General features: G+C 53.1%; 5 protein-coding genes and 1 long non-coding RNA gene across 7 annotated transcripts; 4 read left to right on the top strand and 2 right to left on the bottom strand.

Moving 5' to 3' along the window:
• Positions 1-55889: 55889 nt before the first annotated feature.
• PRELID3B (PRELI domain containing 3B) lies at positions 55890-64633 on the top strand. Its single transcript, XM_036245859.1, has 6 exons — positions 55890-56011; positions 59433-59601; positions 60767-60856; positions 61288-61358; positions 61448-61550; positions 62881-64633. The coding sequence occupies exons 1-6, from the start codon at positions 55980-55982 to the stop codon at positions 62998-63000; spliced, it is 585 nt and encodes a 194-aa protein (XP_036101752.1). The 5' UTR covers positions 55890-55979; the 3' UTR covers positions 63001-64633.
• A 956-nt stretch (positions 64634-65589) lies between these two features.
• Positions 65590-69218, top strand: ATP5F1E (ATP synthase F1 subunit epsilon). Its single transcript, XM_036245161.1, has 3 exons — positions 65590-65725; positions 67575-67701; positions 69073-69218. The coding sequence occupies exons 1-2, from the start codon at positions 65694-65696 to the stop codon at positions 67696-67698; spliced, it is 156 nt and encodes a 51-aa protein (XP_036101054.1). The 5' UTR covers positions 65590-65693; the 3' UTR covers positions 67699-67701; positions 69073-69218.
• A 5832-nt stretch (positions 69219-75050) lies between these two features.
• On the bottom strand, positions 75051-79789 carry TUBB1 (tubulin beta 1 class VI). Its single transcript, XM_036244460.1, has 4 exons — positions 79597-79789; positions 77051-77159; positions 76261-76371; positions 75051-76147 (listed from the first exon to the last, which is right to left on the bottom strand). The coding sequence occupies exons 1-4, from the start codon at positions 79651-79653 to the stop codon at positions 75069-75071; spliced, it is 1356 nt and encodes a 451-aa protein (XP_036100353.1). The 5' UTR covers positions 79654-79789; the 3' UTR covers positions 75051-75068.
• Positions 79790-88339: 8550 nt separating this feature from the next.
• On the top strand, positions 88340-96221 carry CTSZ (cathepsin Z). Its single transcript, XM_036244575.1, has 6 exons — positions 88340-88485; positions 88829-88992; positions 92616-92795; positions 94498-94648; positions 94792-94954; positions 95643-96221. The coding sequence occupies exons 1-6, from the start codon at positions 88340-88342 to the stop codon at positions 95751-95753; spliced, it is 915 nt and encodes a 304-aa protein (XP_036100468.1). The 3' UTR covers positions 95754-96221.
• A 60-nt stretch (positions 96222-96281) lies between these two features.
• NELFCD (negative elongation factor complex member C/D) lies at positions 96282-106950 on the bottom strand. 2 transcript variants are annotated; one of them, XR_004957052.1, is made up of 15 exons: positions 106849-106950; positions 103953-104068; positions 103616-103725; positions 102480-102589; positions 101421-101528; positions 100805-100957; positions 100488-100618; positions 99771-99936; positions 99391-99525; positions 98873-99012; positions 98104-98218; positions 97592-97687; positions 97266-97317; positions 96745-96874; positions 96282-96652 (listed from the first exon to the last, which is right to left on the bottom strand). XR_004957052.1 is itself a non-coding variant. In XM_036244574.1 (15 exons), exons 1-15 carry the CDS (start codon positions 106933-106935, stop codon positions 96618-96620), a joined length of 1773 nt encoding a protein of 590 aa, XP_036100467.1. In that variant the 5' UTR covers positions 106936-106950; the 3' UTR covers positions 96282-96617. The 2 variants fall into 2 exon arrangements, 1 of the variants encoding a protein (XP_036100467.1); XM_036244574.1 differs by having other exon boundaries at positions 97177-97317.
• A 184-nt stretch (positions 106951-107134) lies between these two features.
• LOC118618331 lies at positions 107135-120361 on the top strand. The gene is made up of 3 exons (XR_004957053.1): positions 107135-107841; positions 108256-108444; positions 120335-120361. It is a non-coding gene; the product is annotated as an uncharacterized LOC118618331 (long non-coding RNA).
• Positions 120362-121896: the final 1535 nt, after the last annotated feature.

A 121896-nucleotide genomic window follows, 5' to 3' on the forward strand; every position in this document is an offset into this window, starting at 1 on the left:
CTCTGACATGTGAGGGCCTCAGACGAGCAGGTGGACAATGACAGGGGCCGTCATCCTGGGGAGGACAGTGTGCTTTCAGGGCCCAGAGGAGGGACAGCGGACTCGGTTTGGGGGCCAGAGCCCGTGTCCTGGAGGAAGGGGCAGCTTGGCTAAAGCCCACAGAGAGACGCTGCTTCTCTAACCAGGAGCCTGGTCCCTGTGCTTGTTGGATGGTGTCCCTCCAGACTCCATGTCCTTCCCTGACCCTTGGAATGTGACCTTATTTGGAAATAGGGTCATTGCAGGCATCACGAGTTCAGATGAGGTCACCCTGGAGGGGGTGGGCCCTAAATCCAATATGACTGGTGTCCCCGTAAGGGGAGGAGAAGAGACACGGAGGCCGAGGCAGACAGGGCCGAGGCCTTGAGACAGTGGAGGCGGACACTGGAGGGAGGTGGCCACAAGCCAGGGACATCAAGGGTGGCCGGCCACCTCCAGAAGCTGGGGAGAGGCCTGGGACAGAGGGGTCAGGTATACCGCAGCCTCCTGACGTCCTTGGGCAACCACCTGACCCTGCCATGTCTGTCAGCCCCACCAAGCTGTCCTGTGGCTTTCTGTTCCCCGCCGGCAGCTCCATCCTTAACGGACACCCACAAACACATAGGTAGGTGAGTGGGGAGGACTTCCTGGCAGGACAGTGGACGAAGCCCCCACTCAGAGAAGAGCCCGGCATCCTGGGGAACAAGGTCTTCAGACTGACGTGATGCAGATCGGACTGGAGGGGGGATGGCCCGTGAGACGGAGAGACTCGGCGGTGGAGGACCACAGCCCTCGCTGACCGTCCCCTCCCCGCACCTGGCTGGCTCCGCGCACCCCAGCCCACCCTCAGCTTCAGCCCCTGTATGTCTCTTTCTGTGGGCCACAGATGCCAGGCACCAGCACTGAAGGGAGGGGCACGACTTTGAGGTGCACGGGCCCCCGACTCCCCGAGCCCCCCTGCGGGCCTGAGCTGCACCTGCCGGCAGCGGTGGCCGAGAGCACGCTCCGTGTGGCACCTGCCGGCAGCGGTGGCCGAGAGCACGCTCCGTGTGGCACCTGCCCTTCCCGGCCTCGCACCTTGAGTGTGCTGGGCCACCACCGTGGACGGCCCAGACCGGCTGCCTCCAAGCAAGGCTCCCGGTTCTGGGGGCAGCAGCCAAGTCAGGGTGTCCACAGGGCTGCTCCCCGGAGGCTGCAGGCCGGTCCCTGCTGGCCTGGCGAGGGCCCTGGCACTCGGCGTGCGCCCCTCAGGGCCGCCTCCGCCCCCAGCGCCCTATGCTGGTGGCATTGCCCGTCTCTCGTTAGAACATCAGTCTTCAGATTTAGGACGCACCCCAAACCCCAGACAATCTCATCTCAAGCTCCTCAGCTTAACTATATCCGTAATGAAACGGACTCATTTGGAAATAAGGTCACATTCACAGGATCATGGGGTTAGGATGTGGACGTAATTGGGGGACACAGTTCAACCCACTGCACACACTCACACTCCCCGCCACCAGATCAGCTACTGACGCTCGAATCCTTATCTCAAGCTCAGCTGCTGGGGGACTAATGTCCAGGCCAGAGGCTGGCCCATGGTGGAGGTGACAGGGAAGTCGATGTCTGTTCAGAGAGGACAGATGTGTCCAGGCAGGGAACAGCTCCTGAGAAATCTTGCCCAGCCAGTGTGGCTCAGTGGTTGAGCACCGACCCAGGCACCAAGAGGTCGCCAGTTCGATTCCCAGTCAGGGCACATGCCCAGGTTGTGGGCCTGATCCCTAGTGGGGGGCGTGCAGGAGGCGGCCAATCGGTGTTCTTTCTCATCAATGTTTCTCTCTCTCTCTCCCTCTCCCTTCCTCTCTTTCTAAACTCAATAAAAAAAATTGTTTTTAAATGATGAAAATCGAGTCCATCCCATGTGTGAAATTTGCAAAGCTTCCCACAACTTTGGTTCAAGCCCCTTTGACCTGTTCCGTGGTATTGAATATAGGAGCATATGTGTGCGTGTGCATGTGTGCGTGTGCGTGTGCGTGCGCGTGCATGTGTGCGCGTGTGTGTTCATACCCACTCCCTGTTTACGGAACATTCTCACATACACAACTCATGAGTCCCTACAGCAAGTCTGAGAAGCCTGGCGACTATTTATAGCCGTAGACGTCCCAACAGGACTCCAGCTGACTTGCACAGACACCATCACCTGTGAGACTGCAGAGAAGCCCGAGAGACGACGAAGGGGGAGCGAGGGCAGAGGGCAGGAGGTCAAGCACAGCCTCAGCCGTGGAAAACTAGACCGATTAATTAAACACCAGAGAACTTTCTCTAAGCTTCCTGGAAACCAAAGCAAAGAGAGAAACACAATTCTCAGCGTCACCGGCTTATTGTCTAAAGAAGAAAAAAACAGATGCGCATTGGCCAAGAAAAGCAAACTTTTTCCGAGCCTAAGCTTGGAGACGGTTATCCCAGGGGCACCGAGCGAGGGCAGAGGCCCAGGGACCTCGGGGAAGATGTTTTTGAGAACAGTGCCCCCGAAAAGGGCCGCTTCTCCCCTGGCCCGTGGGTAAGAGCTCAGAGCGCCAGGCAAGGCCGGGCGGTGCCAACACGGAGCCCAGAGATCAGGCCCCACAGAGTCACTCTCAGAACCGGGAGAAGAGGGGCCCGTCCGCCCCTGGGGGCTGGCTCCCTCCGGACAACAAGGCCTCAGCCGGACCCTGGGCAGAAGGCAGATTCCAGCCAGTGGAGACAGGTGCTCCGCCTAAGACCCTGTCCTCTGCTCGGATCCCCAGGCCGACGCTCTAACCGCTGAGCAAACCGGCCAGGGCTCTGCTCTGCTCCGTATCCAGAGAAAAAGAAAGCCTGGTGCTCCGGCCAGGGGTTCTCGACTCGACAAATTTACAGGCTGCTGTCAAATAAGGTTTTATTTAGGGGGAATAATATAGAGCTTCCCACTTTTAATTTGGCAAATATAGACCCCCCCAAAAAATGTCCTGGACGCTCCATCGTCCCCATTATTTCCTGAAAAGGGGAGATGCTCTCCTACAGACACATCAGGTATCTCTCTACGTTGAACAGGTGAGGCTGATGGAAACACCCATACTGCCTTCCTGCCCCGCGCCCGGCTGGGGACGGCAGGTGGCAGTCGGCTTGGATCATGCCACAGCCTGACCTGGTCCTGGGCCCCTGGCGAGCTGTGGCCAGCCCAGGGACCCTCTGGCAGCCCCATCCGTGCACCGCTCTCCCCTTGAGCCCTGTGACTTGCTTCTAACCCATAAATACAGTCAAGATGGTGGGAGGCCGCCCCCTGAGTGGGTGCCAGGTCAGAGCGGAGAGAAAGTGCTCCTGCCTCTTCGGTAGAGCGGCAGCCACGGGCAGGACGCCCACAGGGCGGGTGCGTTTGTCTGCGAGGCTGCATGACAAGGCCCCCACAAACAGAAACGCACTGGTCTGTCTCTAGGACCCTGCTTCCCCTTTTCATACGCCAAGTCACTGGAGGAGGGGCCACCCCAGTGAGCTGATCTCCACTTGATCATCTGCCGTGACTGCTTCCACAGGAGGCCACAATCCCAGGTCCTGGGGCTGGCACTTCAACATCTTTTAGGGACACAGTTGAACCCGTAACAGCTGGGAACCACAGCCTTGCTCTGCGACCTCCAGCCAACAGCCCCCAGAAGCCGGGGGCCCCGGTCCACCACTGTGAAGGAATGGGTTCCCGCGTCTGCCGACCACCACGTGAGCCTGCGAGGGGACCCCAAACTCCGGCAGAAAACCCAGCCCAGCCGGCTTCTCCATCACGGGCACGTGAGCCCTGGGCGGAGGACCAGCAGAGCCACTCCCCACTCCCGGCCTGGGAGCCGCGGGGGCGTGCCGAGGACCCCGCCACACATGTGTCACTGGCTACACGGCCCAGAAACCCAACACAGGAGGGGCTTCCGGCCTCCGTGGGAGAAGGCGCCCCCGCACCCAGCGCCCACAGGCAACCTCAGGCCTTCCTCCCAAGGACGTGCGGTGAGGGTCAGCAAGGGGTGAGCCGCCCCGTCTCCCTGCTCCAGGGCGGGAGGACCCGGACTCCACACGGACACACGTGGTTTCGACCGTAAGGACGGACACGAATCTTTCAGAGCTCAGGTCTGCCCGGTACTCCGGGGGCTGAGCTGAGTCACGGGGGGACGCAAGAACCTTCGGAGGTGTGCGCGGACCCCAGGAAAGCACTCCCCTCTAGAACAGGGGTGAGAAACGCGTCTGACCCGAGACATGAAACGCATCGCTGGAACATCTCGACCTGTAGACTGTTTTAAAGCCGACTCTAGTGAGGGAGACTGAGAACCGAGCCAGCAGACGAGGGTAGCCGCCATTTCGGGGTCACAGCAAATGCACCAGACACAATATCTGGTCACACTGTCTCTTAGGTTCCTGGGCTGTGGCTGAGCACCCTGATCCCCCCATCCCGAGCCTCAAACCCGCAGGGAAATAACAGTCACCAAGGAGAAAACCTAACGCTAAGCCAACAACAAGCCGAATGAAACGACAGCAAGAGGTTTTCCGTAAGACCCAGGGCGACGCTGGGCCAGCAGGAGGGCAAAGCCCCTTGACCGATCACAGTGCCACCTGTCCTTGCTCAGCCGCTGTCCAGGGGCCCGCGTCCGTCCGCCGGCTCGGCACGCTCAGCCCTCTCGTCGGGCACGCGGCCGGCAGCCCGGGGTTTGGGCCAACAGACCCCCACCTTCCGGGCTGGGATGGAAGCCGAGGTCACAGCCACGGCGGGCAAGAGCCGGGGTACTCTCAGGAAAACACTGCACAATACCACGGCTTCCCACACGAGAAAGTGCCCTGTGGGACCCTCTACAAGTAGCTGGCGGCACAGGGGAACGCCCGCCTCTGGGCCCTTTCCAGGCCCCGGCAGGGGATCTACTCGGGGTTCCCTGCCTACTCGGGGTTCCCTGCCTCTCTACCCAATTAAAATAGGCTCCTGGAGCCCTGGCCGGTTTGGCTCAGCGGTTGGAGCGTCGGCCTGCGGTCCAGAGAGACCCGGGTTCGGTTCCCGCTAAGGGCACGTACCTCGGTTGCAGTTTGTCCCCGGCCCTGGTTGGTCGTGCAGGTGGCAGCCACTTGATGCGTCCCTTTCACATCGATGTTTCTCTTTCTCTCTCTCTCTCGCTCTCTCTCTCTCTCCCTTCCTCCCTCCAGCTCTATCTGAACAAAAAATGGAAAAATGTCCTTGGGTGAGGATAAAAAAAATAGGCTCCTGGAGAAAGCCCAGGCAACGCCCTCGCTCAGGGCTGACGGTGTAATAAAAGTGGGGCTTCTTTATATGCTGCATAAACGTCAGCTAGGCTAGGCACAGCCGGGGCACATTCTGCAGGGCGTGGCCGCCAGGCTGGTGCCCCTTGAATCAAGAGGGAATGGAGGCCACAGGGGGGAGGGGCCTGGCCGGAGTGGAGGGTCCAGACTGGGTTCTCCAGCCTGGCCACGTGGACATCTCGGAGGGGGCCGTCCACGAGAGGGAGGACGTTGAGCAGCGTCTCTGGTCTTTACCCACGCGGTGCCCAGAGCTGTGACGGCCGAAAGTGTCCTTAGACGCGTCCCCTGGAGGGCAGACCTGACCCTGGTTTGGAAGCAGCCAGCTCTGTTCTTTGGGAGCCATGTGCCCTCCAGCGAAGCCCTTCCATGCAGAGCCTCGCGTCCCTCCTCTGTGAACCTCGGAGAGCTGCAAACCAGGTCGCGAGGTCGCGGTGGGAATCGCTCGAAGCGCGGAAGTCCTGGATCCATAGCGGTGCTGGGGTTCACCTGCTCCCTGGAAGGTCTCAAGTTCTAGTTTTCCCTTTCTGTTTTTTTTGTTGTTGTTCTTCAGATAGAGCGGGAGGGAGAGAGAGGAAGGGAGAGAGATAGAGAAACATCGACGCGAAAGGAACACATCGAGTGGCCGCCACCCGCACAACCGACCAGGGCCGGGGACAAACTGCAACCGAGGTACGCGCCCTTAGCGGGAACCGAACCCGGGTCTCTCCGGACCGCAGGCCGACGCTCCAACCGCTGAACCAAACCGGCCAGGGCTAGTCTTCCCTTTCTGTATGGGAAGTCAGCACACGTATGTTTCTGAAGGAGTGGCCAGAGTTATGACAGCAGGTAACTGCCCAGATTCCCGTGCCCAGGGCCCGCGGGGGGCCCAGTGAGATCCCGGCGTCCCTCTGTGTGTAGGGGGGTCTGTCCTGCAGGAGAGGAGCCCCGGAATCATGACTGGGAGTCACGCACAAGGGCTACTCTGCAACCCTCCCCTCAGAGAGAACCTGGGCTTCCTAGTGTCTGTGACCCTTTGGAATACAAAGAAGTCCCTTAAGCCCGGCCGGTGTGGCTCCGTGGTTGAGCGTCGACCCTGCACCAAGAGGTCACCGGTTCTATTCCCAGTCAGGGCACAGGCCCAGGTTGTGGGCCCGATCCCCAGTGGGGGGCCTGCAGGAGGCGGCCAGTCAATGTTCCCTCTCATCCATGTTTCTATCTCTCTCCCTCTCCCTTCCTCTCTCTCCAAACAAAAAATTGATAAAGAAAAAAGAAAAAGCCACGGAAGAGGAACAGGGCATGTAACAGCTCTGGGACGGAGACGGGCTGCCCAGCTTCGCTGAGATGCAGCTGGTGGAGTGCTGGCGGTGTGAGGCATACAGCGCGGTGACTTCACACACGGATACCTGGTGACATGATGGCCACAAGAGCCAGTTACCACAGCGCCACGAGATTGCCGCTGTCAGCGACTTTCAAGCAGACGGTACCGTGTCGGTAACCAGAGTCACCCCGCTGTCATTCACTCCCCAGAACTTACTCACCTTAGACCAGGATACCCTTTGGCCAGCATCTCGTCATCTGCTCCAGCCCCTGGCGACCACAAATCGACTCTTTGTTGCTATGAGTTTGACTTTTTTTAGATTCCACGTGTCAGTGAAATCACACAGCATCTGTCAAGCCTCATCCACGTTGCCCCAAATGGCAGGATTTCCTTCTTTTCTCCCCGTTTTCTTGGTCCATTCACCCATCAGCAGACACCTAGGTTTGTTTCCACGTCTTGGCTGTGGGGAAAAACGCCGCAGAATTCGTGGGAATACACAGATGCGTTCACCCGTCCCGGGACCACATCCCACCCGATCGCGGTGGATGGTGCCTTTCACGTGCTATTGAACTGGGGGCCGGAATTTCGCTGGGAGTTTTGCATCTTTATTCATCAGGGGTGTTTTTTCTGACCTTATGTGGCCTTGTTATCAGGGTTAACGCTGGGCCCATAAAATAAGTTCAGAACAGTTTCCTCTGCCTTAGTTTTTGGAAGAGTCTGAGAAGGACTGATTCTCCTGCAAATGTTTGCTAGAACCACCTGGGCTTCCCTTGGTGGGGAGGTTTTGATTATTGATTCAGTCTCCTTCATTATTGGTCTGTTCAGATTTTCTGTGTCTTCCTGACTCAGTCTTGGTAGGTTGCGAGTTTCTAGGAATTTGTCCATTTCTTCTAGATTATCCCATTTGTTGGCCTATGATTATTCATAGTAACCTGACATGGTCCTTTGTCTTTCTATAGTATCAACTGTAATGTCTCCTCTTTCAGTTATAATTGTATTTGTTGGAGTCCTCTCTTTTCTTGTTAGTCTAGACAACCATTTGTCAATTTTACTTCTATTTTTTTTAAAAAACTCACTATTTTATTGATTAGTTTCTATTGTTTTTATGATCTCGTCTTAATTCATTTCTGCTCTGATCTTTACTATTTCCTTCCTTCTGCTATCTTGGGGCTCAGTGTGTTCTTTTTGTAGTTCCTTGAGGTATTGTTAGGTTGTTTATTTGAGATCCTCCTTTTCTCGTGTAGGCATTTATCACGATAGATTTCCCTCTCGGAACTGCTTTTCTGCACCGCGCACATTCTGGCAACTTTGCTTCATTCTCATGTATCTCAAGATACTTCTGGTTCCCCTTTCGATTTCTTCTTTGACCCAGGGATGGTTCAGGAATGCGTTGATCTGGCGTAGTTCTGAATTTGCCACTTTTCTCCTATTATTTATAGCTGGTTTCATACCACTGTGATCAGAAAAGATACATGATGCCCTGGCTGGTTTGGCTCAGCGGTTAGAGCATCGGCCCGTGGTCCAGAGAGACCTGGGTTCGGTTCCTGCTAAGGGCATGTACCTCGGTTGCAGTTTGTCCCCGGCCTTGGTTGGGTCATGTGCGAGGCAGCCACTCGATGTGTCCCTTTCACGTCGATGTTTCTCTCTCTCCCTCCCGCTCTATCTGAAGAAAAAAATGGAAAAATGTCCTTGGGTGAGGATAAAAGAGGGAGGAAGGAAGGAAGGGAGGGAGGGAGGGAGGGAGGGAGGGAGGGAGGGAGGGAGGGGAGAAAGAGAGAGAGAGAGAAAGAGAGAGAGAGAGAAAGAGAGAGAGAGAAAAGATACATGATGTGACTTCAGTCATCTTCAATTTGTTAGGACTTGTTCTGCGGCCCAATGTGGGATCCCCCGGGAGAGTGTCCCACGTGTACCCGAGGAGAAGGTGAGTTCTGCTCCAGCTGGGCAGACTGCTCTGTATGTCTGTTAGGTCCCTGTGGTCTATAGTGTTCATTTTAACATCCCTGAACGAAAGCCAGTGGCTTCCAGTCTCACCCTTTCGCTCCTAGAGTTTGCTCACGTCAGGACTGTTCGCTCGCACAGCCCCAGCGGTTCACAAACGTAACACACTCACCTCCCGGCAATACCTGAGCCCCAAACCTGGACTCTGCTTTGGCTCCTCCCTCTCTTCCAGCTCCAGCCAGCTGGTCCCGTGTCTGTCCATCCAGCTGGTCCCGTGTCTGTCCATCCAGCTGGTCCCGTGTCTGTCCATCCAGCTGGTCCCGTGTCTGTCCGTCCAGCTGGTCCCGTGTCTGTCCGTCCAGTTGGTCCCGTGTCTGTCCATCCAGCTGGTCCCGTGTCTGTCCATCCAGCTGGTCCCGTGTCTGTCCATTCAGCCTCAAAGCAGCTCTTGGGCCTGCGTGTCCCACTTCATCCCTGGACACTTCCTTACTCAGGGGGCTACCACCTTCTCCCCTGCACCAAACGCAGCAGCGTCCTCGGTGTGTCACTGACCCGTCTCTCCCCCCTCAACCCGTCGGCCACCACGGGTCACGTCAACGCCAGGTCTGTCTTCACCCCACGATCCCCAGTGCCTGGAAGTGAGCCTGGCACAGAGGGGCGCTCAGTAAGTGGTGAACGCTCTTGAACTTGTAGTTACAGACATTCCCCCACGGGCTGCCCTTGCGTCACCCCCTCTGTGGCCTCCCCCCAGCACAGGGCCTGGTGCACACGGGGCATCGACTGATGTTTGCGAAGGAATTGACTTTCACGTTGCTGACATCTCCTGGGGACTCCTTTTTCATCTCCAAGCCTGGCCTCGGCTTCTAACTACACCCAAACTAAACCCGTCTCACAATCAAACATTGATAACCCTGCGAGCACAAAGTTTTCCAAGTTGTTTGGCTCTTTCTGATGTCATCCAAGGACGTCAAACACTGGGAATGTAAATGAAGTCCGGATGGAAGTTCGAGACGAGAAGGCACTGGACTGAGAAGGACAAGCAAAAACAACGCCAAGAGTATAATCTGTCCCCAAACACAGCCTCCAAAGCCAGACAGAGCGGGTCAAGTTTTACAGTTGACTTACCTGCGCAGAGCCTCAGCCCAGAGCCGAATGGGAAGAGGAGACAAGACTATTTACTCCTAAACGTTTTTTCAAAGACCAGACTTTCAGCCCACAAAGTATGGCAAGAAAAGATAACAAGTTGATTTTCCGCTCTGGTAACTGAATTTGGAAGGAAAGCCACATTTATTTCCATCAGTTTCTCATTTGCTCAGGATGGTACTTTTGAAGCCGATGGTAGGAGCTTGCAGATACCCAGTCATGAGGCTTGACACGTCCCCCGCGGCCACCCAGCACCACACGAACATGACGACTGTTCCTGTTCTGCAGAACTGATACCACCTTGCCTCTGGAGAGCCCTAGGCAGTGTGCAAATTACATTTAGGCACCAAATTAAAATTTTAACTATAAAAAGATAAGGGGCTAAAGAGGAGAGAATCATATTATCATATTACATTAGTAAAAACACGGCTGGAAGAAGGAATGGACTTCACGTGAAACACAACGATATTTCCACCAGAGGCCAGGATCACGCGGCCACTTGCACCCACCTCCATCAGTGCCCATGGATACCGGCTACTCTCCACGTCAAGTCACGAGAACGTGACTTCCTGTGCCATTTTCCTAATGGTGACGAATGCAAACCTCCAATTTCCTAGTTTCCAAAAAGGCATTTTCATTGAGAAGGACATCTGGCCAAGTGGAGAACGGGCCTGCGATTGGCTGGATGCTTGCTTTGCATCCAGATGTTCTGGCTCTGGGGACAAAGCCTCGCTGGACAGCCGCGCTGGGGAGGGGTCCCCTCCTCCCTCTCCTCTCCTCCAATCCGGTCCCTCTCTCCCTCCCCAAACGCGGAGGCCACGGATCGTTTCCAGCTATCGCGGCTCTGGTCGCAGATTGGAGAAGACTGAAGGACACATTTCGAGGAGAATTTGGTCTCGGGACTGATTTATGTAAAATAACAAATGGTGCCACTTGGCTGTTTATAGAGTTAGAGATAAAATTAGATTCTGGACAGCCCTTCCACGTGCACACGGGGTAACTGATGGATGACCGCCTTCATCGGGCTTGGGGTAAAAGCAGCGCGTGGAAGGTACAGGGGCTCCTTGAGGACACGCTTCACAGCCACACCCAATACTTCCGGGGGTATTTGGGGTCCCCAAATGACTCAGATTTAATATGGGAGCGATACTTGAAAAGTTGAAAAGCATAAGCTGATTAAAAGTAGCAAGCCGTTAACAATTTCCAAAAAGTGACTTCGCTCCCGCCGCTCAGCAGAAGTCGTCGCTACCCACCGCTCCTTGGGCCCACCTCCACGGACACGCTCGGCCTGGCCACTCGAAACACTGACCAGAAGGGGAGCACGGGTCACCCTGCGGACTGGAGAGGAGCGTGTCATCAGCTGGCCACAAAGGAAGACCCTGGATTCGAGGGAGCTAATGCCCTTGACCTTGGGAGCTTTACTTTTTTGTAAGAGTGTCAGTAGCTACGGGTCGCACTGGCCTGGCTGTTAGCTGGAAGCCATTCGTTCGTGTGCTGAAACCCTACTGGGCAGCTACTAACCCAGGGGCACCTTCCAGTGGTGGAGACATAAACCGAGATCCAGGCCCCTCTGGACGTGGGCTTGGAAAGCCGGGTGCGGGGTGCTCCTGAGGGGACAATAGGGGGTCAGTAAGAGACCACTAAACTGAGACCCTCGGACCCTCGGCTGGCCAGGTAAAAGTCTTGGGGTGGAGGCAGGGGGTGGGCCATAGAGGTGAAATTGGGGGAGAGTGACTTCCAGGCAGAGAAGCAGGAAGAGGTGGAGCTGGCTGGGGACCCAGTGACAGGGACAAGGAGGAGCGTGAAGAGGCCACTGCAGGTCAGGGAGGGGCCGCTTGATCCAGGCCCACCCTGGTGGCAGCTGGGGCTTCACAGAAACGTTGTCACGCGGATGTGGCCTTTGAGAAAAACACCCCGAGCTTGAGGGCTGGCGTGCAGTCAGGGTGGAGGGACCGGGTGGGAGACGGCACCTGGCGAGGCTGCGGGGCGTCCGGGCAGGTCCGCGGCGCCTGGAGGTGCGGGCCCAGGAGGCCGGCCTCCAGACCTCAGGTTCCCAGCCGGGCCTGCAGGGGTTCGTAGGGCACAGCTGGTGGCATGTGATGGGGTCCCCACCCCCTCTGCCCTTGGACAAGTGGGCAAGCTCTGAAGCAATCCTTTTCCCCAAAACTGCAAGAATCTGAAACAGGGCTTCCAGGAAAAAAAAAAAAAATCATCAGAAAGCAGAAACTGCGCATGCTCGCGGGAGAGGGCGGGGCCTCACGTTGAGGGCGGTGGGCACCAGGCAGAGGGCACCCGGCGGCCGCTCTCCTCCGACGGCCCGGAGCCCCCCAAACCTGGGGGTGCCGGTGGACACCGGGAGGTGCTCACGGCCTCCTTCCTCAGTGGCCCCACTGGCGGGCCCAGAGCGGTGAAGTAGGGACATGGGGGCACCTGTGCAAAACCAGGGCCTGTCACCCCAAAGCTGCCTCCAGCTTCCCCGCCCCCCAAGCTGATCAGACGTGTTTCCTCTGGTTGCTACGCCAAGCTGAGCGGTAGACTTTCAGCAGGGCCGCACGTGTAATTTTAGGTTTTCCGGTGAATACATTTTTAAAGTGACCATTTAGATGTGGCATTAGCCTGGCTGGGGTGGCTCCGTGGTGGAGCGTCGACCCTGCACCAAGAGGTCACCGGTTTGATTCCGGTCAGGGCACAGGCCCAGGTTGTGGGCCTGATCCCCAGTGGGGGGCGTGCAGGAGGCGGCCAGTCCATGTTCTCTCTCATCCATGTTTCTCTCTCTCCCTCTCCCTTCCTCTCTCTCTAAAATCAATAAAGAAAACAATTTTTAAATAAAAATAAATGTGAAATTAATTTTAATATTTTAGTGATGCCATTTGACCCAGATTTTTTTAATCGAAATAGTTTATATTCTGTGTGTGTGTTAAATCTTCACACTCCGATGTGCACATTGCACTGAAAACACTCATCGATGTGCATTAACCGTGTCCCCAGGGTCCCACAGCCACAGGCGTTGGGCAGCTCAGCCCTACCATCAGGGACCTTCAGGTGCAGTGACGATGATGACAGCCAGCATGGACTAGCACAGCCCCGAGAGCAGGGACACATGGGCACTCCCGTGCGGCGAGCGGGACACGTGGGCACCCCGTGCATTGAGCGGGGACACGTGGGCACCCCCGTGCATTGAGAGGGACACATGGGCACCCCCGTACGGCGAGCGGGACATGTGGGCACCCCCGTGCAGGGGGGCTGGTACCCTAGTGCACAGAGTTCCAGGTTTCAGGCCTGGCACCAGCACTTAGCAAATGAGGCCAGTCACTTAATGTCTCTCTGCCCCAATTTCTTTCCGTGCAATGGGACTGAGGATGCTGTGGTCTGAATGTTCGTGTCCCCCCAAATTCACATGGCACCCTAGCCCCTGAGGTAATGGTATTTGGAGGCGGGGCCTTTGGGCGTGATTTGGTCATGAGAGTGGCCCTCGGGGGTAGGATTATGGCCTGATAATGAGGCCCGAGAGCTCTCTCGTCCCCTCCCAGCAGGTGCAGACAGCAGTCTCGGCCCAGGAGAGGGCTGCCCTGACCTAAACCTCCCAGCCTCCGCCCGGGCGGGACATCCGTTGCTGTTCATAAGCGTCCGGTTGCTGGTGTGCTGTTATAGCGGCCCAGGTGGGCCACCACGATCACCATTTCCACCTCTAGGACTTGAGGGATTTAAATGAGCAGGGATTTAGTGAGCCTCCCAGAAGGTTTTCCTGTTGCTCTTTTCCCAAACCACAGTTTCCGAAGAGTCCGTGCGACAGTCTGGGAACAGCTTACTGGATTCCAGTTAGACGTTCTCGGTGCCCCTTCCAAGAGCAGTCGATTTGAATGGTCACGAAACCAAGACCAGTCTGCTCTGGAGGCGACGAGTCGGCAGCGAGGAAGCAAAGATCCCCAGCTCCATTGCACGCCCGTGGCTCCTTTATTTATTTTTTATTTTTTTATCCTCACCCGAGGATATTTTTCCTTTTTTTTTTTTTGTACAGATAGAGTGGGAGGGAGAGAGCGGAAGGGAGAGAGAGTGAGAAACATCGACGTGAAAGGACACATCGAGTGGCTGCCACCCGCACGACCAACCAGGGCCGGGGACAAACTGCAACCAAGGTACGTGCCCTTAGCGGGAACCAAACCCGGGTCTCTCTGGACCGCAGGCCGATGCTCTAACCGCTGAGCCAAACTGGCCAGGGCCCATGGCTCCTTTAAAACGCCGATGAGCAGCCCCTCGGGCCCCTGCCTTGTCTATACTTCTGCTGAGGAACTCGCCCTGGTACCTGTCACGATGGTGCTCAGTGGCAGTCGGGATGGCACCAGAGATGCCCTACCCGAGCTGAGAACCCCAAGAGTGCAGAGGAGAGGAGAGCGAGCAAAGGGGCCTGGGCCGCACCCCCACTTAGGCAACAAGGGGAGGAGTTGGAATGGGGGGGGTGAAAGAGGAGGAGGAGAGGTAGGTGAGCGATGAGGTATTGTCACAACTGGTCCGCTGTGGCTATCAGCAGTGCTTCTAAGAAAAGGTTTAATGATCTTAGAAAAGACTACCTTTCTGTTCGTTTTTATCGGGAAATCATTTGAAACCTACGTAAACGTTCAAGAGCAGTAGAGAGTCCCAGTGCGTTCACCCCAGCCCAGCCATGGCTGCGTTCTCCTGCCTCCGCGTTGTCACCCTCGCTGTGTCTGGCCCATCTGAGATCAGATCACACACATGGTGCCCCTTGGCCCCTCAGTACCTCAGGTCCGTTCTCTAAGGAAGAGGACGCTGTCTGATAATGCCACACAGCCACCGCGTTCAGGACCCTCCGCGTTGACAGAATACTCCTCTCTAACCCACAGCGAGACTCGGAGGAGAAGTCATGAAGGAAAAGGCAGGACCAGAGGGCAGACACACTCTGGGATCTCGACTCCCTTTCCAGCCTCACCGACTGTCATGACAACGTCTTTGCGGCGACTTTTTCCTGGCCCAGAGTCCAACCCAATGATACCATGCCTTGCGTCTGGTCGTCCAGGAATGACTTTATCTTTAGGAACCCAAACGCTTTTCAGCACTAAACAACCCCTGGACATCAGGGTGTCTTAAGAGGCAGCAGGGAGGTTAAGGAAGGGTTGAGACCATGGTAAGAGCCCACACAAGGTCTAACTGAGCACCTCCGGCTCACGCACCAGAAGGTGGCGCACCTGAGTCCTCAGGAACCCCCAGCTCTGAGCAGCCTCCATCGGGGTACATGGCATTACCTGATGTCATCTGCATGACCTCGGTTCAGGTGCCACAGAGACTTTCAGGACACAAGGCCAGATAAAACCGGCCCTGCCCGTGAAGGGATGACCGTCTAATGGGGATGACAGACATGGAAACAGATCTCAACAGCAGGTGGTAAATGACATAAGCACCAGGACCCAGGTGACGCGGCAGGATCGGAGTGTCCTGCTGGTTAATTGGATCCTGGCCACGCGGAGACTCACCGGCTGGATCTCCAGGCCTCCCTTCTACCAGCTGGGTGACCTGCGCAGAACGCCACCTTCTCCTCGTAGAATCTCGAGGGGGCTCTCCCCGTCACCTGCCCAGCCGCCTGTCCTGATACCTTCTGAGCATCCGCTTTTCTCCTCAGGCCTGTTCTCTGCGCCCTCCCTTTGTATCGGTTCGATCTGGATTGGGCTTTCTGAGTGTCAAAACACTAGACCTGGTCAACATACTTCAAATGCTCAGTGAAGAAGCCAGACACAAGAAGTCACAAAGTATATGATTCCATTTACATGGGAGATCCAGAATAAGAAACCCACAGAGACAGACTGCAGATGGGAGGTGGCCACGCCTGGAGGGAGGGACAAATGAAGGGTGACTGCTTAATGGGAATGGGGTTTTCTTGTGGGGGGGGCTTTATCATTAACTCCTGGGCCATGGAGATAATGTCTTTTCGAGAGAGGGGATCAAACGCCCCATTTCCTTCCCATATCTGTGAAACTCACGAGGCGTGCTGCCCAAGTGGGGACACCCCGAGTCCCTCGGCACTGAGCAGGCATCCCAGTTGTGGCTTACACTGAAATGGCTGTGTCCCAAGCAGCGCCCTTCAAACGCCCTCTGGGCTGAGCCCTGGGGAGTTTTTGCAAGTTAGGTGATAGAAATAACTAAAGAACTTTAAAAATGGAAAGTGTGTCTATCGCTGGGCAGTCAGCAAAGCTCAAGAGGCCTGTCCAAGGTGGGAGGAGAGACGCAAAGACAGTCCCAAGGCAGGCACCACACCCAAGAGCAGGTGGGGGCAGAAGCAGAGTCAGGCAGCTCTGGTCCCAGCTCCCCACCCTCCAAAGCAGGAGAGCAGAGCGAGGACGTCTCAGAACCACGCTACCCAGGTGCAGAAGGGTTTTCGCAGGTGCAAGGTGCACCAGAATGAAGAAGAAACATGACAGGAGTGGATATAAAGACTGAATTTTTTCTGATACACTTTAAGAGTAGCAGCGGCTTGGTAAGTGGTACGAAGTGTCCACCATGGGCTGGGGAGCAGACAGGCATGATCTCACCTCGTCATCACACGGAGTAGCAAACAGAACCTGCAGAGTAGCAAACAGAACCACGGAGGCCCAAGGAGACCGAGGGATCCACTCACGGTCACCTGCTGCACGAATTCGACACAGCTACCCCAGGTCCCAGGACGCCGGGATGCATTCTCGCGCCTTCCACAAACAGCTCCTCGTGGAACAAATCTTAAGAGCAATTCACATGAAAAAGACCTGGGCTCCACTTGACTAGAGGTTTTTAAAAGCTGTGTAGGTTGAAGGCTACGTTGATTAAAAGGCGGGGTCACAAATCTCGGAGACATAACTTAGCCCACTGCCTTCACGGACCCATTGGGGCATGTGCAGCCCAGGCTCGAGAAGGAACCGAGAGCCCCAGAGTTGACCGATCAGTTCCAGGATCCCTCTAATGATGTTGAGTTGGATCCTGAATCCAGCAATCTTAAGGAACTAGAACAACCCCTGGGGAAATCTTAGAAACCAGGCGCCCCCTGGTGGTCGTCTTGACCAGGACAATGACCCTTTCCAGAGCATTCTACCCACCGACTGAGAGGCGCCAAGCAGTCCATTGGATCTTTTTGAAAAAGTACGTTCTGATCATTGAAATGATTTTCATCTTAACCTTTGCAACCAATATCTTATGTTTTAGAGAACGTTTAATATATTTACAATTGCCTCCCAAGTTCAGAAACCACTACTATGCACATACAGAATTAAAGTTTTAGCTCTTTTTTTTTTTTTACTTTATTTTTGTTGTTGACACTATTACAGATGTTCCCATTCCCACCACCCCCTTTGCTCACCCCCACCAGGCCCCGCCTCTCTTCCCTCTGGCCGTCACCACACTGTTGTGTGTCTATAGGTCATATATATATATGTTCTTTGGCTAATCCCTTCACTTCCTTTCATCCTGTCCCCCTCCCCTCTGACAGCTGTCAGCCTGTTTTCTGTACCTATGCGTCTGTTTGTATTTTGTTTATTTTGTTCATTAGATTCCACATGTAAGTGAGATCGTGTGGTACTTGTTTTTCTCTGACTGGCGTATCTCACTTAGCAAAATAATCTCCAGGTTCATCCATGCTGTCAAAAAAAAAAAAAAAAGGTAAAATGTCCTTCTTTTTATGGCTGTGCCATATCTCATTGCATAAATGTAGCACAGCTACTCATTCACTGATGACCACTTGGGCTGTTTCCAGATCTTGGCTATTGTAAATAACGCTGCTATGAACATGGGGGTACATATATTCTTTCTGGTTGGTGTTTCGGGATTCTTAAGATATATTCCCAGAAGTGGCATCGTTAAGTCAAAAGGCAGTTTTATTTTTAATTTTTTGAGGAAACACCATATTGTTTTCCATAGTGGCTGCACCAGTCTGCATGCCCACCAGCAGTGCACTAGAGTCCCCTTTTCTCCACACCCTCGCCAGCACCTGTTTGTTGACTTATTGATGGCGGCCATTCTGATAGGTGTGAGGTGATACCTCACTGTGGTTTTAATTTGCATCTTTCTGATAATTAGTGATGTTGAGCATTTTTTCATATGTCTATTGGCTATCTGTATTGTCCTCTTTGGAGAAGTGTCTGTCCAGGTCCTTTGCCCTTTTTTAATTGGCTTGTTTGTCTTCCTGGTGTTGAGTTGTATGAGTTCTTTATATATTTTAGAAATTAGCCCCTTATCAGATGTCTCATTGGCAGATCTGTTCTCCCACACCGTGGGCTCCTTTTCATTTTAGCTTTTTATCATGAGTTTCTCATCAGGAAAAAAAAAAAAAAGAGCAAGCAAATACAAGCTCGTCTCCCACTCGGTATAGAACTCTTCAAGCTTTATCTGAATTAACATTGTCATAATGCCTTTGATGAGAAGTGACTGTTTCACGGGGAAGAGGGTGAAAAATTCCAAGGGAGGTTAATCACTTCCTGTAAGTAACTCGTGCTGTCTTAGCAGCCACGTGGCAGGCTTAGGCTCTGAATTAGTGTCTTATTACTGCTATTATACATTGTAAATCCTATTTGTTCTCTGCCTCGTTTATGTTTATGAAAATAACTCGCAGAGTACTGAGTTCTGGTGAATGCTTTTGCTTATTGGCTTTTGAGCATCGATCAGCCACAAGTTCTGAAATAAATGTGTGATTTATTTTGAGTGTAGAAAAGCAAAGAGAAGCAACATTAATTAATTTCCAATTTACTATCGTGAGTGAATCTTAATGTACAGATGGATTGTCACTATTCTGAGTGATTTTATAAGCCAGGGGTCAGCAAACTTCTCTATAAAGGGCCAGAGAGAAAATGTTTTAGACTTTGCAGGCCAGAAGGTGTCTGCCACAACCCATTAGACACCACTGCTGTGGCACAAAAACTTCCAGAAGCAACATGTCACCAACCAGATGTGGCTGTGTGCCAATAAAACTTTACTTACAAAAACAAGCAGTGGGCCAGGTTTGCTCCCTGGCCATAATTTGCTAACCCCTGATATAGGGAACAGTTTTTCTCCATTGGTGCCTTCAATTTGGAAAACATTCTACAATATACACACTAAATCTAGTAATAATATAGAGTTCACAATTCTAATCCCGTTATACTAGGATGTCCTTGGTTGGTTATTTTTAAATACATGTAAAGAAATTGATTCAATCTTAAAATTGCCTTTGCATGTTAGTAAGTCACATCAGTTATGTCCCTTGTCATATGATAGAGAAGTCACTTTTCTAAATTAGTAGCAAAAATTTGCCAACCTATTTTTTTTTTTTTCATTATTACTCTCTGGCTAGCTTCATAACAGATGTTACAGTGATGGAAACATCCGTCTCTTCTCCTAGAAATTTTTGCTCTCCCGGGCATATAGTCTGGTTATTATTTCAAAGTTTCAGACAAGTACCTATTTTTCATATTTTCATTCTACTGTCTGTCTTATTCTATAGAAAACCTCCTCAATATTTTTATAAGTGTAATTAGACAGCTTATAAGCTTTCTGATTGATCTATGCTTACATTATTTGAATTTGATTTCATTAGGTTCTGGAGAAAGTGCCGTAAATCAGGTTTCGTGTTTACACGCCATTTGAAATTTGCTTCCCATCCCTTTCTCGGCACCAGCAATCAGGGGTCTTATTTTTGAAAGCAGTCTCTGTGGCTGTATTTGGAGGTTTTGAAAATTAGGATAAGACCCCACCCCCCAAAATTCAAGATTTGTGTCTTTCGATTTTCCTTTTTAATGTTTCGTTGCATGGATTTTCAGCTCACTCCTCTTTCAGATAGAAGATCTTCCTTTGAAACCGTACTGATGCCTCATGATGAGTAGGAATGTCTTTATTTTGAACTGGTGAGCCACGGAGCGGCCGGCGGCTCTCTGAGGAAAGGGGGGTCATCCTGTGTACCGAGCAGATTCATTCTGAAACACAGCGATGCGTTCATTCCGCCCCAGAAACGCTCCCTCCTCGCTGTTCTTTGTCAAGACAGCCAGTTTGGTGACATGGGGACAGCCCCTGGACACAGGTACAGAGTGTCTTTTTCCAAAAAAAAAAAAAAAAAGTGTATTAACTTTATTGGGGTGACACTGGTCAATAAAATTATATAGGTTTCAAGTGTGCCACTAGGGTTCCTATTGCAACAGCCAGTCAGTGGGAGAATCTGGAAATAAAGTGAGCCGGAGAAAAGGGTACTATGCCCCTTTCCTGAATAGACTGTGATGCTATAAGGCAGCTCCCCGATTCCCTTCACCTTAGAATTTTATCGGCAGCGTATGTCTGCAACTGACAAAGCGGACATGCACCCCGAGGAAATCCTAGTAGAAGAAAGGGGTCCCGGGACGTGCCGTCTTTGCATGTCGCCCTTGCAGGTATTGCTCTCATCTCTGGAGTTCAGTAGAAATCACTGGCCAGTCAGCGCGGTACCCAAGGCGAGTTCGGCGGAAGCTGGCGTCGGTCTCAGGGCCTGTCTGCATCCCGGCGTCGAGAACCGGTGTCGCAAGTAGCTGGCAGATGCAATCACTCCCACAGGTGACACCCGGGTCCCTTCTGCCAGCAGCTTTCCTCTGCTTCTCGGCCGCGACAGCCAGCCTTCTCCAGCCTTCTGACACCCCCGCAGACAGGGAGTGCGGTGCGGGGACAGCTGGCCTGGAGCACTGGGAAAGTTTCCGTGCAGTGCTGAGACGGTCCGTTCCCTCGGGCCTCATCACCTCTCCCTTGGCCGGCAGACGCGCGTCCGGGTTTCACCACGTAGGACCTCAGGCAAGTTACATAAACCCTCGGGCCTCAGTGTTCTCATCTGTAGGTGGGGACAATAACAGTTGGTGGATCGATGGGCTGTTCCAAGGCGTGAATCACTGGGTGCGTGTAACGTGTTCGGAGCAGTGCCCAGGACGTGTGGAGGCGCGAAGGGTGTTAGCCCGTGTCCTGCTGGACCGAGTGGCCAGCACCTGGCCTCGGGCGAGGCTCCAACGTGCCTTTCCAGGGCCACCAGACTCCTCCTCCTCAGACCAACATTCAGCACAGTGACCAGGGGTGTGCCCGCCACCCGCCCTCCCAGACGGGCCCCCTTCCAACCCGGGGTGAGGCCGATGGCTGTCTGCCCGCCAGGTGCTGAGCGCTCGGCTCGGATCGCGGCCGATAGCCCGCAAATTCCCGGAACGGGAGGCTTCAGCATCACTAACAAGAAGGAAGGTCAGACAGGATTGGCAGGGAACCTTCACGAAAACCATTAGCAGCATCTAGACAGTAAGTGTGGATACAGAGTTGCAGTATCTGCACAGGAGCACAGGCACCGACAGATCTCACTCTCAGTAATTCTCTCTCAGATGTGCGGTTGGGAGTCATGCGATTTCCCCGTTTTGTGCGTTTGCATTTTTATCAAGTTTCCTTAACGCACGAAAGTGCAGATCCCTTCGCTTGTAGCTGCTTCTCACAGCAACCCGACAGAGCAGTCGAAAGACGGTAAATAAAACCGACTTTATTTCATCCTGCTTAAATGGATCACACTTGTGTATATACTTCATGAATAAAAGAATGAGCTCTTAGTAACGATTTTAAGTAAATTATATTTTATTAAAGGAGTATTTAAACGTAGCATGCGGTTTTTATTTTCTTAACATGCTATTTCTTGTAAGTATATTTCCTCTGAGTGCATTCAAAAGTCACGGAACTTAATTGTGTTCCCATAATTGCCTCAATATTATCTCAACTAAGAGGTTTCAGTCTCCGGAGCCGAAGCAGAGCGAGCCCCGTGGAAATCGGAGCGGTCTGTCCCACGTGGCGCGCCGGCTCTGCGCTGTGGGTGTCCACGCCCCGGGCGAGCACCTGCCCGGGCATCCACGCGGGCTCCTGGACGCGGTCCAGGTGATCGCTGGGTTCTGGGTTCAGGGCTCCCGATCCTGGCTTTTCATTCCTGTTCTCGCTGTATTCCCTGGTCACCTTTCCCCTCATACAAAGTATCCCTGCTGATTGTGAGCTATTGGGAAACACCGACAGGACAAGGATTGTCACCCTGAATCCCACCACGTAACCCCCTCGGTCCCCTTCCCCGGGAATCCTCACTGTTGACGTTTTTGTGTATAATCCTATTATATAGATAGAACTTTTAGCAAGTACAATGCATTCCTGTACCCACCATTTGTTTTCGCCTGCTTTTACATTTTCCCCACTAAATAAATGGTGAACGTTTCCCTTTCTCATGCGATGTCTTTCTCCATCCACACTTCTCTATATTGAGGGAAAATTCACGTGAGAAAGTTAACTATTAACCATTTGAACATGAGCAACCTGGTGGCAGGCAGTATATCGGTGACGCGTGTGACCCGCAGCTCTGCCTACATCCAGGATGTGCTCATCACCCCAAAGGACCCCTCGGCCGTCTCCCCCCGTTCCCTCCTCCCCCAGCCCTGCAAACATGAGTCTGCTTTCTGTCTTATGGGTTTGCTTATTCTAGACGTGTCATATGAGTTGAATCATACGATGTGTGGCCTTTTGTGTCCGGCTTCTTTCACTCAGCATGTTTTGTGGTTCGAGACCCCCCCCCCTTTTCTTTCTCCTCACCTGAGGACATGTTTGCATTTATCTTCAGATAGAGCGGGCAGGAGGGAGGGAGGAAGAGGGAGAGAGAAACATCGATGTGAGAGGGACACATCGAGTGGCTGCCACCCACACAACCCCAACCGGGGCCAGGGACAAACTGCAACCGAGGTACGTGCCCTTAGCGGGAACCGAACCCGGGTCTCTCTGGTCCGCAGGCTGATGCTCTAACCGCTGAGCTGCACTCCCTTCCTTTCTGTGCTGAAGAACAGTCCAGTGTACGGATGGACCACCACTGCTCATCCATCAGCCGCTGATGGACAGTTGCTTCGTTTCCACCTGTTGGGGACTGTGAGTAGTGCTGCTGCGAGCATTCGGGGTGCAGCATGTGAGCCCTGTTTTCTGCTCTCTGGGTGTACACCTAGCAGTGAAATGGTTGGGTGGCACCGTAACTCTGCGACATTTCCAAGAACCGCCGGCCTGCCCCGCAGCGGGAGGCCCATCCCTCTCTCCCGCTAACGCTGTCTGAGGGCTGCAGTTGCTCCAGTCCTCACCGAAGCTTGTTATTGTCCAGCCTTTCCCGAGTGGCCCACTGAGCCGGTGGGAAGGGGCGTCACGCCGCGGTGACACTTGGCCGTGGCTCTCAGACGCTGTGCAGCTCGCCGTTGGTGTGATGGACCGTCCTAGTGCACGGACAGCGGCCAGTGAACCTTCCTGTTCCATCCACAGCACTGTTGCGAAATCTTCCCGGCCCAGTCCTGACACAAATTCATCATTGCATCTTGAATATACATCCCTAGAAGCGCTGGGGCAAAAACAAAGCCCAGGCTTTGGACAGGTATTGACAAACCGTCTTCAGGAACCAGTGATCCCGTGGACACGCCTGGTCCTACCTGACGTCTTTTCCTAAGTTCTTCATTCCCGCCAAGACACAGAATGGGCTTTCACTTATCACTGTTTTAAATGTATCTATTTTTTATTAATTTATTTTTGTTACAGATGTTTCTCCTTTTTTCCCCCTAGACAACCTCCTTTCTACAAAATGGGATTGTAAACCTGCTGGGGGCTGAGCCAGGGCAAATCGTTGTCACATGTCTGAACATGTGCACTTTTGTCCCTTTTTTGCTAAAAAAAAAAAAAAGACAATCCATGTCGTGCTTTTTAAGTATCTGAGAGATACAACACGTTCACAAATGCGCATGAAAGCACTTTATAGAGACAGCTCAATGCACAAAGTCAAATGTAGCTACTGGAGTGCTCAGCGTCAACCACGTGGTTGGAGCAGGGACTCGGAGCTTTGATGACATCCTGAAGCCGGGGATTTCATTTGTAGGATCAGAGGCCTCTCCTCGCGTGTGATGGCTCGTATTCCTCACAGACAACGTCTGCACTTCCTGTGCGGGACCACCGTCCTGCTGGACCTCTGGAACCTTCTGCTCCGGGGCCATGGATGCTGCACCTGTCACCCAGGGGCACGGAAGCACTTCAGCGATGATCTAATTTTCCTTTGTGGAGTATAAAGTACAATTGTCGGTGGAGCTGATGGTCTGCCTCACTATTTACCAAATAAACACCATCTCATACACCTTGCAAGTCCCACACACGACTAGGAACTCAAGAAAAAGTGCTCTGTGGGCTAGATCGACAGCAAGTTGAATTCTTTAAGGATCTGTTTCTGTTAGTTCTAGGATGTGATGAATAAATGACACCGCAGGAATTTGAACGGACCCACTTCCAGGAAAACTCCATAAGCACGAACCGGCGGCATTTCTTTCTTTACAGCACGTTGTTTGAGCATCATAGTTTTCAGGGCCTGACTTAACCAAGTGGATACGGCATAAGAAATGCAAGAGCCGACTTCGTTTGGAAGGGAAGGGTCGCTGTCGCTTGAGCTGTGTGCAGAGGGCCCGAGTCAGCTGGACCGTTTGGGGACATTAAGGTCACTCATTCATGGGACAGGGAGAAAGTGGAAGCTACGCAAGGCGGGGGCTCTGAGGCTCGATGCGGGGCGCGGACGGTCATCATGGTCACAATGACCAAACCCCACCCGTTCTGGGGGGAGCGTGTCTGGCTTTTAGCGAGGAAAGCAGAGGGACTCATTAGTCACACTCCCCGCGGCCGAACGTGCCCTGGGAGCAGTCACAGCCGATCTCCATCTCGGAACACCAGCCAGGTGGGGACACCGCACATGGCCCGGATCCGAGGAAACGCATCACACACCCGGGCACTTGCAGCCACGGGGCGCTAATTAATAACTCTCTGGTTAATAACTAATGTTCTGGTTCCGAGTCTGAAACACTTCCCTCTTTACCAGCCCTGAGGTAAAGAACTTCACATTCTTGGCTCTTTTCCTCTGCTAAACACTGACAGTTTCTAGCCCTTTGTGTGGCCAATGGGGAATTTTTCACTTTGATTATACAGTAACTTAAGCTGTCTCTGCTCACACGGCCCATTTAGATGTTTCTAGATAAATGTATTTGGAAAGGCCCTTATGGTTTTGAAGAGTTTGTTCAACCTGTTTTAAAGACTAATGGTTAACAAAATCAAAATTTCTTCCTCTCTCTCTCTCCCTCTCTCTCTCTCTCTCTCTCCTCTCCTTTCTCTCCCTCCCCCTCCTTTTCTCCCTCCCCCCACTCTTCCATTCCGATAAGACCCTTCATATCTTAGTGAAAGTCTTCATCATAAGGTCCCTGCCTCCCAGAAGAGACCAAGGCAGGCGGGCAGAAGTACACGTTCCCCCTGCCCAGCAGCCAGGATGCGGGCACACACCCAGACTCTGCCCGTGGCACATTTGTCTTGAAATTGAGGGAGTGACCCTAAGAAATAGGTGCACCTGCAGGTCAGCACACATGATAGCAGCCAAGTTGGGAGCGGAGGGGTGGCGATGGCCGGTGCACAGGGCACAGGTGTACGGGGAGGCCACCCAGCCAGAGCCTCCGGCCATGTGGGCCCCGTGTTCCTTGGCTCCCTGCCCCCTGAACATGCGGCTCACGTTCCAAGGCTGTTGTGCCAGGCTGCTCGTGGGTTCTGTGAGCTTTTGATATCCTTCCAATACATTCCTGCCCTCTTCAGCCGTCAGAATCAACTCCTGGTGTTGGGACTCCGAGCTCTCGACGGGTCAAGTGTGTATCTTGGCTCAGACTTGAAACACAAATCTTGGGCTTGTCGCCGATCGACTCTCTTCACAGAGAATGAATTTGACATCAAACCCAGCGACTGCTTGCTGGAAACCCATTCTGTGTTAGGCATTCGTCTGAGGAATGCAGAGAGGCTAACAACAGTGTTGATTTTTCTTCTTTGGGCCCAAATCTTGTGAAGACAGGTGCACCTGAGTGCAACACGTGGCCGGCCACCACCGTCCTGCAGCTGAGGTGGAGGCCAAGAGCTCTGGGCCTGTCCCGCAGGGGACATGTCCTCCCCGAGGGAGCCAGAAGGACTCCACAGAGGAGGGGGCCTCAGCTGGGCCGCATCCCCCTGCGTTGATCAGAGAGCGTCCCCCCATTTTCTAGTCGAGGGCGGCGGTGTGCTGAGAGCTGGTGGGGAAGGTGGGAAGAGACCCGACGTCACCTCGTGAAGAGCGAAACCTTCTTTTCGCTGAAAGATCATGTGAAACTATGAAAATGTCAGTGGTTCCGTTAAACATGCTGTTTAGCTGGTTTTAAGGGTAGAAGCCCTTTCTCGGGGTGGGCTGAAGGCTGGGCGGACCGTTCTTGTGCCTTGGACTCCTTTCTCCGGGTACTACTGACTCATTTCCAGTGTTCTCAGACTCCCCCAAAATCCGAGCATTCTTCTGTCATGGTTTCCTGAGTCAGGAAAAATAAATAAATAAAAGCTCAGAGAAGTAGAATGCGAGGAGTTTGAGTTTATCTAGGACTGCCCTGGGTGCCTGGACCAGGTACAGCTTGGTGCAATGAAACATTATATATCTAACAGAGTAACAATGAGTAAAAGAATGAGGGAAAAATGAAGCATTCCCTGTAGCCAAAAATAGAAATATTGGGGGATATTTGCAAATTGTTACCATATGCTGCATGGACCATGAGGAGGTATTCCATCGTCTGTATCTTAAAATTGGATACTCTGTATTTAAAATTCATTTGCTTGGGAAACCTTGGGTTTCTTTTGCATGGATTTCAATATAAGTAAAATGTAAATGTTTGCTTTAAAGAAATGCCCTCCCAACTGAGCATGGGACCCCCGGCGCAGAGGAGAGGGGGTGAAGTGAGAGGGTAGAAGGCTGGAGGTCAGGCACTTGAAGTCACAAACACCTGGATCCAACCAGGTGTCTCTCCACCTATGTGTGTGCACTGCCCACTCACGATGGCAAAGCTGAGGCTCTGAAGGCTAAGGGCCGTGCCAGCTGGCGGAGGGGGAGCCCCAGCAGAAACCCTGGAGCCACACCTGCTGGAGCATCCATCCATGTCCTCCTGTTGGGCTCAAAAAGATAAGGGACAAATCGAGACTGCGTATAGCCCCTGTGACATTTTACACAGTGTACCCGGAGACAATTAGCCACGTAACTGGGGGGAGATGGGGAGACTGTTCTTCCTCTTTGCCCTCCAGGGCTCTCCAGCTCGGTGACGCACAGGCCAGAACCCTGCACAGGTGCAGATGGCCTCCTCGCCCCCGGGCAGCTGCGCACAGTTGTTCAGCTGCCCTGCACCACGCCGTTGGCTGGCTCACAGGTGGCACGGAGATCCTGGCCTCCCACGCACGTCCTGGGACCTGCACACTCTAGGGAACAAATGTGTGCGTGACCTTCTGCAGACGCGCCTCCGGGGCTGCCCTCACCCCTGCGCCCGCCCCTGGCTTGGCTCCCGCCTGAGCGGGGGGCAAGGGCGGGCAGGGGAGAAGCCAGATGCTTTCTCTTCCTTCCGAGGGCTCACACCCCACAGGAGCAGACATCCCGAAAATTCGTCCTGCGGGGAGGGGGGCGTCTTCTTCACCCTCCAGAGCTCAGATGAGTGTCCCCTCAGTTACCAACCTGCTCTGTCTCAGTCTCTCCTCCACTCCCACGTGTCTACCTCAGTTTCCCCACCATCACGCCCCATCAGCATGTGTAATTAATAAAGGGTCTCTTGGTGAGAACCTTTCTCTCCTCCTCGGGGTAAACGCCGTGAGGTCAGGTGCCACTCGTGTGTCCTGCTCTCTGGTGGGCACAGCAGACCCCAGGCAAGTACTGGCTGAATGAGCAGATTATTATATTCGGACACGAGAAAGCTCCAAAGGACCCAGCTCTTTGGATTCCTGCCCCTGCCTCGGGGCTCGGTAATTCCCTCGTAGACGTGACATTCGGGGGGACAGTGATGGGCTCCCTCTTCCCATGCACAGGGGTCCGAGGACAGAGGAGCTGCGTGGTTTACGATGGCCCTGGAAGACCAGCTGCGCCCTGACCGTCCTCGCACAGAGCCACCAGTCCCTCTGCTCTCTGATAGATGGGGACGAAGTGCGAAGCCCTCCGCCCGTCTCTGAAGCTTCCCCTCGGAGTGCTGTGGCTGAATAACAGCTCCATCTTCCACGTGGGAGCAGGAGCCCAAACAGCGGGGGGCCAGCTCACCGAGGTGATGCAAACCAGGCGTCGGGCAGTCCACGCTGTGCGCGTGAGTCCCTCGTCATCATCCAGGGCTCTGCCTTCCTCTCCCCAAACCCTCGCACGGGAAAGACACCAAGTGAAGCCTCCATTGCGTGGTCCTCGGGGCCGCAGGGCAGGGGACAGACAGCGGGTCTTCGTTCCCAGGCCCTGCCTCTGCTCACAGCGCGGGTTGAAGAAATGCGCTGTTCTTCAGTGACCCCAAATGTCTCGAATGCACTTGGGGAGTAAAGGAGGCCATTTTCAAAGCTACAGGAGAATAAAGAGCCCCCACTTTTTCATTAGAGCTTGACAATGGGGCTGCATTTAAAAAGATGTGTAGCCCTGGCCAGTTTGGCTCCACGGTTAGAGCGGCGGCCTGCGGTCCTGAGAGACCCGGGTTCGGTTCCCACTAAGGGCACGTACCTCGGTTGCAGTTTGTCCCCGACCCTGGTTGGTCTTGGTCATGCGGGTGGCAGCCGCTCGATGTGTCCCTCTCACATCAATGTTTCTCTCCCTCTCTCTTTCTTCTTCTTCTTCTTCTTCTTCTTCTTCTTCTTCTTCTTCTTCTTCTTCTTCTTCTTCTGTCTCCCTCCCACTCCATCTGAACAAAAAATGGAAAAATGTCCTCGGGTGAGGATAAAAAAATAAATAAGTAAATAAAAAGATGTGTAAAGCTACCCTGCAGCATCTGTCCAAGGTGGTGCACCTCCCAGGTGGGGTCGGGGAGCTGAGTGCGTGTCTGGGGCTGCATTTCAGCGATGGTGAACCCAATCACCCCGATCTGGGTGGTCAAGCTAACCCCCTGCAGCGCGCACATCGGGCAATTTTTGTCATTATGGAAACTCTATTTGAAACTTCAGTGTCACTGTTATTATGAGTCAGCCAAGTTGGATACTTTGTTTCAACAAGTGCTGTGAGTCATTTGAAATTATGTATCATTCATAAGCAGAAAACTTTTTAAAATTGTTGTATCCCACCTACCTGTGACATTTTGATTCTCTATAGAGTGGGGAAAAAAAACAGTATACATTGTAATTTGGTGTCTATTTTTCAGGTAATTGACTTAATAAGTTGAAATGAAATCGTGGGCCACCCGGTTTGCATAAGAGATGTAGAATTAAGCTGTAACTTTCTGAGAGTCGCATCAAAGTTCAGCGTGGTAATTCTGAAAGTTGTTTTTCTTCTCCTCGGTGTTTAAAAGTTGGGCGCATCACTGGCAAGTTTTCCTGCCTCAGAAGAGCTGCTGAGCTGATCGGAATCAAGCACATTTCACATTTCTACTGGGTTTTAAGCACAAAAGTGTGTATTTGGAGGGCTCACCATAGATCAGGTGCATGCTATGTGGTGCCACTGTGTGTCACGCAACGAAATGGGCATTTATTTCATAGGACCCTTCGCTTTAATGCATTTCAAGTTTCTCGACCCAATAGACTGACTTCTGAAACCGACTTGAATTGGATTCTTATCTTTCAAGAATTCCCAGGCTCGAAGGACCACGCCTTCTAGGCAGATGCAGGAGAGAAGGAAGAGCTTTTCAGCAGCTATTTCTGAGCTGCTTGACCTGCCTCTCGTTTCGGGGAGGAGGGAGGTGCACACGGCCCCTTTCGTGCACTCGGTGTCACCAAGAGACATGTTTACAGTTAGTGTCTGTACATGTCATCGTCGCTGTCACCAACTCGTGAGCTCTGTGCCATGCTTCTTACTGTCCATAACTGAAGGTATGAGCGGCTGGACGCTCACCTTTGCCCCTTTGCAAACTGACGCCTGCTCCCTGACCTGGGAATTGCATTCCCTAAGCTCACCTTTCCCTGTGCTGACCCCTCCCACCAACCTCCCCAAGAAAGAGACTTAAATAGCAGCCCCATGTACCCAACAGCCTGCTGTGAGGTCCCTTGTGTGCCCTGTCTCCTCCCAAGTTAGCTCTGTAAAGCCACAAAGAAGCTTAGCTCCTCTGTGACCAAAAAATAAGAAAGTCCTCAAAGTCTGAAAACATCCTGTTTGGAAGAAGGTACTTAGTGAAATCAGAGAAAAAGACATTATTCTTCAGCTCAGTCAGGAAACACTTGGGAAGCATTGTTCTGCGCCGGGCCGTGTGCCAGGCTCGGCCAGACCTGGACCCAGGGGGCACCTCGCACTGCCGGGAGGAAGAATGGGGTCTGGAGCCAGGAGACCTCGCAGTGATTAGCTGTGTGACCTTGGCTACACTTTTATTGAAGTCTCTGAACTTGAACAGTGGTGATAACTGAACTCCAAAACCACAGTAAGCCAGGTTAATAATACCTTGATGCAACATATTCTCAAATAAAAATTCATGCAGAAAGCCCGGCCAGTGTGGCTCAGTGGATTGAGCTCAGCCCTGTGGACTGAGAGGTCCCGGTTCAGGTTGGGGACTTGATCCCCAGTAGGGGGTGTGCAGGAGGCAGCCCATCGATGGATGTTTCCCTCTTTCCCTTCCTCTCTCTCTAAATAATCAATAAAAACATTTTTTTAAAAATTCATGCAGAAAGAATTCATGATGAACAAAATGTTGCCATTTGAAAGACGGGGTCAGCATTACTGGTTTTTCTTGTAGCCACGGGTCCAGCATGGCTCTGCCCCATCACTGGTCTGCGGAGGCGGCCGAGCTGGTAAACTGAGGCCCAGCATTGCCAGTGGTCATTGGGCCACACTGGAAGCTCAGAGTGGGGACAACATTAACAGGGATCAACACAGAACCAAGAGGTAAAAGGAGACTAAATTCTGATGTCACGTAGGAGGCCCTGAATCTAGCCACTTCAGTCCCCTTCATTTTTCCTTTCTTTTTTTTTTTTATTCCTCACCCAAGGATATTTTTCTGTTTGTCATCAGATAGAATGGGAAAAAGGGAGGGAGGGAGGGAGAGAGAGAGAAACATCGATGTGATAGAGTCACATCCCCTGATTGCCTCCCGCACGGCCCGACCAGGGCCGGGAGGAACCACAACCGAGGTACGTGCCCTTGACCAGAATCAAACCCACAGCTCACTGGTCTGCAGGCCGACGCGCTAACCGCTGAGCCAAACCGGCCAAGGCTCAGTCCCCTTTCAGCAAGCTGGGGTGGCATTTGGTCCCTTCCAGTCAAGAACCAGGGAGAGCTCAGTGGGGAAGCAGCCACTGTGACCCGCTGCTCCTACCCCAGCCCCCTGGACACCCTTTCTAACCGCCTTGGACCCCCCAAGCTTTCCTGAGCTGTATCCGCTTTCTCCTTTCTCCCCTCTTCCCGAATCCGTGGAACATTCTCCCCAGTGGAAAAGCCCTTGAGGTCCCGACAACGGCCCCCAACCGTTCTTGGGGACCATGACCTCATTAAATGTGGCTCCGCTGTAACATTGTTCCCACCACTTCCTTTGCGATGATTAACCCGTGTCCCCTGTACATTGGGCGGTAATTAAGTTCTATGGATCACGTATGGCAGGAAACAGACCGCTGTTTATCATACATTCTGAGTCCCAGGACCTCATAAATAACCTCTGAGGATATACAGTTATGTGTTGGGGACTTCCCATACATTCCAGCTCCGTCGCTCTTTATTTTGTCAGGCATCTCGCTGTCGTTAATGTAATTAGTCAGCAGTATTGGGCCCGGCGCACAAGCTCAGGAAGCGGGGGTGCAGCCCGGAACGCGACCCTCCCGGCCAGCTCCCAGGGCGCTGCGCTGGTCTGGGCGGAGGCTCCCCTGTGCGCCCACGGGGAAGCCTGTCTCCCCGCCTCTGTCTAGCCAGACCCCACTCCTCCTTTGAGGTGCAGCTGAACTAATGTCCATCTCCTCCCCTGTGGTTTCAGGACAGCTTCAAGGACTTCTGTCTGCTTGGAACATTGGCTGCGCCTATCAATCCTTCCAGCCATTCAGCCCTGACTGGATACTTTTCTAATCTCTGCAAGCAGGCTAAAAATGAATTCCATACACTCGCTGAGGTCAAAGTTTATGTCTCCATATACCACCCCCCTCCCCATGGCACCAGAATGAAACTGGGCATCAGGAAGCTTCCGGTAAATCTTCCCTGTGATTAGAAATTGCAGCATTTTAGTTGTCATTCTTTGTTTGGGTGTGCTTTTTTTTCTTTCTGCAGTAGCTTGTGTGCTAAAACAAAGTACAACCAAATGTTTCTAAATCACGTCGTTTACTGAAGTCTCTCCAAGTCCCATTGCCGGACTGAAAAATCACCCCTCAGCTTATCTCTGAGGTCCCTCGAGACGTTCTCGTGTGTCCCGTTAAGAGCTCGCTTTCACAAACGAGGCAGGCGTTTTAAAAACTATAAGTAACTAGCTGTACCACATCGGTCAGGAGAATGTACGGTTTGTTCACAATGGCAATTCGCTTTCATCAAATATTTTAACTGAAATCTCTTTGCAAAGCAGGTTCGGTTCCTTACAATGTTCTGAAAGAGAGTCCAAAATACGTATTTGGTCCGTCTCTGATCTGGGGCACAAACACGCAAAGCTGGGAGTTCCCCGTGTCCCGGGACTCTGCTCACGCGTCCACTGGGGAAAGTTGGTAGAAAGAAAACCACGCAGTCGTTCTTGCTCGATCTTTACAAAGAAAGCCTCTTTGTAAAAATTATCCTTTTTGAATAGGAGGCTATGAGAAGTTGGTTCAGGTGGGAGTTTAACTGACAGGTCTTGATTCATTTGTTATTGGGGAGAAAATAAGAAGCGTGTCACGTGTGGGGACCTGGCGAACGCACGGAGGGAAGGGAGCCGGGGCCGAGAGAGCCCATCGCCACGCCGGGGCCCGGGGCACCCCCAGGACCTCTCCTCAGGGGCACTGGAGGAGAGGGAGGGAACATCTGGGCAGATGTGGAGATGAAGAAGCGATGTGGTGAAGAGGAGGTGAGCTCCTTCCGTGGAGATGTTCACATGCCCCCTGTGGGTCGGGAGGGGCACAGCGGTCTGCGAGGGCTGCGAGAGAAAGCGCCAATCACTCGGAGCTCGCACAGCAGAAACCACTGTGGCCCAGCTCTGGAGGCGAGAAGTCCGAGTCCCTCCTCCCTGGGCAGGCATTAGGGAAGGACCTGGCCTCCCCCGCCTGCCCCTGCGTGGCCGGCAGTCTTTGGTGTCTCCATCTCTGTCTTCGACAGGCCGTCTCTGTGTGTGTGTCCCCAGGTTTCCTGTGATAGGGACATACTGGTCTAGGGCTTGCCCTGATGACCCCCTCCTAACCGATCACCTACAAAACCCCGTTCTACGCAGTTTGTCCACGCAGGATTTGGAGCATCCGTCACATTCTTCCCGCGGGATGTCTGCACACTGAGGGAGGTGGACTCCAAAACACACGTGCCCGCGGCCAGTCGGGAGGTGAGACTGTCGCCCAGGGCCCTGTGTCCAGGCGGACGATTCAGAGGCCTCATCCAGGCCCCCCACAGCCCCGACAACTTTCACGGAGGGAGACACGTCAGGAAGCCTCTGACCACTCGGGACGTGGAAACGCTGTTGAAAACCGAGAAGATAAACACCCGGCTCCGGTTAGAATGGGCCCCCGTCGGGTAGCTGAATGAGCTGGGGGGAAAGGCCTCGGCGGGCCGTTGAAATTCACTCCCAGACAGCGGCGTCTGGAACGAACAGGGAAACCGACACACGCCAGGAAACAGCCATGAGAAATCATTCACGGGAACATTGTTCTTTGCAAGTTTGATTTCCTGTTGGAGTCACTAATGAAAGAGCAGTTTCACAGCTTCCTGGGTTACAGGGGTGAGAGATGGAGGCACCCCTGTCCGGGGTCCCGCCCAGGCTGAGAATGGAGATGGAGTCAGATTGTGGCGGACCTACACCCTCAGCTCAGCCCCTTCCCCCTTTCTTCAAGACCATTAGTAGACTGGTGGCTGACTTGGGTAACAACCCGGATGCTAGTAAGAGTTCTAACGCCTGTGTGAACTGACCCACCGCCAGGGCTCACTGCGTATTCAAATCCTGGACATCAGTCATTGGCATCGTGGTGAGGCAGGAAACTAGCCCCGTTCTGAAACAACAACATTTCAATAAATATATCTTGGTCATCTATGTGATATCATCTCTGAGGTTTCCAATCAATTGTTTCCTGTTCCATTTATGGCTGCTTTCAGTAATAATTTAGGGAGACCATCGGGTCCTGAACAACACTTCTCAGCAACTAAAATGAGATAAGACTGACCAATACATAATTTTTTTTAAAGAAAAATATAGAGGTTAGATGCTTTGGGAACAGTTTAACACGCAAATAAAAATACCTCCTGTTTGTGTTCTTGGTTGTTGTTTTAATTGAGCTATAACTTACAGAGAGTGCAGCTACAAAACCCTCATGAAATTATTCCTCGGGTGAGGAGCAGTACCTAGAGGGACACATGACCACTGCTCCCAAAAGTGTGCTGGAGATCTTTTTTTTAAAATTGATTTGAAGAAGAGGGAGAGATCAATTTATTGTTCCACTTATTTATGCATTCATTGGTTATTTCTTGTATGTGACCTCACCGGAGACTGAACCCATAACCTTCGTGTATTGGAACAACACTCTAACCAACTGAGCTACCTGGCCAAGGCTATACAGTATAAGCTTTTTGATATCTTCTAATTCATTTTTAAATACTTCATTTTTCCACCCATTTAGCCCACCTATTTGTCTCTATTTATTTTTGTTGTTGTGTTGGTGCTGTTTTGAAGAAATTTGGGGCTCACTCCAATATCTGGATAGCCTCTGTCTTCTATTGACTCTTTGATCTGTTTGCTTATCAGTTGCATTTCTTGTTCCTTCTTACATAAGGTAATTTTTAATTATATGGTAGACATTATGGAGACTACATTGCAGAATTTCTGGATTAGGTTATCTTCTTCTAAAGCATGTCTTTGGGGGAAAAAAAAAAAGCGTGTCTGAATAGTTCATCATCATGAAGGCAACAGCATGAATCTGTCCAACAGGTGGGATAGTGAACTTACTTATCCTGAGCCCATATCCTTGTTACTTACCCGTTAGCAATGTTAAGAGTTGACTTTTTCATCTATCATATAATTGTTCAGAATAGCTTGGAACAAATGCAAGGCCGTTCTTAAAATTGTTCATTTTTAAACTATTTTAAGTCATTGCAGACTGCAAATTGTTTCCATGGAACAACTGCTTATTTGTTATGAACCTGTGCTGCTGCTTCTGAATCCCTTTCGTAGGAAAGGACCACGACCGTCTTGTCCACGGAGCGACACGGAACGTGGCTTCCCTCTGAGAAGTCACGAGCTTTCACGTGGAAATGCTGTTATCCTCCGCATCCCCAGACCATTCCAAATGAGCCAGGTGGTAACTAGAGAACTGAGCCGGGATGTCCGTTACGTAGTTGGATTCTTTACCCTTCTTGATATCCACATACATTTTCTCTAGAAACAGTACTGCAACTGAATGTCCTGTATGTTTCACACTCTTGCAGTGTTGTAACCCTTCCTGTGCCACTCTCCCAGCTGGGTTTGCTCTGAGAGAGCTTGTTAGGCGCTATCGATATAAATGATCAGAACTGTATTCAGCAGCGCGAAATGATACTTGTAGCCGTCCCTCCTGGCAAATCTAAGTGCAACCAGAGAAAATAACGCATGTTCATTGGCCGGGTCGCTTTGCTACTGTAACATTTAAGTCTACACTGATGTTTTGTCTTATGGATGAAACGTACATGAAACAAACCGGGGAAGATTATATGTGCCTTGTTAAAACTATCGTCTTTCCACCTTCGTTTCACAATTGATGGCAGCAGCTTGATAATACATAAAGACTAACAGCAGAAACTGAAATTAGCTTGTTTGTTCTTGTTACCAAGTTGCTTCGAATTATTCTTTTAAAAAAATAGGCTCTCCAGCTTCCTGTACTATTTATCATTTAAAAAAATTAGAGCTAATGTTATAAAAAGACTAAGATTAAAAACTATACTTTGAAGAAGTACGGTGTTTAATTATTGGCCTTGTTGGGTTCTTATAAATAGAACATTTTTATTCAGGAGGCAAATCCTATTTTTGCACTTATTACCGCAAGCTTGTGAATCATCAAAAGAAAACAAAAAAACTAATTTCCGCAGGTGATTACTTTTATTATTAATATCACGGAATTGATTTGAATTTAGAACTACTGATGTGATCCGAATCATTATTTGGTATTTATTAAATGTCAGCTGGGTGTCCAGCTTTGGAAATGTTTAAATATGATCTTTGTGACGACATGTTTGCATGGAGTCACTCACTAAAGGGTTTAATCACTTCATCATAGAGATGTCGCTGACTTTCCGGAAAGGTGGTATTTGGAGTACTTAATTAATATAGTTCTCTTTTCCATCAAAAGGAGAGAAACAATTAAATTCATTAAAGCTGGTACTGATTAAGCCAGGTTGGATCCAGCTCGCATGAATTAGATACATGGGCTGGTCACATCTGGGCACGGTGTGTAATCAGAAAGCACCTCTGGTCCACTTCTCTCGGGGTTAGCTGTGACAGGGTCGGCAGTGCTGAAGGACCCCTTGTCCGGATCCCGAATGATCTTCAGTAGGATCCACCAGGGACATGTGTTATTTGTCCTGAAACAGAAACCGATGACCTACCTGCCCAGGTCGCCGCACTGGGACAGGGATCCAGTCACCGTTCCCTAATAGGTTCTTCAGCTGTTACTGTAGGGGACTCGGGCATGTCACTGCAGCAGTTTGGATGAGTTTCTGAGTACTCAAAGTGCTCCCAAGTCTCTTTTGATGTTCACTTTTGCTTCTCATGAAGTCGAGCTTGAATTCCTTTCAACGAAGCAACATAAGCTTCCATCCTCCACTTAGGTGCCCCCCCCCCCGAATCATTTGGATTCACAGGGGAGACTCACTATTTTTAAAGCCTGGCTTCGGGCCTGACGTCAGGATGCCCGACCTGCGTACATCTCCAGCAGAGCCAGGGCCCCTCCAGCCTCACCCTCCTCCTCACTCCCCTCCCTCGGGGTGACTCACTCCCCATCACTGGAGCAGTCATTCAACGCCCACACCGACGGGGCCTTGCTCCGGCCGGCCTCCCGCTTCTGCCTGTCTCGGGAGAGGTGAGAGCCGGAGCCGAGGGAGGGAGACCAGACAGCCCCGCACACTGCAGGCCAGGTCCCCCGGAAAGGGAGCACCGTGAGATTGCCCGACAGCAGGGCCTGCGGTGTGGCAGCTGGAGCCCCGAGGAAGGCAGAAAGGGCTGTCCGCATTTGGGGGGGAAGCCCAGGGAGGGAGGGAGGCAGAGGGGAGACGAGCGAGGCTCCCTGTCTGCAGATTGCTCCTCCGTCCTCCCCCTGCCCGGCCCACCCTGGCGAGGGGCAGTCTCCAGAGCCCTGTCCCCGTGAGGTTGGTCTTTGTTGCCTTGTTTATAAAACTGAGCTTGTGCACGTGAGGTTGATGGTGTCAGGTCTGTAGTTACAAATATCACATGTAATCGTTCTAAAGTCATTTGCTCCCATTTAGGGCTTTTAGTGTAAAAGCGGGGGAGAGTCTGCTCACACTGTTTGCCCAGGAAAATGGGGCAACCTCTGAACTCCCGCTACAACCGGGCTGGAGTTTCTCTCCTGCTTCCCCACGTCCTGACATCGTATCCTCGCTGCTTCAGGAACTCAGGGATACCTTCCTGCAAAATCCTCTCGTCTGCTGGTTTTCCGTCCACCCTCGCCCTATCCACCAAAACTGCTTCCCGTTTAAAAGCACCTATTTTGCATTATTCCACGAATCCATCGGTGGAGTTTAAGCACGTGTGTGGGGGGGTAAAAATTCCGTGTCCGACCGGAGCTGTGTCCAGGGATGGGCTAGTCCTAGGGCCACAGGTCTCCACAGACACAAGACGCCTGTAGGGGTTCGGCCGGTGCAACCCACACTCGCTGCCTCTCAAGGGTGACTTCACATTCGTACCCCTTTTCCGCGCCTTCTGCGTGGAACGGGGGTTCCAACGAATACCCCACCCGCTGGCTGGCTGGCTGGATGCGTGCAGAAATGTTTCCCGAAGGCTCATTGCTTTAAGTGGATAATCCGAAGTCACCTAAATGTCCCACGCCACAGGAGTGACCAAGCACTTGGTGCTGTAATCACTCCCCAAGAGACTCTGCAGCCATTCAAATGGTAAATGATGAGGGTCATGAAAGACAGAAACATATTAGATACAATGTTACATGGGGAACAAAAGCAGAGAACAAACTGCAGACACTTGACAAGACAACTAAGTATATGTCCACAGTGGAAGCTGATCCTGACAAACAAACATTTTATTATGGTAGAGGGATTCCGGGTGAATTTTGTTTAAATCCCTTTAATGTTTGGAAAATATTTATTAGCAATAAAATGACAATAACAAGAAAGAAAATGGCTGTTGTGCAGACAGAAAAAAAATAGGTGATTTCCTTCTCTTTATTTAAAAAAAATATGTTTTTATTGATTTGAGAGCAAGAGGAAGGAAGAGGGAGAGAGTAACATCCATGAGAGAGAAACATCGATCAGTTGCCTCCGACATGGCCCCTAATTGGGATCGAGCCCAAAACCCAGGCATGTGCCCTGACCAGGAACTGAACCAGTGACCTCTCGGTGCACGGGACGACCGAGATAACCCCACCGACTTTGCAAATGGGGAAACTGAGGAGCAGAGAGAAATTAAACAGCTCTCCTGGGATCACTCAGCTTGAAAGTATTAAAATCAGGAATCATACCTAGAATTCCCAGCTCAACATTCCCTACCCTCTTATGAAGTATGCTTTTCCATTTTTAATATTGCCAACAGATACCTTTTGTTTCTGTTCAAAAGGAAATTACTACCTGTAACATACATAGTTACCGGTGTAAGTACAGCCATACCAGCAACAGGTGTTATCTTATTAAACATCTCTGCATCTGTGAACTGCTTTACCAGCAACGACTGCTCTTACTTAGCGTTTTTAAATTCATATAAAAGCCCAGCACTTCTTCATATGTTTGTTTGGTCTCAGTTCTTCTGTACATTGTCTGCTTTGAGCCATGTCTCTTTGTTGATTGGACTTTCCATTTTACTGGCATATGTCAAAGGGTGTTTTTAAAATACTAACCCTTTGTCATGTTTCATTCCCACACTTTTCCCCAAAATGGTTGTTTCCTTCTTGATTTGGCTCATGTCCATTTTATAAAAGTGGTGTGTATAGTCAGATGTTTGGCTCAGTCCTTAGAAGGTTATATCACTCTTCCAAATGTCTGGTTAGAATCAAATGTCTCATGTCTAATGAAGTGATCTATCGGAAGTTCAATACAGTCCAGCACACAGGTCTCACCTGTATTTCCCAGGTTCCTACTTTAAGCCAGGGCTGGAGTAGGTCACCCCCCCGCTGGACAATGGCCCCTGGCGGGAATGGCCAGCATCTACTCTCACACCCACACCATGCTGTTGTTAACATTTCCAACATCATGCAGAGTGTTACTCAACACTGCATATTAAATTAGTTATTCTTTCATCACGTTTTTGTGACACTTTTTCACATAAATTTTACATAGCAATGAATGTATTTCTAGCTATTTTTCTATTGATTGATTTTTCTATATATGTAACCTTTTTTTGGTTGGTTGGTTGGTTGTTTTGTGTGTGTGTGTGGTTTGTTGTGGTTGTTCTTTTTCTCTTTTTTTATGATTTTGTTTCTTATTTTCCCTTTTTGTTCCTTTTTATTCTTTCTTTCTTTCTTTCTTTCTTTCTTTCTTTCTTTCTTTCTTTCTTTTTTTTTCTGGTGACCTTTGGAATTATTGTAGATGTTTTTATAACATAATTTTATATTTTATACCTGGCATGGTAGAATTAAATTTTGTTGCATCTGGAGTTATACCACTGGGGGTTGGGAGGCAAGGGCTCATAAAGAAAAGATATTTATTTTGAAAAATTTACAAAAACACATAATCATGAAAACGCATGGCTAGACTACCCTCCAGGACAATGGGGGGGGGGGGGCCCACGCAGTGAGGACAGAGAAGCCTACGTTTCCTTAGCTTCATGGTAAGTCCATCTCTGCCAGCCTGGCTTGTCTCCCCCTTTTAAAAATGTTTATTTTTGTCCTGGCCGGTTTGGCTCAGCGGTTGAAGTGTCGGCCTGCGGTTCAGAGAGACCCGGGTTCGGTTCCCGCTGGGGGCGTGTACCTGGGTTGCAATTTGTCCCCGGCCCTGGTTGGTCATGCGGGTGGCGGCCACTCGATGTGTCCCTTTCACATCGATGTTTCTCTCTCTCTCTCTTCCTCTCTCTCCTTCCCACTCTATCTGAACAAAAAATGGAAAAAAATGTCCTCAGGTGAGAATAAAATTTAAAAAAAAAAAAATGTTTATATTTTCCTGTGGCCATTCATTCCTAATGAGTATTATAATTATGTACTGTCATTGTTTTCATGTGTTTGTTCTGGTTAACATCTTCTAGGGATTTTCGTTGGACTTGGGGAGAATGCTCATCTTTAGAAAATGTGTTCTCTCATAGAACACAGCATGGCTCTACATTCTTTTGTCTTCCTTTGCGCTTTCTAGTAAGTTTTTCATACACTGTCCCTTGGTAAGTTTATTTCTAAGTAATAAACTTATGATTAATTTTCTTGTTATAATTTCTTTTTTGCTATAAGTAACGAAATGTTAATCCTGGTATATAAAATGCTATTGCTGTTAGACATTTCTTCTATATCTGGTAACTTTCTGTAGTACATTTACATTTTCTGTCACCTGAAATTGAATATTTTGTCTCTATAGGCCCAATATGTGTTCTTATGTCTTAATCCTGGTTTTTAATTTATTGAGCAGACATCCCAAAACAATATTAAAGCAGCACTTTGATTTCATTCTGCTTTTAAAGAAATGTCCCTAGCCTTTTCATTGGCTACAACATTGTCTCTTGATTTTTAAAAAAATTCATAATGTATCAATAAAGTATACTTCTAGTCGTCCCCCCCCCCACTTTTTAATGTGTAGTTGGAATGTGTTTAATTTTTTTTAATTACTTTTTTAGTATCTATGGAAATGACCAGATAGGGATTTTTATTTAATTCCTTAACGTCATATAAGACTTTGTGATTGAACCATCCTTGCATTTCAGTGATACATTTCACTCTGTAATGCAATGGCCTTTTGATGGGTTTTATTTAAGATTTCCCCATCTACATTCATGACATTGACTATTTGTTTGGGGTATTTATCCTCTTCAGAAGTGTATTTAGGGTTTCCCTGTCAGAAGCATTCTTTGTAACATAGTATAAACTATTTCTCAAAATATTTTAAAAATCCACTCTGATTCAGAGCCTTTCTAATTGAACTTGAAATAGTTCTTTGAAAACTTTCTTATGTTTTCCTCTCATCAATCTCTAAAGATTTTCTTTGTCTTGCATCAATTTTAAGAATTTTTATTTTTTTATGAAATTACTCATTTCTTTGAGAATTACAAATACAGTAGCACACTTATGGGTATTTGTTTTTTATAGTTTTTATTTTTATGGCATTTCTATTTCTGTTCTAATTTCTATTTTTATATGTGTTTTGGTTTTTCTTGATTAGATCTCAGAAATTGATCTATGTTGTTAAAGTTTCAAGGAATCAACATTTGCTTTTGTGGATTTTAATTTTTGCTTTCCAATTTATGACTTTATCCTTTTATTCCTGACATTGTGTTTTTCTTCTCTAAGATATTAAGTTCAATAATTTATTTATTTTTTTTCTTTTAATTGTAACAATAAAACATTTAAGGCTTTTGTTAATATTTTCTCTAAGCATTATTTTGACATGTGCATTATTTTTATTATTATTTTCTAAGTTGTCTTTTATTGAGTTCTTGATTTTTTTATTCCAATTGTTCTTTGGGAGATTATTTTAAAATATCTGAGTAACTTGAGAGTTTGCTTGTTGATTCTTAAAGCTTTTAATTTCAACTTTTAGTTGTATTTTGGTTAGAATGGAGTCTATGAAAGCTCTAGGAAAGTTTATTTATTTAATTTTATGTAAACTAGCAAGTGCTAAAATTTGTAAGTGTTCTTTGAGTAAGTCCAAAGAAAATATGTCTCATATAGACTACAGAATTTTGTCTATTTTACTTTCTGTGGTTTTGATTATAAGGAATTTAATGCTCCCTCTGTAACTGAATTTTTGCTAGTTTTACAGGTAGTTATTGTAATCTTTGCTTTGTGTGTTTTGTTGCTATGTTATTTGGTGCATATAGATTCACAATTATTATTTCTTATTTTTGTATTGTTTATCTTTGTATAACTACCCACTTCCTTCACTTAATATGTTTTACCTTGAGTTATTTGATATTGTTATTGCAATCTTTGCTGTCCTGTATTTGTTACCATTACTGTAGAAACATAATTTAGGTTGTTCGTGTGACTTTTTGTTAGTATGTTATTCCTGAGCAGCACAGTGTTGAGATGTCTTTTATAATCCCCTTTGAGCATCTTTGCCTTTTAGTTCCACATGGCGCCTTTCTTCTCATTTCAGTTTCGTTATTTTTCCTTCTCCAAAAGTTTTCAGACTTTTGACTGGATTTGATTTACCTCTGTGATCATTTTCACAGCTGATATTTTTCTTTGTTCTAAGCCAATGTATAAACATGTTAAGGGAATTGAAAAGGAGAAGACCCCTGGCACTCTCTCTGTCATCATTCCGAAAGAGCACAGCATTGCGCAGTGAAATGCAGACATCGTGTAGTTTCTAAAGTGCCGCCCCCCCCCCCCCCACACACACACACACACAGCTTTCTGTTCCTATTCAGGTTGTGGTTTCTTGAGTTCTATAACTGTTCATTTGTCTTCTATCAAATGCTGATTCCTTTTGTATAATGTGTGGATCTCAACTTATTATTCTAATACAATATTGTAGCAATTATCTTCCAGTGTTAAATATGCCATTCAAGTTCTTTTTTGTACCAAAAATACAATATAGAAACCTCATTTTACTCTCTCCTCACCTCTTCTGTACAATTCGTTTACCGTTTTGTTTTGTTTGTTTTATGAAATGTTAATAAACCATAGCATTTTATTAGTTTTGTTTCATGGAAAAACTTTGAGAAAATAATATTCCAATAGCCGATCCTTCTTTTCAATGAATGATTTATGAGGTATCCTTTCTCTAAAGGTCACTATTATTCTTGTTCTGATTACAATATTAGTGGCCATATGGACCATTGAATATCACTTTCATTTTTTAGCACTTCCTCCCCTATTCTGATGGAAAATGTGTCCTGAGTCAACGATAAGCACAATTTATCTCCACATAGCACCAATTTCTTTAAAATGTCGCACTTACTTTTAACACCTATAATAAATAGCAATATTAAATTAACACTTTTTAGAACCCCATTTTGTAACTGGTGGTTCTGAGGCATTGCTGATCTACGAGTAGTGCATAGGTGTGGGAGCGAGACATGAAAAATTATTATGGTTTTTGAGCAAAAGGAGGGGTACAAAAGAGACAGTAACCAGAATTTAAAAACCATAGATTAATAAACAAGCGTCGTTCCTCATTAATATCAGCATCTCCAGCCTTGGTGCACCCCCTGCTGACTGAAGCCCAGAGCGTCTGTTTTTGAATGTCATCTGCATGTCATAAAAGTGGAGCGAGCAAATCGCTTAGGAAGAGTCTTCACTAATTTTCTCTCTCAGAGGCATTGCTGGATCGTCACTGGCCACAGAGTATCACAACTCAGTAACACGGAACTCGAGACACTCAGCTGCTGAAAGGAATCTGTGTATTTGTTAACCAACATCTTTATGAAGCACCTAATAGGAACTTGAGAGGATATAAAGACAACCAACCCAGAATCCCCGCACCTTCAATTCTCACGGGAAGAATAGACAACTACACAAAAGCTTCTGGACCTCCTCTCCTGTCTCACCTCAGCCATGACAAAGAACACCACAGTCTCCAAACTGGCCACCTGGAACACCCCTAATGTGCCCTAGGCTCCCCCTTTCTCCCCAGAGTTCCATCCCTCCCCTTCCCTCTCCTTGAAGATGACTTCTGTTCCTTCGTGATCCAACCAGTAAATCATCTTTGGAACCTTTACGTTTGTCCACTTTGCCATTATCACAGGCAACCCTGGGATCTAGCTGTCTGTCCATATTTCTGAATACTTTGTTACCATCGATTCCTGCGTGGGGATCACAGGAATATGGAAGGCTCTGAGTGGGCACTGCTGAACTGCTCTCCAGACAGATGTACCAATGCATGCTTTCAACAGAAGGGTATGAAAGCCCCTATTTCACCAACTCTGAGTAAGGGCGATGTTGTGGCCACGACCGGTTTAGCCCACCAGAGCGCTACACTGTTTCCACGCGTGCTTGTTGGATCACCCGTACAGCCGAGCATCTTCCCACATCTGTTCACCGTGTGCGTTCTCCCTACAGACTGTCTGTTCATGGTACTTTTATTTTCTAAAGCATTTTTGTGGGGTTTAAAAGTGTTTTTATACATTAAGAAAATTAACTCAATCCATCCTATTTGTGGCAAATATCTTCATATATTCTTTTTAGTTTTGTCTTCGACAGTTGCCATATTTGTGAATCAGTGTGATTTGTGAAGTTGAACCTGGATAAATAATTGGATTTTAATATTTATCTCTTTAGTTCATCTAAAATGTATTTAGGTGTATAGCCCCCCCTTAATGCAACTTTAGTAGACTGTCCCAACACCATTTATTTACTAATCTATCCTTTCCCCTTGGATTTGAAATGCTGGTTTAAATCAAATGTTAAACTATCATATATACACTAAGGTTAATTTTAAAGCTATCTATTTACTCCTATTCATTTTTGCCCAGACTCACACTACTTTAGCTACTACTGCTGGATAATACGTTGTAATACCTGGCAGACCGAATGTTTTCTTTGCCTTTTCAAACTTTTCTTGGCTCTTCTCACCTCTTTATTCCTCCAAATAAATATTAGCATCCTGCTCAGGAGCGTGCTACCTCTTCCTTTAGTCAAGTTCCCTATTATGTCCTTCTGAGCAAGGTTATGATTTTCTTCACAGGCGTCCTATCTATATAGCTCTTGCTAAACTTTCTTCCCAGGTATTTCATATTCTGAGTTATCGTAAACGAAAAGTCTCCATTGTTGCTTATAAGTGATCATTGTTGGTCTGAAAGAAAGCTACTGACGTTTGTATTTTCCAATTAATTTTAAGTAACACTTAAAAGATTTTATATTAACTTTTTTTTTTCTCTCTCTTTTTTTTTTTTTTTTTTTTGTGGTACGTGCCCCTAGCGGGAACCAAACCCAGGACTCTCTGGTCCGTAAGCCGACGCTCAACTGCTGAGCCAAACTGGCCAAGGCTATATTAACTTTTTAAATAAGTCACCGTTACCCAAAGTATATTTTTAATAGAGGTACAACCGATGCTCTGTGCCGGATAATCCTGTTAACCATTTCGCTCTCTGCATCTGGGCTCGGACACCAGTTGGCTGACATGAAAGTGACCAAAGTTCTTCGAGGATTTGCATCTCTTCAGAGACAGAATCGACGCCACAGGAAGAAATGGGAACCCGCTGAAGTTACTTCTCCCCGCAGTCTCTCTACATTGGTAGACAGTCGGGGAGGGAAGCCTGGACTTGCAGGCTCGGTCTATCTTCACTGCATTCAAAACCTTATCAGCCCTGGCTGGTTTGGCTCAGAGGTTAGAGTGTCAGCCCATGGACCAGAGTCCCAGGTTCGATTCCGGCCAAGGGCACGTACCTCACTTGCAGTTGGTCCCTGGCCCTGGTCGGAATCATGCAGGAGGCAGCCAGTCAATGTGTCTCTCTCGTGTCGATGTTTCTCTCTCCCTCCCTCCCACTTTGCCTGAAGATCAAAGGAAAAATATCCTCTGGTGAGGATTAAAAAAACAAGACAAAAGATCATCAACCTGCTGCTCGGATGGTGTGGCTCAGTGGTTGAGCGTCCACCCTGCACCAAGAGGTCGCCAGTTCAATTCCCAGTCAGGGTACATGCCCAGGTTGTGGGCCCGATCCCCAGTGAGGGACGTGCAGGAGGCGGCCAGTCGATGTTCTCTCTCTTCGATGTTTCTATCTCTCCCTTTCCCTTCCTCTCTCTCTAAAATCAATAAAGAAAAACAACACATTTAAAAAGATCACAACCTGCTCTCAAGGTGCCTGTTTCCCCGTCTCCCTGGCAGCTCAGGCTTTGGAAGAATGTCTAGGTGAATCTAAGATCCCACCGTGACCTATCAGTCTGCAAGTGCACAGCCATTTGCGCGTCCTTGAAGGGAACACGTAGTCCCTACAGGGCATGTTCTCAGTTGGAGCCAACGCCGCGCTCCGCGGCCCAGCCCTCAAGAGGAAGCCCTGGTCTCCTCTCTTCCCGAGGAGTTCCTGCGCAGGCGAGTGTCAAGTGTCTTGTTGATGGAAGACGGAGGGGAAGCAGCAGGGTGGGTTGGGGTACATTCTGACTTTAAACAAACTCGCAGCACACAAGACAAGGACAGAACATGCCAGGCTGGCTGGTTATGTCCTGATCAATCATCTGGGCACTTTCGCTAAGAAGGCTGCTCGCTGATTTACGAAGGACGGATGGCTCGGCCCTGTTTTCCCAGCCGAAGGACGAGCAAACAGCTGTCCTCTCAAACGAGGGCTGTTTGGGCCGCGGGTACACCCCTCCCTCCGTGCCTGCTCTGGGCGCCGCCGGGGTGCTGCCCCGGCTTCTCCCTGCCCTGTCTCCGAGACCAGTCTTCCTAGACCGAGCCACAGGGCACTGCTCAGCGCGGGCACCGGCTGGCTCTCTCCCAGGCCCCTGGTGCTCTTTCTGGCTTTGGGACCTTCGTGCTGTGCCTTGCGAGTTCTAAATTCTGGTACCTGCCCAGCTTCCTAAACCTGTCCACCCTGTTGTTGACTCCCATCAATGTGCCCAAGGCAGGGTGTCGCCCCATGCTAGGGCTCGCTGGCTTTCCATCCACAGTGCTGCCTGTGTGGTCACCAGGGTCTGGCGCTGTGCTGAGACATGGCTGTGAACCAGACCCATCACGTCCCCAGGGCGTTCCCCCACCCCAGAGCCCTCGCTGGGACCCCTCCAGACCTAAGGGCTGGGCTTGCTTTGCTTCAGAGTGCAGATCGGAGTGAATTCCTTAGCCTTTCCTCCGGCCAGGAGAGAGAACCCATTTGTCTCCAGCAAAATCTCTTGGCCAGCCTCCAGATGCGAGCACCCCGTTCTCTCAGTCCAGGGGCAAACTTCAAGACGGAGGGGACGCACCCCTTTGCTGGGCCGGGTTTGGCTTTGTGCTGCTTGGCCGGAAGAAGAAGAGCACACGATGGGAACGGCAGCCCGTCAACGTCTCTGAATCGTCTCTTCCTGAAAGTTCTCCGACATGATGCTCAGGTGCAGAAGGCTGTGTCGACACGTGGCCACGAGGCTGGCCACGCCATGTCCGTTCTCTCATGAACTGACCGAGTCGACCAGGCAGGGTGTCGTGGCCACAGGAGCAGCCACAGACGCAGGTGAGCCGGGGAGGGATGGCCTGCTGGGCTGGCAGGTGCCTGTTGTCCCACACGGCTGACTCGCAGGGCGTGGAGGAGAACCACGGAATGCTCCTCTTGGAGGCCGTTCGGAACCTTCTACAGGCACGTGGTCAGCCCGCAGTGTACTCCATAGTAGCGTGCGTCCTTCTCTGCTGGGGCTGGGGCTTGATGACGAAATCATGTATTCTTTTCAAAGGGCCATGTCAGCCCTTATATGATAGTTCATGGCCAACAATCAACTTTCCACCCACCCTTCCATCCTTTTGTGTTTTTAATGCCATTTCTTAAACGTGCATAAAAATGTCACCCTTCCGCAGCATGGACCACTCGGGAAGATCCATATAGAGCAAAAGGCTGGCTCTACCCAAGTCCTGTGCATAGAACCCCCCAAAAGCGTTCCTGGACGCCTGCTGACTCCCAGAACCTTGCAACGCACCCACCTTCTTACAGAAAGAGTAAGGGTGAGCTGGCGGGTCGCACTCTGATTTCCAACATCCGGGTTCCGCTGTGGCGGGCCTTGCCACTTACAGCCTAGGAAGCCAGGCAAGTACATGATCCAAGGTCAAGGTCGTGGCAGTGTGACAATTGCACCCTGAGTTCCCACACCCTACCCAGCAATGAGAGAATGAGGCTGGGAGGTGCCACCTCCTCTTCGCTCCCATTTTTCTAGCTGTAAACAGGAGTGACCGTCCTTACTTCCTTTCTTTACAAGATGTCACACTGGCTAATGAGAGGATCTGTGAGATATGAGGGTTTGGGGGAAGACAAGGTCTTCACGCATCCCAGCACACTCCCGAGGACTCGGCACGGAATGTACTGGGGGGCCGGACCCCAGGGTTTGAAAGTGGCGGCGGCCGGTGCCTTTGGCTGCAGTCGGCTGAGGACTCCCGGGACCAGGGTGGTGTTCGCGCTGCTGGCCACTGGAACGTTACACCCAGAAGGTCATCGAGACAAAGTCGTGCCCCAGTTGACCGCAGAAACGAGCTGTCTGAATTCGCCCCAGGCCACTCTGCAGCTACGCTTGTCCTTCCCTGTTTCCAAGGGTCCTGTGGACGAGGGTCCTGGAAAGGGAGCCCCCAAACAGGCCTAGCCTCCAGCCAGGAGAGACAACCAATCTGTCTCCAGCAAAACCTCGGAGACCGCCGAGGCCCGCAGACTGGTTCCTTCGGTAACCGTAATGATTTTGTAACCCTCAGAAAGAGGGTAGCCCTCGGTGCACATGGTCACCCGCTCTCTCGATGACAAGATTTCACTTGCTAGAAGTTGTCCATAGTCACCACACAGCAGGTCACTGTCTGGACGGCTTCAAATAAGAACTGCCCTTGCCCTGGCCAATTTGGCTCAGCGGTTAGAGCGTCGGCCTGCGGTCTGGAGAGACCCGGGTTCGCTTCCCACTAAGGGCACGTACCTCGGTTGCAGTTTGTCCCCGGCCCTGGTTGGTGGTTGGATTGTGTGGGTGGCAACCGTTCAATGTGTCCCTTTCACGTCGATGTCTCTCTCTCTCTCTCTCTCTCTCTCTCTTCCTCTTTCTCCTTCCTGCTCTATCTGAATAAAAAATGGAAATATGTCCTCGGGTGAGGATTAAAAAAAAAAAAAAAAAGAACTGCCCTTTCTCAGATGAAAGAAACAATGAACACGGAACTCGTACCTCCGTTCCCCCAAACACTGCTTCAGACGCGCTCTGGCCTGTAGACACCGGCAGCGGCGGGCCCTTCACCTCTCCCAACAGATACGGTAAACGAACATGAACTAGGGGACTGCAAACCGTTCACCCCGGGGCACATGGGCAAGGAGGACATCGCCACCCTCCCGGGGAGGACTTGGCCGGGCGTCGCACCTCTGTGCCCCAGTGTGTGAGGGAGTCACCCCTGGGATGAGCTTTTAGCATAGACAGAGAGGAGCTCATTTCAGTGCGGTGCCTCTTAGAGGAAACTGCTAATACGACATAACAAGACCAACTGATGTGGCTTTGAGGAATTACCCTTAATTTCTCAGGATGAGGAATTACTGGAATAGACAGAGTCCTCCCAGGAGAAGAGATTCATTTCTCATGACAGGAATTCGGGGGTAACTGGGTTAGATACTGGGGGAAACAGAAAGCAGGGCAGGGACTCTACAGCTAGGAAATTCTGGACAATTACTTGAAATCTTCCATCACTAATGGGAACAAAATTTCATTTGAGCCGAGATAGTTGTTAAATTGGAAGTAATATGAGATTCCTGAAATGGGAGGGCCCCTTGGCAGAGACAAGGAGGGGGTGCTCTGGGGAGAGGTCCCAGCAGGCTCGGAGGTCCTCCTCCCTGGGCTAGTGGGGTCCCCAGGGAGGAGACACGGTGGGGTGTTGAAGCCTCGGACTTGAGTCATGCAGGTCACAGCTCTCTGGCTCATTCTGGGGCCATGCAGACTCGGGCTCCCCACTTCGTAAGGGCTACCTGGGTCCCCGATGAAGAAGTGAGCGTGTTCCAGGAGGGCTTCCTAAAATGCTTGCTCCCCTCGCCTCTCCCACCTCTGCCCTGGCTCTCACCCTAGGTCCTTACGATCTTCTCCTACAGGTCTTCCTATGTGCAAGCCCTCGTGTTAGTGTATAATTGGTGCCCAACAAGCCCGCCGAATTCACTTAAAACCAACACTAAAATTTCATAGTCAACAACAAAAAACAAAAATTGTGGCTGAGATGTCATCCTGAGAAATGAAATGTAAGATGATGGCAGTGACTTTATTCACACACACACATATGTAGTGGTACATGTATTACATTCTATATAGTATGATATATGCACACACACACACAAAACGGGTTAAACTGTAACTCCATGCAAATTCTTATCTTGAATAAATCAAGTGGCAGCCTCTGCCCTACTTCTCCCCATCAAAGTGTGAAGGGCACTACTCCATAGGAGAATTCCGAGCCCCATCCTGACGACGGACATCTCTGCGGGAACATTCAGGGACGTGGTCACTGGCGCGCAGGGTCCCCCAGAGCGCAGCTGCCTCGCAACGTGCTCTTCCTTTGCTGAGGGTCCCTCTCGGCTGGCAGCTGCCCGTTCCACACCGCGCCGTCCACTGGACGTCTTGAGTGCACTCCGCAACCTGACAAAGCCCGCGCCGTCCACTGGACGTCTTGAGTGCACTCCGCAACCTGACAAAGCCCGTGCCGTCCACCGGACGTCTTGAGTGCGCTCCGCAACCTGACAAAGCCCGTGCCGTCCACCGGACGTCTTGAGTGCGCTCCGCAACCTGACAAAGCCCGCGCCCTCCACTGGACGTCTTGAGTGCACTCCGCAACCTGACAAAGCCCGCGCCGTCCACTGGACGTCTTGAGTGCACTCCGCAACCTGACAAAGCGCAGCCCTTTTCCTGACTCCCCCTCCCACTCCGGCCCCCTGTGGCCGCTTCCAGCCACAGGCAACTGGGAGAGACGACCAGCGAACACGTGGGCTCCAGGGGAGGCTCGAGACGGGCGTTCCCAATGGGCACCGGGTTTCTAAGTGTTTGGCTCAGTGATGCGTATTTTCGTGTTTGGATGCTTCTGGCTTTCCCATGGGGCCACAGGACAGCAGAGACGCAAAAGCTGAAGAGTTCAATGAGGAGCCCCTCCCCCACCCCTCTAACACAGAGGTTGCTCTGGTCTGAATGTGTCTCCCCAAAAATCATATGTAGAAATCCCAACCCCCAACGTGATGGTATGAGAAGGAGGGGCCTTTGAGAGGTGCTGAGGTCACGAGGGTGGAGCCCCATGACAGGGTTAGTGTTCCCATAGGAGAGGCCCAGACAGGTCCCCAGCCCCTTCCACCAGGCGAGGACACAACTGCCCGGGCAGCATCCTGATGTCACCCAGCCCCCAGCACTGTGAGAGAGAAACCTCTGCTGTCTGTAAGCTCCCCACCCTGTGACAGGTCACCGTCGCCCCACGGACTAGGACAGATCACTGCACTTTAAACTGCAGCTGTGGACACGCACACACACCAGCTGCAGTGACGAGGCCTGTGCAACAGAAACCGAGAGAAAGCGATGCACTGAGCTAGGCCGAAGGCGGCCCGCGAGGCTCTGGGCGGAGCAAGTATTTGCAGGCTGGAGACTTCGGCGAATGACGGGCAGACCCCCATTGTCCGGAGTTCCGGGGCGTGGAAGTGCACCCCTGTCGGGGACAGCGAGGAAGGGATGCCGCTGTAGGGCCCGTGGAGATGAGGACGGGAAGGACAGATCAAGGCCAGACAGGTGGACGGGGCCAAGTGACGGGAGCCTGTGCACCACAGTCCAGGCCGTCTACATCGTGGTGCCGCTGACCGGGGCCAGGGCCTTCTTGTTGTGGCGAACTGCCTCTGTCCTGTGCACTGCAGGGCGCCTGGCAGCACCCTCGGCCTCTGTCCACTAGATGCCAGCAGCATTCCCCACCCCCACCCCAGATGTGACCACTAAGAAGGTCTGCAGACATTGCCCGGTGGCCCCTGGAAGGAATCACCCCGACCGAGAACCGCTGGGGTGGTGTGAGTTCCTTGAGGCTAGGGATGGCCCAGAACAGGTGATCAAGGCTGTTGGTTGAGTGAATGAGTGAAGGGAGCAAAGGCAAACAGATGGGAAAGGAGAAAGGAGAGGTTCTCTGACCCCAGAAGGAATGCAGACAGCATTCACGAGAACACAAGCCATTTTCCAGAGCACAGGAGGAAAGCTGATGTTCACAGTGAATTCAGTGACAAAGGTCACTGCTGAGAGGTTCGGAGGAGCAGGCGGGGTCGGAGTCTGAAGAGAAGGCATAGGAGCCCAAAGCAGCCACAAAGCGGGGAGAGAGACCCCGAAGACAGACAGCCGCAGCTAAAGCAAAGGTCGTAGGGAGCTGACTGTTTTACTTTAACAGTGCTTAGCATCTATCGGGGGAAGTACTGATTTTCTGTAGACAGTAGGTATATTAAGTTTTTCATGGTTTTTGTTTGTTTGTTTGTTTTATATGAAGTTTTATTTAAAGTGTATTTGTAAAAAAAAAAAAAAAAAAAATCTGAAAAAGTAAGCAATAATGGAACCGGTGAAGACAGGACAAACCGTGAAGCTGGCGTGTGAATGACTGAAGTTTGGAGATAAAGGACCCTCGGCCCAGCGCACGTCAGAGCACAGCCCTGGTCTACCTCTCCTGCCAGCCTGTGTCCGGGCTCCACTAACGCGGGGTCACTGCCCGTGGTGCTGGCTCATCACACACCAGCTTCAGCCGGTGCCTCCTCCGAGGCCCGGGAAGATGCGCTGCCCAAGGCGCACAAAGGGGCTGGGGTTCAGTCATGGGTCTCTCTGCTCCAAACACCTAACCAACCCTTGCTTTAAATACCTTCCAGCTCTTTCTTGATTGTGTTTCGGCTCCTCCGCCAGAGGCAAAGGTCCTTGCAGAGGAACCACACCTGCACTCCCCGCTCCTCCCAGGGAAGGGCTTGGGGACCTGGGAATTGTGTGTCATCCCTGAGCAAGGGCCAGGGTCCACCTGCTTAATTCCAAGTTAATGGCCTGATAATGACTTCCCTGTTTCTTCTAGAGGTATTGTCGGTGACACAATGCTGGGGCATCTAGAAACCATTGATTTGATTCCCTTGGGTGTTTCTAAATGAGTCTTCAGGAACTATGTCAAGGTCTTGCTTTCCAAATTCAAGTACAAGGTAGTATTATTCCCACCTTGGGGACACAGAAAAAAGGCTTGGGTCCCAGATCTCCACCCTTCCATCCCCCATCACTCCAGATGCAGTCAGTAAAATGGACTGATACGGGTAGAAGAAGACAGGTGTCATTTAACTTCCACAACTTTAAAAAAAAAGAAAAAAAAAGCCAGAAATCTTGAAGGGGGGAGGCGGTGAGGGACAGAGTAACATTCTCTAAAATAAACAGAAGCGGAATCCTGGATGGTGAACAGCTTCATGGAGGTCCAGGAATAGCGGGTACAGCCTGTTTTGCGTTGATGGTTCCTGGGCCAGTGTTTTAACACCCAGCGGTATTAACTCCGTGTGTTAATCAAGGCGGGAGTACTCTCACCAAGCCTCACAGCACTGCCTCCCCAGGAATTCGCTCCGAGTACTGTAGGGGGCTTTTTAAGTCCTAGGTACCCCAAACTGCACTTAGCAACTACCCAACCATATTATTTTCTTCCTGCCTAATGTAATTTTTCTCTTTTTCTTCTATATAAAGGTCTTCAGCTATTTTTTATTTTTTTATTTTTTTTATCCTCACCCGAGGATATTTTTCCATTTTTTGTACAGATGGAGTGGGAGGGAGAGAGAGGAGGAACAGAGAGAGAGAAACATCGACGTGAAAGGGACACATCGAGTGGCTGCCACCCGCACGACCAACCAGGGCCGGGGACAAACTGCAACCGAGGTACGTGCCCTTAGCGGGAACCGAACCCGGGTCTCTCCGGACTGCAGGCCGATGCTCTAACCGCTGAGGCTCTAACTGGCCAGGGCTTCAGCTATTTTTTAAAAATCATCCTCCTTCCTAAATCAACCCGGCTTTCATTTGTTTATAACAATCAAACGAGCTAAAAAAATGAGGCAGTGCTTCTAACTAGCTTCTAAGTACCCAGATGTAAAGATTTTCCCCCACAGCCATCATTTAAAGTGTCAAGTTTTTTGATGGGGGCACAAGGTTGTGGACTGTCAGGGGATCAGGGGAGGGAGGGCTTATCCTGAGAGCAGGGCCAGGCTGTTTGTCCACTAAACCAGGCTCATGTGCGGATGTAGCCACGTGCCATTCCTTCCTGCCCCTCACTTCTGAGTCATTCATTCATTCAGGCAACACCTAATTATTAGGTAGGTATGTTATTACATAGGAGATCAGTAAACAAGTCTGACAGGAGCCTCATTCTTCCGGCCTCATAGTCCAGCGGAAGATGAACAGGTGATTTCAGTAATTCATTTATTCCACAAATAATTATTGATTACTTTGTTTTTCTTCTTATTGATTTTTAAAGAAAGAGGAAGGGAAAGGGAGAGCTAGAAACATTGATGAGAGAGAACATCGACTGGCCGCCTCCCAAATGCCCCCCACTGGGGATTTGGCCCCCAACCTGGAGATGTGCCCTGACCAGGAATCAAACAGGGACCTCATGGTGCTGGGTCGATGCTCAGCCACTGAGCCACACCGGCCCGGCATTACTTTGTTTTTCAATAAGTAATCATTGAGCCTTTACCGTAGGCAAGGAACTGAGAATCATTAAACACGACAAGCAAGATGCTTGCCCTCAAGAGCTTACATTGAGTGACAAGTACTAAGAAAAATACAACAGGACGTTGTGATGGAGGAACTAGGGGTTGGGGGATCTGCTGAGGAAGGGTGATGATGGAAGGTGTCTCTGTAGGGTGACTTCTGAGCTAAGGCCCATCCTACAAACCCGGGGCCATGAAGCTTCTATTTGTTCCATCTAGCACCCAGGCTTCCTAACCAAACCCTTCACTCAGGCATTAATCAGGCTGTCTAGTGTTTGTTTTCTTTTCCTATTTGTCTTCTTTCCATCCAGGGTCATAATCTCTGCGAGGACAGGTAGAATAGCACTGAGTTGATTGGGAGGTTGGCAGAATGACGCTGGAGCCCCACGGCCTGGGCTGAGACAGGAGGAGGCCGGGAGGTTGGCGGGATGACTCTGAAGCCCCACGGCCTGGGCTGAGACAGGAGGAGGCCGGGAGGTTGGCGGGATGACTCTGAAGCCCCACGGCCTGGGCTGAGACAGGAGGAGGCCGGGAGGTTGGCGGGATGACTCTGAAGCCCCCATGGCCTGGGCTGAGACAGGAGGAGGCCGGGAGGTTGGTGGGATGACTCTGGAGCCCCCATGGCCTGGGCTGAGACAGGAGGAGGCCGGGAGGTTGGTGGGATGACTCTGGAGCCCCCATGGCCTGGGCTGAGACAGGAGGCGGCCGGGAGGTTGGCGGGATGACTCTGGAGCCCCCATGGCCTGGGCTGAGACAGGAGGAGGCCGGGAGGTTGGTGGGATGTTGCTGCAGCCCCACCGGCCTGGGCTGAGACAGGAGGCGGCCGGGAGGTTGGCGGGATGACTCTGGAGCCCCCATGGCCTGGGCTGAGACAGGAGGAGGCCAGGAGGTTGGCGGGATGACGCTGCAGCCCCCACGGCCTGGGCTGAGACAGGAGGAGGCCCGGAGGTTGGTGGGACGACGCTGCAGCCCCACGGCCTGGGCTGAGACAGGAGGAGGCCGGGAGGTTGGTGGGACGACGCTGCAGCCCCACGGCCTGGGCTGAGACAGGAGGCGGGAGGAATTTGCTAATGGGGCGCCATGAGCATTTGCTCAACACTACCTGTCCACAAGATCATGTAATCGGGCGACTGCAGCTGGCAACGGGCCTCACCACGCAAGGCGATCATGGACGGGGCGGGGAGGAACCGGCCAGGCGGGGGAGGGGGGACGCTCCCAGGAACCCGCTGGGCCGGGCCCAACTCTGCCCAGAGGTCAGCGCTCTCCGCGACGCCCGCGAGGGGGCGGGCGGCCGGCCTCGTGCCGCGCCTGCGCAGCACAACGCCCGCGCCGGCGGCTGCAGCGCTGCCCCCGGAACTGCGCCGACGCCGTGCGCCCGGCGCTAAGGGGCGGGGTTTCGTTGCGCCGCGCGCAAGGCTGGGGCCAAACCCAGGCCGGGATAGGGCGTGGGGCAGTGCGTCGGGACGTCCCCGGCGTCGGGCCCGAAGGCGCGTGCGCGCTGGGCGGCCGGCGGGGTAGCGAAGAGGCGGGGCGGGGGCCTGTGCGGCCTCTTTGCCTCTTTACGCCGCCGGGACACCGGGTCGGCCACCGGCACCATGAAGATCTGGACTTCGGAGCACGTATTCGAGTAAGTTCGGGGCGTGGGGCGGGTCGGTGGGGGGCGCAGGGCCCCTGGGGCGTGTAGGAGGGCAGGTCGGGCCCGGAGAGGCGGCGAGGTCGAGGCGCCCCGCAGGAAGCTTCCAGGCGTCGGGCCTCGTTGGGGAGCTGGGCCGGAGTCCCACGGGGCTCTGGGGCGCTCGCGTCACCCTGCGCCCCGGGGATGGGCCCCCAGGGCACAGAGCCCCGACCCCCAGGCCCAGCCGGCGCCCGCCGAGAGGGGGCCAGAGGCGGCGCACCGCGGTCTGCCCCCCGGTGGTGGGAGCGTCGCCGAGCACGAGGTCCTGGACCACACTCGGGGTGCGAGCGGACCCGAGGGTCCCCGAGGAAGCGTGGGCTCGGTGGAGAGCCCCGAGTCGCCCCGCCAGCGTCTGGGTGGAGCCTCTAACCTCGGAATGTGGCTGGATGGGCTGGGGCGGCCGGGCGGGGAACCTTCCGGCAGCTCGTTGCCTTGAGATGCAGAGGCCGGGATCGGAGTCCAAGGTCCAGCGCTGGCTCCAGGAGCCGGGTGGCCTCGGGTCTCCCATTCCCATCCGAGACCCGGCGGGCGAGGCGTCCGACCCCGCCCAGGGACACCCCCGGGTTAGCAGAAACGTGTGCACGTTGGGAATTAAATCCACTTCCGGACCTGCGATTCCGAGTGCGAAAGCAGCGCAGGTGGAAGCGGGTGTGCCGGTTGTCACCCACATAGTGCACTCAGGGCAGCCCCACTTCCTCCCCGGGCGCCACCCTTGCCCTCAACTGCCCTGATTTGTCGGTGAATCCATTTCTGAGCTGTCTGCTCCATTCCACCTGTTCGACAGCCACACCGTTTCGACGTGCATAGCTTTGTAGTGTGTTTTAGTTGAACCATTTGATTTTTTTTTTTTTTTAAACTTAGTGAAACAGACACATTCAAGAGTCCACTGGGTCTTGGAAAGCGTAGCGTGTTAGAATCAGAGGGGAGATTTCTTTTCTGCCTCGGTGGTTGTCGTTCTGGGGGGGAAGACTACACATTTGTAGTCTTGCTGATGTTCTTCAACCAGGTCACATTCTTCACTGCTGCATTTCAGCCCTTGGGGCCAGGGGTGGTTTGTTCCTTGTGATCCCCTTCCGGGTTTAAATGCTTCCATCGTGGGAACTGTGTCTGCCTCCTTAGGACAGCCTTGTCCATCTTCCCCAACACTGTCCCCTGGCTTGTCCCCACCCCCTGTCTCCGGGCTGCCTGCCTTTTGTCCTTTAACGTCTCTCTCGAATTTCCCCCTTCAGTGTAAGTGTTCAGTGAGATTCTGTTGTTGGCCTTCCTGTCTGGCATTTTATCAGTGATTCTTAATCTTTCTTGTTTCTCTTTGCCACGGACTTCTCTGAGAGTTGAGGAACGCTCTGGGACCCTCCTCCCGGAAGGCAGCCGTGTTCAAGTCAAAGCTGAACCTTCCTGATCCTGACTCCACCCGCCTGCCCAGGGCTTTCCCACCGCGGTCCCAGCGATTCATGCACACTCGGGCCCCAGCCCGTCTTGAGGTTCAAATCCTTATTTTCAGGTCCTGCCAGACATCTCTACTCACATGTCCCACAAGCTCTTCAAACTCAGCATATCTGAAGTTAAAATCATGTCTCCCAAAAGTCTCACACCTTTCCCTAGGTACCCCGTCTTAAGGATGTTCCTATCTAATGACAACATCTAAGCCATCGTTCTGTCTTTCCCAGCTCTGGCTTCCCACACTTCCTTCTGAGGCCTAGCATGTAGTTGGCATCCAGTTGTGGAATTCATTGACTTCTTCAACAGCTGTGGGTGCCCACTATGTGCCAGGCACTGTTCTTGGGATTGGCAGAATTTGTTGTTGTTCAGTGGCGTTAACCGTGTCTCCCACCTCATTTTATAGGTGAAGAAACTGGACAGGTCAATAAGCCACTACCAGGTTCCCATACTGCCCTTTGGTGCTGTCTTTGAATGTCTTCCAGTGTGAGGTCTTGTCACATAATTACACTGACACAGTTAAAATTAATTGTGGGAAGACTGTTAATTATAAGAGGCCTCCTTTGTACCATTTAACTAGTTCTGTTTCATAAAGCAGTACTAGTTCAAGCTAAGTCAACATCAGTGTTTTCAAGTTGGCTCAGAGGGAAGAGAAGGACAAAATTACAAATATTGCATAACCACCCTGGAGCCATGTAGTTATTTATTGTTTTTAGGGGATGGGAGAAAGAGTTAAGTGCAAGGAAGCCAGCTGACCATGACCATGGGACTAGATGGAGCTGGGGAAAGGGTCTGTCCGACTTTCATTTGAGATAGTTGCCTGGGTAACCAGTGCCTGTATCACTCCTATCTGTGGGGACTGTTTAGATTAGTAAAGCAGTTCCACCTGTGTACCTGCGTTGATTGCTGAGTAAGGCCTGAGATTAGAAACAGAATGAGGTTCATTTATGTGATAATTGTAGCAAAAATGAAAACATGACAGATAATGTCACAGGTTGTCCAGGGTTCTGGGAAATAAATGGTATTGAGATTTTCCTCCTGTCGATGTGAAGTAATTGGCAGGTTTAGTTCTCTGAAGAGTTGAGTCACCTTTCATGTGCAGTCTAGTTCATGAGGGCTTTTTTGCGAAAGGTGTCTTTGTGCAGCCTCCTGTCCACATGGGTTGAAAAGTGAGCAGGTGTGCATCCCATTTGAGTCGCCAGGTACATGTACTTTCTCAACAGGTAAAGATGCTTCAAGTTGCATTTCAGTCCTAGAAGATAAGCAAATCTTATTCTATTAAAGAATATTAGAAAATAGTGTATTAGGAGCATCTTAAAAACATTATATTAAGTACCTTTTCAAAACCAATCAGAGTCACTCCTTGGAGCAAAGCAATGGATAAAGATTGACGGGAGGGAGTCACTGTTATTTATTACCTTAACGGAGAGAAAAATACATTTTAATGTGGCATTTAAGTCAACAAGGTTTTTGTAGTCACTAAGAATTTACAGTGCATATAAGTTGACTCTCATTCCTTTGTGGCTTCGTAGGATTGGAGTCAAACAAAAGAATAAATGGTATGACAGTTTTTGCTGCTCGTTTCTGTAGAACATAATTTTTAAATACCTTTTTATGAATTTGGTTCTTAGAAACAAAATTTACATGTGAAAGTGGACATGGGTAAATGGGAAAGATTAAGAAACTATACTCTGATGCTCTATAGGTTATTTTAATTTCTATAGAAATTAGTTGTACCATATAACCTGTGCTGAAAAAAATACTGAAACCTCTGTTTAAAATGTAAATTGAGTCCCCAAAATCATCTTTCAGTCAGTGTTACAGAAAATCATCTTCCCTAGGTAAACTGAACTTCCATTGGAAAGAATCATGTGATGGTTATAAAACTGGCTTGATGTCTGTGCGTATCTGTAAATGTCTGTGCTTTATGTTGCAGCCACCCATGGGAAACTGTTACAACAGCTGCGATGCAGAAATACCCAAATCCTATGAACCCAAGTGTGGTCGGAGTCGATGTACTGGACAGACATATAGATCCTTCTGGAAAGTTGCACAGCCATAGACTTCTCAGCACAGAGTGGGGACTGCCTTCCATTGTGAAATCTGTGAGTGTGTCTTCGTTCCTGCAGAAATGTGACTGCTGGAGAGAAGTTTTCTAAACCACATTATAATTTCAAATAGGTTGTGGGAGCAGGTTCTGAGTGTCATTTTTGCATCAGTTCAAATTATATTATAATAAACTTGAGTTATGAGTGTATAATGAATTGGAAATATTATTACAGTCTTCATGAAGGCACCTGATAAAACTTTCTGAAGGGATCTAAAAAGAGTTACATTCTACTTTCCCTGCCTTTGCCCGCGACTTGAGGTGGACAGCGAGGTTGGGCAGCTGGTGGGGATTGCTGGCACGGGTGTGCGGTCAGCGGTGGCTCGCGCTCATGGGGAGGGCAGCGTGTTCTTGGGCTTTGCTGTTGCCACATTTGTTCCAGGGTCTGGGCCTCCTCCCCATACATTTCAAAACATGACCCTGTTCAGGTACAAGCAGACTTAGTGATTCAGTTTAACCGGCAGTAAACTGGAATGCCAGTTGGTGGTGTGGAAGAAAGAGCTCTGGAATGATAAGCGGACCCAGTTTTTAGTAGAAGTTCCCTTTCTAGGAGGTAGGGCCACCCCGAAAATTCAGGTACATAGTTGTCAACGGGCATGTACTGATTGCTTCTTTTGTATAAACCACTGCATTAGGTAGTGGGGACATGGAAATGAGCAAGATTGGGTGATTGACTTTGGGTCAGCACCGGGAGTGACACTCACTGGACGTGATGTCCTCCTTCGTGACATGGCAGTCCCCTGTCTGGAGAAGCAGGCCGTGGCACCCTCCCCCGTGGACGGCTTGAGGGACATGCTGACGACGCTCTTGAGCTTCCCTTTTCCAGACACCGTGTTTCCCCAGACGCTCTGAAGTCCCCTGTTCAGACTCCTGGTCACACCGGCAGGCCCAGCGGCCTGCCTTACTGCGCTGTGCTGCGCTCTCCGCGGGCGGCTTGCTGATCGCCCCTGGGGAGGGTGTGTGTGGAGTCCCATCCCATCTGTGGGGTGTGAACTCCGGGTACTCAGATGGGTCTCCTTTCTGACCTTTGTCTGATGCCTCATGATTTTTTATGAAATGGATTTTTGGTTCAAGACATTAACATTTTACTTTCAAATAAAATATTGATACACTTATGAAGAAACCCTTCCCCTCTGATTACTAATTGTGGGTGTTTTATTCAGCTGATTGGTGCGGCGAGAACAAAGACATATGTGCAAGAGCATTCTGTAGTTGACCCTGTAGAGAAAACACTGGAACTCAAATCCACTAATGTAAGTCTTGGCTTCTTTTTGGTTTTTATTTTAAACTATTTGGCCCCTGTTTTTGTCTCTGAGAGGCAGAGCTGAGTGTTGCCTCACAGGGGTTCAGGAAGGCTCGCTCACGTGCTCTGCGGGCCGGGCCCGCAGCTCAGCCTCACCGCCAGAGCCCGCCTGGTGTTTCTGGGACCAGCTCTCTAGGAGATGGATTGGGGGGCTCTGCATCTTCTTACTCTCGTGATGCTTTGTCCAATTGATGATCTTTTCATAAAAAGGAAGCAATGAACAGTGAAATTTAAATTCTATTTATACAGTAATATCGAAATAGTTTATTTATTCTTGTTCTGTATTACTTAACTAGCAAGATTTGGATATGTGAATTAATTTCGGGAATGTTTTTAATCTTGATTTCCAAAATGATTTGATTTCTTTTTTAATTTCTATAGATTTCATTTACAAATATGGTTTCAGTAGATGAGAGACTTATATATAAACCACATCCTCAGGACCGAGAAAAGTAAGTAGAAAATGTTTTAATCCTTTACAAAATATTTCTTTAAAGAATGAAAGTTGGATTGTTCTGGAGCTGTGTGGTCTGTCTTCCAGAACTGTTCTGACCCAGGAGGCCATCATCACTGTGAAGGGCGTCAGCCTCAGCAGCTACCTGGAAGGGCTGATGGCGAACACCATATCTTCAAACGCTAGTAAGGTACGTGAGGCTGCTCGTGGTCCTGTTGCCCTGGCTTCCGTTTCTTGGAGGAGCTTAGTGCTGAGCGTGGGTCTGTCCTCACAAGCTGACTGTCGACCGTGACTCTGAGAAGCCATATGGGCTGCTACTTACTAGTCTGGGGCCCTGCACCTGGGTGTTCGCGCCCAGGCTCTGACTCTTACCAGCCTTTCAACCGTGGGCAGTTAGGTTAACCTCTCTGTGCCTTAGTGTTCCGTCTGTGGAGTGGACTGACCATCGTACGGGTTAGGCATGAAGAGTGAATGCGATGACGTGGAAAGTGCACGTCCCAGGGCCCAGCTTGAGGGAAGTGCTTGCTGACGTGCTGCCGTTCTCAACCTTCTCCATTATCACCCCGCCCAGATCCATTTTAGACATTTTTTTCCCAATCACCCTACCCCGGGTAGTTACTTAACACAGACACATAGATAGAGCTTTATGCATAAAAAGAGATTTTTTTTCACCACCACCCCAGCTAATTTGTGCCCCATTGAGAACGGATGATTTAAACTGAGTTTAGAGAAAACTTAGTGCACTGTTCTGTAACATTTTAATGTAAGGTAGATGCCTCCTCTGTGCCAGGAGGAGCACTAGGCTGGACGGGGCACAGGGGAGATACAGAACGAGGGCCTGGCCTGTGGAGCTAAGGGACGCAGTGGGCATCGCACAGCTTATCACTAGAAGGGAGAGTGCAGGCAGCTATGCGCGTGCTGACGTGTGCCCGGTGAGCGATGTTCTGCTGGGAGTGAAAGAGGAGTGGGTGGGTCATCAGGGATGTGCAGGGAGCATGTCAGACAGAGGAGCTGAATGTGCAAAGGCCCTGAGGCAGGAAAAATTAAATGCTGCTGCTGCTTCTCCTCAAGGAACTGCATAGAGTGCCAACAGAGAATGGTTGAAGAAATCAGGGACCAGATCGTTCAGGGTTTTGGTGTCAATCTTTGGTTTAGAACTTATAAAAGATTTTGGCGCAAAATATGGACATACAAAGAAAAAAGGGGATTGCCCTCACCCCCAAAAAGGGGACTACTCTAATTGTGAGATAAGTAAAACAACACTGTCACTTAATTATAGATTCTTTTGAGAACATCTTTTGCATACAAAATAAAAAATCAGTTTATAGAGCAAACCAGTGGCTTAAGGCATGTGTTATTTGGTAAATAGCATGAGGAAGAAGCAGCAAGGACAAAAACCATCCCCCCTGGGGAGGGGTAGTTGTACTCGTCATGCTCCCTGCTACTTCCTGGTGTGCCATTTATTTGATACGTGCCTTTGTTCTCACTCGGTAACAATAAATGTACTGCATTTTTTTAAGGGCCGAGAAGCGATGGAATGGGTCATACATAAATTAAATGCTGAGCTTGAAGAACTGACAGCTTCGGCCAGAGGGAGCATAAGGTCACCGATGGCGGCGGCAGCCTTTGCAGAGAAATGATGCAGGTTGGCACGCAGCCCCCAGTCCCCAGCAGCCTTTGCAGAGAAATGATGCAAGTTGGCACCGCACCCAACCCCTCGGTCTCTACTAGCTAGCATTATATTTATTTCTTATTTAAAAAGTACAACTATATTTTAGGTAGAATTTTTTTTAAATAAGCTGAAGAAAGGCTATGTGACTTGATCAAAACAAAGAGGTTCGGGGTTTCTAAATAAAAGGGAACATCTGAAATTATTAATGTTGTTTGAAATGACTGTCTGGTTTGGAAGATTCCAGTATCTGTGAAAATTTAACAATTTTTGAAAAGTACTTGGAAATTGGTATTGGCATATTAAATCTCCTTCAGGTTGAATTTCTAAGCGTTTCACGTGTGGGAACTGTGCCTGGCTTTGGAGCCCAGGACAAAGCAGAGCCACCTCTAAACAGGCACAGTTGCCCTGCTGCAGTCAACTTCAAGAGGGAGCTCACTTTCAAAGGAGAAATTGTACAGTTTTCAAAGATACTAATTTGTGTACAATAACTTGCTCTGCTAAACTGCCACTGAAAACCAGTGTTTTAAATTGGGACATTTTTGGACTGAAAATTCACTCAAGTAATATATAACTGCAAAAAAGTATGATTTTATTCTATTAAAGAGTACTGTACTGACTTGCCAAAATTTTGTAACTTAGTGAAGGAATTACCTTCCTTGGATTTGTACTTTATGACTTAGTATGCTGTATCGTGCTGATTATGTGGACAGAAAATAAAGTCATTACCAGAACTTTGCAGCACTAAACGCAAACAGAAGAGCAGCTGTGCACCTCTTTCCGCATTTCAGTTTGCCTGACCTATAAATGGCCATGTGTCCGAATCTTGGTTCTGTGATTGCTAAAACATGATCTGCCAGGTTATTTTAATATAATTACTTTTTGAAGTAATTGTGACCACAACACATCTTTTTTTTACATGAAGAGCTGTACCTCATTTCAAATTGCTCAAATGCTGTCTTGATCTGAGGCACAAATCCCAGGTACCTGATGTTAATAATAGGGTGCCACTGCAGGGGGGCTGGTGGGGAGGAAGGAAAGAACAACAGAGGGAAGGGATTGACCTGAAGTAACCACTACCTGCGAACAGCTTTGCAGCTTTGGTTTATGGGAAGTCCTCATGTTAGGAGCCCGAGGGCAGCTGTACTCGGAAAAACAATCCAGTAAATGTATTTTATTTCCTATTTTGTAGCAGTTAATTATCAACCAGTAGAAAATATCTTGGATAAAGCATTTCTGTTAAAAGGCGGTTAGCTCCTGCCTTTATCTCACATGCCTAATGTGGTCCACTTCTGGGCAGGGGCCCATAAAAGCAGCCAGGTGACATGTACATCCACCACAGGAACAATCTATTTAAAAATCAGTGTTTTCCTACTTAAAGTACTGTTTTAGCTTAAGACTTGTTAGAGCATTTGTAAAAGCAAGTGAAATTCAATAAGGTTTTTTATTATTTTTGTAACCAGAGATGGTTTTTACGATTGAAATAACATTTCAGCTAAACAAAACATTGCTAAATACTGGTTTTTGATTAAAAGTTGCCTTGTATGATTTCTGTACATGATACTTGTTCTGACAAAGGTGTAATGAACACCCCGATGATAAAAAGATTTCTTAAGTTTCATTCGGTTGGATCTTGTTTTACTCAGACTTCCTGATCGTCCTCTGTTCTGAGGAACCACTGCTTCCGGGGCGGCGGCTGGGGGCGCGGCCCTCCCGTGGGCACCCCGTTGTCGTGGGCACCCCGGTGGCAGCCAGCAGGCCACGGGGGCCCAGGTGTCCAGAGCGAGCTCCTGGGCCAGGGCCTCTCACACCAATGAAAACGGTTCATGAAACTTAAACTGTGGTTTCTCCTGATGATACATTTTTTTAAACTTTTTTTTTCTTCATTGTTGTTTATTGATTTGAGAGAGAGAGGAGGGGAGGGGGGAGAAGCATCGTGAGCGAGCACATGACTGGCCGCCGCCCGGTGGCACGTGTCCTCGGTGGCACGTGTCCTCGCTGTGAAGGGCAGTGCCGTGTCTTCCCTCCTAAGAACACGGTGATGGCCACGGGCTGTCCCGGGCGCTGCGCAGGGGTCGGGTCTTCTCTCAAGGGCACGCCGGGGCGGTTCCCGTGTGTCTGGGGGTCCCCGAGCCCCAGCCTGTTGGCTCATCGTCACCCCTCCGCCCCGCAGGACACACCGCACGGGCTGCCCCGGAGATGCCCGCAAATCACTGCGCTGTGAGCGGTGCCGCCCCAGCCCCAGGCCGGGGTGCACCCCACTCCGGCCTCGGCCTGGCGTCGCGTCTCGCGCCCCGAACCACGCGGTCCCGGTCCCTCCAGCTCCGAGGGGGCCCGAGTCGCCCCGCCGGCACTACATTAGTCCCCGGGCGCACGCCCGGCCACCCGCCAGCCAATCAGCAGGCGTAGCGGGCCGGCTCGCCCGGGGATTGGCACCCGCCGCCCGGGCCGCGCGCTCCCATTGGCTCCGGCGCTGACGGGATTCCACCGCGGGGCAGCAGGGCCTGTTCGAAAGGGCGGAGCCCAAGGCGGCGGGATTGGCAGGTCCGGAGCCCCGCCTCTTCCGCTTCTCAGGCTTGACCTTCCGGCCGCTGGGTTGCGCGTTGCACCTCCATTGTCGCGTCCTCGCGATTCGGTCCAACCAACCCCCACTCCTGCGACATCATGGTGGCCTACTGGCGACAGGCTGGACTCAGGTAGACCCGCGCCTCGAGAGGGGCGCGCGGGGCGAGCGCGGGGCGGCCGGGGTCAGAGGTCACGCGGGGGTCGGGCGGACAAGAGCGCCCAAGATGGCGGCCGGGGGTGGGAGGGTCGCCGTGCGCGGGGCACCTGCGCGCCGGCTGGGGATGCAGCCCCGCCCCTGGCCCGACGGCCCCCCCCCCCCCCCCCCCCCGCGCCTCGGCGACCGCGACGCCCCTCCAGAGGCGGCAGCCCAGGCGCGCGGCCTGCGCCCTTCGCGGGACGCCCCGTCGAGCAAGTGACAAGCGACCCAGGACTTGGGCGCGGGGGTCGGGGCAGCCCCGGGACGCGACCACCGCCCCTTGCGCCGGCCTCCTCGCCAGCATCCAGGCGGGGCCCTTGCCAGGGGCGCACCTGCCCGTCTGGGCCGCACTCGCCGCCGCTCGCACCTGCAGAGCCTGCGCACAGGTGGCCCGTGGAAGCCCCGCTGGAGCCCGTGAGGACTCAGCACCCGGGGTAACGGGGAGACGCGCCTCGGGCACTGTTACCCCCGCACCTGACAGCCGGTGCCCGTGCCCCCCGCCTGCTGGGCAGAGCAGCTCCGGGCGCCTGCAGGGCGGGGCCTGGGAGACACCTGGCGCCCTGGGTCCCGGCCTGAGGTCCAGCGGGCTGAGCGGGCCGTGCACTCAGCACCTACTACGTGCGGCCGGCGCCCCGTCCCCGCGCGTCGTCTCCTCCCACCCACCACCGGCGGGGCGACTGCAATTGCCGTCTGTCGGTGGATGGACTGAAAGAGGGACCAGCCTGAAGGTCACCCAGTTATAAGGGTGGAGCAGGCACTGGAACGCCCACCCCTTGGCCAAAACAAAAAAAAACCCAAATCTGAAACATGAAGAAAATAGACAGCATCGCCCTCCCTCCCTCCACCCCCGTCCTGTTTTCAAAAAGTGTAAAACAAGGGAGCTGACATCTTCTGGAAAAGAAGATGTTGATGGGAGTCATCTAGCAGACAGGAAGCAGGCCGTGAGGTGTTTGCTGGCACTGATGATGTGCTCAAAGGGCCACTTCAGTTTAATTTGGAAACCTTGATTGGGAAGCGTGTTGAGTGGCAGGGTTATGAAACAGAGTCCAGTAGTCGCAGGAAGACCTTTAAGTAATTAATCAGAGGGAGAACTTTTCATTCAAAATAGTTTTTGTTTTTTTCTTCTTCCTTTGAATTGTATATCCTTTACCTTGTGAGAATAATGTAAGAAAAAGTTTTAAGTAGAGAAAGATGGGGGCAATCCCTCATTTTAGACTTCATTAACATTTTAGTCCATTTCCTTTCCTGTGGGATTTTTTTTTAATCTGTTCACCTTTTAATTGTTTTTTTTTTAATCCTCACCTGAGGACATCTTTCCATTTTTTGTTCAGATAGAGTGGGAGGGGGAGAGAGGGAGAGAGGGAGAAACATCGACGTGAAAGGGACACATCGAGTGGCTGCCACCCACACAACCCAACCAGGGCCGGGGACAAACTGCAACCGAGGTACATGCCCTTGGCGGGAACTGAACCCAGGTCTATCTGGACAGCAGGCCAACGCTCTGACCGCTGAGCCAAACCGGCCAGGGCTGTTCATTTATTTTAAATTAATATCTATTGAAGAGGGGAAAACAATACAAAGTAGAAAACTAAAGCCCACTCTTCCGATCACCGGTACATTTCTTCCTAACCTTTTTCTTTTCACTTTGTCGTTTCTAAGTCCAGTTCTATAATAACGTACCATCAAATCGAAATGTAAAACATATGGAGAAAAAGGAAACCAGCTCCACCACGGGTCTGGCTGGATCCTGTTCATTAACGTCTGTCGTCTCTCATTTCTCCCAGCTACATCCGCTACTCCCAGATCTGCGCGAAAGCCGTGCGGGACGCGCTGAAGACAGAATTCCAAGCAAACGCCGAGAAGACTTCTGGAACCAGCGTGAAAATTGTGAAAGTGAAGAAGGAATAATGTGTAAGTTCTGATCGACCTAGAAGAGCTGCATCTTAAATGTGTAGAGTACTTTAAAAGACCAAAGTAATTTTCCTTTTGAACGTATCCCACTTTTGGTCCATCGGTACGTGCAGGAGTTAGTGGGATGCTCATTTGAAGCTGACGGGTTGTAGAAGTCCTGTGGCAAAATCAAAGACATTTGTTTGGGGCCCTGACAAGCAGAAGTAATTGGCACATTGATTTCCAGCTCATTCGGCATGCCTAGGTGGAGAGCCGTCTCACTTTAATTAAACTTGTTTCATTTGCACAAAGTCAAATAATTTGGAGGATAAACTCCCCATTTTTGTAATTGCTGTTGGCGTTACATAACAGTTCAAGAGCAAGAAAAATCACAGTTCTTTGTTTCCCCCACACCTGCTGGTGTTCTCACAAATCACTACTGAATGGAAGCGCGCAAGCCCAGGTAGGGGCCCTGCTGTTTATCAAGCAGCGGAATGCGCAAGACGCTGCCATGAGGACCACTTGGCCAAGTGCTGTGCACTCAGGGGCTTGGCTCTGTAGAGTCGCGTCTGTACAATGCAAGACGGTCCTGTACATTTGATAAGTCAGACTCGTGTGTTCCAAACTACTCAAGTGGTTTGCTCTCTAAACCACTTTTTTTACATTGTTATTTCAAAGATTAGCGCGACAAATTACCAGAGAGATGTTTTTCAGATTTAGTTGTCTTGTTTTGCTTTTTAAAAAGTTTCAGACCCGCAGTAGCAGGGAAATGTGATAAATATTAATCTTTTGGCAGCTTGTGGTTATGAGCAGTTTGACTTATTGGAACTGTCTCTCCTAAGCACTTCTCATTTTCATTTTGAATTAGTAAATATTTTATTACGAGTCTGGAGATGCAGTGTTTTGAATTGAGCCCTTTTTCTAGGGGTCTCTGTCTAATCTCAGATTCTGAGCGGTGAGACCTGGTTTATGTGGGGCTGGTTCTGACTGAGAGCTAACAGGAAGTCAGCCCTCCGCAGCAGAGTCCGGCCAGGCCCGTCGCACTCCCTCGACCTTGTGCTGTCCTGGGCCGGCAAGTCGTGTCCACCTCCGAAAGCAGGACATCGGCCACTCCCCACGTGTCCTACAGGGCATTCGGCCCCCACCCCATCAGCACAGGGCGGTTTTCGTGTCTTGTAAAGGCAAAGGGGTTTCCTTTCGCCAGGCGCGGGTTTGGTTTTCCTAGCAGGGGAGGGAGTGCCCGCCCAGCCAAGGCCCCTCACCCACCATGCGAGCTGAAGCCACCGTCGTGTTATCTAATTTGTTGTAAGGAAGTTATTTCCCCCATTCATCTTAGCTTTTCAAGAAAACACAGAGGACTAACAACTTTTGCCTTTTCTTTTTTCCTCCTAGACCCTGACTAAAGCCTGAGACGCTACATTTTCAAGGTGAAGATGTGTGGGCACATGTTATGGCAGATCGAAAACGATCTCCCTCCATGGGGGGAAATACCTGTCTTGTTGATGGAGTGACAGCGCCAATAAACTGAGCATGCTCCACGCGGGCTGTTGGTGGTGTTTCCGTCAGGCTTGCTCCCTCTTAGAGGGCATCTGCACAGCTGCAGGGCTTGACCTGCACACGGAGGGCTCTCGAGTGGGGAGGCAGATTTCATATCTGGGGCCAAAGACATACAGCAAACAGTTTGAAAATGTCCCCAAATAGAAAGTGCTCTTTTTTATGACATTAATTGACAGACTGTGTCATTGAGGCCCTCGCTGTCCCCTATCTGTGAATTGCAGGGGTCATGTCAGAGCTGCGGGGTGGGTCTTCACCCACCAGTCTCCCCTTGGCAGGCAGTGGTCTCTCTGGGGGGTGTTGCTTGGCCATTTGCCTAAATGAAAAGAATTACTAAAACCTGTGTAATTACTACAACCTGTGTTGTAGTCATTTTTCTTGCTCTCTTAAAACCTGTGGAGAAGGACTGTCAACATTGGGATTTATCTGTGCTGGGAAAGCTCCTCACCTTGTCTGATGAGAACCGGTGCATTCTGGGAGTGTTGCTCATAGGAAGTGAGGCAGAGCCATTCAGTCGCTGGCTTCTGAGCTGGTGGCCGAGCTGAAGTGGAAACCCGAGGTTCCTGACTGCCGTCTCGGGCAGGATGATTGCAGCAGTTAGATGGTGTTTGCGAGGTGACTCATTTAGTCATTAAATATTTACTGTGAAGAGTTGGTGCAAGTGTTTTGTTTTTATCTTTCTTTGAAACTCGGAAGCAGTTGGCCAAGTAAAACTTCATTGCAGAGTTAACTGCTTGATTTTAACAGTTTTGGGAGAATAGAGAACTAACTTTGAACAGGAAATTTTGAAACACTATTCAGCTGGTGCCCCAGGACCAGTTCTTACCACGGTACTTAAGCTAATAACTTATCAGGGCCGCTTAGCAGAGCCGAGAAGGAGCCCAGAAAACGTCTTTGTTCTCAGCCTGTGGAAACGACTTCCTACCCCTGGGACACTTGACCTGTGGGTTTTATTGCTCAGCACAGGGCATGCGGGAGGACAGCCCCTGGGAAGCTCCTGCAGTCTTTTGCCCCAGATTGTGGTCCTGCCGGTTGGAAGTCGGGCACCAGGGTTGTCGGTGATGGAGGGACTAGAAAGCATCTTCCACACAGACAGGAGTCAGTGAATCACGAGGAAGCCAGTGGGCCTTTCGTGTAGCCAAACACAGTAACTGATGGGCAAAGGGCTCAGTTATTTCTAGCCAAGTTATTAGAGATAAATCATTTATTAGGGAGGCAAATGTGATAATTAGAGGTAAGACTTGGGGACAGGGCTTGAGACATGGCAAGGATTAAAGGAACTGAATAAGAGACACATTTACTGCCAACAAAGATTCTTCAAGGCGCTCTCTCATTAAAAAATACCCTGGCCCAGCCAGTGTGGCCCAGTGGTTGAGTATCCACCCCTGCACTAAGAGGTCGCCAGTTCTATTCCCGGTCAGGGCACATGCCCAGGTTGTGGGCCCGATCCTCAGTGGGGAGCATGCAGGAGGCAGCCAGTCGATGTTCTCTCTCATCAATGTTTTTATGCTCTCTCAAAATCAATAAAGGGGGAAAAAAAGAAAACCCTGAACTGATGAAATAAACCCTGCACCCGGCCCTGCTGGGTAGCTGGCAGAACTACCCAGATTACCAGGAGCCCGGGTCAGGTCCAGCTGTGGGCCTTTTAGTCATTAGTGGGGATGGTCGAGGGTGTCGTTAACCTCTTGCTCTTGCAAGTGTTCTCAGCTGTGAAGCAGAGGAATCGGACAAGCTCTGAGATTCTGCTTCTACTGTGTTGGTCTCCGAGAGACCAAGTGTCACCGTAGCAACCACACCGGTAAAGAAATTGGCTCTTCCAAATCGGGACTGATTTCTTTTGGTTTCTAGATTTCGGGGGTGTTTTTACATCTCTTTCTACCATATGAAAGAGTAGGCTGGTGAGATGCATTTTGAAATAATTTTAACTAAAATTAATCAGTCTGGCTGGTTAGACTCGAAGAAAGGGAATTTAGGCTGAAATAAAGCATTTGAGCCATTTAAAATTGAAATTCTTTGTACTTTAACGATTACTATCGAGCAAACAAAAATCTTTACAGTGGTATAAATCAGCAGAAGTTTTAGGGGTTTTTTTCTTTTTAATTTATATCCTTCCTTGTATCCAGTTAATTGCCTTTCTAGATGTGAGGAGCATGCCAGAGGAAGCATGAGTAGAAATTCTTATGTGATCACAGGTTGCACGTGTTGGTAGCACCTGAGGAAGCTGCAGACTTCGAAGCGAGAGGGCACGGGAGCAGCTCCTTATTCCACCCGACTGTGTTTTAGTGATTCTAGAACCAAGCGTAGAAAGTGTTTAAAGCTTTTTTAACTTGTGTAAATAGACGTCTTGCCATACGGCCAACAGCAAGACTAATTTGCTCTGGGCGGTTTTAGGCATGTTCTCCATGCATTCACAACAAGTGAAGTTTCCAGAACGAGCTCCGGTTGGGCCCTCGCCTGCTGCCTTGTCATTGCAGGTCACGGAGGCAGATGAGGCGGCGAGAACCGGGTGCCCGCACGTGGTACTTCCCGCATGAGCGTCTCAGCCTACCAACTCCGGCTGCCCCGGCGCAGACAGGTAGAGCTCAGGGGCCTCCAGGGCCATGGACGCTCACGGCCTGAGGGACGGAGGTGCTGTCTGTCAGAAATAGTCAGCTAATCAAGCTATAGACCATTCGGTGACGCTGTGTGTGTTCGTCCTGGGCAGTGTGCGCGGATGAGAGCCGTGTGACGGTGACGCTGTGTGTATTCGTCTGGGCAGTGTGCGCGGATGAGAGCCGTGTGACGGTGACACTGTGTGTATTCGTCTGGGCAGTGTGCGCGGATGAGAGCCGTGTGACGGTGACGCTGCGTGTATTCGTCTGGGCAGTGTGCGCGGATGAGAGCCGTGTGACGGTGACGCTGCGTGTATTCGTCTGGGCAGTGTGCGCGGATGAGAGCCGTGTGACGGTGACGCTGTGTGTGTTCGTCTGGGCAGTGTGCGCGGATGAGAGCCGTGTGATGGTGACGCTGTGTGTATTCGTCCTGGGCCGTGTGCGCGGATGAGAGCCGTGTGACGGTGACTCTGTGTGTATTCGTCTGGGCAGTGTGTGCGGATGAGAGCCGTGTGATGGTGACGCTGTGTGTATACGTCCTGGGCAGTGTGCGTGGATTAGAGCCGTTAGATGGTGACGCTGTGTGTATACGTCCTGGGCAGTGTGCGCGGATGAGAGCCGTGTGATGGTGACGCTGTGTGTATTCGTCTGGGCCTTGTGCGCGGAGCACAGCCGTGTGATGGTGACGCTGTGTGTATTCGTCTGGGCAGTGTGCGCGGATGAGAGCCGTGTGATGGTGACGCTGTGTGTATTCGTCTGGGCCGTGTGCCCGGATAAGAGCCGTGTGATGGTGACGCTGTGTGTATTCGTCTGGGCAGTGTGCGCGGAGGAGAGCCGTGTGATGGTGACGCTGTGTGTATTCGTCTGGGCAGTGTGCGCGGATGAGAGCCGTGTGATGGTGACGCTGTGTGTATTCACCTGGGCAGTGTGCGTGGATGAGAGCCGTGTGATGGTGACACTGTGTGTATTCGTCTGGGCAGTGTGCGCGGAGCACAGCCGTGTGATGGTGACGCTGTGTGTATTCGTCTGGGCCGTGTGCACGGATGAGAGCCGTGTGATGGTGACGCTGTGTGTATTCACCTGGGCAGTGTGCGTGGCTGAAAGCCGTGTGATGGTGACGCTGTGTGTATTCACCTGGGCAGTGTGCGTGGATGAGAGCCGTGTGATGGTGACGCTGTGTGTATTCGTCTGGGCAGTGTGCGTGGATGAGAGCTGTGTGATGGAGACGCTGTGTGTATTCGTCTGGGCAGTGTGCGCGGATGAGAGCCGTGTGATGGTGACGCTGTGTGTATTCGTCTGGGCCTTGTGCGCGGAGCACAGCCGTGTGATGGTGACGCTGTGTGTATTCGTCTGGGCAGTGTGCGCGGATGAGAGCCGTGTGATGGTGACGCTGTGTGTATTCGTCTGGGCAGTGTGCGCGGAGCACAGCCGTGTGATGGTGACGCTGTGTGTATTCGTCTGGGCCGTGTGCGCGGATGAGAGCCGTGTGATGGTGACGCTGTGTGTATTCACCTGGGCAGTGTGCGTGGAGGAGAGCCGTGTGATGGTGACGCTGTGTGTATTCGTCTGGGCAGTGTGCGCGGAGCACAGCCGTGTGATGGTGACGCTGTGTGTATTCGTCTGGGCAGTGTGCGCGGATGAGAGCCGTGTGATGGTGACGCTGTGTGTATTCGTCCTGGGCAGTGTGCGCGGATGAGAGCCGTGTGACGGTGACGCTGCGTGTGTTCGTCTGGGCAGTGTGCGCGGATGAGAGCCGTGTGACGGTGACGCTGTGTGTATTCGTCTGGGCAGTGTGCGCGGATGAGAGCCGTGTGACGGTGACGCTACGTGTATTCGTCCTGGGCTGTGTGCGCGGAGGAGAGCCGTGTGACGGTGACGCTGTGTGTATTCGTCCAGGGCAGTGTGCGCGGATGAGAGCCGTGTGAGGGTGACGCTGTGTGTATTCGTCTGGGCAGTGTGCGCGAATGAGAGCCGTGTGATGGTGACGCTGTGTGTATTCGTCTGGGCAGTGTGCGCGGATGAGAACCGTGTGATGGTGACGCTGTGTGTATTCGTCTGGGCAGTGTGCGCGGATGAGAACCGTGTGATGGTGACGCTGTGTGTATTCGTCTGGGCAGTGTGCGCGGATGAGAGCCGTGTGATGGTGACGCTGTGTGTATTCGTCTGGGCAGTGTGCGCGGATGAGAGCCGTGTGATGGTGACGCTGTGTGTATTCGTCTGGGCAGTGTGCGCGGATGAGAGCCGTGTGATGGTGACGCTGTGTGTATTCGTCTGGGCAGTGTGCGCGGATGAGAGCCGTGTGATGGTGACACTGTGTGTATTCGTCTGGGCAGTGTGCGCGGATGAGAACCGTGTGATGGTGACGCTGTGTGTATTCGTCTGGGCAGTGTGCGCGGATGAGAGCCGTGTGAGGGTGAAAGCTGTGTCTCCCGCAAACATTCGTGCAACTTCTTTAAATTAATGTGAGCTGTAAATGTCCCCTAATGCGACAGTTCCTCCCTGCCCGAGGACGCTGCAGCCCTCCCTGCTTCATCTGTGGATGGTGTCGAGCCTGCGCTGGGCCCTTCCTGAGTGAGCAGAGGCCCTGAGGCTCCCAGGAGGGTGACCGCAGGGGAGTGGGAAGGCCATTTCGAAGTCGCCGTTAGAAGGAAAGCAGAGGGTGGCTGAGGACGTCCCCGAGTGGAACACTAACCAGATGCGCTCACATATCTGTTGAAACGTAGCTCTGCAGAGGTGGGGGGCGCTTCCCCAGCTGGCCCGCGGGGTGGGTTCTGGCCGGTACCTGTGTGGGGAGGTCTCGCTTTTCTACCCCCTCCCCCTTCCAGTTGGTGGTTGCACTGTGCACAGGGCCACCCAATTCCTGGCGACGTTGACTCACTGACATCGGCTGTGTGGCTCCCCGAAGCCCCTCCGTCACCTGGCTTTCTGGACGCCAGCCGGAGTCCAGGTGCCCCGGGCCCATCCAGGCACCTTCCCCCCTGACCCCGCGCGCTGTCCTCTGGCTCGCGCCTGCCGCGCGCGGACACCCCCAGTAAACAGGCCGACCAGGAGCGCTGCGGCAGATTCTCTTTACTCTCCCTGCAGACTGCGTGCAATGCCAGCGCCAGCCCGGACCCCAGGCCGCGAGGCTGTCCCCACCCGCCCGCGGCCCCGCGGGAGCCAGCAGCCTTGGGAGCCCGGGAGCAGCGGGGAGAGGCTCGGGGACCAGCGGCCGCAGCGCCCAGGCAGAGCTCACCGCCTCCCTCAGCGCTCCTGGCCCTGTGCCTCCGCGCCTGCCTCCTCCGCCAGCTCCTCGTCTTCCGCCACCGCCGCGCTGGCTTCTTGGAACTGCTGGTACTCGGACACCAGGTCCCAGATGTTGCTCTCGGCCTCCGCGAACTCGCTGACATCCATGCCCTCGCCCGTGTACCAGTGCACGAAGGCCTTCCTCCTGAACATGGCCGAGAAGTGCTCGGACACCCTGCTGAAGAGCCCCTGGATGGCCGTGCTGTTCCCGATGAAGGTGGCGGCCATGCTGAGCCCCGGGGGCGGGATGTCGCAGACGGCCACCTTGACGTTGTTGGGGATCCACTCCACGAAGCAGCTGCTGCTCCGGGTCTGCATGGCGAGCATCTGGTCGTCCACGTCCTTGGTGGACATCTTCCCACGGAAGATGCAGGCCACCGTCAGGTAGCGGCCGCGCCGGGGGTCACAGGCAGCCATGGTGTTGCGGGCGTCGAACATCTGCTGGGTGAGCTCGGCCACCGAGAGGGCCCGGTACTGCTGGCTGCCCTGGGCCGTGAGCGGGGCGAAGCCGGGCATGAAGAAGTGCAGGCGCGGGAAGGGCACCATGTTCACCGCCAGCTTGCGCAGGTCGGCGTTGAGCTGGCCCGGGAAGCGGAGCGAGGTGGTGATGCCGCTCATGGTCAAGGACACCAGGTGGTTGAGGTCGCCGTAGGTGGGCGTGGTCAGCTTCAGGGTGCGGAAGCAGATGTCGTAGAGCGCCTCGTTGTCGATGCAGAAGCAGGCGTCGGAGTTCTCGATCAGCTGGTGCACGGACAGCACGGCGTTGTAGGGCTCCACCACCGTGTCCGACACCCTGGGCGAGGGCATGACGCTGAAGGCGTTCAGGATGCGGTCGGGGTACTCCTCCCGGATCTTGTTCATGAGCAGCGTGCCCATGCCCGAGCCCGTGCCCCCGCCCAGCGAGTGCACGATCTGGAAGCCCTGCAGGCAGTCGCAGGCCTCGCTCTCGCCCCGCACCACGTCCAGGACGCTGTCCAGCAGCTCCGCGCCCTCCGTGTAGTGGCCCTTGGCCCAGTTGTTCCCTGCCCCAGAGTTGCCTGCGGCAGAGGAGTCATGGTCACCTTCCCGGAGTCGGGAGACGGTGGGGAGAGGAGGACCCCACCAGCCCGCACCCTCCTCTCTCCCGACAGAACCTTCTAGGAAAACCTACCATGGACAAAGCTGTCTGGTTGAAAGAGGGCCCCCAGTCTGCCAGATCGGATGCTGTCCATTGTCCCAGGTTCCAGGTCCACCAAGACCGCTCGAGGCACGTATTTCTTACCTGTGGAGAAACGAGGAGAAATCAGCAAACTGTTGTTTTCCTAAAAATTAATGTTTCACCAAAATAGAACCTTGTCGCCCTGGCCGGTTTTGCTCAGTGGTTAGAGCGTCGGCCTGCGGTCCGGAGAGACCCGGGTTCGGTTCCCTCTAAGGGCACGTACTTCGGTTGCAGTTTGTCCCCGGTCCTGGTTGGGTCATGCGGGTGGCAGCCACTCAATGTGTCCCTTCACGTCGATGTTTCTCTCTCTCCCTCTCTCCCCCTCCCGCTCTATCTGAACAAAAAATGGAAAAATGTCCTCGGGTGAGGATAAAAAAACAAAAAAACAAAACAGAACCTTGTCATCCTGGTCCCAGCCCCCAGGAGAGACGTCCTCGGGAGGAAGGGATTTGCGGTCACACGGATCTATCAAACGCCGTGAACGTCCCTTCCCCATTATTGTTGGTGTGGTGTGGCCAGTGACAGGGCTTCTGTTCCCAGTGGGGATGCTGCTGGTTTTCATTTAAAAACCAAACAGGAAGGTTGGTGCTTAGACTGCTCGTGTGAAGACGTGCACCCCCGTTTAGTGACTTCCTTGACCAGGGCTTGGGGACCCGTCACTCAGCATCCTGCTGCTCTGCCCAGATACCACTCACGGGGCATCTCGTGGTCCCCCTTCTCCTCCCGGAGCACAGTGTCCTACCGTGGGCCTCGTTGTAATACACGCTGATCCGCTCCAGCTGCAGGGCGCAGTCCCCACGGTAGCTCCCCACCGGGTCGATGCCGTGCTCCTCGCCGATCACCTCCCAGAACTGAAAGCGGAGGAGGGGTCAGTGTGCCGACGGGCCCGAGGAAGGCTGTGTTGGCTCCAGCGAGCCAGCGGATCGAGCAGGAAGACCGGAGGGGGCCTGGGCCTGCTCTCCCCTGGGTCTGCCTGACCGTCCCCGCCCAGCACGTCCTCCCACATCCCCTCTGTGGCTTCGTCCACTTGGCCTGTCCACACACGGACCTGAAGACTGCCTTCCATGCCGACTCCCCGAAGGGACGGCCGGCACGAGCCGTCACACCGGATCGGCTCTTACTACATCGGCTGCTGTACACACTGAAGCTGCTGTTCTAGGACTTCACACGGGGCGGGCTAGCTCTGATTGCGCCTTGAAGGGCCTCGCGCTGGTCAAGCACAGGCTCCTGAGGGAGAACGCCGCATCCTAGCCGCCTCCACAGTGACACCTGTTTCACTTGGAAGATGCATTATCGTGCAGTTGACCCCAGAGCCCGTGCGGGACACACGTGCACGAGTCAAGCAGTGTGCGTTTCTGAGGCTCAGGTGTGCACACAGTTCAGTCAGCAGCGCCCGTTCCCTTGTCACCGTCTGAAGCATGACACACACACAGTGTCCGTGCAGACAGGTGCCCGGCTCTCGGCGGGGAGTCTTCCCCTGCCCCGGGCAAGGGACCGTCTACGCCCTGAGCTAGACCCGTGTATGTTAAAATCCCCGCGTGAATGATGGCTCCCCTAGAGTAAGTCACCAGCACTGCTCAGGGTGTGGGAGAAGAATTCCAAGTTCTGTGGCCCACAAATTAAATGTGACTTCAAGTTCTTATGGCCCCAAGTAATAAGTAGTTGCTGGGGCTCTAACCACTGGACCACACCGTTCTGGAGGAAGAGCTGAGGCCCTATCGACCTGCACTTCCTCTGACAGGCCTCTGTCCACGTTATCTTCCCACGTCAGGGCGGTGGCGGCTCGGCCCCCGTCTGAGGGCTGTGGTTTGAGCGTCGCACACTGTGGTGTGGAGGGGACACTGCTCCAGGCAGTGGTAGTCGGCCCCGGGTTTCAGACCTCTGCGGGGAGAGACTGGTCTCTGCAGAGCGGCAGCCAGAGTGGGGGCGGCCTGCGTGTCGTGGGTGGGTGAGTGGGCGACAGAAACGCTCCAACCACACACAGAATGTTACTCAGCCTTAAGAAAGGAAGGAGCCCTGGCTGGTTTGGCTCAGCGGTTAGAGCGCCCACCTGCGGTCCGGAGAGACCCGGGTTTGGTTCCCGCTAAGGGCATGTGCCTCGGTTGCGGTTTGTCCCCAGCCCTGGTTGGTCATGCGGGTGGCAGCCACTCGATGTGTCCCTTCACGTCGATGTTTCTCTCTCTCTCTCCCTCCCACTCTATCTGAACAAAAAATGGAAAAATATCCTCGAGTGAGGATAAAAAAAAAAAAAGAAAGGAAGGAGCCCTGGCCGGGTGGCTCGGTGGGTTGGAGCATTGTCCCGTACACCGCAAGGCTGCGGGTTCAATTCCCGGTCAGGGCACATTCCTAGGTGTTGGGTTCGATCCCCGGTTGGGGCGCGTACTGGAGGCAACTGACCGATGTTTCTCTCTGTCTCCCTCTCTAAAACCGGTAGAAACATATCCTCAGATGAGGATTTAAAAAAAAAAGAAATGCAGGAAGTCCTGATACCTGCTACAGCAGGAGTGAGCGCGGGCACATAAGCCGGTCACAGAAGGACAACTTCAGTATGACCCCACTTATGTGGGACCTAGAGAAGTCAAAGCAGAGACACAGAGCAGAAGGGTGGGGGCCGGGCCGGGGGAGAAGAACGTGGAGTTAGCGTTGAACGAGGAGGCTCCAGTTTTTCCAGGTAAACTGAATGATACACAATCAGAGTAGTTTTAAAACCGCAGTGAGAACAATCAGATACTGTAGCATCGATCCTCTTAAAATTAGGGTTGGGGGCGTTGAACCAGGTCCTTCGAAGAAAATGTTAAGGGGGGAGGAAAAAACTCATTTCTGTCCCAGAGGGTGTATTTTAACTCAGTGCTACTGGGCACGGACCTGTCAGGTCCACCTCTGTACTTTCCTGTTGCAGTAAATGGAACAGAAGCTGATCTTTTGCATTTGATCACGACTATGGGAGCAGAGGCAAAGAGCGTAGTAATAGTTTCCCAGCAAACTTGAGAAAACTGGAAACAAATTACAGTTTTAGATACAAAAAGTTCATCACTCGAGATGATAAAAGTAAAAATGGTTGACGTGTGAATCGTATACATGAGATGCGACAAAATTAACATGCATTAAATTAACCCTTTCAGCCTTGGCTGTATCTGGTGTCTCTTTCATCAAAGGTATTGTTTACTCATCAAACACCCGGCAGTGCCCACCAGTGCCCGCAGTCCGCTAGGCCGGCGGAAGGCGGTCTCGTGGCTGCTCAGGTGGGCTGTGGGGATGCTGTCCACGGAATGGGAGGGTCGGCCTTACCTTGGATCCGATCTGGTTACCACACTGGCCAATCTGAATGTGCACGATTTCCCGCATCCTTGCCTTGTGCCCAAGCGTAAGGTCTTCACGGACTCCGTGGACTCGGGGAGCTGCCCGTCACTGCTGTGCACCCAACACGACTCCGCTCATCAGTGATGGCTCCACTGTGACCCAAGGGTGTGTCCAGCCCAGGGACCCAGCCCCCACCCTCTGTGCTCTCTGCCTATCATCCTCGTGAGGGGTGTTCTCTTCCTCCCCCAGCACGAATACTGCCTGGTCATTTCCTAGGGTTCAAAGGCTGCCTTTGTGCGTGGCGCCTGGAGACCAGCACCAGGTGTGGGCCTGGCCTGATGGGCTCTGGGCACCAGCTGGTGAGGCACGTGGTGGGCAGCTGGGCCTGACCCTCAGCACCCACCCTGGCCCCGCGTGCCACTGTCCCCGTTGCTCTGGCCCTGCTTTCCGGAGCCTGCCGCTTGCCTGGGCTCCCCTCGGCAGCCCACGAGCTCTCTGGGAGCCAGGCGGGCGCCCAGCCGAGAGCTGCCACGTGGGGGCACGGAGGGTGAGCCCCACCCTTCCAGGTGCCCCCAGCACAGCACTTGCTAACAGGCCCAGGCCCCCGTGCCGCAGCACAGAGCTCCGTGCACATGCAGGGCCACGTCCACTGACCCTCAGCACGTGGGCAGCCCCCCGGCAGCACCTGCTTCCCGAGGCCTCGCCAGCATTTGCCGGGCACCTCAAGGCGGGCCCCAGGCATTGAACAGCTACCGACTGGGACCTGCGTGTGCCACGCTCGGGTGGGAGCTAGGGGTTCAGGAAGGGAGGAGGTGCCGGCGGCCCCTGAGCTCTGAGGAGATGACGGGTTTAGGGAGATACAGTCGCCCAGGACGTGGATTCACAGGCAGGACGGAACCCAGAGTCCCTGGTCCCTGTCCTCCCTGCCTCTGACCAGATGGGTGACGTCAGCTGAGGGGTCAACCCTGCCTCCCATCCTGACCCTTGACCCCTAAACCCTGTGCACTTTCTACAGGCCCGAGGAGACCCAAGATGTGAGGCGAGTGGTCCGGGGAAGGCAAGTTATTAACTGGACTTTTGGGGGAGAAATGGCCTCTCCCCACTCCCAGAGGCACTTATCCAGCGAAGGAAGGAGCGACCATCCACGGAAAGGAGCCCCGGAGGGGGACAAGGACCTTGTCCCCCAGGGCCCAGCACCAGTCCTGCTCTGGTTGCACTAACCGGAAGGGGACCCGGAAAGGAGCCCCAGAGAGGGACAAGGACCTTGTCCCCCAGGGCCCAGCACCAGTCCTGCTCTGGTTGCACTAACCGGAAGGGGACCCGGGTGGAGCGCGGGGTCAGGCCCTGGGCCGGGGAGAAGCAGAAGCTGCTGGCGGTGTGTAGAGTGCACAGTAACATTGTACCCAAGTCCGAGCTCCTGCACGTGACCAGGGCCTGGGGCTTATGCAAATAGAAATCCCTGTTTTCAGGAGCTACTGTGACGCATTCAGGGTCAAGAGTCACCAGGCCAGCAACTTAGTGGCAAACATTTCGGCAACACAGTAACAATGTGATAGCGGAGACAGAGGTAAGCCAGTGTGGCGCATGCTAACAGCTGGGGCAGGGGCGGTACCCACGTGACACTTCCCAAGTGTGGGACTTCCTTCTGCTCAGATCTCCATGACCACAGCTGCCCAGGCTGCGGGTCCAAACCCCGCCACCCCCAGATGCAGAGAAGAAAGTGCAAATTCAAGAGGAGGAATTTGCAGATGTCAGCGGTACTTGTCACAAATTAAAAGAGAAGCTTTCAGCTTTCCTAGAAGTCAGCCCTTCCCTGGGTGCCTTCTTCCCTCTGCCCGCCTCCTGCCCCCCCCCCCCCACCTTACCACCCCGCGAAGTCCCAGGGCAGCTCCAGGCTGGTCCCGGAGCGCGGTGACCTCCGCCATGACCTTCCCGCAGTCGGCCCCGCACTTTCCTGCACCGAGTGCTGTCACAGAGGCCTGCCTCATCTCCGCTGTCCCTGCTTTTCAGTCCCCCTGCCCCGGGGTAGCAGGGCCTCAGCAAATGTTTGCTGAGCACACAGACAGCTGGGCAAGTCCGAGCAGCCCTGCGCAGATGATGAGTTTTCATAAAAGCGATAATGTATTTATTCAGAGTGTCCTCGTGGGCGGCGGGCTGATGCCGGAGGACTTTTTCCTCTGTCCCCTAAGAGGTGGTCAAGGCTGGAAGTATGAACTGTCCCAAGAAGCCTGGGTGTCGGGAGTGGTTTGTGGATGCAGCAACCACACGCCTGCTGGGGAGCGTGGCTGCTGGGCCCTCGGGAGGGGCGCTTGCGGTGTCCCTGGCCCACGCTAGCTGTGTGAGCAGGGCGGCCGGCTGGGTCCCGCCACCGCACCCTGCAGCACATCCCCTTGGTCACCTCAGTTTGCTCGGGGAGGGGAAGCGCTTGAAAGGTTTTCCTGTTCATGGGAGCTGGCACAGGGGAGAGAGGATCCATGTGCGCTGAGCCCGCCCCTCAGGCAGTATTTCCTCAGTCTCAGCTCTGAGCTGGGCCGTGGGTGCTGCTGGGGCGCGAGGGCAGATGCTGGGCAGGGAGCCCACGGCCCCGGGCTCAGCCACGCGTGGGCCCGCCTCCTCCCTGAACCTGAATTTTCGCAGCCGCGGCAGGGTGTACCGGCCCCGGCTCGCTGGGGGACCGCGTGCCTTTGCTGGTGGTGTTTCCGAGCCTGCGGCACAGGGGTCCGCTGTGGCTCAGCGACGGTGCGTTCATGTCCGGGTAGCGAGCACCCCACCGTGTGCCAGGCTGGGCTGGTCGTGGGCGCAGGGGGAGGGCTGGCCATTCGAGTTTAACAAGTCTGGGTAGAACAGTGGTGGGAAAGGCACACATCTGCAAAGCGTCCACTCCGTCTGCGTCCCTTTGTCCTGGTGCAGGTGCCGCGTCCCCGAGGGCCCGTGCAGGAAGAGCCAGCGCCGCGGGACACACGGGCCTTTCTCAGCCCCGCAGGAGCGGCCCCTCCTGGGACACAGGGGCAGTGCCCCTTGAACGGCTCGTGTGACCCCAGCCCTCCTGCCAGGAGGAAGGTGACCACCCCCCAGCCCTGGACAGCAGCAAGGGATCAAGAGTGGCCGTCTGTGACGAAGGACAGTCCTCTTGTCCCCCGGAGGAGGACTTTAGCAAAGGCAGGTTAGCAGTGACTGCACCGGAGCTCAGAGCTTCAGCGAGCATCACCCGGAGGGCGGAGGGCGGAGGGCGGAGGGCGGAGGGCGGAGGGCGGAGGGCGGAGGGCGGAGGGCAGGAGCAGAAGCATCCCTGAGCACACGTGGTAGGTGACACCACCGCACAACAAGAACGCCCGCTGCCTGAAGACACAGAGATGACCAAGAATGACCAGGCCGGCCCTTAGTTGGAACACCCTCCCCTCCGGTACCCTGTCCACGCCTTTTCCTGGATGTCACTTGGGTCTATTATGGGAACAGAAGTAAGATGATAAGGAAAACCAAGTGTCATCCCGAAACCCATCGGCTCTTCCAGACTTCCTCCAGGAGCCGTCCCCAGCGGTCAGATGGAGCCCCTCCCCTGCTCGACAAATGACATGTAATTAGGAAAAACACAGCACTCAGAACTCATTGATTTCATCCGCCCCGATCTTCCTCTTCTGAGTACATCGAAGTTTCTTGAATAACTCGGAGGAGATTGTTGAATTATAGTGTTTGCTTGTGATTCAGAAGCAGAAATCTTTCCAAATGTCTTAGCGAGAAAATGACATCTGAGGGGCCATTATGAGTGACTCAGCGGTGTGGGCAGACAGACCGTCACATGAACCGAACTCCGCTTCTTGTCCTCGGCCTCGGCGTGTTTTTCTCTGGGAAAGAAGTTCTGGGAGGAAGAAGTCGTTTTCAGAGAGAAGGAACTAGGAGAACACGGCTGTTTTTCCACGAGCTGGGCTGCCCGGCTCCACGGGGGCTTGGGGACCTCGTGCCCAGCGAGCCGCCCATCATACCCACGCCACGCTGGCCTCAGGGCGCTCCGCCCTTCCTGGACCCCATGCCAGGCAGTGGACTCTGTACCACCTCTGGGGCACATCGGGAATCAGAGCCGGGCTGTGCCATCTCCCATGTGCAGGAGGAAACACACACGTGCGCAACACATGCACATGTGTGTATGCACATGCACACACGCACTTCCCCCGAAATGCTGTGACTGCAGGGACACGTGCCCCTTCCCCTCCGCCTGTCCGGCCCCCGAGGTGCGCACGGCATGATCCGGTCAGCACCTGGGCCGGAGTCCGTCAGCAGCTCGCCCTCCGGGCCCGTGTCTGCCCGCGAACCCTCCACTGCACGCATCTCAGAAGTCACTCATTCGGGCAACAGACACTGGCCAGGTGCTCTCGGGGACTCGTGGGACCTCGGGGAAGCGGGGAGTATGGGCCCAGCCCTCCAGGGACACAGACAGACAGCCCCGGTCCCCTTGCCACTGGCTTTGACCAAGTTCTCGGCCACCTCATTCAGGAACCTGAGGCTTGGAGAGGACACTGGCGCACTCCCGTCCCAGGGCGACGGCAGAGCTGGGGAAGGGTCGGGTCGCTGGTCTTCGGGCACCTACGTCTAGGGATACAGTGCGAGGTAGGGAGAGGGGTCAGCCCGCCAGCCTCCGGTTCAGCATCTGAGGGGCCCCGGCTGCCCACCTCACCTGTCTCCCCACCCCTGGCCACACCTGGGTCCTGCCAGCCCTCCTCCCAGACGGGGAGCCCATGTGCCCGCCGCCACAGTCTCCCCACCAGCACCCCCGGGGCTGCGCAGCAGGTCACAACCACAGCAGCCCCCCTACTCTGGACCCTTCCAGCCCCTCCTCCCCGTGGCCGCCAGAGGGATCTTTTTTTTTTTTTTAATTGTTTATTTCAGCCTTGTCGAAACAAGGCCACCAAAGATGTGGTTGCCTCCCTCCCCAAAAAAAAACGGGAGAGAGAGAGATCACCAGAAGAATCTTAAATCAGATCCTGCCCGCCCTTCAGGAAGCTGGCGGCCACCGGGGTGAACCGCCCCTCTTACCACAGCTGATGTGTGGTTCAGATCCGCGACAGAAAGGGCCGGCGAGGGCCGCAGGGCGCCCACGGTGCCCGGGCCAGCGGAGCCCGGCCTCCAGGACCCGCCACGCTGTGGGGAGCCTGGCCCGGGGTGCTGGGCGGGGCCTGGCAGCTGTGCGCCAGCCCTGCGGTCTGAGGGGCGTGATCAGTGCCACCTGCCAGCTCTCCGTGACCTGGCCCTGCCGGTGGGCCGCCGTCCCGGGCCTCGCTCCCTCAGCTGCTTCCACGTGAGCGCACCCACCACGCGTCCGCGTGGGGAGGACTGTGCAGGGTCTCTTCCTTCCTCCTAAGAAGGCCAGCACTTCGCATGGCTAAGTCCTCGACATTCGATCTCAACTCACGGGGGGGCGGAGACGACTGTCCCAGAGCCAACCCCCCAGAGACCACATTTTATCCGTTTCCAGGACTTTCTACCAGCAGCTTCCTTTCTCCACACGCCCCCTTGCCTGGTGCCAGCTCCTCGCGGGCAGGGACAACCCCACCGATCTCCAGGGATGGCCCCCCGGTGTGGCACGTACTAGATGCTCAACACACGCCTGTGAGTCCTGACTTCAGAAAGCCACGACCCGACCGGCGGATGGGCAGCTCCCGGGCCGGCCGTGACCAATATGACGCCGACGGCCAGCCTCCTGCATGAGACCCCAGGGGGCACGCTGCCTCCTGAGCAAGGGTGTGCAGCCAGGAGAGGGCGTGATGACGGTGGCCTTTGGGGACAGCACCAGGATCGGTTCCACACCAGACTGCCCAGTCAGAAGGCCTCTGCAGCCAAGGCATCTGGGATTCAGGCTGAGCATCCAACCTAATGGCCACGTGGATGGAGAGAGTCCCGACGGCTAGCAAGAAGCCGGGGTGCATCCGGCCGCTGTGGCTCAGTGGCTGAGCATTGACCCAGCACCAAGAGGTCACCGGTTCGATTCCCGATCAGGGCACATGCCCAGGCTGTGGGCCTGATCCCACTGTGGGGGCGTGTAGGAGGCAGCCAATCAATGTTCTCTCTCATGGATGTTTCTCTCTCTCTCTCTCTCCCTTCCTCTCTGTCTAAAAAATCAATAAAGGGAAAAAAAAACAAAAGCAAAGCAAGCCAAGGTGCCCGTGAAGCCAGGCTAGCCTCGCGAGCTCCGCGCGCCGTCAGCAACCCTGCAAACAAAGGCAGTGCCCAGGCCAAATTCAGGAGTGCGGAGTGACAGGCGTGTCTGCAGCTTTGGGGTGGGAACCGGATAACACGCGGGAAGGGGGGAGGCTTCGGAGCAAGTCACAGAGACAAGCACTCGAGCTACAGGTGTCCCCCTTCAAGCTGGGAGAGGGACCAGCCCCGGCCCAATGGCGCAGTTGTGCATTCTCTATCCCGACGAGGGAAAATCGACCTTATTTTTAGAAATAATAGGTTTTGGGGTTGTGGCCTTGGATCACGTGTGCGTCAGGAGACTTTGTGGGGTGAAAAAAGCGGGGGAGGGACCAGATCGCAACCAGCCACCCGTGAGCCTCCTGCTAAGTACGGGTCCCCTGCCCTGGCGGAGCCTCGGTCTTCCCACCTAGGAAACGGGGAGATGGCTTCCGGCACCACCCTCCAAGGGGGGTGCCTACATCCACGGGCGGAAGCTTCCCAGTCTGGACACTACTTTAGAAGCTCACGTCTCTGCCTGCACGCAGCTCTGGGGAGCAGGAAGGACTCGGTTACACGCTGGAGGAAGCCCAGGGCACAAGGTCTGAGAGAGGGCTCTGTATGGTGCCAGGTACGCGAGTCCCAGATGCACAGCGGGGTGCGCACCACAGAGGCTGAGCAGCGAGAGCCAGGGGCCTGCCCTAGCCGCCTGCTCCAGGCCCCAAGCTGCGGCTCAGGCGGTGCTGTGGGCAGAGATGAGCAGGCCCCGGGGCGGCCGTCCAACAGGTTCCTTGGTCCTCCCTCCTCGTCCTGAGCCGAGCCAGCGGCCTCTCGGGCGTCCACCTGCCTGCCGACACCTGGCTTGCGCTGGTCCGCGGCCACCCTGCTCTTCACAGTCAGCATCCACTGATCGCAGCCAAGTTCCTGCATGCAGGGCCCTGGTCCCGCGTGTCTGACCGTCCCGCCCGCCCGCCCGCCCGGGGCTGAAGGGGCAGAGCGGTCACACCAGGCCTCACTCACTTCCTGCCTTGTGAGTTGGGGTTTCAAGTGTCTGGACTCCCTCCCCACCCTGATGCCCAGTTTGCCCATCGCTGTCTGAGTCTGCCTTCTTCTGCCAGGGAAGCCCTGGTGGGCCACAGGGCTCAGCCCCGGGAGTCCTGTCCATCACCAGCCTGAGCATGTCCCGCTCTCCCTCTGGTTAAGCCGCTTTTCCCAGGGCTGTGTGACCTTCCACCCGCCTGACCCTTGCCCGCGGCCCTGGCGGCTGGAGGCCCGTGTCGGGAAGGCCTGCTGCAGAGGCCGGGGTCGCCGCGCTCCGGGAGCTCGCCCTCTGAGCCGGCCCTGTGTGACTGCAGGTCACCTGCTCCAGACGACCGCGTGGCGCGAAGGGTACCGGGAGCTGGCTCTCAGGGAGAGGAGCACATTAAAGGGCGGAGCGTGGCTGCCCCTGAGCTCCGGGGCAGCTTTCCAGGAACACGGACGAACACCTCTGGGCTGAGAGAGCCTGGGCTCCGCCTGAGGCCTCCTTCCGCCCTGCCGGCCACTGCCCCACAGGTGTCCCCCCTGCTGAGGCCCACTGGCACCTCAGCGCTTCCAAGGGTGGCCGCAGAAACTGCTGGACGTCCAGGAGGCAGTCGTTTTGATTTCTGATGGCCAGCCGGGCACAGACCCGGGGAGGGGCCCAGGGCCCGGGGAGGGTGCCCCCTTAGGAGGGCAGCTCAAGTTCACACGGGGAGCCCCCCGCCAAGGCCTGTGCCGACCCTTTCCCTGCAGGCGGAGGCCCACCGCAGCAGGAGCACCGGAGGGGCTGACTCTTCAGTTATGAAATCGGGGCCGGGGGTCCCCACTTCTGCTTTTGGTTCCGCATTTGACCGCGAAGAGTTTTGTCAGCCGGAAATCTCTCCCAGCATCTTTGGTAGCTGGAATGTAGAACTGACGTTTCTGCACCAGGGAGTTTCTGCTTGGGGGCACTGACCCTCTGGAAGGCCGAGCTCCCAGAGCGCCTGGGCCTTGGCAAAGTGGGGTCAGAAAGCCAGGCCAGGGCACAACCCAGGGACAGAGGCTCAGCTCCAGGACTTGGGGAGATCCCTGCCCATTCCCAGGGAGGCCCGGGACCAGGAGGGATGTGGGGACAGGGGCACCTCTCCAGCATCAAGGGTCTCAAGAATCCACATTTAGACCTTACTGTCCCCACCGCACGCCCGCCCCGGCCCCTCAAAGTCTGACGAGGATGTGCTCGGTCCAGCCACCAAGCCACGTGGCTGGTGGCCAGTGGCGAGGTCTGGCCCGGGCTGGCTGCGCGCTCAGCGCCTGACCCCGGCTTCGGCCCCTCCCCCGCCCGGGGCGCGCAGGCTGCTGGCTCAGGGAGGCTCTGCCCGGGCAGCCGGGGCGTGGCCGGGGTCACCGGGGCAGGAGCGGGCGCCCCGCCCCGGGGGTGTGTCCGGGCACCGGGCCGCCACCTTAAGGGCCGGGTGGGGCCTGGGCCAGAGCGCGAGGCCGGCGGGGCGCGGGCGGAGGGGCACCGGCGCAGGATCCGCATCGGGACCGCACGGGACAGGCCGGGATCATGGCGTCGTCGGGGCCGGCGGGGCCGCTGCCGCTGCTGCTGCTCCTGCTGCTGGCGGGCGCGGCCCGGGCCGGCCTGCACTTCCGCCCGGGCCAGAGCTGCTACCGGCCCCTGCGCGGGGACCAGCTGGCCGGCCTGGGGCGCAGGTCCGCGGTGGGGGCCGGCCCCTCCCGGGGCTTCGCGCACTCCCGCCTCCTGGGGTCCCTGCCGCCTCCTTGGGGCGCCTTGCCTCCCCTGACCTTTGAGGGTCAAATGCAGTTTGGGGGTTTCTCTGCTCTTTCACATCCCTGGAGCCCTGGGATTTGCGGTGCCTGCCTCCAGCATCCGGAGCAGAGCTTGGGGCGCAGCCTGCTTCCTGCATTTGGGGGCTGGCCGGTGTGAGAGGGGCTCACGTGACTGGGCGCTGGGTCCCACTCCCTCTCATTTTGGGGAGGAGGGGGGGCCCCAGGAGCCCCAGTACTGACTCTGTTGGTGGTGGTCTCTCCCCAGGACATACCCGAGGCCTCATGAGTACCTGTCCCCATCGGATCTGCCCAAGAGCTGGGACTGGCGCAGCGTGAATGGGGTCAACTATGCCAGCGTCACCCGGAACCAGCACATCCCTCAGTACTGCGGCTCCTGCTGGGCCCACGGCAGCACCAGCGCCATGGCGGGTAGGTGGGGCGAGGCCTCGGCCGTGGGCCAGGACGGCACCGGGCGACCACAGCCCAGGTCCCAGGACTCTGACCCAGGGGAGCTGACTGCCGCTGCCCCCACCACCGAGGAGGCCAGTGGCCCAGGTGGACCACGCCCACCGCAGGGTGGACCTGCCTGGGCCCGTGGGTGCCAGGAGTCACTAAAACCAGTGGCTCCCAGGGGCCTTCTCTGTCCCAAAACTTGTGACCCTGGCCACTTGGGATGGAGCCAGAAATGCCAGCTCAGTGAACCCCCTCCCTGTGCCTTGGCGGGAAATGACACTCCTTCAGACAGCAGCTGACAGTTGAGGTGCGCTAAGCCCTGTCCCCTTTCCTCCTCTGGGCCTTAGCCGCTGGCCAGCACCGGGTGACAGGGGTCGCAGAGCCCTGCTGTGATCTGCCAGCGGGAGGAGGGACAGGGGAGAGGCCGGCCCCAGGGCAGCTCCGCGGCCTCAGTGGTAGCAGGGTCCCAGGAGCACTGCAGTCCTCAGAGAAGGGACTCTGCCGCTGGGCAGCTGCCCCAGAGGGCGGGGCGCTTCTCCGCCGCCGGAGCTCACTGGGCAGGCCCGCTGAAGGAGTGGCGTCTGGCGGGGTCTCCTGGGTGGCCCTGCCCCACCTCAGGGGACTAGTGAGACCTTGGGGACCGCAGCACACACCCACCCTGCAGGGCAGGTAGGCTGAGGCCTCTGTGAAGGTGCAGAAGCCTCTGGGAGCTGGGAGGCAGGAGGTAGTGCCAGAGGGTTAGCCACTGGGCACCGCGAGACGTGGGCCAGGAAGGCAGGGTATGGCAGCCTCAAGGCAGAGGGCCATGGCAAAGGTTGGGCAGGCGGGCAGGGGTGGCAGGCTCCGGGGAGGAAGTGAGAAGTCCTTGTGGCAGGGCCCCAGCGGGGGAGGGGAGGGGACTGCCCAAGTGGCCTGGTGAAGCTTGAAGGAGCTGAGAGAGGGAGTCACGTGCCCAGATTTGCATTCGGCCTCAGATGCACAGGGGCCTGGGAGTGGGTGGCTGGGGCCCGCCTTGGACTAGTCTCTTTCCAGATGGGCGACCGGCCACACTTCTGCGCCTCCTGTGTTCTCCTCGAACCTTACGTTTTCCCCAGCAGCAGGCGGTCCCTCCTCTCTCACTGAGAAAACAGAAGCCCCCAGAAGGGGACTTCCATGGGTGCCTGGCCCAGCTGCCGCCAGTGCAGCTGGCCGTCGTGTCTGCCTTCCTCCCAGTCCCTGGGCGTCAAAGGTGTGACTCCTTTGCCAAGACCCCCTGCCTGTGCTCAGGCTTGGCCGTCACTGTGAGCAGAGCAGGGGCCGGCGCTCAGCCCACCTGCTGCCCCTGCTGGGCTCCCTGCTTCCTCTTCTCCATCCTTGAGCCCACTGCAGCCTCACGGCATGGGCAGCATCCCTGCCAAGGTCGCCAGCAAGGGGCCACCGTGGCGGCAGGGCCGTGGTCAGCCAGGGCCTCCACCTGTGGGCTGTGCTTCCTCTCCTCCCCGTGGGACCCTTTCGGCACGGCCCACCTCCTCCGGCTCCCGTCCTCCAGGGTCACCAGTGAACCCAGGTCCCAGGACTGAGCCTCCGCCCGAACTGTCCCTGGGCTTTACGCCGCCCGCCCACGCCCCCCTCGCTGGGACACCTGCCACCCCGCAGACCTCATCTGTTCAGACCGAGTACCCATCCTTCCCACCGCCAGCTCACCCCTGGGGAGGAGAGAACGTCCAAACCTCTAGCACAGTCTGTAGGGGTTTATTTGAGCCCAGACGAGACAGTTACCAGGAAGCCACATCTCGGAGGCTCCAGAGGGGTTTCACTTCTCCCTGCCCTGGTGGTTGAGGAGGGGCTGTGGCGCCGCTGCAGGGAGCTGAGGGACCAGTCACGGGGCTCTCCCGCGGTGGTTTCCCTGGAGGGGACCCGAAAGCAGTGTGTTCCTCGGATGCTCGGGACGATGGACAGGGCCGGCTTATGGCACGAGTCAGGGCCTTACTGCAGTGAGTCTCGTCCGCCCGCCGTCACCTGCCCGCTGGGAGCGTGCGATCAGCTCACCGTGAGCTTACGTTCCCTAGAACCCCTTTTCCAGCCGCACCCCCACCCGGTTCCCCTTGGTTCTCCCCAGCTGAGTGAGCTCAGGGAAAACACCATCCTCCCCGTCACCCAGGCCAAAGCTCGAGTCACGCCCGATTCCTGTTTCCTGTCCCTCGTACAGTCCTGCGACATCTTGTCTATTCAAAATCAGAGTATCTCGCGAATTCCTCCACATCTTCCCCCTCCACCGGGACACCTCAGCCTGAACCCCCACATCCAGCACCTGGCCTTGTCCCGGAGCCGCTGGGCTGGTCTCCCTGCGGCTGGTCACAAGCAGCTGGACTGAGCCTGGTCAAACCCAGGTCGGGTCATGTTTCTGTTCTGCCGGAAACCCCTAGGATTTCACGCAGATCAAACAAAACCCTTCCTTGGTCTGCCTTGGTCCCTGGCTCGTGTGGGGACCCAGCTTGGATGCCACGGGCTGGAGCACTGGAGGGACCATCTCCCGCCAGGACCCGGCTCCCCCAGACCCTCCTGTCCAGAGATGCCACCCTCTGCACCTGTTGCCCCCACCCCGAAGCCTCTCCCTCGTTTTGCTCAATCACTTCCTGCTTCATACTTGCACAATGACATTTGCTTATCGTCCTTTGTCCCCACCACATGGACCTCTGCCTAGAAGCTGAGGAGGGTCTGGGCTGTAGGAGGAGGAGATGCCCGGAGGGGCTGTGGAGGGCTCTGAGCTGGAGGAGGTAGCCTGGCGGGCGGGCAGCTGAGATCACCTCGGGACAGTGGAAGTGGGACGTGGGGACTGGAGTAGGGTTGGCTGCAGGTCTGTGGGCCAGGTGGGTGCGGTGACCACCTGTGACTCTCCCTGGCTGTCCAGAGCGGGTGTGGGCCCCTGCCAGCCTCCCCACCAGGGTTTGTTGGCCTTCCACTCACTGCCTGGTGGTCCTGGGCTGGACGGGCTCACGGAGGTGCCCTCCTGCCCTGGCCCTTCCAGCTCCTCAACAGGCATTCACGGGCATCACGGGCATCTCGGGCTGGGTAGACAGGCCCCCCACATGCTGCTTCCAGTCGGTGGTGTGGGCAGGAACAGTGCAGGGGAGACTGCTTTGGAGAGCCGAGGCTCTGGAGAAGGCCCGCCGGAGAGGGGCAGGGTGGCCGCCGGAGAGGGGCAGGGTGGCCGCCGGAGAGGGGCAGGGTGGCCGCCGCAGCACCTGGGCGAGCTGGGTGCTGACCCCCGTGGGCGCTAACCCCCACGGCGCTGACCCCCGTGGGCGCTAACCCCCACGGCGCTGACCCTCGTGGGCGCTGACTCCTGCGGGTGCTGACCCCCGTGGGCGCTGATCCCCGTGGGCGCTGACTCCCGCGGGCGCTGATCCCCGTGGGCGCTGATCCCCGTGGGCACTGACTCCCACGGCACCGACCCTCGTGGGTGCTGACTCCCACGGGTGCTGACTCCCGTGGGCGCTGACTCCCGTGGGTGCTGACCCCCGTGGGTGCTGACTCCCGTGGGCGCTGACTCCCGTGGGCGCTGACCCCCGTGGGCGCTGACCCCCGTGGGCGCTGATTCCCACTGTGCTCCCTTGCAGATCGGATCAACATCAAGAGGAAGGGGGCGTGGCCCTCCACCCTCCTGTCTGTGCAGCACGTCATCGACTGCGCGGAGGCTGGCTCGTGCGAGGGGGGCAATGACCTGGAGGTGTGGTCCTACGCCCACAAGCACGGCATCCCCGACGAGACCTGCAACAACTACCAGGCCAAGGACCAGGGTAGGCCCCGTCTGCCCTGCCTCCCTCTTCCCAGGGAAAAGGTGGCCTGAGCCAGCCGATCCGGGCTCCTCACTCTGGTTGGGGCACCAAGGGAGGCTTGAACCTGTGGGTTTGGGGGAGCAGGGAGCTGGATGGAGCCCACAGTCCTTGTTAAGACCCCCAGAAAAGACCTGGCGAGGGGTGTCTCCAGCCTTGTGTCCCTGGGGCTGGCGGTGGTTTGGGGTTCTGACGTGTTGGCTTCTTGGTGGTTTCATGGGCCTTTGTGAGGCACAGGTGGCCATTACCCAGGGACAAGGAAGGTTTCCGGGAACCGGGTGCGGAGCGCAGGCCCAACTGGAAGAACTTGGCTTTGGCCCAGTTCCCACCCCAGACCCTGGGCCGTGTGCATTCAGGTGGATCTGGAGCCCGGGGGCCCTGCCTGCACCAGCAGACCTCAGCTGGCCCCGAGTCCCCTGGAGTTGGCACGCTCCTTGCAGGCGGCTCCCCTTGGAAAGGTCTGAGCCCCAAGCCCAGGGTTGGCAGTGTTGTCACCTGCCTGTCGGAGCGCCCTCGCGGCTGGACCAGAGCTGGGACCATTCCAAGGCTCTGAGACGGGAAGGGGGGCCCAGGTGCTTTCCCACCCCCGCCCTCGTGCCCGCTGAAGCACACCGGGGAGGCAGGCAGGCACCGTGCCACACGCCGGGCCCTCGGCTTGCCGCCCGGGCCACAGTGCCCAGCCACACAGAATCCCCCGGACTGGTTGGGTGAGTCTCGCTGGTGGTAAAGGCACCAGGTGTCGGAGAGCCCGAGAGGGACCGATGAAGGGAGGAGGGAGTGACCGCGAGGAGCCAGGGACCAGGCGTGCCCTGGGGCCTCCCCGGCCTGCTCAGCCCCGAACCGGTCTCGTCCAGCCCAGGCCAGGCCCCTGTGACCTACCTAGCGTGACGGGCGGACGGGACTCCTCAGGAACCTGACTTGGCAGTAAATAGCCTTGGTGACCAAAGGACACACCAAGCCAGTTTCATCCTTAAGGAGTCTCATGTCCTGGACAGATAAGAGACCATAACAGCCATATAGGTGACACGGGAGCCGCCTAATTCTTAATGTCACCTCAAACCAAAAGAATCAAAAAACGTTATTTTTTCCAAATGATTGGCCTCTTCTCCAGCCAGCAGTAGTCATCTTAAGAGCCAATCACTGGCCCTGGCCGGTTTGGCTCAGCGGTTAGAGCGTCGGCCTGCGGTCCGGAGAGACCCGGGTTCGGTTACCGCTAAGGGCATGTCCCTCGGTTGCAGTTTGTCCCCGGCCCTGGTCGGTTGTGCGGGTGGCAGCCACTCGATGTGTCCCTTTCACATCGATGTTTCTCTCTCTCTCTCTGTTCCTCTCTCTCCCTCCCACTCTACCTGAACAAAAAATGGAAAAATGTCCTCGGATGAGGATAAAAAAAAAAAGAGCCAATCACTGGACCACACTCTTCAGCTGTGGCGTATTGGGGGCGGGGCTTCTCGGGCCTTTAAAGGAGAAGGAAGCGAGGCTGTGTTGAGCGCCTACTGCGTGCTGGGGGTGGGTGTTCTTGGCCAAGGCTCGGGCCAGAGCCTGTCCTGACTCCCGTGCAGCTGCAGGAGCGCCTGGCGGTGAGGTGACCTCGGTCAGTGAGCCGGGGGCTTGGGTCTGGGTGCCCACGCAGCGGGTTCCTGAGGCCTCACGTCGACTCTGCCCCCAGAGTGTGACAAGTTCAACCAGTGCGGCACGTGCACGGAGTTCAAGGAGTGCCAGCCCATCCAGAACTACACCCTCTGGAAGGTGGGCGACTACGGCCGGGTCTCGGGGAGGGCGAAGATGATGGCAGAGATCTACGCCAACGGCCCCATCAGGTGAGCGGGGCTGGCTGCGGGGCAGCCCCGGGCCGCGTCGCGGGCTGGGGGCCAGACACCAGGCCCTCAGCTGCCCGGCGTCCTCGGTTGACTTCCTCCTTGATTCACACCTGAAGCACGACCCTGTGCCCGCTCCCCCGCAGCTGCGGGATAATGGCCACAGAAAAGATGGTGAACTACACCGGAGGCATCTACACGGAGTACCAGGAGCAGAGCTACATTAACCACATCGTTTCCGTGGCCGGCTGGGGCGTCAGCGAGGGGGCCGAGTACTGGATCGTCCGGAACTCCTGGGGTGAACCATGGGTAAGGTGTTCCCACAGAAACTCCCCTGCGGCTTTGTGGCTAGGGGCTCTGGCCGAGCAGGCACGTGATGTGGGGTGACTGTGAGCTGTGGGGGGGCCATTCAGCAGCCCCTGGGCCCGTCCTCCAGGTGCCAGTAGCAGTGACCACCAGGCCATCTCCAGGCGTGGCGGGGTCCCTGGGGGATGGGTGGTGGTGGGCACAGGGGAAGTGCAGGGCAGCTCACTGACCCCTCGCGGCCCGCTCACCCTGCCCGTCGGTCCTGGCTCCGCTCAGCAGTCCTGTGTCACTTGCTCACACTTTTGGTTTGGGTCACACATCCAGGGGAGATAGACTGGCTGCCAGAATGTTCATTCTAAGACGTCGAATGACCCACAGACGGTGTAAGACACAGACACCCGTGGTTATGGAGTGGGGGCAGGGACCCCTGTCAAAGTGACGAGGTGCCAGGCCTCTGCAGGAGGAATCAGTAGGCAGTTCAGTCATCTGGGCCACAGCATCCACGTTTGGTTCTGTGAGTTCGCTTTGGCAGGCAGGGCCGTGCCCCCCTCAGGTTAAGTATTACTGACCGGAAGATTCCCCAGGGGCATTGCAAGCAGGGTCCTGCCTGGAAGGGGTGCAGTGGGCAGTGGCGGGCGGTCTGCATGCTGGGGGCTCGGCCCAGGGGCTGACCGAGCTCCCGCTGTCGCAGGGCGAGCGTGGCTGGATGCGGATCGTGACCAGCACCTACAGAGGCGGGAAGGGCGCGGAGTACAACCTTGCTATCGAGAACAGCTGCTCCTTCGGGGACGTCGTCGTTTGAGGCAGAGGTCTCACGGGAGCAGCTCTTGAGGCAGCATCATGAACCATGACCAGAGGGGCCCTGGGGGGTGGGGGGACACTGCCGTGGTTTGGAGGATCTGGGGGCTGCCCACGAAGCCGCACTGCTGTCCGGCCGGCGAGGGCTGAACACCGAGGGCGCCCGTCTTGAGGACGGACGGACTCGGTCCTGGCCGAGCACATCCCCGGGCAGAGTCCCAGGACGCAGACACCAGCGCAGGGCGGGTCCCCTGCAGGACTGGAGGGAGCCTCGACCTGCACAAGATGTGATCGCAAGACATCCACCATGTCGCCTCCACTCTCTCCGACTGACGGCTTGGTATTTCCTTGGCAACTGTGGTCTGTGATGTGAACCTACCACCATTCTTTTGTCACCTTGGGAGGAGGGGGGGGGAGGGGACGGCAGTTTCAAGCTGCCCAGGTGATGAATAAAACCCGGGACTTCACCAGAGGACGGAGCCTGAGCGTGCCTTCTTCACACGACAGCCACACACAGACAGACACGGGCCACTCTTTCCAACCCAGTGGGAAGGTTTTATTGGTTCTTGGGAAATTAAAACAATGAAATAAAAGAACTCATCGGGTTCTCGTGAGCAAACGTAAGTCAGCTTGGCGAGCAGTCATTTAGTGTCCGTTCCGAATTCCCCCCACCGCGGGCGGGACGGGAGCCCAGCCCACAGGGGGAGGACTAAGTGGGCTGCCCAGCAGGCACGGCGCGGGCCAGCCTTCCACTGACCCTGCGGGCAGCCTCCCTTCACAAAGCCTCCATCCCCTCCCGAGAACGTTCCTTCAGTCTAGAAGGCGCACTCCATCCTGGTCTGGAATGTTCTGCCCGGCTCCGGAGTGGTCAGTTCACCAGGATGAAGTTGGACTTGCAGTGAGCTGGAACAGACGGGGGGACAGGCAGTCACAAGCTAGAAGGGGGAGGTTAGAAACCACACCTACACCGCAGCGGAGGGACGCGCCCAGCCCACCTATAAACTCCGTCACGGGGTCGTGTTCGCCCTCCGTCTTGATGGTGCCCGCGATGCTGTCATTCTCCAGGATGGGCAGGAAGAGCTGCACGAAGTCAGAGGTGTAGGGAGGGGCGATGACGTCCAGCACCTGGGAGGAGACAGCAGGTCACGCCTCCCGCACGCCCGCGAGCAGCGTGGCGCCAGGGCTGCTGCACTGCCGTCCAGTCTGGAGCAACCCCAGCGCGCCCCGCAACAGAGGCAGTGCCCAGCACTGGGCCCGGGGAGGAGCGGGCTCAGCAGTGCAGCAGGTCGGGGGCTGGGAGACTGGCACCCATGTCACCAGCACCGGCACAGCTATCAGAGCAGTTCTCGGGTTAGGGACAAATGCACTCAGTCAAACCGAAGGGCACTGTAAGGTACAAAACGTGAAACAAATGACGTGTTGCTGACCTCGGTTACAAAATAGCGAATGAGTGAAATGTCAGTGTCCAGCTTCTCCAGACACTTTCGGATGTAACTGACAACAGGAAGTACGTAACCTCGACTCAGCAGGTGCACCATCCTGTCCAGCAGGGTCTTCTTCAACTCAAGCTGCAAGAGGGGACAGAGTGAGAGAGGGCCCGCTGCCGGCCGCCCCGCAGACCCCAGAGGGGGCCCGCTCCCGGCCGCCCCGCAGACCCCAGAGGGGGCCCGCTCCCGGCCGCCCCGCAGACCCCAGAGGGGGCCCGCTGCCGGCCGCCCCGCAGACCCCAGAGGGGGCCCGCTCCCGGCCGCCCCGCAGACCCCAGAGGGGGCCCGCTGCCGGCCGCCCCGCAGACCCCAGAGGGGGCCCGCTGCCGGCCGCCCCGCAGACCCTGCCGCTCACCTGCTCCATTACGTCCAGCTGGGAGTGCTCCGTCTCAAAGAGCTTCACGAGCAGCTGCAGGACCTGGGGGTGCAGGAGCTGGTGGCAGGTGCTGATCTGCAAAAAAGCCAAGAAACCTGCTGAGCTCAAAGGGTGGCCCGGGCTCCTCGCCAGCAACAAAGAGCACTGCCACGGCCAGCAGACGGCTCACCCTGGCAGCAGTGCCCTGCGCTGCCCGGGCCGGTGCTGCACTGATAAATCTCAGCCAGCCAGTCAATGAAACAAGGTCCTCAAAAGAAAATCCTCTTTTAGAATAAGAATAACTCGCTTTGATGACAGTATCTCCAGTCACTGGTGTGCTGGACACAGGCACAGACAGCGCGGCAGGTCCTTGAATGTGTCCGACGGCACCGTCCCCTAAGAGCTGGTGGGAGGCACCGCTCTGGTTTCTGTGCATTAGCCTCCAGCCTGCTCGTTCCCTCCGAGTGGCAGCACCCACACGGTGGGCGTTAGCCGGCGTGGCCCCGGCCTACCTCATCCAGCAGCGCCAGGTGCACCGGGGTGTGGTCCGTCTGCAGCTGGAAGTACCGCGGCTCTGACACGGTCCAGTCCACCCACTTCAGCACGCCCATCGCCACCACTGGGAACCTGCCGGCAGGAAGGCACGGAGCTCCTTCAACGTCTTTCCGAAAACAGACGCCAAAACCAGACAAGGTCAGTCTACCCATCAATTCTTCACACGCTCTGCACGGAGATGCCCATCCGTGAGGGAGGAGACTGCGCGTCCTGCCGTGCGGTGAGGAAGCGCATCAGCCTTGGGCTCCTTGACCCTCCTCCGTGCCTGACGGCCGGCATCCCTGCAAACCCAGGGCAGCGGCGGCGGGCTGAGGTCCATGTTCCTTAGCAAACCCTCTCCCTGTCCTATAGCACAGGCTAACGGGAGAGATTCAAGTGCCCAAGAGAACACCGTTTGGAAGCTCTTCTAGTGAATTCTTACAGACATGACTGGCATAAATGTTGGTCTAACTTTGACTGTAAATAGACCCTCCTCTCCAAGTCAATTTTCATAACTCTGGCTGGCCTTCCTTGGTGTAGTTTAATTCATGAACAAACAGACTTCTGCTGAGGACCACCTGAAAATTACGCAGCTAAAACACCTTCAAGTTCTCTATATACACGCCAACAAAAAATACGTAAGATAAGTCTCTCTCAAGCTCCTGGGGGTTTTTGAGCCTTTCCTAGGAAAGCCAGGCTGCCTCCCCACCGGAGGACGGAGCTGAGGGCGAGGTGCTGTCGGCTCACCGAATGCACTGGTAGAGAGTGCTCAGCTCGGCCACCAGCTCAGAGGCCCCTTTGTTCTCGTTGCAGCACAGGCTGTGGACGGTCTCAATCGCCTTGGAGGTCGACTTCAGCTCATCCTTGTTGATGTTCACCCGCTTGTTCTGAAAAGACACCCCAGGCGTGAGCTGCATGGAGCACATGTCCAGCAGCTGGGGCGACCTGCTAGGAGCCCCTTCTCCCTGCGGACCCTCTCCCTCCTCTGAAGCCAGGGGTCCATGTAACTGTCACTCCCAGCCCCACAGCAGAGCGTGCAAACCAAGGGGACTGGTGTGTGCGGCTCAGGACAAAGGTCTCCTTGAGTCACAAACTTCGAGCTATAGTTTGAAGAAGGAGCAGAGATGTTCTGCACACCTTCCTGAGGCTTTTTTAGCACTGGTATGAATACACTAGACAAGACATTTCTGACACCAGACGGGCTCAGGATTTCTTTCGGCCAGAATTCCCAACGGGGAGGGGGGTGCTCGTGCCCCCGGCAGCACCTTCTTCCAGGTCTCCACCACGCTGGCCGCGTACGCCAGGATGTGGATGTACTTGTGCTTGTGGTCCTGGTTGATCCTGGCGCCGGGTTTGAAGAGCGACTGCATGAACAGGTCCAGGAAGGCCGGCACCCGGATCTGCAGGGAACACACGGCGTTGGGCCGGCAGGAGAGGCAGCAGGCAGGTCCATGCGCGCCCAGGGCAGCGGGGCCCGTGTGTGTGGGTGTGTGGGCTCCAAGGTGTGTGGGCTCCATGGGCATGGGGAAGCCAGCCAGAGCAAAAGAACATGTCAATGGGAATTTGTACCCAGACTTTCCAAAATCACCCTTCCAGTCGGCACTGGGGGTGTCCTGCTCCGCGGCAGAAAGGAAAAGCCACTTACGAGCTCAACAGGAGGCGGGTCCATGCTTGTGAACATCTTGAACAGGACTGTGATGTCGGCTGGGTTCAGGGCTCCTTTGGACAGCATGGCCCCGAGGGCCTGGCAAGCCCGAGGGTACGAGGCGGCCGTGCCTAGCGCCAGCGTGATCTGACTGGCATCGTGGCCTCTTGATGAAAACAATGATACATCCCACTGTTAATAAGGTGCAACAGATCGTTAATAACCCCTCCCTCCCCTTTCTCATTTAATGTTTTGACAGGTTTTTCCTATCTCTGCCTTTCACCGGTCCTCTGACTGACCCACGCAAACACGTGGAGCTCGTGGGGAAGGAGAGTTCCCACACAGCTCGCAGACTTCCCAAAAGGAGCTGCACCCCTCCTGCCCACCGTGTCAGGATGCTCGCGCAGAACTCAGACCAGAGCTCATCTTGCTCTGCAGCATGGGCCACTACAGTCGGACTAACACACAGCCATTTCCAGACCAGTCTGATTTGCTGCCGATAAACCCAGCTCATGAAAACACAGGCCCGCCCACCCCGGAGCTGAAGGGGCGTCGAGCACTTCAACTGCCCGCTGAGCGGCGCTCCAGGAAGCCAGCCCTCGGCACGCAGCCCGGCCACCCGCCTCCGCAGAGGCCCCCAGTCTGCGGTTATGGAAGCAGGGCACGGGGGCCTGGGGGGCACCAAGCGAGACGAGGGGAGCACAAACACTGGCTCACTTCTCCTGGGCGAAGCGCTGGACCTCCTGGGCGATCCTGCGCACCGCGGAGCCCCCCTGCTCCTCCTGGGCCAGCACGGACATCATGGCCTGGGCGAACAGGTACGTGTGCTCCCCGTGGCACACCATCTTCTGGAAAACGGATGGAGCACGTGGAGCACCGGGCGGCAGAGAGCAGGCGCCCTCGGCTCTCGGCTCTCCTGCAGGAAGTCCCCTTGGAGGGAGCTCCACCCGGATGTCTCCAGAGGAAAGGAGTGTTTCACACTGAAGAGGCTCCACCCAACTGCCTCCTTCCAATCTGGGATCAAAAGAACTTACGGCAAACTCGGGAAGATTTTTTTCAAGGTTTTCTTCTCCTCCGTCCAAAATCGTAGCCAGAGAGGTACGAAGTACTCTAGAGAACACCTCCAGCTGCTGGCAAGCTGTGGACACGCTGGTGATCTCCCCTTGGTACCCCGCATCGGAAATGAGCTACGGCATACAAAGCAGCAGCGCAACAGTGTCAACAAGGGGTGAGCACACGTGCACATGCACAGGACACTGGCCGCGTGTCATGGTGAGAGGCCAGGAGGCACTGGTCTGGGGCTCACACCTTTCCTCTGCCCCCGCGCCCCCACTGGGCTTGAGGCCGGCTCCCCCGGCTCGGGTTCCCTGTGAGTGAGATGGAGCAGACAGACCAGCATTCCTCAAGGCCCCTCTCGGGACACAACGCACTCCATAAAATGTCCCTACCAAATCCGAAAAACACCAGACATGCTGATCCAAAAGCACACACACAAATTCTTTCTCGGCGTGAGGCATGCTGAAGTGAAGATGAGGAGTTCAGCAAAAAAGCCAATGTGGTCCTTCAAAGGAGAAAGACCAGCCACCCCCGACCGACCAGAACCGCCACCGCTCACAAACACTTGTCTTTTCCCTGACTGGCCTCTCCTACCTTAACAGTGAAGTTAAGCATCAAACAGTCTGGATGGGCTTCGGCCAGTTTGTAGAAAAGATCTCTCCATGTGGTGTGCGCGATCATTTGTTCGAGCCAAGCGGGGGTCTGTCAACAGACAGACAGAAGGACAGTGAGAGACGAGGCCGTGTCGGCGTCAGTGCAGACGGCTGTTGAACAGTCACAGGACCGCGCAGGTGTGAGCAGAGCCCTGGGAGCACCGGAGGGGCCGCAGCCGAGCTGCTGCCGCCACAGGGCAGCGGAGGCCCCCGGAGGCCCAGGACTGCAGTAGCGCGGGCACAGGAGCAGCGCGCCCCGCGGCGACCGCCTACTGCGTCGGCTGTGCGCCTGAGCACACAGAGGGCAGGCCACTGAGACAGCGCCGGTGGCTCTGCCGTCGCCCGTGACGCGCCATGCTGAGGGGACTCAGCTCTCCCCTGCGTGGCTGCGGCGCTGCACTGAGCCCTCCAGCCCTCCGTGCCAAGGCTCCCCACAGGCTGCTCCGGGACACTGGCTGCGGGTGGCAGGGCTCCAGGGGCTCCAGTGAGAGGCACTGCGGTTTGCAGACTGTGCGATGCCACGGCTGAAACTTTCTGACAATCGCACTGTCATCTGGGCCCCTCCCACCCGCGTCCTTTCCACTCGCCTTTGGGGACCAGACAAGCATCACAGATCCCGTGGCCCCCTCCAGCCATCTCCCTCCCAGACCTCCTGCACACGGCCCACCACTGCCCATCCCCCTCCCAGGTGTCCTCCCAGACCTCCTGCACACGGCCCCGCCCGGCACCTGCTCTTCGGAGGATACCCACCCCACCCGAAGGGCCTGTGCCCCGAGTCAGCACGAAACGGGACGTGCGACTCTGCGGTGCCCCCTCTGGAGCTGGCACCTGTGTGCCTCCCCTCACTAGACCAAGTGTGCATCTAAAGGGCGGCCCCGGCTCGATGCACTTGTCTCACACCACCTCTTACATTTCTCACAGAACATACCACGCTCCACTTACACACGGAATTAGCAAAAGACCCTAGGAACTAGTATCGGAAGAAGAAAAGACCCCTCACCTCTCCTTCTTCAGTAAAAATAGAGTCTGCTTTCCGGGGGTCAAAGTGTTTGATCAGTAAGCTCTTCAGGTGATTCTCCACGGTCTCCTGCACCTGCGCAGGCTCAGCACCTGCAGGAGGGAGGCAACGTCTCAATTGCTGTGTGGCTTCAGGAAAGTAGACAGGTCCGGCCTATGCGTGAACCAAAGATCACAGAACTGCTTCTGACAACTGAGGATTTGGGGCCTCTTCTAAAAATTCCTACTTATTAATCATATTCAATGGCAAGAACCAAAAGGAGCAAAGCAGAATCAAGAACGTTCTAACCTTGTCTACATGGACGGGACAACTTCAAACTCGCTAAACAAGGACTAATGACCAAAAGAGACAGGCAGGAGGCTGGAAAGGCAGAGACCTGCACAGGAGGAGAGAGCGGGTGCCAGCCAGGGGACACTCATGTCTCATCACTGTGACTGCCATGCGTGGACTCATTTCCAGAAAGTACTCAGTGACTGCCTGCCGGGCTCCACTCTGACCACACTCGCTGAAAGCACAACCATCCTTGCCCTGAACTGTCCATCGTCGGCTCGCCCAGACCTCTCCCAATGGCACCAGCACACACGGCCGTCCTGTCGTTCCTCAGCACGCAGGGAGGGCCCCGCCCACGAGCCACCTCAGCACGCAGGGAGGGCCGCCCCGCCCACGAGCCACCTCGGCGGGCCGTCTGGGGCCTCGGCTACTGGATCACAAAGAAGAGTCAGGCAGAGCCCTGGCCGGTTTTGCTCAGTGGTTAGAGCATCAGCCTGTGGTCCAGAGACCCGGGTTCGGTTCCCGCTAAGGGCATGTACCTCGGTTGTAGTTTGTCCCCAGCCCTGGTTGGTCGTGTGGGTGGCAGCCACTGGTGTCCCTTTCACATCGATGTTTCTCTCTCTCTCTCTCTCTCTCTCCCCCTCCCACTCTATCTGAACAAAAAATGTCCTCAGGTGAAGATTAAAAAAAAAAAGAATCAGGCAGACAGGAAAGAAGTTCAGTTCTGACTCCCTTAAGTCTTACAATCGGGAACAAAGCAGCTTGCCAATTTATCGGCACTATAATGATCCAAAAAAAGAGGGCAGGGGGTGATGAGCAGCCAGGACAAGGGGCCACCCGCAAAGCACCTGTCTGAATGAGCCACTCGGCCAGCAGGTTGACAGTCTGGGCCACAGCGGTGTAGTTTTCGGACAAGAGCTGGATCACGTTCTCTGGAGACCCTCCTGCCTGAAAATACCTAGAAAAAGTAACAAACAGTCTCATACTAACATGAATATAGACAGGATGGGGATGGATGACAGCAGGGAGGTAGTAAGGAGGAAGACAGGTTATTAAGCTTTTTAAGTATGGAGGGGACCCCTAGAAGCCTTCCATTCCAATAACACATTATCCTTACTTTACGGGTCATCTTCCAGGTCTGTTACCTTCTCTAGATTACCGCCCCCCCCCCCCCATGCAAACCACCTCTTGAGGGTGTTGAAGATGGAGGGCTCCATGATGTAGTCCCGGGTGGCGAACTTGTGGAGGCACTCCTGCTGCACCTCTGCGTCGTCCTCTCCTTCTCCAAACTCGTCCTCCTGCTGGTGAGCAGTCCTCGTCACGACGACGCTCCTGGGTCCACTGAACGCCTCACACTGTCCCTCCCAAGTGTTCCACATGCATCACGACATGTGACCCCATGAGACTCTCATGGGGCGGCTGGACAGTGCTGAGTGGCTAAGAAAACGGGATCCAGAGCCACACCCAGTGGGTCTGTCTTGGACTCCACCGTGGAGAACCTGTGTCACACAAGCCACCTCACTTCCCTGTTGAACGCAGGACGTCACAGCACTACTCCCTCCGGGCTGTTGTGAGGAGCCCACGAGCTAACCTCTGGAAGACCCAAGCACAGGACCTGACATTTAGTAAGAGTTCAACAGACAGTCACTAGTACTGTTTTCCTACTGTTGTTTTGTATGTGCCATTTCACGCTTTCCTATTGGTCAGCGCAGTGATTCCTGAAGGCACACACCACCACCCTGCTGTTGGAAAGCAAAGACCACTGACTGGCTTCGAATCAGCAGGCCTGGCTGGATTCCAGTCCCCACTCTGCAGGGAAAGGACCTTAAGCCCATTACTGAATCCAAGGACAAAGCAGGACGAGGACATGATGAACATGGACCGAATGACCCCCGGGTCTGTCCAGCTTTCACGCCGTCGTCCTCATTAACAAGCATGTGCTTTCTCAATACTAACTATGCACCGAGCACTGTGCTTATACCCAGGACACTTAGGAAAACAGAAGACAAGGTATGTCTCTTTCCACCAACGGTTCAGACTAGTCGCAGAGACCACCCTCCATGCAACTGACTCTAAGGTAGAGCAATAGCTGGGCCAGGGCTCGGCGAACTGTGGCCCACAGCCAAATCTAGCCTCCTCTTGTTTTTGAAAATAAAATTGTATTAGAACAACAGCCACCCCCATTTTTTAACAATGTAGTGACTACTTTCCCCCTAGAACAGCAGGGTTGAGTAGCTGTGACAGAGACCCGTGCAGCCTAAAATACTGACCACCTGGGCGTTAACAGAAAGTCAGCCCTAGAAGCTCCAGCGGCGCGGTTAGCGCACGGTACTTATAGGACAGAAAAGCCAGCCCACCCCAGTGGAGACCAGGGAGTCCCCTCTGAGACCATGTCTGATGGGAAACCAGGAACCAGGCTGTGAAGGAAGACAGGATTCGCCCTGAGGCTCCTCCTCATGTCTGAGTCTTGGGCTTCACCCTGGACCCTCTTCCCGCCTCCTCCATCTTCTGTCCGGCCTTGCCACCTCCCCGCACTTAAGTCTAGAATTGAGCCTGGGTCAACTGACTGATGGATGGATATCTCTTCTTCCTCCAGACTCAAGTGTTCAAGTCTATTCTCATTTCCGTGCAGATGCCCCACAGTATTCCAAACTCATTCGATCTCAAACTGACCTCACCTTTTCCCTCTACACAGATCTTTTCCCTACAACCTATACTTTAGTAGAGGACCCCATATGTACCTGTTACTCCAAACCCACAAACTTAGGCATCCTCCCCAATCTCTCCTCCCTCCCTCTGCCCCACAGCCTGGTCCCAGAGACCGTCAGTCCCCTCCCTGGCTGGCCAGTCCCGTGGGGCCCTGCTCCCCGTCCTTCCCTCCTGCTCTGTGCTGCCCCAGGAGCAACCTGCGCCTCATGGTTCTGCCTCCTCCTGCCTCTTGATCACTTCACAGGGATGCACAGGCATCTTTACCTTAATTACTATTTTTTAATCCTCACCCAAGATATGTTTTATTATTATTATTACTGGTTCTAGAGAGAGGGAGGAGGAGCGAGAGCGCAACATTGATGGGCTGCCTCTCGTATGCACCGCCACATGAGATCAAATCTCCAACCTGAGTATGTGCCCTGACAGCAATCAAACCTCCAACCTTTGGGTGTACTTTTGGCTCCAACCAGCTGAGCCACCTGCCAGGGCCCCAGCCATCTTCATAAGCCGCCACTGACGGGTCTTGGTCAGAGGACACATCACCCTGGAGCCCTGGAGCGTGACCTCCACCCTCCAGTGGCTCACCTGGCCCGTCTCCCCTCTCGCCACCCTGATGGGCCACCTCCAGCCAGACCAAAGGCCCGCATTTCAGTAGCCCTTAGCTTCCACCTCCTGGGCTTCACCACACCTTGCAAACACGGCCCCCAGGGCTCAGGATTTGGGTCACAAAAAGGGGCCTGGCAAGCCCTTCCCGAGCTCGGCCATGCCACCCCCCACCACCTCCCTTGACCGTGGGAAGTCACCTGGCCCGCCCCTCGCACCGGTGAAGCCCTGGGGGTCGGGGCAGCCCTGGGGTCGTGGCCAGGGCCCTGGGGTCGTGGCCACGGCCCTGGGGTCAGCGGGGCACGGGCCGGCTCTGCCCTGCCTCCTGCGCAAGCGCGGAGAGCCGTCCACACGCGAGGGCCCGGGCCGGTGGCCCCGGAGCGCCGGGCTCTCGGCCCCCAGGGCGCCACGTGACTAGCGCTGTGGCATCCTGGACCGGGTGCTCCCAACACCGAACCAGCGCCAAGTTCGGCTCCTCGGACCACGTGGGTGACGGGCAGCTTGATAAGTGTCAGTGGCGACCAAGGACCTGGGGGCACTGAGCCAGGTCAGAGGTCGGCGAGTCTCCGGGAGTCAGGCTGGGACCCGCCCCCCGCACCCGCTCGCCGCCTGGGCAGCGGGGCCCACACGCGCCTGCGCAACGCCGGCGGCCGGGCGTGAGGGGCGGGCCCCGCCGGGGTGGGCGGGGGCGGGCCGGCGCGCGCCGCGTCTGCACCGCTCGGTGGCCGCGGGGCCTGCGCGGCGGGGCGGGCCCCCGGCCCCCCCTTACCTGGCCGCCGTCCGCCTCGTCGCCGCACTGGGCCGCGCTCCCGAAGTAGTCCTCGTCCATGATGGCGCCCGGCGCGTTCCCCGCCATCCTCTCCCGCGAGCAAGCGCGCGAATGCGGCGCAGGCGCACGGCGGGGCGGAGAGCGCGCGCGCGGCCCCGCCCCCCGCGTGCCTCTGCCCAAGCAGGAGGCTGGGGCGGGGCGGGGCCACGACGGGTGGGCGGGGCCCGCAGGGAGGGGCGGAGCCCGAGAACTGCCCCAGGCGCGTCGATCCAGGTGCCAAGGGCCCGGCCCGAGCTGGGCGCGGTGCGGGCCGCGGGAACTTCCTGGATTGACTCTGGAGCGCAGCCTGGGTAGCAGTTTCCAGCTAGACTCGTGCTTGGCCTGGGTTCGCGGTCCCTCCGCTTGTTCCCTGCGACGTTCAGTCCTGAGATACCCGTTTTCTCGCCGGACGACGGGCCGACAGAGCAGACGCAGTGCCTACGGCCCAGAAAAATGTTCTAATTGTTTTTTTTAATCCGAACAATAACTGCGGTAACGATGAGTCCAGCCTGGATTATATCAGTGTATGTGTGACTGTATAAAGGACGAGTGCAGTGTAATATGTAGTTTTTAATACTTCTTTAGGAAGGAAGAGCCCACGAAGGCCCAGGTGCCTGGGGCCCACCAATGTCATAACGCAGCGCTGGGAAGGGGGCCTGGCCGTGCGGTGGCTGCTGAGCAAACCTGAGCTGACGCTTCCCAAGCTGTCTGCGGTTCCCAGCACGCAGGAGGAGGTCCGAAAGCAAGAGCCCGAAGACCGAGACGGAGAGTTCTGAACAGAGATGTTAACACCGTCTCATCTGGATGCTTTAAGAGCATTAGACAGGAGCGCTAGATACTGATAACAGCGAGGATTAACGGAGGGCTCACCTGGAAGGCACTCTTTCATCCCTGTAGCCATGCTTACCCAGCGCCCCTAAGTGCCTGGCTCCACGCCCCTCCTGGAGCTCACTGGTGAACGAAGTGGAGGTGGACCTGGTCCTGGGGGAGCCTACATTCTACCGATGACGGAGGGTGGCCAGGGCTGATGTTCTGTGGTAACAGGAGAGAGCCGCCTTGGGGGGTCAGAGGCAGCTCCTCTGATTCACATGGCAAAAGGAGCCCCATGACCTGGAGAGGAAATGTTAGGAGAGCGGCACTGCAACACAAAGGCCATTGAGCCCTGGCCGGTTTGGCTCAGCGGTTAGAGCGTCGGCCTGCGGACCAGAGAGTCCCGGGTTCAGTTCCCACTAAGGGCACGTACCTCCGTTGCAGTTTGTCCCTGGCCCTGGTTGGGCTCGTGTGGGTGGCAAGCAGTCTCTGTGTCTCTCTCACATCAATGTTTCTCTCTCTCTCTTTCCCCTTCTCTCCCTCCTGCTCTATCTGAAGATAAGTACAAAATGTCCTTGGATGAGGATAAAGAAAAAAAACAGCCATTGAGACTGGCACCTGGCAAGCCAGGGAGAAGAAGCCCAGACGGAGCGGGCGAGGCAGGCAGGGCCAGATCCTGGTGGGGAGTAAAGGCCAGAAGAAGGATCTAGAACTCTGAAGATGGAGCTTGCACACAGTAGGTGCTCAGTAAGTCTTAGTTACTATGACGAAGAAATGTTTGGGGGTTTTTCTGGTTTGCTTGCTTTGAGGAAGTGACAGGAGCATATCTGGGTTTTCGTTGCTGCGTCCCATAGCTGAAGGGGAGGCCTTAGGTTGGGGAGCTTGGAGGTAGGAACCCAAGTTACGTGGCCTCCGTGAGAGTTAACGGGCTGAGAAGGGGCTGGGGCAGCCATTGTGAAGTCGAGGTTCAGTCCAAAGGATGCGGCAGCCTTGCGGGGGACGTCACAGAGTGGGCCAGGGAGATGCTGAGACTCGCAGCCTGTGTGCCCGAGATGGCGCACCGAGGAGATGGGGAACCCAGGAGGAGAGCAGGTTTCTGCAAGGGACCATCATGACTTCAGATCGGGACACACAGAGTTGGAGGTGCCTTGGGAAGCCCCGGGCGGAGGTGTCTTGCAGGTGGCTGGAGGTGGAAGACTGTGCCTCCAGCTTCTGTTCATGATATGAAAGTGTACTGAGTTAATGAATGCCCCTGCTAATGGCTTGTTGCCGGGTTCATTTCAATGTGCTTTCTGAAGTGTTGCAAAGAAGGGATGGCTGTTAAGCTCCTACCTTCTCTCCTCTCGGATTTCCTTTTATAAAATAGTGCCTGGATTGAAAGCAGGCAAATTAATATATGTATAACTAATTGCTCTTACAGAAGCAGGGATTATTTAACTCACCTCTCCCTCAACCGAAAGGTGACTCATTAAACGGATTAACCAGCCATCCCTAGCGAAAGCATTCCATTCGGTCTGTAAGTCGAAATGGTTTAGCATGATTGGGTCTATAGCTCTCGCCTCCTGAGATAGTGCAGACTTTTTTTTGGAGAAGCCCATCTCAAGTGTCCAAATGAGCCTGCATTGCTTACAAATAAATATTCTAACGTCATTTAAGATGTTTTCCTGTGGAAGAAAAATTCTAGTGGAGAATTTCCATGGAAATGGCTTCATTGAACCCGCTCAAGGAGCACTCGCGGTGCCTCCCAGGTGCCGTGTGCTGGGACGTAGCTGTGAGCCACAGGCACAGTTCAGTGCTCACGTCGGAAGAGGGAAACGAGATTCAGGCTGAGACTTTCGGCTTGAACCTGGACCCACAGAGAATAGGGCCCCGTGGGGAGAAGAAAGATGTCAGCCAGAGAAAGTGGCTACAGGGCAGACATCGGGAAGGGTGGGGGTGGAGGGGGAGACAGCGCAGAGAGAGGCAGGAGCCAGGTGACCTAAAAACGTGCAAGCGGTGTGGACTTGATCCCCATGGGAACAAGTAGCCATTGAAAGCTTAGAAACACAAGAGCGACGTGATTAGAGGTAGGATTTCTAGAAGGGCGTTCTGGCTGCCATGGAGAAAGGACCCAAGGGGAGCAAAGCAGAGGTTGGGAGGCCAGTCAGATGCTGTTGACAAGACATCCAGGTGAGGCTGTTGGTAACGGGGATTGAGGCAGGCTTGAGGGTGAACTGAACACAGTTGGGAAAGGCTCAGGAGGCCAGACAGACGCAGTCCGAAGGGTCTTCCCCGGGGAGTGCATAGTAAACACCCCAGTATTTAAATCCTTCATCATCTGTTCATGCATCAACCTTCCTCCCTTCTGTATCCATCCTACCACCGAACAACACCGGCTGATGCCAACTTTTTTGTCACCTCCAAAAAGCACAACTCTGTCTCCTTTCCTTTTCTTTTTTTTTTTAAATCAGAAGTGTGAGTTTATTAATTGATTTTTGTTACAGATGTTTCTCCTTTTCCCCCCACTGATTCCCCCCTCCCCCCCTCCCTGCCCTGTCCCCAGTTTGTTGTCCATGTCCACTGTTCATGCATACATGCATATAAGTTCTGTGGTTTATCTCTCCCCCACCATCCCCTCTTCTGGGGATTGTCAGTCTGTACCCCACTTCCACGTCTCTGGGACTACCCCATTCCTCAGACTGTTATGTTCATTATATTCCACAGATGAGATCATATGATACTCATCTTTCTCTGTTTGGCTTGTTTCACTTAGGATGATACTTTCCAGGTCCCTCCATGTAGTCTCAAAGGATAAGAGATCTCTCTTACAGCTGCGTAGTACTGCATTGTGTATATGTACCACTGCTTTTTTATCCATTCGTCTACTGATGGACACTTGGGCTGTTTCCAGATCTTAGCTATTGTAAATAGTGCTACTACAAACATAGGGGTACATATATTCTTTCTGATTGGTGTTTCAGGCTTCTTAGGGTATATTCCTAGAAGTGGGATCACTGGGTCAAATGGAAATTAAATTTTTAATTTTTTGAGGTAACTCCATATTGTTTTCCATAGTGGCTGCACCAGTCTGCACTCCAACCAGCAGTGTACTAGAGTCCCCTTTTCTCCACACCCTCGACAACACTTGTTATTGATGATTTGTTGATGGCGGCCATTCTGACAGGTATGAGGTGATACCTCATTGTTGTTTTAATTTGCATCTCTCTGATGATTAGTGATGATGAGCATTTCTTCATATGTCTCTTAGCCATTTGTATGTCCTGTTTGGAGAGGTGTCTATTTAGTTCCTCTGCCCATTTTTTTAATTGGGTTCTTTGTCTTCCTTTTGTGGAGTTGTATGTGTTCATTTTCTCCTTTGTTTCTATTGCCTTAGGTGATGTATCAGTGAAAATTCTGCTGCGTATGATGTCTGAAATTTTGTTGCCTACAGTTTCCTCTAGGATTTTTATGGATTCATGAGTCACATTTAAGTCTTTTATCCATTTTGAGTTTATTCTTGTGTAGGGTGTAAGTTGATGGTGTAGTTTCATTTTTCTGCATGTAGCTGTCCAATTTTCCCAGTACCATTTATTAAAGAGGCTGTCCTTACTCCACTGTATGCTCTTGCCACCTTTGTCAAATATTAATTGAGCATATTGCCTTGGGTCCATTTCTGGGTTCTCTGTTCTGTTCCACTGGTCTATATGCCTGTTCTTGTGCCAGTACCAGGCTGTTTTGATTACGGTGGCTTTGTAGTATAACCTGAAATCTGGTAATGTGATTCCTCCAACTTTGTTCTTCCTTTTCAAGATTGCTGTGGCTATTCGGAGTCTTTTTTGGTTCCATATGAACTTTTGAAGTATTTGTTCTAGTTCTGTGAAGTATGCCGTTGGTATTTTGATGGGGATTGCATTGAATCTATAGATTGCTTTGGGTAATATGGACATTTTAATGATGTTAATTCTCCCAATCCATGAACAGGGTATGTGCTTCCACTTTTTTATATCTTCCTCTATTTCTTTTTTCAATGACCTGTAGTTTTCTGCGAATAGGTCCTTTATTTCTTTGGTTAAGTTTATTCCTAGATATCTTAATTTTTTTGCTGCAATAGTAAATGGGATTGTTTTCTTAGTTTCTCTTTCTGTGAGTTCATCGTTGGTGTATAAGAATGCCATCGATTTCTTGACGTTAATTTTGTATACTGCTACTTTGCCAGATTCATTTATCAAGTCTAGTAAATTTTTGATGGAGTCTTAGGGGTTTTCTACGTATAGTATCATGTCATCTGCGAATAATGACAGTTTCACTTCCTCCTTTCCAATTTGGATCCCTTTTATTTTTTCTTCCTGTCTGATTGCTGTGGCTAAGACTTCCAGTACTATGTTAAATAAGAGTGGCGAAAGTGGGCATCCTTGCCTTGTTCCTGTTCTTAAGGGAAATGCTTTTAGTTTTTGCCCATTGAGTATGATGTTGGCTGTAGATCTTTCATATATGACCTTTATTATGTCTAGATATGATCTTTCTAGTCCCACATTGCTGAGCGTTTTTATCAGAAATGGATGCTGGATTTTGTCGAATGCTTTTTCAGCATCTATTGATATGATCATGTGGTTTTTGTTCTTCATTGTATTTATGCGGTGTATCACGTTTATTGATTTGCGAATATTGTACCAGCCTTGCATCCCTGGGATGAATCCCACTTGGCCATGGTGGATAACTTTTTTGATGTATTGCTGGAGCCGATTTGCTACTATTTTGTTCAGGATTTTGGCGTCTATGTTCATCAGGGATATTGGCCTGTAGTTTTCTTTCTTTGTAGTGTCTTTTTCTGGTTTTGGAATTAGAATTATGCTGGCTTCATAAAACGAGTTTGGAAGTCTTCCTTCTTCTTGAATTTTTTGAAATAGTTTGAGGAGAATGGGTGTTAGTTCTTTAATGAATGTTCGGTAAAACTCCCCTGTGAAGCCATCTGGGCCTGGGCTTTTGTTTGCTGGGAGAGTCTTGATTACATCTTCAATTTCTTCTGTTGATATTGGTCTGTTCACATTTTCTATCTCTTCCAGGTCCAGTTTTGGGAGACTGTGTGTTTCTAGAAATTTGTCCATTTCGCTTAGATTGTCGAATTTGTTGCCATATAATTGTTCATAGTAGTTGTTTAACTATCTTTTGTATTTCTCTGGTGTCAGTTGGTACTTCTCCTCTTTCATTTCTGATTTTGTGCATTTGGGTTCTCTCTCTTTGTTTCTTAGTGAATCTAGCTAAGGGTCCATCAGTCTTGTTTATCTTTTCGAAAAACCAGCTCTTTGTTTCATTGATCCTTTGAATTGTTTTTTGTTTTTTTTTTTGGTCTCTATGTCGTTTATTTCTGCTCTGATCTTTACTATTTCCTTCCTTCTACTTGCTCTGGGGTTTTCTTTTTGTTTGCTCTCTAGTTCTTTAAGTTGTGAGGTTAGATAGTCTATTAGAGATTTTTTTTGTTTTTTGAGGTAGGTCTGTAGTGCTATGAACTTCCCTCTCAGAACTGCTTACGCTGCATCCTGTAGATTTTGTATTGTGTCTTCATTTTTATTGGTTTCCATGAAGTTTTTGATTTCTTCCTTGATCTCCTCGGTAACCCATTCATTGTTTAATAACATGCTATTTAGCTTCCATGTGTTCAAATGTCTTTGTATTTCTTCTTGCAGTTGATTTCTAGTTTCATGCCATTGTGATCTGAGAAGATGCTTGATATGATTTCAGTCTTCTTGAACTTGTAGAGACTTAGTTTGTGCCCTAACATGTGTTCTATCTTTGAGAATGTCCCATGTGCATTTGAGAAGAATGTGAATTCTGTAGTTTTGGGGTGTAATTCTCTGTAGATATCTATTATATCCATTTGGTCTAGTGCTTCATTTAGAGTCTCTGTTTCCTTGCTAATTTTTTGTCTAGAGGATCTATCCAGTGATGTCAGCGGGGTGTTGAAGTCCCCTGCTATGATTGTATTGCTATCGATTTCTCCTTTGAAGTCCTCCAGAAGATTTTTAATATATTTTGGTGCTCCTATATTGGGTGCATATATGTTTATCAGGGTTATATCTTCCTGTTGGATAGATCCTTTCAATATTATGTAGTGGCCTTCTTTGTCTCTAGTTATGGGCTTTATTTTGAAATCTATTTTATCAGATATGAGTATTGCTTTGGAAGATTTTTTTCCATCCAGTGGCCTTCTTTGTCTCTAGTTATGGGCTTTATTTTGAAGTCTATTTTATCAGATATGAGTATTGCTTTGGAAGATTTTTTTCCATCCCTTCACTTTCAACCTATGTGAGTCTTTTGTTGTGAGGTGGGTCTCTTGTAAACAACATATAGATGAGTCATGCTTTCTTATCTAATCAGCTACTCTGTGTCTTTTTATGGGAGCATTCAATCCATTTATATTTAAGGTGATTATTGATATGTACTTATTTATTGCCATTTTTGTTTAGTGTGGTTCTATTTTTCTTCCCATTTCTCCTGCTAATTACAGCCGTCCTTTTAACATTTCTTGCAGTGCTGGTTTGGTGCTAATGTATTCCCTTAGCCTTTTTTTTTGTCTGGGAAGCTCTTTATTTGACCTTCTATTTTGAATGATAGCCTTGCTGGGTAGAGTAGTCTTGGATTCAGATCCTTGTTTTTCATGACCTTGATTACTTCATGCAATTCCCTTCTGGCCTGTAGTGTTTCTTGTGAGAAGTCAGCTGAGAGCCTTATGGGGTTTCCTTTGTAGGTAGCCTGTTGCTTATCTCTTGCTGCTTTTAGGATTCTCTCTTTGTCTTTAATTTTTGGCAGTTTAATTGCTATGTGTCTTGGTGTGGGCCTGTTTGGGTTCTTCTTACTTGGGGCTCTCTGTGCTTCTTGAACTTGAATGCCTTCTTCCCTCACCAAATTAGGAAAGTTTTCTGTCACTATTTCTTCCAATATATTCTCTAACCCTTGCTCATTTTCTTCTTCGGGGACTCCTATAATGTAAATATTATATGTCTTTACTCATGGTGCGCATGTCCTTACACATGCTGTTGAGCTTCCTCAAGATCATGGCTCTGAATTCTAGTTCTGTTACCTTGCTTAATTGGGCTTTGGAGTCTGCCAAATTTTCCCTGTGGGTGTTGGTGTTCTGCTGTTTGTGGCTCCCTCTCCTGGGTTTGGATGAGGCAGGGAGGACCCACTTTAACCACCACTATCAATAGCTTTTTTTTTTGCCTGGAGGCTATTAGTAGAGGTCACCTGAAGAACCTTGGTTTCCGAATTGCCTGAAAAACTCCCTCAGGTGCTCAGTGTAAGAGGATTTCCTGAGGGTGGGGCAGCTGCTGGTTGTTAATGGGCCTCAATTAGCATTTCAATGGCCACCAGGTGGGGTTGAATCTCCGAGGGAGGGGCCGCTGCCTCTCCCCAGGGCCCTGGGAAGGAGTAAGATGACCACAGTCCTGCAGGGCTGCACTCAGCAAAAGCTTTGAGCACCTTCCAAATCCCGAGTGTCCCCACACAGCTCCAGTCCAGTCTGCCCTCCCTCTGCTGGAGCCCACGGTGAGTGGCTGCTGCCAATTTAGCCTCTATCCAGACTCTACGCCATGGAGCCGCCTGGGACTTTTAACCCGATGGCGCTGCTTCCAGCCAAGGGCGGCCGAGTCTGCGGCACCAGCCGAGGGCGTAGCGCTCAGCCGAGTTCGCAGGATTTAGCTGCGGTCACAGCCAAGGCGGCAGCAGCTTCCTGCTGAGTCCCCTGGTCTCAGCTGAGGCCGCTGGTCCCAGCCCAGGCCGCTGCGGACCGTGGGCTCCCGGCCCCTCTCGCGTCCTCGCAAGCCTACCAGGATCGAGTCAGTGTCCCTGGTTATGTGGTCCTCCAGGCTGTCTTTCGGTTGCCCCTTCCTGACGATTTGTCTTTATTTTCGTTGTAAATCCACTTTGGTCCTGGGAGATGGTCTGTGTAGCTCCATTCACTCCACCACCATTTTTTCAAGTCTCTCTGTCTCCTTTCTAATCGATTTTCCAACATAGTTGGCACAGACAGCTCTGCCCTCTCAGAATGTGTCCCTCCTCTGCGTCCACAGCACCGCACCTGCCCGCTTTGCCGCCCAGCTCCTCAGCTGTTCCTTCTCAGACTTCTTCCCCGTGGTCCCCATACGTGTTCTCTAGAGATTTCAGGTCCTCAGGACCTGGGCTTGGAGTCTTCTCCACCTCCACTCTTCCCAGGGGCTCTCCTCCTTCCCACATCTTCAAAACCGCCTATATGCTGAGGACTGTCAAGTCTGTCTCTCCAACCCTCGTGTCTTCTCTGATCTCTAGACTTGTGCATCTAAGTGATGTAGCTGCCTCTTGACCTCACCATTGGGTTTCCTCACTGGCATCTCAGCATCTCTGTGAGTACCCCAGCATGGTCCTTCTGCAGGAAATGGGACATCGGCTCCACAGTTACCAGTGCCAATCACCTTGACTTCTGTCCCCATCCAATTCTAAGGTACTTCTATATCTGTTCTACTTGTACAGCAGACCTTCAGTCTCTCCGCATCTCTCATCTCCGTGCCACCTTCACCCAGATGTTCACTCCATCTCGCCTAGGCAACACCTGGGCAACGGTCTCGCCTGGGCAACGGTCTCGCCTGGCCGCAAGCTAGCCTGGCCCTCCGCTTTTACAGCCCATCCGCCAAACATCCACGACATTTTGCCTTTTTACATTTTGCTAAATCACTTTATCGTAAAGAAAAACACCAAAGATGGCAAAACTCTCCTGTTCTGTTTGCTTGTTTGTTTTGCTATAATACTTGTGTCCTTATGATGCAAGTAACTAGACAAGTATTTATGGGACTTTCAGATGAAGTTTAGGTGCCAAGAGGGAAACAAGGAGACCTAGGTATGACCCGTGCCACCAAGGAGCTGCAGCCTCGGTAGGGGAGATGTGACGTGCATGCAGGTCATTGAAATACGAAGATTAAAATGACACACTGCGAAGCCAGAAGAGGAAGATCTTATTTCCAGTTGAGATGGTTGGGGACTGTTTCTTGGAAGGAATGGCTTTTGAGCAGGATTTGAACACGCTGAGATGAGAGAAAAGGACATTTTAGCGGGAAGGAGCCTTGAATCGCGTGCTGACGTCGTAGCCTCTGTCCTAGAGGGACCGCCGATGGAAAACCATGAACAAAGTTCAATGTGATGAGAAGAATCCAGCAATGGTGTGGATAATGATCTGGAGGATGCAGTTCCCATCCCTAAATGTCCTTCCTGCTTCTGCCTAGGCGTCTAACACTCCTCTTGTCAAGAGCTGGAGCCTCAGCGTTCCGCGTCTGGAGTGTGGGCTGAACGTTCCGCGTCTGGAGTGTGGGCTGAACGTTCCGCGTCTGGAGTGTGGGCTGAACCTAGGTAGTCACTTCTAATGAACGAATGAAGCAGGGACAGTGGGGGACGTCACAGGCTAGGTCACCTTCGTCCCACTGTCTCTCGGTGAGAGCCGGCTGACCTCTTGAAGGTCACCTCGTGAGACCGTGAATCACAAGTGCCTAGCTAAGCTGTTTCACGTTTTAACCTACAGAAACTACGAGATGACAGATGTGTGTTGTTTTAAGCCAATACGTTTTGGAGTAATTTCTCATGTACCGATGGATGGTGGATAAACAAAGTGTGGTCTGTCCACACAGTGGAAAGTTACTGAGCCGTAAAAAGGAAGGAAAGCCGCCCTGGCCGGTTTGGCTCAGTGGTTAGAGCATTGGCCTGCGGTCCAGAGAGACCCGGGTTCGGTTCCCGCTAAGGGCACGTATCTCGGTTGCAGTTTATCCCCAGTCCTGGTTGGTCGTGCGGGTGGCAGCCACTCAATGTGTCCCTTTCACGTCGATGTTTCTCTCTCTCTCTCTCTGTTCCTCTCTCTCCCTCCCACTCTATCTGAACAAAAAATGGAAAAATGTCCTCAGGTGAGGATAGAAATAAAGAAGAAAGGAAGGAAAAGCCTATCACATGCTACAACATATAGGAACCTTGAGGACATTACGTTAATAAAATGCGCCAGTCACAAAAAGACAGATACTGTAAGCATTCCACTTGTAAGAGGTATCTAAAGTAATCACAGTCATAGAAACAGGAAGTAGAATGGTGTTTGCCTGGGGCTAGGGAGACGGGAGAGAGGGGAGTGATTTTTAATAGGTATGGGGTTTCAGTTTCACAAGATGAAAACATTCTGGAGGTCTGTCTCATAACAATGTGAATATACTTAACACTACTGAACTATAAACTTAAAAATGATTAAGATGATAAATTTTATGTTATATGTTTTAACCACAATAAAAACAAAATAAAAAAACCAACAAGCATATAGAAGACTTGAACAACAGTATCTTGGCCTGACATATGGAAAACACCCAAGGGCTGAAGAATACACATTCTTATCAAGAGCACATAAAACATTTTTCAGAACAGACCATAAGCTGGACAAAACGACACTCAAATTGTTAAAGATTAAAATGACATAACGTGGGCCTGATCCCTACTGGGAGACATGCAGGAAGTGGCCAATCTGGTGTTCTCTCTCATCGATGTTTCTATCTCTCTCTCTAAAATCAATAAAGAAAAAATATGAAAAATAAATAAAATGGAGACCCACAACAGAAAAAGACCTAGGAAAACCTAAAACTTTTGAAAATTAAACACACTTCTAAATAACTTACGAGTCACAAAAGAAAGAAATCAAAAGAAGTAAATAAATACTTTGAAGAGAAAACAAAAATACAACATAAGGAAGTGTGTGGGATGTAACCAAAGCAGTGCTTGAAGGAAAACTCATAGCTGCAAACTCCTGTATGGGGAAAGAAAAAAGGTCTCAAATCAATAACCTAAGATCCCTCTTCAAGAAATTAGAAAAGGAACAAACTAAACCAAACCCAGCAACACACAAAAGGATTGTAGACCTTTTTGACCAAATGGAATAAAGATGCCCTATGCACTTCTAGACTCTATTGCAGAAAGTGTGACGGTCAAAATCTCCCAAATTTTCATCCCCACCATTCAAAAAATTATCCAGGTTAAGACTGCAACATCATGACTTAACACTCATTTTTGTGAGTTGGAGACCGATAATACAGCCTGGATGAGGTACCCATCCCCAAATCAAGAAAATCTGGCCTGGAGCAAGAGGGAGGGCTACCCTGTGATGAAAATGCCATGAATGGATGATGGATTTTGTCTGACTTTGTTTTCTGCCTCTATTGATATGATCATGTGATTTTTCATTTTTGAGTCTGTTGAGGTGATGGATTACATTAATTGGTTTTTGAATGTTGAGCCAACTTGCCCACCTGGGATAAATCTCATTTGGTTGTGGTATATAATTCTTTCTGAATTTCAATTTGCTAATATTTTGTTGAGGATTGTTGGATCTATGCTCCATAGAGATACTGGGCTAGCCCTGGCCTGTTTGGCTCAGCGGTTAGAGCATCAGCCCTCGGACAATGAGTCACGGGTTTGATTCGAGTCAAGGGCACGTGCTCCATAGAGATACTGGGCTAGCCCTGGCCTGTTTGGCTCAGCGGTTAGAGCATCAGCCCTCGGACAATGAGTCACGGGTTTGATTCCAGTCAAGGGCACGTACCTCGGTGCGGTTTGTCCCCGACCCCGGTCGTGCGGGAGGCAGCCAGTCGATGTGGCTCTATCACATCGATGTTTCTCTCTGTCTGTCTCTCTCCCTCCCTCCCTCCCATTCTTATCTGATAATAAGTAGAAAAATATCCTCCGGTGAGGAATAAAATAAAAAGAGATACTGGGCTGTAGTTTTCTTGTGATGTCTTTTTCTGGTTTTGGTATTAGGGTCATGCTGACCTCGGAGAATGAGTGAGGAGTATTCCATCTGTTTCTGTCATTGAAAAGAAATGATAGAGAATTGGTGTGATTTCTCTCTCAAAGGGTTAGTAGAATTCACCAGTGAACCTATCTGAGGCTGTTCTTTCTGTTTTGGAAAGTTATTAATTATTGACTCAATTTCTCAAATAGATACAGGCCCACTCAGGTTGTCTATTTCTTCTTATGGAGTTTTGGCAGACTGTATCTTTCAAGGAATTGGTCTATTTCATCCTAGGTTATTATAAATTTGTGGGCATCGAGTTATTCATAATATTCCTTTATTATACTTTTTTTCTCCTTGATAATGCTTTTAATAACCGTGGTTTCTGTAGTGGTGGTTTCTCTTTCTTTTCTCATATTAGTCATATATGTCTTCTCTTTTTTTCCTAGTTAGGCTGGCTAAATAAAGCCTCATCAATCTTATTAAACTTTTCAAAGGACCAACTTTTGGTTGATTTTTCTTGATTGATTTTCTGTTTTTCAATTTCATTGATTCCTGCACTCATTTTTATTATATTTCTTTTTCTGACTTTGGTTTTCATTTTCTCTTCTTTTTCTAGTTTCCAGAGTTGAAGCTTAGACCACTGATTTCAGATCTTTCTTCTCTTCAAATACATGTGTGTCTGATGCTAGAAGTCTTCCTCTGAGCTTTGCTTGCATCCCACAAACTTGAAAAACTTACATTTTCATTTAGTTCAAAATAGTTTTACATTTCTCTTGAAAATGTGTTGTTGTTGTTAAGCCTCACCTGAAGATATTTTTTCCGTTGATTTTGAGAGAGTGGAAGGGAGGGAGAGGGAGAGAAAGAAGGGCAGAGAGAGAGAGAGAGAGAGAAACATCGATGTGAGAGAGACACATTGATTGGTTGCCTCCTTTATGTGCCCCAAATGGGGCCAGCGATTGAACCGCAACCCTTCAGTCCTCATGCCAAATGTCTAACCACTGCGCGACACCGGCCAGGGCGAAAACATGTTTTGACCCATGTATTGTTTAGAAGTATGTTGTTTAATCTCCACACACGTGGGGTTCCACCTATCTTTCTGTTAATAGTATCTAGTATAGTTTCATTGCGGCCTGACAGAAGACATTGTGTTCTTTTTATTTTTTAAGGTCCGTTTTATGGCCCGGAATGTGGTCTCTTTTGTAGGTTGTGAGTTTTGTTTTGTTTGTTTCTTTCCTTCCCAACACTTCGAAGATTTTGTTCCGCTCTCTTCTTGCTTGCATGGTTTCTGACAAGTTCGGAAAATTCTTCTCTCTGCCCCTCTAGAAGTGGTTTCACGCCTCTGGCTTCTTCCAGAATGTTTTCCTTATCTTTATTTTTTTTAAGTTTGAATATAACATGCCTAGGTATATTTTTTTTGGCATTTATTCTGTTTAACGTTCTCTGGGCTTCCGGATCTGTGATTTGGTGTCTTGCATTAATTTGAGGAAATTCTTTGTTATTATTGTTTCAAGTATTTTTATGTTCCTTTTCTTCTTTCTTTTCCTTCTGATATTCCCATCATGCAGTTGTCTCATAATTCATGGATATTCTGTTCTGTTTTTTTTTGTTTTGTTTTGTTTTCAGTGTTTACTTTCTCCTTGCTTTTCGGTTGTGGAAGTTTCTATGGTCATAGCCCCAAGCTCAGAGATTCTTTCCTTACCTGTGTCCCGTGTACGGGCATATCTTGGAGATATTGCGGGTTTGGTTCCAGACTACTGCAAGCGAGTTGTAATCTTGCTGGTGGAGGTCTTGCCTTCCATTTGTAAAAAATGCAACATCTGTGCAATGCAGCAACCCGAGGTCTACCTGTCCCAATGAGCCCATCAAAGGCATTCTTTCTGTGACTGTGTTCTTTTCATCTCCAGCATTTCTCTTTTATTCTCTCTTGGAATGTCTAACTCTCTGCTTACATTATCCTTGTATTCTTGCATGCTGACTACTTTTCGCATTAAAGCCATTAGCTTATTTTTTTAGCTATTAGCTTATTCATCATAATTTTAAAAACCCTAGTCTGATCATTTCAACCTCCTTGTCATCTCTGAGTCTGGTTCTGGTGTCTGCTCTGTCTCTTAAAATTGTATTTTTTTGCTTTTTACTATGCCTTTTGATTTCTTGTTGGAAGGTGGACACGGTGTGCTGGGTAAAAGGAAACGCAGACAACATGACTTTCATGATGCTGCAGTCAGGTGTGGGAAGGGCACGGGTTCTCCAGGCCCAGGATTGAGCCTTGTCTTCTAGTGAGCTTGTGCCCATGGGCCAGGAACTTCCCATGTTTCTGTTTTGTTCTTCCACCCCTTGGGTGGGATCAAGTGACTGGGGGACTGGAGTTGGGTATCTCTCTCCTCCCTGTGGAAGGCCAGAGCCCCTTGGAGCTGGGTATTTCCTGTGCCCCAAGTAGGCTG

This window comes from Molossus molossus, unplaced genomic scaffold, assembly GCF_014108415.1.
Source record: "Molossus molossus isolate mMolMol1 unplaced genomic scaffold, mMolMol1.p scaffold_m16_p_6, whole genome shotgun sequence".
Classification (NCBI taxonomy): Eukaryota; Metazoa; Chordata; class Mammalia; order Chiroptera; family Molossidae; genus Molossus; species Molossus molossus.

Bases quoted from the DNA above. Each gene is read 5' to 3' on its own strand.
- ATP5F1E (XM_036245161.1), top strand. From the start codon at position 65,694: ATGGTGGCCTACTGGCGACAGGCTGGACTCAG. The intron at 65,726-67,574 runs GTAGACCCGCGC...CATTTCTCCCAG, and splicing joins TGGCGACAGGCTGGACTCAG to CTACATCCGCTACTCCCAGA.
- PRELID3B (XM_036245859.1), top strand. From the start codon at position 55,980: ATGAAGATCTGGACTTCGGAGCACGTATTCGA. The intron at 60,857-61,287 runs GTAAGTCTTGGC...TAATTTCTATAG, and splicing joins TGGAACTCAAATCCACTAAT to ATTTCATTTACAAATATGGT. The intron at 61,551-62,880 runs GTACGTGAGGCT...CATTTTTTTAAG, and splicing joins TATCTTCAAACGCTAGTAAG to GGCCGAGAAGCGATGGAATG.
- NELFCD (XM_036244574.1), bottom strand. From the start codon at position 106,935: ATGGCGGGGAACGCGCCGGGCGCCATCATGGACGAGGACTACTTCGGG. The intron at 99,937-100,487 runs GTGAGCCAGTGT...GTTTTCATCAAG, and splicing joins CAGCGCTTCGCCCAGGAGAA to AGGCCACGATGCCAGTCAGA. The intron at 97,318-97,591 runs GTGAGCGGCAGG...CCCCTCTTGCAG, and splicing joins AGCTGGACGTAATGGAGCAG to CTTGAGTTGAAGAAGACCCT.
- TUBB1 (XM_036244460.1), bottom strand. From the start codon at position 79,653: ATGCGGGAAATCGTGCACATTCAGATTGGCCAGTGTGGTAACCAGATC. The intron at 77,160-79,596 runs GTAAGGCCGACC...CTCCGCTTTCAG, and splicing joins GTAACCAGATCGGATCCAAG to TTCTGGGAGGTGATCGGCGA. The intron at 76,148-76,260 runs GTAGGTTTTCCT...CCTCTGCCGCAG, and splicing joins ACCAGACAGCTTTGTCCATG to GCAACTCTGGGGCAGGGAAC.
- CTSZ (XM_036244575.1), top strand. From the start codon at position 88,340: ATGGCGTCGTCGGGGCCGGCGGGGCCGCTGCCGCTGCTGCTGCTCCTG. The intron at 88,993-92,615 runs GTAGGTGGGGCG...GCTCCCTTGCAG, and splicing joins CAGCACCAGCGCCATGGCGG to ATCGGATCAACATCAAGAGG. The intron at 92,796-94,497 runs GTAGGCCCCGTC...CTCTGCCCCCAG, and splicing joins CTACCAGGCCAAGGACCAGG to AGTGTGACAAGTTCAACCAG.